Consider the following 136,615-nt stretch of genomic DNA (forward strand, 5'->3'; position numbering starts at 1 on the left):
AAAGAGTCCCATGCCCCACTGGGCAAACCAGCCAGGTGCCCCCAGCAGTCTGTATTTTGAAAAGCCTCCTCCCGCCCCCTTTTGGCCCTCAGTCTCTGGGCAGTGTTCATATTTCAAAAGCATGTTAAGATTTACATCTTCAAGGGACAGAGAGACATGAGTTTTCCCCTCAGAGTTCTGGGACATATTTCTCCATTATCAGCAGTCCAGAAAGATCTCTATTTAAATTTTTCCTTTGTAGTAAGGCTCTGACAGCATGGGGCACGTGGTCCATCTCATTGTCAGGCACCAGGAGATCCTTGTCACTTTCCCAGGGACTGTACCTCTTACTGTCCTAATCAGGCTTTGTATACGTGCTCGGCTCTTCATCTGGGACACTTTGCACCCTTCTAGCTTTGCAAAACGGCCTGCTAAGGTCTGCAACTTATTCTTTTGCTCTCCCACTGTGCTGTGAGCCCTGAAACTAGCAGAGTATGGACAGCTACATGTCATTTTCCTGAATTCAGCTCTTCTTCCCAGTCTCTAGCACAAGCTTCAGGCTCTGGGGGCCAAACTGCGGGCAGTAGAGGCCAGCCCCCCTCGGTAGGCTCACGCTTCCCTGCCTGCCACAGTGTGCAATGGCCAGCATTGGGGGGGGGCGTCCCCCGTCCTTGTGCAGTGGTCCAGAAGCATCAAACACATGGAGCCACTCCGCCCCACACAGACATTGTTGGCCAACTGGAGAGTTTCCCTGAAGACGTCCCTTTCCCAGGGCCCATTTCTTCAGGCTCCTGGCTTGATTTGTTAATTGTTGGTTTGCGAACTGGCCCGGTAACACAGGGACACGGAGAGACCAAAGAAAGAGGCAGATCGCTCCGGATGGGTGGTTGGTTGGTTTAATAAGCAAGGGAAGGTACTTCCGAGGGTTTTCTTGGGCGCCGCAAGATGAATAGGTCTCTCCATCCACCTACCAGGATCTTAAAGTTTATGTAAAGGCCAGATGGTCTCAATGACACCTTGCCCGGGCAAGGCCGCATGCCTGGGATAGCTCCCACTGTGGGGGCGGTGGACAGAAGGACATTCCATGGTCAGGGGAAGGAATGAGGCACCTCTGATTGCTTGAGTCCCGCTCGTGGGTCAGCTGGCGGTCACATCCTTTTGACGACCTCCTAAAAACAGGCCAGGAAGCCTTGAAGCATTAGCTATTAGGATGTTGGGGCAGCCGGATAATATGTAGGCAAAACATACAGTGTTCCTCAGTGGGTGTGATGTGGTGGCTCATTATTGATGTGGGAAACATGGCAAAAGAAAAAAAAAATAAATTTCCGTACTACGCACAGCCCACTGACAAGTCCTCGAAACAGGCAGAGTGACCTTCCTCTAGGATCCCAGCTGCCTTGATGCTAATACTTAGCTAAGGACAAAAGGCAATCTTGGTTTAACACCCCCCAGGATGCTATAAGTCTCCACCTCCCCCGCCATCCCTGTCTCTTTTAGTCTCCTTTAACATATAAAAATTCCTTTGGAAACTTCCTTTATCTCTACCTCTCAAGATACATGTTCGCAATCATGAAATCATCCTCCAAGCCTCTGACCCATTGATATACATCTGAAGAGTCTCATGACTGAGTTTTTATTACACAGTAACAAAGAACCTTTTCCTAGGAATTGCCGGCCCCTTCAGGGTCCTGGATACCTTGTTTCCAAACTATCTTGGAGATTTGTGCTAACCCCAACCCCCTCCCAACTTGAAAGTATATAGCGGGCCACTCCTCACGACCCCAAGTCCAGCTCTTTCTGCCCACACGTCCTGTCCCCTTGCTTTAATAAAACCATCTTTTTGCACCGAAGACATCTCAAGAATTCTTGCTTCCTCAATGTTCCTGGTACCTGCAGGGCACATGCCCACCGCAGGGCCTTTGCATGGCCTTTCTCTGCCTGGGACATCCTCCCCAGATGCGTGCCTCTGACTCTCGTGCCTGTGACTCTTGCTTCTGACAAGGTTTTGCTCAGGTGTCACCCTCACTGTGACTTCTCAAAAAGTATAACCTCTCTTCCTGTTTTATTTTTAATCTGAAAAAAAAAAATATCAATGATTTTTAGCAGCAACTTGTTAAAAACACAATTCTAAAAATAAACCCTTGCATATGAGGTCAAATGTTTTTTAAAGTTTATTTATTTATTTGAGATAGAGAGAGAGAGGGAGGGAGCATGAGCGGGAGGGGCAGAGGGAGAGGGAGAGTGAATCCCAAGCAGACTCCACACTGAGCGGGGAGCTCCAAGTGGGGCTTGATCTCAAGACCCTGAGATCATGACCCAGGCCGAAACCAAGAGTTGATCCCTTAATGGACGGCGCCACCCAGGTCAAATGATTTTTGACAAGGGTGCCCAACTCATTCAAGGGAAAAGATAGTCTTTTAAGCTGATGCTGCTGGGAAAACTGGGATGGATATCCGCATGGAAAAGAGTCAAGTAGGACCGTTACACAATACCATATACAGAAACGAACCTAAAATGAATCAAAGACCTAACTGTAAGAAGTCAAACTCTAAGACCCTTAGAAGAAAACAGAGGGGAAAAGCTGCATGACACAGGATTTGGCAGTGATTTCTTGGATATGACACCAAAAGGACAGGCAACAAAAGAAAAACTAAATTAGATACATCAAAATGAAAAATGTGGGATGCCTGGCTGGCTCAGTCAGAAGAGCGGGCGACTCTTGATCTCAGGGTTGTGATTTCGAGCCCCATGTTGGCTATAGAGATTACTTAAAATCTTAAAAATAACATAACACTGGGACACCTGGGTGGCTCAGCCGGTGAAGTAGTGGGTACTAGAGGGAGGAGCAGGTCTGGGGGAGATGCTGTGGCCAGTTTGGGACACCATGGGAGTGGGACCACAAGAGGAGGCATCCAGCACAAAGCTCTGAGCTCCCCCGAGCTCCAGAGTGAACAAAATACTGGGTGTGACCCCATAGTCCTCAACCAGCGATAGCCCAAACGCCCATCTTTTGCATTTCACTTTCCTATACCTTGCCACGTATCCATGCATCACCCATGTACTTAGCTACTGGATAGTTTTCTTGAAATCAACTCAGATTTTTTTTTTTTTAATTCAACACATCTATTTAGACAGGAAATGTCAGGGGGGCCTGGGTGGCTCAGTAAGTGCCTGTCTTCGGCTCAGGTCATGGTCTCAGGGTCCTGGGATCAAGCCCCACATTGGGCGCCTTGCTCAGTGGGAAGGTTGCTTCTCCCTCTGTCTGCTCTGCCCCGCTGCCACCCAGTTCATGTGTCTGCATGCGCTCTCTCTCAAATAAATAAATAAATAAATAAATAAATAATCTTAAAAAAAAAACAGGAAATGTCATTTCACTCTAGGAGGTAGAAAAGCAGTATCACCAGCTATAAATGGAACATAGCAGTAGGAATAAATGCAATGACTCAGCAAGAACCAAGGAGAGGTGCTACAAGCATTGGGGGAAAGTCTATTGGGGACAGGTCCTTCGCAGGGTTCCAGGGTCCCACCCACAGATGACATCATAACTCAGAGGGGCAGAGATCCGGCAGTCACTTCCCACAACCAGCAGAATCGGGACCCTCCCTTCCAAATTCATATGTTGAAGTCCTAACCCAAAGTTCCCCAGAATGTGACTGTGTTTTGAGCAAGAGCCTTTAAATTATTTTTTTTAAAATATTTTATTTATTTGACAGAGAGAAATCACAACTAGGCAGAGAGGCAAGCAGAGAGAGAGGAGGAAGCAGGCTCCCTGCGGAGCAGAGAGCCTGATGCGGGGCTCCATCCCAGGACCCTGGGATCATGACCTGAGCTGAAGGCAGAGGCTTTAACCACTGTGCCACCCAGGCGCCCCTGGAGCAAGAGCGTTTAAAGAGGTGATTAATTTAGAGGCGCCTGGGGGGCTCAGTCAGTTAAGCGTCTGTCTTCGGGTTCAGGTCATGATCCCAGCGTCCTGGGATCGAGCCTAGCGTCCGGCTCCCTGCTTCATGGGGAGTCTGCTTCTCTCCCCGCCTCCTCCCCCCGCCCACCACCTGCCCCCGCCACTTCTCTATCTGGCTCTCTCTCATTCACATAAATAAGTAAAATCTTAAAAAAAAAAAAAGGTGATTAAATTATGAAGTTAAAATGAAATCGTATGGGCAGCCCAGGGCGATATGAATGGCGTCCTTATAGGAAGAGATTGGGAACTAACGTAACAGACAGGGACAAAGGGAAGGCCACGTGAAGACAAAAGGAGAAAATGGCCATCATCAAGCCACGGAGAGAAGCGTCAGAGAAGACCAAACCTGCCAAGGCCTTGATCTTGGATTTCCAGCCTCCAGCACTGTGAGAAACCGCATTTCTGTGCTTTCTCCACCCCATCTGTGATTTTTTTATTACGGCACCTTGACCCCACCAATACAGTTCTTTAACCCACTGAGCCACCCAGGCGCCCCTCCGACCAATACAGTTCTTAATTCCACCCGCAGTTAGCCCTGCCCATCACGGGCGCCCCCTAGGGGATGTCCTGAGAAGGACGCAGCATACTTCCAGGGTGTACTTCCCGAAACTGCAGGGCTGGAATCTAATAATGAGGAAATCCAGAAACTGGGACTGCGGGCAAGACCTACCCATGCAGAAAACAAAGAATGGTGAAGCCGCTTAGCCGACTGAGCCACCCAGGTGCCCCGAGGACATACTGCTTTATGAAATAAGCCAGTTAACTGAGAGACTGTACGATTCCACTTAAATGAGACATCTAAGAATCATGAAAACCATGCAAACAGAAGGGAGAATTGTGGTTGCCAGGGAAGGGGAAATGGGAGTTGTGATTGATGGGCGTAGTTTCAGATTTACAAGACGAAGACTTTCAGAGATCTGTTACACAACCATGTGTATATATTAACACTATCATAGCACAGCAGTGTGAATACAGTTAACACTAATATAACACTAACACAAAAAATAATGAATACAGTTAACACTATTATAACTCTAATTAACACCTAAAAATAGTTAAGAGGGTAAATTTGGTATTATATGATTTTTACTACAATTATAAAAAATACATATCTACATAAATGCATAAAAAATCAGGGCACCTGGGTGGCTCGGTCAGTTAAGCATCTGCTTTTGGCTCAGGTCACAGTCCTGGCGTCCTGGGATCGAACCCCACATCGGGCTCCTTGATCAGTGGGGAGTCTGCTTCTCCCTCTGACTGCTTGGTCTCTCTCTGTCTATCTCTCTAATAAGTAAATAAAATCTTTTAAAAAATGCATAATAAATAAACACAATGAAATTTTTGGTGCCCTGCTTGCTCTGGAAAAAGGAGATGATGGTCCCCTCTGTCTCCTGGGATCCAGCTCCCTCACTCAGTTCTGTCTGAACCTAAGACCAGAGGCCACATCCTGTCGCTCCCCCATTCCTGCTTGCTGACTCACTGCCCGTTGCAGCCATTTTGAGCTTTTTGGTTTTCAAAAACAATCGCCAAAAAACTCTTTCCTGGCACCTTTTTTGGATGATGTCTAAAATTACCGAATTTTGATCATTATGAAATGCAAAATGTCACTTGTAATGGCAATCCGTCTCTCTCTCTGTGAAGTGGAGTGAGGGGATTTTTCTACTTTTCTAGTTAATTCCTGTATCAGTAGATGCATCCCTTGCTGTGGGAGTGAGACTGGGCTGGGTATTAATTCTACTCCATTTTTCTCTTTTTCATATTAAGTGCTGAATAACTGTTGAGTTTCCCGTGGTTGCTGTGACAAATGACTACGGACTCAGCGGCTTAAGATGACAGAAATGTCTTCTACAGTTCTGGAGGCGAGAAGTCTGAAATCAGTATCACTGGGGTGAAATCAAGGTGTGGCTGCCCCCCACCCCCGCCTTCTGGAGGGGCTAGGAGAGCATCCTGTCTGGGCTTCTCCCAGCATCTGGTAGCTGACCACTCTCTCTTTCTTCCTTTCAAGATTTATTTACTTTTCTTTGAGTGAGAGAGGGAAAGAGCGTGAGGACATGAGTGGGAGGAGCAGAGGGAGAGAGAGAGAGAGAATCTCAAGCAGACTCTACACTGACCTCAGAGCCTGATGTGGGGCTCGACCTCACGTCCCTGAGATCACAACCTGAGCCAAAACCAAAACCCCGATGCTTAACTGACCGCCGCCCAGGTGCCACCCTGATGGCTTTCCTTGCCTTGTGATCACCAACTCTCCAACCTTCCAGGCCGGCATCTTCAAATCTTTCTCTGCTTGTCTTTCCATCACCTTCTCCTGTTAGTGTCAGATCTCCCTCTGCTTTCCTTCTCTAGGGACACGTGTATTGCATTTAGAGCCCTCCCCCAGATCATCCAGAACAGTCTCCCCATTTTAAGATCCTTCATTTAAAAACTGGGCCAAAGACCCTTTTCCAAATAAGGTAATGTTCATGGATTCCAGAGATTAGGACAGGAATAGCTTTTGGGCAGCTATCTTCAGCCTTCCACAGAAACTCTGTCACTGAATCATTCAGCCAGTATTTACTGAACACCTGCTGGGTGCCAGGGATTTGTCTAGGCACTGAAAATAGAGTTGTGCCCAAGACAGAAACCGCTAGCCTCCTGGAGCTGACATTCCAAGGCCACCCTCCAAAATGGTAGCTCCAAGCCCTGTATGGTAGCTACTGAGAACTTGAAATGGGACTGGTCCCAGCTGAGATGTGCTGTAATATAAAATACACACTGGATTTTGGGGCGCCTGGGTGGCTCAGTGGGTTAAGCCTCTGCCTTCAACTCAGGTCATGATCTCAGGGTCCTGGGATCGAGCCCCGCATTGGGCTCTCTGCTCAGCGGGGAGCCTGCCTCTCTGCTTACTCGTGGTCTCTCTCTGTCAAATAAATAAATCTTTAAAAAAAAATACACACTGGATTTTGAATATTGTGCACATGCGCAAAAAGAACGTTACACGGCACAATAATTTTTGGATTTTTTAAAAGATTTCTTCTTAATTTTTCTGTAATCTCTACACCCAATGTGGGGCTCAACTCACAACCCTGAGATTAAGAGTCACGTGCTCCACCGACCGAGCCGGCCAGGTGCTCCTAATTTTCAGATGTTGATTACAGGTTGAAGTGATAACATCTGGGACATATTGGGTTTAATCAGGTAGGCTGTTAAAATTAATTTCACTTGCTTTTTAGTTTCTCGTAATGGAGTTATCAGAATACTTATAATTACATATATAGCTTGCATTGTATTTTTTTAAAGATTTTATTTATTTATTTGACAGACAGAGATCACAAGTAGGCAGAGAAGCGGGGGAAGCAGGCTCCCTACTGAGCAGAGAGCCCGATGCGGGACTCAATCCCAGGACCCTGGGATCATGACCCGAGCCCAAGGCAGAGGCTTTAACCCACTGAGCCACCCAGGCGCCCCTTGCATTGTATTTCTGTTGGGCGGCCTAAGGGGAGGGAGCCTATGGACAGTTACCACAATAAATAAGTACATATTATGGTATGTTAGGAAGTGATAATTTCTTTTTTATTTTTAGAAAAAAATTTTTTAGTTTTTTTTTTAATTTATTTGACAGAGATCATAAGTAGGCAGAGAGAGGCAGGCAGAAGGAGAAAGGGGGAAGCAGGCTCCCTGATGAGCAGAGAGCCCGATGTGGGGCTCGATCTCAGGACCCTGAGATCACCACCTCAGCCGAAAGCAGAGGCTTAACCCACTGAGCCACTCAGGCGCCCTGGAAGCGATAATTTCTATGGAAAATAAAGTTCAGGGTAAGAGAGTGTATTTGCTTCCTGTTGCTTCTGTTAACAAATTACCACAAACTTACCAGGTCAAAAAACCCACAAATTTATTATTTTGCAGTTCTAAAGGTCAGGAGATCAAAATAGCTCTTCCCGCCTAAAATCAAAGGCTGAGTCTCGGGGAGGTTCCAGGGGAAAATCCACTTGTGTGTTTCAGCTTCTAGAGGGTGCCTGCTTTGGTTCCCAGCCATATCACTCCACCCTCTGCTCACAAAATCCCGTCTCTTTCTCCGACTCTGCCCCTCCAACCTCCCTCTTGCAAGGACTCAAAGAGATTATACTGGGGCCCCAGAATGATCCAGAATAATCTCCCCATGTCTAGATCCTTGATTTAGTCACATGTGTAAAGTCGCTTTGACCATGTTCACAGATTCTGGGGATTAGGAAGGAGCCATCTTGGGCAGGGGGAAGGGGCAAACCAGAGGGGGTTCTGTTCCTGGGAACCCTTCCTCCTTCCTGCACCTCAGCCAACAGGGGTTAGAAGTTGGTGCTGTCCTGGGGCCTCCGGAATCTTGCCTGAGGAGCAGCAGGGTCTGAGACCCCTCGCCATCATTGGTCTCCGGGCACAGGGTCTCTTGCCCAAGGTTCCTCAAAGGGCAGGCTGACCTGTGGGGAGGGGCAGGAGGCTGGGTGAGAAAGGCAATGGGTACAGCGCTCCCCTTCACCCGCAGTCGGGAGGGACGATCACCTGGGCTCCGGCGTGGTCCTGTCTGTCCTGTCTGTGCAGTGTCCGCCGGCTGTGCCACTGGCGCAGGGAGGCACGAGCCTCAGAGCTGAGCCCCTGGGGTGCGCGGCCCGCATCCGGCTGGTAGTGAGCGATGTGGTGCAGCGCCCCAAACCACGTGGTCAGGTAGTACCCGGCTAGGGACAGGACTGGGCGGTCAGTGCAGCTCTCTGGCTACCCTGGCCCCCCCAGGTCTCCCTGCGGCTTGTCCGCCTTGTCCCACGCTGCAGGGCGAGGCTGTTGGGCCCCTAGGGCGCCCCCTGTTAGGTCCCGGCGTTTCTGGGGTGGGGACTCACCTTCACCCCGTAGCTCGTCCGGATCCAGCAGCTCCATGAGAAACTCCACGTCCAGCTGCGTCTCCCCAATGTGCGGACTCCAGATCAGTTCTTCCGTCAGCGCCGGCAGGAAGGCGTCGGCCCCCAGGGGCTCTGGCGGAGCGGGAGGACAGGCTTTGAGGCCGATGGGGGCGTGCAGACACCTCCATCCGATCCCCGGGACCGATACCCGGGGCGCTGGCTGCCCTTTCACCTCGTTGGGCATGCAAACGCCTCTAACCATGCCCACGTAGACGTCTCCCTCTAGAGCGTGCCACCCTCTCCCCTCGACGTGCACACAGGCGCCTCCCACCCGGCTGCCGCCACCGTCAAGCTACCGCACATCCAGGTGGACGCAGGTGAACCTCCTTTACCTTGGTTCTCGCCCTGAGCCAGACCCGCGTAAACGTCAGTGCACACCGCCAGCAGCAGCGCCACCTTGCGGCGTGGAGCGCAGGCGGCGTGGAGGTGCTCCAGGCGCGCGTGGATGCGGCTCCGCAGGGCGGGAGCGGGGCCCCGTCCCTCAAGCCCCGCCCCCTGGCATCCCGGAGGCCCCGCCCCCACCCGCAGGGCTATTTGTCGCTGCCGCAGTCGCCGCAGTTCCTGGGCTCGGAGCATGCGGAGTCGCGCCCACAGGGCAGGCTTCAACGGCGCCAGCACCGCCCGGCACAAGGCCGCCTCCACCGCAGTGCCTGCGAGGGGTTGGGGTGGGTGAGCGAAGGGCGGAAGGACTGACCTCCGCCCCGAGGCCCGAGTACCACCCCGCTCTGGCCTCTGTCCCCCGACAAGTGTAGACACGGGTGAGAGAACACGTGTGGAAGAGGGAGCCTGGGTGTGAACATGCTCATGGAAGAGGGAGTACGGGTGTCACACATGCGAGAGATGGAGCAGTGGTGAACGGAACAGGAGTTAACTCTATGTAGGAAAAGGCCTTTTCCTTTGGCCAGGCAAACAGGTGCACGGAGATGGAGAGAAAGAAGTTGGGTGGGGACACACAGGTAACGCCAAGGGATGGCACACGAGAACACGAGTGGGGTCAGGGAATGGCCATAAATCCCTTCCAGCCCTCCTTATTACCAAGATCATCGTCCTTCTGGGGGACCCCAGGCCCCCTGCTCCCAAAAACAGCCCTGACATCAGGGTCCTTTGATAGGTGGTCCTGGAGGTCAGTAAGGAGGTGGCGCACATCCTGAAGCAGCTCCGTGGCCGGGTCCCCAGGCCTGTGGGGGCCTCTGGCATTTGAGGTGAGGCGCGCCCGAAGGCTCTGGAACTGCCTGCCCACATAGTTGCCCCGGGCCCTGGCCAGAGCTTGGATGTGATGGGTGAGCACATCCTCGGGGCCATTCTCTTCATCTTTGTAGTCGTCCTCGTTTTCATCCTCGTCCTCGTCCTCCTTCTCTTTCTCCTCCACCAGGCTGGCCAGAGCTGGCCCAGGATGTTGTACTTCTGGGCTGAGCGGGCCTTCCACCCAGGAGACCCGGTGAGGAGCAGGGTTCCTGGGGGCTGGATGTGAGGAGAGAGTTGGGCCCCACAGAACAGCAGCAGCAGTTCCCTTGTCCCTCAGGGGCCCAGGGCCCTGTCCAGCCCAGCTCACCGGAACTGTGTCTTTCTGCAGTTTCTGGAGGTGTCTCTGGGGGGATCTGCTCCTTCCTCCACTCTCCGTGAGTCTCCAGGTAGAGCTTGTTCACCATGGAGAGCACCCTTTCCGGGACGTTGAGGTGGACACTGCCAGTCTGTGGGGGACCTGGGGACCAGCATAACCGAGGTGTCCCAGATGTCCAAGGACCCAGCCCTGCTTCCTTCAGGGCACTGGGAGACTTAATTTCCAGCCTCATTACTGGCTTGGTCCCTGGCCCCTTGTCAGTCAGGCCCAGGAGCCAAACCTCCCATAGCTCCCTCACCCCCATTTTATTCTCCCACAAACCCAGTAGTCTGGTCCCTGAAGGGCCATCCTGCTGGACCAAGGAGCCTGGAAAGTGGCTTCCCCCTCCTTTAGGGAGCCATCCCTCACCTGTGTGTTGGTCTCCAGGCTTTAGAGTGGGAGGGGGCAAGAGCAGTGTTCTGGGCAAAACATCCCTGAGAAAAGGTAAGAGGGAGCTGCAGTGTGGATGAGATGTCTTAGGGATGGAACCCCCTTAGCCCTTTTTATGGGGAACCTGTACCTGCTGGCTGATAGGAAGGCCAGGAGATGGGGCAGGTCTGGCATGCAGAGGTTAGAATATTCCAGAGACACACCTGGGGGTAGGGGGCAACAAGGGGCAAGGAAGAAAAAAGTTAAGGGTGGCAGCCTCATTTTCCCTGGGACTCTCTCTTCCTCAGTCCTGTAATCCCCACAAAATCTTCAAAACGGGGAAATTTCTACCCTTTGGAGTTCCCATCTTTTCCTGTGACTTTATGTTTGCATCCCACTTATGGCACCAAATAGCATTTGGGAGATATTTGGGAAGCAAAGCTGATTAAATTTACTGTGGGCTGGAATCTAGGGGTAGGCTCCTTACCGCCAGGAAGCTTCTGGATCTGGTAGGTGTGGATTTCTCCTGGTGAAGCTCCTGTCCTCAACACCAGGACCTGACTGGGGTCATGTCCCGTGACCAGGAAGCTCTGGGGTTGGGGGGCAATGGAGGCAAAGGTCATCTTTTTGTTCTTTTTAAAGTTTTATTTAAGTAATCTCTACTCCCAGTGTGGGGTTTGAACTCACAATCCTGAGATCAAGAGTTGCCCGCTCTTCCCACTGAGCCAGCCAGGCTCCCCCCCACCCCACCCCGAGGCACAGGTCATCTTGAAGGGGATTTGTGCAAATATCTGTTACTTTTGCCTACCCAGTGTCCATTTCCCTTATTTTAGATTCCATACCCCAAATTTCTTCCAAAGAAACTCTCTCCCTCCCTTCGTCCCTGTGGGTGGGACTAACTCCCTCTAAGCCCTGGGGATGGTGTGAACTGTGGTTCACTGGTGGGAACCTGTGAACTGACCTAGCCAATAGGATGACAGTACTTTCTCATCACTGTGATTGCTTCAGAGATGGGCATGTGAATCAAGGCCAGTCAAGGGAAATCTTCCACAAGATTTTTGCTGGAGCTCTTTGGAAGGAAACCCCTTTTTACACTGGGATGGCTAAACTTGTGGGATGTGGCCACGAGCTGGGAACAGTCATCTCTGGCACCACAAGGACAGAGCTGTGTAGGAAGCTGTGAAGGAAGCTGTGTAGACCAGCTAGTTGCCTTATCCAAGTCCATCCCTATCCCTTGCAGAATTGTAGCCTTGTTCTGGCATAATCTGCCCAGCTGGAGAAGATGGATGATGATGTAGGCAGTGTTTCTCACTTCTGGGTTTATAACTCCCAAGAGAGTTTTAAAAAAATATTTCCACATGGGCCCCATCCATGTATTTTGAATCTATTGTAAAGACTTTTGATTTTCCTGGTGCAATTGGTATTTCCTTTGTTTTCTTCCTCCTGCCCGGAGCGCATACATGTATTTGGAGCTGGGGCGGGCGGCCACCTGGGACAGTGAGGGGCGTCCAAGAGAATGGCAGAGAAGCTGGCCTTGATGTTCCTAGGGCTGCTGGACAGAGCCTGTGGCTGCCTTTCTGGATGTGTCAGAAAGATAAAAGTCCATCTGCCTAAGCTACTGTAGAATAAGTGTTTGTTCCTTGGGCTTTTCCCACAGTTGAAGCAAAGCCCAGAAACGGGATGGGGAGAGATTTATAAGTTCTCTAATGCTCAGGTCCAGACATTCCTGAAATTCCCTTCACTTCTGGGCTTTTTGGTCCCTGGAATCAGTAAGTAGTCTTTTCAGGTTTCCTGGTTTGTGGTGTTTGTTGCTAGGAATCAGCAGAGATCTGACTGGTCTGTGGTGACCCGGGGAGGGTCAGAGAAGGTCCCTGGCTGTGAGTACTTACCCCCGGAGGCCACAGCTCAAGAAGGGCTTCTGCATGCTGGAGATCCAGCTCTGGGATCTGCCACACACCCCACGTCCTCCAGAGGCGAAGGAGTGGCTCTGGGGTCCCAAGGACCCCTATGGGGGTCTCACCTGCTCCATTCACCTGTGATGGAACCCATCTGGGACAGGCAGAGTCCAGGAGACAAGGGGTTAGAGGTGGGCAGTGGGACACTGAGGTGGGGGTCAAAGGCGCAAGAAGGGGCAGCCAAGGGATGAGATGGCATTCAGGGTCTTCTGGGGGGGGGGGGGTGGGCATTGGATGGAAGGGGCTTCTGAAGCTAGGGCAGGAGTTGGGAGACCCCAACCCCAGCAGCCCTCACCTCTCCCCGTTGATGGCGCCTGCAGAGGCCTCGTCCTCCAGCTGGGCCATCCTCAGGACACAGGAAGCCAGCAAGCCATGGCCTGGCCTCTGGCAGGGAGGAAGATAAGGCTCAAGGTGGCTCCAATCCAGGGGTAATCGTCAACAGATTTACAACCAATATGGCAGAAACCCTGACCAATCAGAATGGACCCAAGGCCCCTTGCTATGGCCGGTGTTAATTCTTTAGTCTCTGGAGGGTGGGGAGATCTGGGGATCCCAGGAGGGAAGCCAGTGGGTCTTGGCAGGGAGGGGGGAAAGAAGAGGACCAGACGGACAGTTATTTACCAAGAGATGCAGAAATATTTCAGCTTTTGACAACTAGTGCCATAATACAGACGGGGACCAGTTGGATACCAGCCCTTGCCAGAACCCAGCGCCGGGACGGATGCTCAGCCCACAGAAGGAGCTGTCAACGTGATCTATCTTATACAACATCCTCTCTTCCTCCCTTCCCAGACCACAGGGGGGGAACCTCAAATATTCTCAACATTCACAAGGGACATTTTCAAACATCCAGAAAACCAGAATTTGATAGGTAACATTGTATATCCACTACCTAGATGTTACTGCTGGCATTTTCTTTTTTGCTTTATAATGCATCTGTCCCTCTGTCCGTTGAACCTCAACTCTTCAGCAGGGACACAGTCCTAGCTAGTGTGAGTTCTCTCCCAAGGTGGGCCATTTTGAGTCTTTTCCCTCCCAGCAATGCCAGGAGTACGACCCCTGGGTCCATTCATCTGTGCACCAAACGACAGATTCTTAATAAGGAGCAGCCCTGACTGGGTGTCCTGGGGAAATGGTCGTGGAAAAGAAAGGGCACCTGCCTTCGAGGGGTGATATAGGAGATGGGTAACCAACAGCTGAACAGATCAATCAACCCACTGCCTAGAAACCCAGGGTTTTAGGAAGGGTGGGGACGGTGAGCAGGTGCCCTGCCCAGAGCAGGCAGGAGGGGTGGGGGCGGGAGGGGGGGCGGACGCTCGCCTGGGCGCCCGGTGGGTGCTGGGTAGGGTGGGAGGGGGGCAGCAGCCTGGTACCAAAGGGAGGCAGTGGGGGGTGATGATGCCAGCCGCTAGGTCCCTGGGGACCCCTACCTGTTCTCTGAAGGGAGGCCGGGAGAAGCAGGAAGTGAAAGTGTTCCTCATAGAGAGAGGAAGCTGGGCGGGCGGGGGGGGGGGGGGGGGGAAGAGGCGGGGCTGGGGGTTATCTGAAATCTATCTTCCTCCCTTTCGGGGGGCTCAGGATTTAGGTGACTGGGCTTTGGAGGAAGGAACTCTGGCAGTCTGGGAGTCTGGGGGTAAGAGCTGTGGGGCTCTCTTGCAGTCCCCAGAGTACCCTGTCAACACCCTTGGCTTTCTCTCCTAAGAGCCTGGTGTTCTGGTTCCCTGGACCCCCTCCCTCCAGCTGCTTCCCTGTGTGCCCACAGAAAGGAACAGGGAGGCTGGACAGTTGATTGTTAGTTGTTTTTGTTTTTAATTTATCTCCAATGAGCAACATTGTCAGCCCCTCCCGGCAGGGGAAGAGGGTCCCAGCGGGAACGGGTCCAGCACCCACTTCGGGAGTGGGAGGCCCAGACTCGGGAGGCCTTCAGGCTCAGCTCCCCAAGAGGGTGTTAGGTTTGGAGGGCCCACACTCCACCAGGGTACGTTAGACTTGGCCGACCTGGGCCCAGGCCCCTAGGAGGGGCAGAGGACATGGAGAGCCCTGGGGAGGCCTGGGGCCCCTGTCGGGTACAGTTAGGAGTTTAGAGGCAGTCCTGGCCCTGGGAGCAGTTAGAGATTAGCGGAGGTTGACCCCCGTCCCTGCAAGTGGTTAGAGACTGCAGGCTGTTACAGCCGGGCTGCCCAGGCCTCGGCCCCTGGGTGCTGTTAGAGGTGTGCCAGGGTCAGGGGGCGGGACCTCAGTTTTGAGAGGGGGTGGTTAAGAGACTGGGGCAACGTTCTGAGCTCCCCAGACAAGAGCTGCAAGTTAGAGGGGGCCAGGGCTGGCGGGGGCTCTGCGAGAGTTCTGCCCAGGATCCACAGCTGTCACTGGGGCTGCTCTCCCTCCGCCGTCCTGGCCTCCTCCTTGGCGGGAGGTGGAGACTTCCTGGGGGAAGCTGAAGTGTTGGGGTTGGGGCTGGGGCTCCCCGATCCTGCCTGGGCGTCAATGCTGGCATGCTCCTTCCGGACGAGGTCCTCCAGCTCCTTCTGCAGGGGGCAAAGTTCATAGAGGTCAGAGGTCACCATGCATCATGGAGTCAGAGGATCTGAGGGGCAGGGGTCTAGGGATGGGGCTCCAGGTGGGATGGGGTGACCCAGACTCCTTACCTTCCATCCAAGGAGGTCGGCAAGAGCCAGGCAGCCCTGGTCACAGTCACCCAGCCAGGCTACGTCTCTGTGGGTGGGAGAGTGAGAGCTCCCGGGCTTGTCCTCGGCCCCTGCCTGCCCTTCCCAGTCAGTGTGCCTTCCCTCCTTCCCTCCCACCTCGGCTGTGACCCGCGCAGGCCCAGGACTCACCTGTAGGCCTTCTTGGAGTCGAAGTCCATGCCTCCTCCGAGGCCCATCATCATCCCCAGGAAAGGGTCAGTCTGTGGCGGAGGTGGAAATGGGGGGGGTGGGGACAGCTCAGAACACAAACCCTGGACCAGGTGGCCTGGCTCTGTTCCCTGCTCTGTGACTTCGCTCAAGTGACCTGGCCTCCCTGAACCTCAGTTTCCTTATCGGCAGAGTGGGAGGCCATCACCAAACTGCTCCTAGCAGGGTACTATCAGTGGGTGAATACTTAGAAAGTGCTTAGGGGGGCACCTGGGTGGCTCAGTGGGTTAAGCCTCTGCCTTCGGCTCAGGTCATGGTCTCAGGGTCCTGGGATCGAGCCCTGCGTCGGGATCTCTGCTCAGCGGGGAGCCTGCTTCCCCCCCTCTCTCTGCCTGCCTCTCTGCCTACTTGTGATCTCTGTCTGTCAAATAAATAAATGGGATCTTAAAAAAAAAAAAAGAAAGAAAGTGCTTAGGGATGCCTGCCTTCTTAGTCAGTAGAGCACGTGACTCTTAATCTCAGGGCCGTGAGTTCAAGCCCCATGCTGGGCGTGAAGCCTATTTAAAATAATAAAATAAATAAATAAAACAAAGTGCTTGGAACAGTGCCTGGCCCATGGCATATTTGGCCTGTTCGAGGAACCATCCTCCCCAGTGATGAGGGAGCGAGGCCACGTCAGGAAAAGAGCCAAAAGTGGGAGTGGGCACCTCCCGATGCTGGGCTGCTGGCCCTGGGTCCGCCGTGCCCCGACTCTTCCCTCACACGAGGCACAGCATTCTGATCCTGGCTTAAGTCGCTTCGAGTTGGGGTTCTGTCCCTTGCTCAGAAGGGCCCCAAGTGACCCAGATGCCTGTAGAACTCGAGTCCAGGTGACCTGGAATCTGGATTCTAGAACTCCTGGTTCTGAGCTGGGGGTCCCAGTGAAAGGGAATGTGGAACCCCTGTGAGGAGGAGGAGGAGGGAAAATCAGAGGGGGGCTCAAATAAAAGCCAACTCACCTGCCCAGTCTTCTCCTTGTTGATGAGCAGGCGCGGGGTGGAGAGGGGTGCCCTGAGGGATGGCGAGCTTGGCGGTGAGGACCTGTGCTTGGCTCCCCCGGTCCCCAGCAGCCCCCGCCCCCGCCCCGCCCCAACCTACTTGCTGATGAGGGACGCGAAGGGCTGCACCTGTAGGGACGTGCCCATGATGAGGAGGAGATCCACCTTCAGGAAGTCCTGTGAGGGGGGCGTGGCCAGTGAGGGCTCCAGGGGCTCCGTGGGGGCCGGGCTGCCTCCCCCCAACACCCCATCTGCAGCTAATTGAGGAGGCCACCTGCCCCCCTGTGGGGGAGCCCGGGGCCACTTACTGACTGCATGCAGGAGAAGAACCTCGCTGGGAGGTTCTCACCGAAGAACACGATGTCTGAGGCAGGGGGACAGACAGACACAGAGACAGAAAGAGAAGGTGAAATGGGAGGTAGAGGCAGGGTCAGAGAGAGAGAGAGAGAGAGAGAGACAGGGCAGGAGCAGAGGCAGGCCTGAGGGCTGGGAGCAGTGGGGTGGTGGGGACAGATCTGGGGCACTGGTCAGGGAGGGAGGGTGGCCTTCTTGGGAAGGGGCTCGTGGAGGGGTGGGGGTCCCAGCCCAAATCTCTCTGGGTTGGGCCCCTGGCCCTGAGGCTCACCAGGCTTCACCACGCTGTGACATTTCTCACACTTGGGAGTCACCTCGGAGAAGATCTTCTCTGGGCATGGGGAAGGGGAAGGGAGAGAAGAAGGTAAGTGACTCTGGGCTGGGGCCTGGGGCTGCGACCAGCCTTCGTTGTCCACAAACACGCCTCAGTCACCGGGGAGCCTCCTGGGGTGTTTGCCCCGCTCGCTGTTCTTGGAAAGTTGTCCTCCCTCTCCCCGCAACCTCCCCAGGATTCCAGGGGTGGCTCCAAGCACCAGGCTACGGCTACTGACTTGAAGAATAAACAGAAGAACAGGTGAATGAGTAAGCGTTTGCCCTTTGAAGGGGTAACTGGATCTCAGCCAACCCCCGACCTGGGCAGGAAAGCTCTCCCAGTGGGCCTTGTGGGATGGCTCTATTTTATTGTGGGGGAGAGGCCTGGTGAGTCCCAGGCCGGGTGTCAGAGAGAGGGAAGACTCTGCAGACGATCCCGGGACAGGGATACATCCGCAGGCCCAGCTGCTTCCCATCTTTGGGTTCTGGGACAGACACCTACACACACACACACACACACACACACACACACACACACACCCCTGGCCTTATGACAATCACACTCCTTATTGCTTATTGATTAAGGAATCTTGAAAAGCATTCTGTCTCTTGCAACCAACCCACAGAATATGAGCTCATTTGTTCAACTCTTCATTCATTCCTTCAGCAGACACGTACAGAGCCCCGTTGTGCCGTCCGTAATGTCCTTGAAAACCTGACGGCATTGACAGTGGGGGAGAGTGTGTGGCAGCTGCACGCGCCGTCGCTGGGAGGAGCACACAATGGGGCGGTGTTCGCGGTCCGTTCCCCCCAGCTGCGCGCCCTTCAGCTGTTCTGGAAGCCTCTCCCAGCCGCGGTGGTTCAGCTGGCATCTGAGCAGAAAGGCCGCCCCCCAACCCCCCGGGGGCCCCACTGCAAACGCCACAGCTGTCCCTGTCTCACACGGACACCGGACACCGGAGGCTTTGTGAGATCAGCACAAAGAATGTCAGGAATGGCCTGCGGGGTGAAACACGGGGCTTCCCAGCCGCACAGTGGATGTCAGACAAGCCTCTCACTGGCCTCTGAGAGAAGACTGGCTGACTTTTCTTTTCCCCCCTTCTCTGGACTCTCTGCCCTTCCGTGAACTGCGACACTGACTCTAACAAGCCCTGTTGTCTGCACCCCTAGGGACGGCCCCCAGGCTTCGTCCCCTGAACCAGGCCCGTGTCCAGCTTCACATTCCATGTGACTCACAGGCCTTTGGACCCCGTGGCTCTCACGCAGTCCTGTCCAATCTGGTGGTCCCAGCCGCATGTGGCTTTTAACACTGAAATTACTAAAAATGGTGTAAAATTGCAAATTCGGGTCCTTGGTACCGTTGGGCACATCTGTCAGTGCCCGAGAGCCATACGCGGCTGTGGCCGCCATATTGGACAGCGCACATCTGGATTCGAAGGTCGTTGGGTTTGTCCTTGCCCCTTGTGTAAGGTAAGGTCAGAGCCCCTCACAGGACTAAGAGTGGGGCCTCATGACCTCACAGAACAGACCATGGGACGCTCTGGTGGCCTCTGTGCCAACACACATCTCTGTGTGTGGCTGGACGGGGTGTGGGACCTGGTTCCATTATACCCTGGCTGGGAGGTGGTGTCGAGCAGTGAAACCCGCCCACTGGGGCGGCCGTCAGCTGCTAAAAAGAGCCACAGAGCGGGACGGAACCAGTGCCCACCACTTGGAGGCCCCGGGGAGCAGACACGGGGCACCCACGAGGCCTGCCCTCGTGGATGACCGTGGATGACCTCGGGTGCCTCACCCTTCATCCAGCTGAGCGAGTACTCCCGTCGGCAGAGGGGGCTGATGCAGTGCGAGGTGTAGAAGGTGCCGTGGGCCTCCACCAGGTCCTCGGGCTCCAGCCCTGCCACTCGCTCCAGGGTGTCTATGTTCTGGGGGGAGACACAGAGGGAAAAGGCTCAGAAGTGAGGCAACCCCCCCCCACCCCGGGGACAGAAGGCAGAGCAGGGCCCTGCAAAGAGAAGCAAAGGGGAGAGAGAGGGAGAAGGGAGGGAGGGAGAAGCAAGGGGGCCGGGTGTGCCTATAAACCCCTCTGCTCACTCTCAGGGGGGCCGCCAAAGTGGAAAAGTCACAGATGGTTAAAGGTGGGGCCCAAAGTCATATGTCTGTGAGCCCAGGCCCACTGCCACTGTCAGCCCAGATGGAGTGTTTCTGCATAGTTGGGCCACTTTGTTTCCATTCCTCAGAAAATTTGTTTTTGTTAGGACCACACGACGTTAGTGCCACCTGCCAGAAATTTTGTAGGCACTGACGGGGAAGCCTATAATGTCTCTGTTGGAAATAAGAGCGCCCTCAGATGTGGCATCCTTGTGCAGTAACCAACCTGCACAGCTGTCTGTGGCACCCCCGGCTGAGCCGTAACAGAAATAAGTGACTCGGGAGGGTTTATTTGGTTTCAATCACTGTTTTCCTAATCAGCAGTTGGGTTTCTTACTGTGGTCTGTTTTCACAGACAGCACATTCACTGGCATTGTTTTAAGACACAGATAGATTCCTCATTAAGCCAGCAGGACTATTCTTCTCTTCCACGTTGACATATGTGCTCTCTCACTTTTCTTAAAGCACGCAGCCCCCCGGGAGCAGCTTTTGTTTGCCCGTAAGGAATGCTGCAGAGACAGGTGCTGATGGAGCTGACGGAGCCCGCAGCATGCGGCCAGACGCCACCCCGAGATGGCGGGTCATGTGCAGCCCACAGCTGACCTGGCACAGCCTCCCCGAGACTCCATGCACAACCAAAAGGGTTCTCTTTCAGGGGCAGACGGCCCCAAGCACTTGTCTCCGCTCCCTGCCAGCAATCAGCTTGTTCCCCAAACGTGCAGACAAGAGCCACTGTTCCCAGACTCTCTCTGGAGCTCTTCCTCTCCCCCACACCCCACATTAGTTTTGCCTTTGTTACTTGACTCAGTCTACGGCCCCGCTCACATGTGAGGAAGCAGTGTGCATGCAAATAATTAAATAGCGTGTTAAAAAGAAAAAACTACTGAGCCACCTCTGTTGTTCTGAGGCCACTTCTGATTTAAAAAACCATGAATGGGAAAAGAAGGAGGCTGTCCTGCATGTCCTGATATGTAAATAATCCCTTCAAGAGGTTAAAAGGCACAGGAGAACAAAGGCGGTGGGAAAGCTATATATGAAGGTGTGTATTTGTTTGCCGGTGTATGCACTATTTTGAAAGGCGATATACGGGATGCCTGGGTGGCTCATGGGTTAAGCGTCTGCCTTCAGCTCAGGTCATGATCCTGAGGTCCTGGGATCAAGCCCCACATCTGGCTCCCTGCTCAGCGGGAGTCTGCTTGTCCCTCTCCCTCTGCCCCTCCTCCCTGCTTGTGCTCTCTGTCTGTCAAATAAAGAAATAAAATCTTTAAGACAATAATAAAGGTGATAGGAGAAGCCAGCAACAGCAGGGGCTGCTAGGGAGGGAAGCTGGGGGCTGGGGAGTTCGGCCCCAGGATGCTCTCTCCTAGAGGACAGGCGGTGATGAATGCAGGATGGTACAGGCTGAGTGACATGTGGCCTGGGTGTGTGGCAGCAAGCAGGGCAAGGTGAGGGTGGGCACTGGCCAGCTCCGGCCCAGTGCTCACTGCCCTCCAACCCCCGCCTGGGGTGAGGGTAGCAGGGCAGGCAGTTCTTCTCAATCTGCAGGAGGAGCCTGAAGTCCCATTGTCAACAGAAATCTCTTGCTTTTTAAACCTTGGCTCCCTTTTTGTTTCAAAACACAGTGTCCCCCTGATGGACACAAAGGCAACAGCAGCTTTGAAAAAGCATGAAGTTGGGGGTGCATGGCTAGCTCACTCCCTAGAGCGTGCAATTCTTGATCTCGAGGTTGGGAGTTCGAGTCCCACTTTGGGTGGAGAGGTTACTTAAAATCAAGAAAAGAAAAGGAAAAAAAAAAGAAAAGAAAGAGAAAGAAGAAAGAGAGGAAGGAAGGAAGGCAGGCAGGAAGGGAAGGAGGGCGGGCAGGAAGCTGCTATGTGGGTGTGGATATGGAAGGGTCCTCCACACAGGGAGTTAAGTGGAAGAAAGTCAAGTACAAGCCCCACGTGTAGGCTAAATGCCATGAGTATATTTAGAAGCCGCTTTGCTGTGGAAATCGCAGGGGCTTGAGCGAACAGGTCAACTGTTCACGTGTTTGGACGGAGACTTGCATCCGGGGATAAAAACAGCTCTTGTACACGGCCCCAGAAGTGCAACACCATTGCAATCCGGAAAGAGGTGAAGACAGAGTGTTCCAGAAAACTGGGTCAGTGACTCAAAAAGTGACTGAGGTTGACGGAGAGGGTGACAAGTTTGGAGAAAACAAAACAAAATGGTCTCTTGAAAAATGAGAGGGGAACGCTTCCCACCCCCGCCCCACGGTTGTCTGTTTTCTGTAATTAGCCGTTTTGCTGATGCGTGTGCAGTTAAAGCCGCACAGTCACTGTTGCCGGGAGGGGACACTCGCTTCCCGGAAGAGGGGCACGTCTGCTTCCACCGTCGGGGCAGTCTCCTCCTTGGTCTCTGTGCCCCCCTCCTCACCACTCCCAGTAGGTCCCTGACATGCAGCCTGGGTCAGGTCACGTTCCACCCTGCTGAGAGCCCTCCTGTGGCTCCCTCTCACTCAGCCCTTCCTGTGGCCCCCAAGATCCCACATGGTCAGTCCCTGTCCCCCCACCCCCCTATTCTCTCCTGCTGTCCTCTCTGTTCACTCGAGCCAAATACAGTCTCACCTCAGGACCTCTGCCCTGGCTGTGCCTTTTGCCTGGAACACACTCTCCCCCTAGATGATACCGTGGCTCCCTCTGTCCCCTCCTGGAGGTCTTTGTCTAAACACACACCTCTCAGTGAGACCTTCCCTGATACCTGTTGACAACAGCACCCCCCCCCCAACACTTCTAATTCCCTCTCCTGCTTAATCATGACCCCCTAGCTCTGCTTCCTACCCATCATGTCCACTGTCTCTCTCTCTCTCCGCACAGCAGACTGTCAGCTCTAGGAGGGCAGGGATGTCGCTGCCAGCAGGGCCTGGCACGGGGTCTACACTGGGTAAACACTTGTGACCGAAGATGACGGCAGCAGGGCTGCGGTGTGGATTTCATGGAATCAAGCACAGGGGAGCCCTTGGCTTGGAGAAAGCTGTGTTTATCATGTCTGAGCCATGTCCTGTGGATAAAATGGCCTCTGGGAAGAAAGGTCAGGTTTATTCTGAGCGGGAGCTCCTCCTGGAAAGAAGAGGCTGTCCTTTCTCAGGCCACCACCTCCAGTCCTAGGCAGTGGACTCCTGCCCCCATTTGAGAAATCAGGACTTAGAAAGAAATTCATCCTCCCCCTGGCGGCGGCTTCCCAGGCTGGCAGGCTCCAAATTGCCAGGTGCAGGAAGAAAATGTTAGAGTGCCCAGTTATAGTCAAGTATTCTCTCTTTTTAAATTTTGGGTTCTAAGGTATCATTTTAAAAAAAATTTACTTCTTTTAGAGAGAGAGAGTGAGAGCGAGTGAGTACAAGCACACAGGGAGGAGAAGGGTGAGGGCAGAGGGAGAGAAAGAATTTCAAGCAGACTTCCCTCTGAGCATGGAGCGTGATGTGGGGCTTGATCTCACCGCCCTGAGACCATGACGTGAACAGCAATCAAGAGTCGGGCACTCAACTGACTGGGCCCCCCCAGGCGCGCCCTGAGGGATCATTTACAGCACGATGTCGCTGTTCCTGATGCCTTGTAATTTCCATTTCATGTATTCACCCGCATTCATAAAACACACATTCCTAAACAAAGGTAGGGGCACTGACTGCTTTTACAGTGAGGGGTGCGAGACGCTGAAAACGTCTTGCCGACTAGTCCAGAAACCCACGATGTGAGCCGTCCTTGCCAGAGAGCCCCAGGGCAAGGCCCTCGGCTCAGCTCCTGACGCGTACGAGCCATGGCCTGTGGCACACGCGAGCCCTTTGCACAATATCAAAAAGATGCCCCTTCCTCGAGACTCTCTGTCTGCCCGCTGGGAAACGGGCGTGGTGTACTGATCTTGCCAGAGCCAGTTACCCCGTGGCCATCTGCTAAAAACCCTAACCAACCGGAAATCTGCTGTGCGAGTGTAGCCCCTCAGACGTGCGACCCTGAAGGGCCAAACTGTTCTGGCCACTGCTTTGCAGAAGGGGAAACTGAGGCTGAGGGGAGGTGCAGGGGCTCCCTGCAGGTCACACAGCAAGAACACAGCGGCCCAGGCTCTCGGGCCCCGAGGTGCCAGGATGCACACGGCCAGCTCTCCCCCACGCCCCCAGGGAGCCCGCGGCCGCCTACCTGCGTGTAGCAGCGCAGCAGCAGCCCCTTCTCCTTCAGCAGGCGGATGAAGTAGTGGCAGACGGTCGGCTGGAGGGGGGGCAAGCGGAACAGTGCCCATCGTGACAGAGCCCATTTGCTGCACGTTGCCTCATGCCAGGAACTGTTCCAGGCACTCTGGCTTTTTTACCTCATGGACTCATCACAATGGCCTCGGGAGCATCACTGGCCCCATTTCACAGATGGGAAAACTGAGGCTCAAGGTCACAAGAGCAGGAAATGAGGGACCAGGACATGGACCCACGTGGCCCGGAGCCCATGTCCTTCATGATCATGGGACATTTGTCTGAAGGGACCCAGAAGAAGCCTTTCCCATGTCTGCTGCCCCCTCAAGCTTTCCTGAGTGCCCGGCAAGAAAGAGCTCACCTTGAACTGCCCAGGATAGAGTTCCTTGGCGAGAGCAAAGAATGGCTCTGGGTGTTTCTGTGGGAGAGAGAACCAGAGGACAGGTGGGCACCCAGATGCCCCTGGTGAGCTGAGAGCTGGAGTCAGGCGATCCCATCCCCTCCCCATTACAGACCTTCCTGCCTGGGGAGCACATACCTTAAAGTAGCCAATCTCAAAGATGGCCTCCGGGTAAGGAAGATGGTACTTCTCCAGGTTGGCGTAGAGGCCAGTGGATGGGGAGCGGAAGTCAGGGATGCCAGCGGCTGTGGGCCAGGGGGTGGGGTGTGGAGCAATGGGTCAGGGACCTCCATCTATACCCCATCAATCCCTCCCCATCAAAGGCCCAGACAGGGCTCCCTCCAGTCCCTGGAAGGGGGTCCCCCAACGTGGGAGTGGCTATGAGGGGGGAGGGGAGGCACTTACACGTGGAGATCCCAGCTCCTACCAAACAGATGACCCTGCGACCTGGAGGAGAGGAGTTTCTGCATCATGTGACAGTAAGCTCAGCCCCAAAATAACAGCACCCTTCACAGCCCCCGATGTCGTTTCCTCAATGTCAGCATTTCAGATGCATGAATGGTCTTCCCAATCATCTCAGGGGGAAGGGGAGGTTAACACCCCCACTTTACAGATGAGAAAACCAAGGCTCAGACGGAGGAAGGATCACGCAGTTAACTGGTGGCAGAGCCAGCATGGGGACAAGGAATCAACGGTTTCAAATTATACCAACTTGGACAGATTTGAGAAAAGGCCACTTGGAGAGAAGTTTCCCCTCCTAGATCTATATAAAAATGCATCAGCTCTTAGTGAGAAGGCTGGGGGGGGGTGGTGGGGGGTCGGAGTCCCCCCCAGAAGAGCTACAGGTCACTGGGAAAAATCTCTGGCCTCGCCTCACCTTTTGGACACAATCTTGAATGACCATCTATTTCTAGCGTGTTCCTTCAGCATATTCCTTTCCTCTATAATCAAACACACACCAGCCACTGGAAGTCTGATCATTTTCTGGTGAAGACCAAAGGTTTGCCCTTCTTGGCTCTCACCCAGTGAAAGCCGGTAGATAAGGAGGCTTCAGATCCCAGCTCTCCTGCTCACCAGCTGGGGCTGGCGGATGGGGAAGGAGAGGGGGGTCTTAGTTCAGCTCTCCCCTCTGGGTTCCAGCTTCCTGCTCTGTTGAATGGGCATAATTACAGTACTGGCTTCATGGGGCTGTCGAGAGAATGAATTCATTCGTGTAAAGCTTAGATCAGCGCCCGGCACTGAGCAAACACTACGTTTGTGTCTGCTATTATTCTCTGAGGCAATCGTACCTCTTGAGACCCAGGGTTTGTACATGTATAAGCACTTCCTTCCTCTGCTTTTCTCCTGGCTTTCAGAAAAAAGGATGGGAAGGTGTGGTAGGAGTCGAATCACTTTGCAAACATTCGGGGCTGTGCGGAAATAGCTTTGTTGTCTTATCAGCACCTGGTGGGCAGCCTGGCCACGTGGGACCCGGGCATCTGCCCATCAGCTGATGGCCAGCCACAATTGTGAAGCCCCTGAACTGGGGACCTCTGGGGCATCCCGTGCGAAGGAGGACAGCAAGGGGGATGAAGCCCTTGGCTTTGTCTCAGGGATGCCATTGGGCCAGGCCCAGCTGGAGCTAGCTGGGGCCACACAGGAGGCTGCGTGTGCTCTGGATTCAGGGGAGCCTGGGGTGGAGTCCTGACTGCCTCTTGCCAGCTGTGTGACCCTGCATGGAGTCCCAATCTCTCTGTGCCTCCGCTTCCTCCTCTGTCCACATCACTCCTGTGACAACCTTGTAGGTACAGTGTGAAGGTTAAAGGAGAGGACGTCTAGCCTAGCCCAGCGCCTGGTAGATGATGAGGGCTCAGTTAGCTGTCATTCTTCACTGTGCCCCTCACAGGCAGCCTCGTGAGCCAACTGTCCTAAAACCCAAGTGTGGAAGGACGGAAAGAACCAGAGCTTTGCGGCCATTGCCTGTGCTCTCTTTGGGGAGGAGATGTCTGCAGACAGCTGCCCGGCCTGGCCTGGGAGATGGGGAGGCTCAGGGCAGCAAGCCTGGACGCCTGAGCAGGGAGCCGGCAGCAGCTGGAGGACAGGGAAATGGGAGAAGACGTCCTCAACAAAAGGCTGTTCAGGACCCTCAAAGGGTCGATTGTTCTAGTTGAGGACTGCCGAGGGCCCGGTTTCTCAGACTCTGGTGACCTCAACTTTCAGCAAGAAATAGAAATGACATGGTGACCTAGTAGAGAAGCACCTACACAGCACCCCGAAACACACTTCCGGTAATAGTCCCAGGGCACGCGGCTCTTGCTCTTCTCCCCGCCCTCTTCCGGGCATTTCCCTCTCTATTCCTGGGTTGCACCCCTAGGCACACTCTGGAGTAATTACTATTGGTAGCGTCTTCAGTCTGTCAAACAGGTCTGGCCAATCAACAATGGAGGTGTGACTCACGTCTGGCCAATCAGGGACAGACAAGGTGATTGGTTTGCGGTAGGAGTATGACCCAACCTGGCCCAATTGGGGCGCGATCTCTGCCCTTTCGCTTGAACGCTTGATACTTGGCTGGTGGAACTGACACGCGGTACGGCCAGGAGCCTCCACCTCCACGCAGAAAACCGGTGCCAGAGGGGGTTAAGATCCTTGACAACACGGAAGCTTCTGAATCTAGCCATGCTTAATGCTGGATTTTAGTTACAGGGTCAAGGCTCTCTTTTTGGCCTAAGTCGGTGGGAGTTGGGTTTCTTGTTACTTGGAAGCAAAAGGTTTGACGGTTCAAGTGGTGGCAGCTGAGAAATCACGTGGGGCCAGGAGCCGGGCAAGTGGCGCAAGGCAGGGCTGGGACTTACAGCGCTCGCTCTGCATGTAGCGGGTCACCCCTTCCAGGGTCAGGTCGTCCAGCAAACGCTCCTTCTGGGTGCCCAAGCCCAGTGTCTGGGAGAAGAAGTTCCGCAGGAAATCCACTGGCCAAAAAGCAAAGAGAGAACAGCAGGGTGGGTGTTCAGCCTGGGAGTCCCAGGGCCCGGAATGCCCCGTTTCGCCCTGGGATCCCCCACCCTCCCACAGCCAGGGTCCTCTAGGTGCTGGCATTGCACCCAATAGACATACTTAGAATGTCACCCTCAGTGGAGGTGAGGGGTAGCAAATACATCCCTGCCCTAAATTGCAGGGAAGATACTCACTCTCTGCTTCGCCGCCTGCAGCTCCTTCCTCAGAGTCTGAATCTGAGTCCTGGAAGGGGTTGGGGTGGGGTGGCCAGGCCCCAGAAGTGGGGTTAGCGACGGAAGAGGGGGGAGGATGGCACCCGGGTTTGGGGGGAAAGGCTCTGGCTGGGAGTGGGCCCAAGGAAGAGAGGGGTGGTCGGGCGACAGTGTATGGGCTCTGGGATGGGCTGCATGGGTTGGACACCTGGTCCCACTGCTCCTGAGGGGCTCAAGTTCTTTGCTGTTTTGAGTTTGATGGCCCTCATCTTGGAAATGGAGCTCAGAGGACATGGCACTGCCTCAGAGGGCTCTCTGACATGAAGCATTAACCTATGGGAGGCGCTCCAAGGGGCACCCAGTGGGGTAAGTGGATAACTGCCCTGAAGTGACCCCTGGCCTCCCTCTCCCACCACATCTTCATCTTGGTTGTAGTATCTCTCCTAAACCTGCCCTTCCTCCTAGGCCTCATCTCAGTGTGGCTTCTGTCCCCCAGTCTTTGTCTCCTCACCTGCCCTCCTGCCCTAATGTGTCTCCTCCCCAGAGCTCTACCTGGTCCAGCCATTCCTCCCTCTGGGAGCCCTGTCCTGGCCTCCTCCCTAAGCTCCCAGCCTCAGCCTCCGCCCCAATGGATGCTACCACCCTCCGGGTGACTGCCTGGCTCTGTCAGCCCACCCTGCCCTCTGCTCCAAGCGCCCTTCTCACTGGCTTCCCCAGTCTATAACCATCAGATCACCACCGGGTATGGAGTCCGCCATGATGTCAGCTCCAAGATGGCGGGGAGTTTTTGTGTTTACCAGTGGATACCCCATGCTGGGAACAGAGCCTGGCCCCGGCAGGAGCTCCAGAACCATCCACCACTGAATGAATGGATACTCGCTGTGCACTACACCAGGGCTGGGCCCTGCAGTGGACCTCACAAAAACACAATTCTGACCAATGCAGGCTCCTGCTTAAGACCCCTCCCCCAATTATTCTCTGCTCTGGTTTCAAGCCTTTTGGAATAGGAACTGCCCTTCCAAACATATTTAAACATTTTTAATTGGTCTTCCATAGGCTTTGTAAAAACTTTGACCACGAGACCATGTGTGACTTGAGGTACTTGCCTCTAGTTCCCTCACCCACCCCAGTCACGATAACCACCATTCACAATACAGTGGTAATGACTCTAGATTTTTTCTCTGCATATAAAACTCATTCATTTTCCAGAAATGGGTCCGTGCCACAGTACAACGCTGCACCTTGCCTCTTCCGCAGAACAATATACTATAGATCTACCTCCTCCTTTAAAAAAGCTACATAGTGTTATATTGTAAGGCTGTAGTGTTACATTGTAAGGATGAGCCATAGTTCATTTAACCGGCCTACTGACAGCCACTTGGGTTGTTTCCAGTGTTGCCCTATCACAGACAATGCTGCAATTTACACCCTCGAATCTCTCTTTCTGGGACTGAGGATCCCTTTTTAACATTAAACCTTTCTCTGTGACAGTGGCTGAGCCATCGGAGCCAGGCGAGGGAGAAACCCCAGCCCAAAAGGGAGCTTTCAGACCCTCAGGGTGGCCCTGCTGCGCACCTGTCAGGGGCCTTCCTCTCAGCTTCCATGCTGCCCTATATCTGAATGGCGATCTCGCGTCTCGGGGGGGTTGGCATCCTTTCAGACTGCAGACAGTGAGGCTCTGTGGAAGGACTTGAGGGCCCTGCCCAGCATGTGGGAGCAACTTGGCAGTAGCGGGACCTAGAGATGCCGGTGGGGCCTTCAGGTCTCTGTGAGGCGGCCTGGCTACCTCTTCCTGAAGGAAGGCAACCTGCAGGGTGCCCTGGGTTGCAAAGCAGTCCCTGCTCTTCCAGCAGGGGCGTGGGAGGTGTGGAAGATAGAGGACAAGTTACCTAAAAGCTCTGCCTCAGATTCCTCATCTGTAAAATGGCCCCAGTAGACCCTGCCCTCCCCGCAAGGGATTCTGGGAAGATGAAATGAAATGTACACAGAGACCTGAGCAGAGGAGCTGGCTGGAATAAGTACTTTATAAATGCTAACCTCAGTTACAATTAGCTAACCACCCCCAGTCACCAGGCTACTGACCACACCACACCCTTCGTGCCCTCCAGTCTTCACACAACCTGTACACTCTGCATGGAACGCCATTTGTCACACTGCCCAAGACAATTCTAAGTCATTCTTCACTTACTGTGAGGTGTCTGCCCCACAGTCTGACTCCTAGGCCAGCCTGTGGATTCGTTCAGGGAATGGATTGGCCGGAGCCTCTGTGACCCCACAGAGTTTACTCTGCCTTGAGCTACTTTCGTAATCACCCTGAAGGGCCGTTTCTAGTCACTTGTCTGTGAGATCTGTGCATTCAGGGACCAAATCGGATGCCCGTCTCTTCCATGCCCAGCATCAATGAGGTTCAGAAAGGATAGGGGGAGGGAGCAAGGAAAGAGAAGAGTTTGGGAGGGCAGGCCTGAAGTTGAGGCTGCACACCCTTCCCGATAGTCCCCAGAATCCACCATTCCCCAGGAGACTGAACCAGGAGTTGGGGCAAGGGACTGGGGCAGTGAGCTTAGGGCCCTGGGGTGACTGTCTCCCCTCTGCCACCTCCCCCCCAGTGTGAGGTGTGGGAACAAGTCCATCTCTCTCCTTCCCTCCACCCTTCCCCAAATCTCACCTGAGCCTCCTGCACCTTCCCTGCCTGGGTCTCCAGAGGGTCAGAGGCTGGGGGAGGAGGGGGAGCAGATGTGGTTACAGTGGGGGGCATGGTTAAGTGGGAATGAAGGTCTTCACAGCAGAGGGGCAGGGAGCAAGAAGGCCCATCAAGCTAATTACACTGGGTTGGGAGGTGAGGGTAAACATGGAGTAGAGGGAGGGAAGGGATGGGGGAAAGCAGACCGCGTTAGAGTAGACAGTGCTGTCAGAAGTGGTCAGTGAGGGGCAAGGAGGCTGGAACTGGAAGGTTTAGGAGAGGCAGGAGAAAGCAAAGCATACAGGACATGGAGGAAGACTTAGAAGTGAGGAAGGAAATAGTGTGTGTGTGTGTGTGTGTGTGTGTGTGTGTGTGTGTGTGCAGGGAGGGTTAGGTTTACTAACAGAGGGTAAGTTTAAAAAGCAAAAGAGGAGGTAAGAAAATACTCAGAGTAGAGACGGGTTTAGGAGAGGAGGCGCAGTGGGGATGGCATGTTCAGGAGGGGCACAGGAACTAGAGGGAAGAGATAGGAGGGGGGCACCAGGGGTTCCCTAGCATCATACAGTTCCCCCTAACAACCAGGTACCCTTAGCAACCGGGTCCGCGGCAACCTAAGTCCTTAGCAACGAGGGTCCTCAGCAACCAAGGTGCGAGAAACACACGATCATTAGGAACTTGGGGGACGTGGCAAACGGACACTTAAAAGCTCGCGACCCAGAAACCCACCAACCAAGCAAGATGGATCACTTCGCAACGATACCCCCCCGCCCCAACCTTGCCCCGAATCCCAATCCCCTCCATGCAGCCCCAGTCTCCAGCCCCACCATGCCCGTCCTCGGGCCCCGGGGCCTGCAGCCCTCAGCCAGGCCCCGGCGCGGCCCGGCCCGACCCTCCTACCCGGGCCCCCGACTCACGATCCGGCTCGGCCATGGGCGCGGGGCGGGGGCCCTCGGGGCTGTCACCGACTGCTCTGTCCCGTGACGGCACCGGAAACAGGAGGGGCAGAGACAGGGCAAAGAACTACAACTCCCAGCAATCATCGAGGAGGTGTACAGGCTTTCGATAGCGACTGTCGCAGGCCGCTCTTAGGTTAAGAAGACACGCGAGGGCTGGACTACGAGTCCCAGAGTGCTCCGCGCAGGCAGCCATGTTAGTAAAGGGCGGCCGGAAAATGTGTGAATGGATAGAGAGCGGCAGCCCATCTGAATACTCTGATTTGTCACAGTGTGGTAAGCGGGCGGGGCATGTACTCTTTGGCTCACTTTGATTGGGTGAGTCAAGGGGGAGTGTTGGGGAATTCCCCGTAGGGCGGAAGCGCCGGGGCTCCAGGCAGAGCTTAGCTACAGGCGGGCAGCCGCTGGGGCCCCTGAGGCTTGGGGGGCCATGGCCGGGGTCGCGTGCTTGGGGAAAGCTCCGGAGGCCGACGAATGGTGCGACAGCGGCCTGGGCTCTCTGGGTCCGGACGCATCAGCACCCGGAGGACCGGGGTTGGGCGCCGAGCTGGGCCCGGGGCTGTCGTGGGCGCCCCTCGTCTTCGGCTACGTCACTGAGGATGGGGACACGTGAGTGAAACTTAGGCTGCCAAACCGGGCTCTAGGATCCGACGTCTGATTCCCTGTTAGTCTCTGATCCCGGCTACCCAACCTTTCACTCCTAAATCTAACTTCTTATGCTCGACTTTCTGATCTCTAACCCCCAAGTCTTAACCTTTAGTAAAACCAATTTCCTATCCAACTTTGCCCCTAAACCTTTAATTTCTCTGACCTTCCTTTCTTGAACTATATTTCGGAGAGCTCCACATCCCTATCCGTCGATCCCAAAACTCGATTTGATCTCCCTGGCCCTAGTCCTGAGACTTTTGTTAGAGCTGTGGTTCAGACAGGCCCCTCCTGACCTCCTACCTCCCAATAGGATCTTTGGTCCTTAGCTCCTGGTTTATGCACCTTGAACTTAGATTTCCAAAATTAATACTTGGCCTTGACTCTAAGATTCTATCCTCTGAGCACTGATTGTCAGATCTTACATTCAAAGAGAAAATGTAAGCTCCAGGATAGCAGGGACTAATAGCTGTTTGATACTTATTGAACACTACCACCTGTTTTAGGTGCTGTGATAAAGCAGTGAAGAAAACAGACAACAACTTACACCCTTGTAGAGTTTACATTCTAGAGTGGGTATAAAGACAGAAGGACAGACAGACTGCCAGACGGGAAGGAACGGAGGGTAGGAAAAAAAGGAGTGACAAGGAATGCAAGAAAGGGGCAGAGAAGGAAAAAAAGAAAGACACAGACACAAAGTGAGAAGGAAGAGAAAGGAAAGGAAGAAACAAAGAAAAATGAAAAACAACATATAAGAAAGGCAGAAAAATGGTGTGTCTGAAGGTAGTAAGTTCTTTGGGGGAAGGAATAAAGCACCAAAATGGGACCAGTAGATTAGCTGGGGGAGTAGATTAGCTCTCCGCATAGAAGGAACAAGAGATGTAAAGGCCCATGAGGGATTGCACTGGGGTTTTTTGTGTATTACATTTGCTGTTCTATCCACAGTGACTAAACAGTGTTTGACCTATAAGATGCACTTGGGAAATATTGATCTTTTCGAAGACCCTGTTTAGGTTTCATTAATTTTCTTTAATGTTTTTTTGCTTTCTATTTCATTGATCTCTGTTCTGATTTTCATTACTGCCCTCTTCTGCTTACTTAGGGTTTAATTTATTCTTTTTTTTTTTTCAGTTTCCTAAGGTGGCAGCTGAGATCATTTTGAGACTTTCTTTTCTAATATAGGTGTTTCATGCTATAAATTTCCCATAGTAGTGCTTTAGCCAGTCTCTCACAAATTCTGATGTGCTGTGTTTTCATGTTCATTTAATTCAAGATACTTTGTAATTTCTCTTTTGATTTCTTCTTTGGCCAGTGGATTATTTAGAAATATGTTATTTAGCGGCACCTGGGTGGCGCAGTTGATTGAGTGTCTGACTCTTAGTTTTGGCTCAGGTTGTGATCTCGGGGTCCTGGGATGAGCACCGCTCCCCCCACCCCCCCCCCCCGGGCTCTGTGCTCAGCGTGGAGTCTGCCTGGGATTCTCTCTCCCTCTGCTTTTACCCCTCCTGTTTGTGCTCTCTTTCTCTACAAAATAAATAATTTTTTTAAAGATTTATTTATTTATTTGGAGAGGGGTAGGGGCAGAGAAGAAGGAGAGAGAAACCCAAGCAAGCTCTGCATGGAGCATGACATGGGGCTCGATCATGATCATGGGGCAGAGATCATGACCTAACCTAAAACCAAGAGTAGGTTGCCTGACTAGCTGTGCCACCCAGATGCCCCGAAATCAATCTTAAAAAAAAAAAAAAAAAAAAAAAGAGGGGCACCTGGCTCAGTGGGTTAAGCCTCTGCCTTCAGCCCAGGTCATGATCTCAGGGTCCTGGAATCGAGCCCCTCATCGAACTCCCTGCTCAGCGGGGAGCCTGTTTCCCCCTCTCTCTTCCTGCCTCTCTGCCTACTTGTGATCTCTGTCTGTCAAATACATAAATAAAATCTTTAAAAGAGAGAGAGAGAGAGAAATTTGTTATTTAGCTTCCAGATACTTGGGAAGTCCTCCAAATGTCTTTCTTTTATTGATTTTTAATTTAATTCCATTGTAGACCAAGAACATACTTGGTATGACTTGAATCCTCTTAAATTTATTGAGAATTGTTCTACAGTGCGAACATTATGTGTGCCCTTGAAAAGAATGGATATTCCGTTGTTGTGGGCTGTAGTGTTCTCTAAATGTCCATTAGAGGTCCTATTGGCATATAGCTTTGCTGTGGTTTTATATATCCTTGCTGATGATTTCTGTCTTCTTGTTCTATTAGTTATTGAAGGGGGGCATTGAAATCTCCAACAGTCATTGTGGATTTGTCTGTTTTGTTATTGTTCCATCAGGTTTTGCTTTGTGTAATTTGATGCTCTGTTATTAGGGCATATGTGTTCTCTTGCTTAACTGACCTTTCTATCATTCTGATAGAGATACCAGGTATCTCTATACCTGGTAATATTCCTTGCTTTAAAATCTAGTCTGATATTAAAATACTCCTGCTTTCTTTTGACTGACTGGTATTAGCATGGTATATCTTTTCCCACCCATTTATTTATTTTAATTTTTTTTTTAAGATTTTATTTCTTTATTTGACAGAGAGAGATCACAAGTAGACAGAGAGGCAGGTGGGGGGCGGATGGGAAGCAGGCTCCCCACCTAGCAGAGAGCCCGATGCGGGGCTCCATCCCAGGACCTGAGATCATGACCTGAGCTGAAGGCAGAGGCCCAACCCACTGAGCCACCCAGGTGCCCCCCTCCCCACCCTTTTATTTTTAACCCATCTGTTAATACTTATATTTAAAGGGTGTTACTTGTAGGGAGCATATATAGTTGGGTTTTGCTTTTTTATTCAGTCTAACAATTTCTGCCTTTTTTTAAAAAAAGATTTTATTTATTTATTTGACACAGATCACAAGTAGGCAGAGGCAGGCAGAGAGACAGAGGAAGGGAAGCAGGCTCCCTGCTGAGCAGAGTCTGAGGTGGGGCTTGAACTGGGATCATGACCTGAGCCAAAGGCAGAGGCTTTAACCCACTGAATCACCCAGGTGCCCCCAATTTCTGCCTTTTAATTGGAATGTTTAGACCACTTATATTTAATTTAATTATTGATTCAGTTATGCCTAAGTTTATCATCTGACTGCTAATTTTCTACTTAATACCTCTTCTTTGTTTACCTTTTTTTCTTTTTCTGCCTTCTTTTGGAACCTGTAAGTTTTGTCCCGTTGTATTTTTTCATTAGCTCATTTCTGCTTTATTTATTTAAAGATTTTTATTTTTATTTTTTATTTTATTTATTTTAGCGGGGTAGGGAAGGGAGGGAGAGAATCTCAAGAAGACTCCCCACTGAGGGTAGGGTCCCATGCAGGATGTGATCTCACAACCCTAAGATGATGACTTGAGCCAAAATCAAGAGTCTGACACTTAACTGACTGAGCCACCCAGGCGCCCCTTACAATACTGTTTTTGCATAATCTCTACACCCATCATGGGGCTTGAACTCACAACCCAGAGCTCAAGAGTCACATGCTCTACCGACTGAGCCAGCCAGGAGTCCCCGGCTTTATTAGCTTTAACTCTTTGTTCTGTTGTTTAAATGGTTGGCAAACTGGCTTCCAGGCAAAAATCTAGCCAGCCATCTGCTTCTGTATGGCTGTAAGCTATGGACGGTTTTTACATTTTTAAATGGCTGGGGGAAAAGCAAAGAATATTTGCGGCAAGTGAAAGTGACATGAAATTCACCTTTCAGACTCCACAAATGCAGTTTTGCATAGAGCCCTGCTCATTCATGTACCCACTGCCAGTGGCTGCTTTTGTATCACAGCGGCAGAGCTGAGTGGGTAAAAGAGACTGTAGGATCCACAAAGCCTAACATGTATCCGGCCCTTTACAGAAAAAGTTTGCTGACCTCTGCTTTGTGGCATATACTGTACGGCTTCAGCTTATTATGTTCTGCCTAGAAGCGACACTGTGTCACCTCGCATAGGGTAAAAGCTAAAAGAAACTTAGAAGAGTATATTTCCATTTGTCCCATCCTGGCCTTTATGTTATTGTCCTACGTTTTACTTAACGTGTGTGTGATAAACTTCACTGTACATTGTTAGTAGTTTTGTTTAAACACTCAAGTATTTTTTTCAAATTACCTTCTAAAGTCACTTACATAAAAAAAAAAGAGACTTACAGAATGAGGAAAAAATCTCCCATATTTACTCAAAAAGTTACTATTTTCATGTTCATTTTTCTTTTGTGTAGGCTCTTATTGCTGTGTCATGTCATTTTCCTTTTGCTCACAGATTTCCTTTGACCTTTCTTTGGCGATGTGGGTCTGCTGGCAATAAGTTCCATCAGCTTTTGTATACCTGAAAACATCATTATTTATCTTTTTGAAAGATATTTTTCCTGGGTTAAAGAATTCTAGGTTCAGGGTGCCTGGGTGGCTCAGTCAGGTAAGCGTCTGCGTTTGGTTCAGGTCACGATCCCCAGGGTCCTGGGATCAAACCCCATGTTAGGCTCTCTGCTCAGCAAGGAGTCTGCTTCTCCCTCTCCTTCTATCCCTACCCCTACTCCTGTTCTCGCTCTCACTCAACTCTCTTTCTCTCAAGTAAATAAAATATTAAAAAAAAAAATAAAAAATTTGGGCGCCTGGGTGGCTCAGTGGGTTAAAGCCTCTGCCTTCAGCTCAGGTCATGATCTCAGGGTCCTGGGATCGAGCCCCACATCAGGCTCTCTGCTCAGTGAGGAGCCTGCTACCTCCTCTTTCTCTGCCTGCCTCTTGACTACTTGTGATCTCTATCAAATAAATAAATAAAATATTAAAAAAAAATTCTAGGTTGAGGGGCGCCTGCATGGCTCAGTCAGTGAAACGTCCAACTGTGGATCTCAGCTCAGGTCCTGATCTCAGGGTCATGAGTTCAAGCCCCAAGTTGGGCTCCACACGGGGTATGGAGTCTACTTAAAAAAATCAGAATCCAGGGTGCCTGGATGGCTCAGTGGGTTAAAGCCTCTGCCTTCGGCTCGGGTCATGATCTCAGGGTCCTAGGATCGAGCCCCGCATGGGGCGCTCTGCTCAGCAGGGAGCCTGCTTCCCTTCCTCTCTCTCTGCCTACTTGTGATTTCTGTCAAATAAATAAATAAAATCTTTAAAAAAAAATCAGAATCCTAGGTTGACTGTTTTTGAATACTTGAAAGAGGTTGCTCCAGTGTGTTCCCTTGCCTTATTTCTTATAGGACATCTGCTATCATCCTTATTTTTATTTTTCTGACTTGAAGTATCTCTTTCTCTGGCTGCTTTTGAGATATTTGGTTTTTTTTTAGATTTTATTTATTTTAGAGAGAGAGTGAACGAGCAAGTGCCAGGTGGGGGTGTCTCTCCCAGAGAGGGAGAGGGAGAGACAGGGAATGTCAGGCAGACTCCAAGCTGAGTGAGGAGCCTGATAAGGGACTCAATTTCACGATCCTGAGATTGTGACCTGAGCTGAAACCAAGAGTTGGGCACTTAACCAACTGAACCGCCCAGGTGCCCCTGAGATTTTTGTCTTCATCATTGGTTTTGAACAGGATTTTTATGTTGGGCCTTGGTGTAGTTTTGTTTTTTTTTTCTTTTTTTAAGATTTTATTTATTTATTTATTTGTCAGAGAGAGAGAGAGAACGAACAAGCAGGCAGAGGCAGAGAAAGAAGCAGGCTCCCCACTGAGCAAGGAGCCCGATGCAGAACTTGATCCCAGCACCCTGGGATCATGGCCTGAGCTGAAGGCAGACGCTTAACGGACTGAGCCACCCAGGTGTCCCATTGGCGTAGTTTTTAAAAAATATTTCTCATTCTTGGATCTACGAGTTTATAGTTTTCATCAAATTCAGAAAATTTTCCAGACATAATTTCTTCAAATTTTTTTTTTCTATCCCCCACCTCCATTTAAGGACTTAAGTTTCAAATATTATCAGGCTGCTTGAAGTTGTCCCATAGCTCACTGATGTTCTTCTCATTTTAAAATCGTCCTTTCGGGGCTGCCTGGCTGGCTTAGTCAGTGGAGCGAAGGAATGCGGGGGGAGGGGGCGGAAGGAGAGGCAGAGAGGATCTCTAGGAGACGCTGCTCTGAGCGGGGAGCCCGACACAGGGCTCGATCTCAACGACCCTGAAATCATGACCTGAGCCGAAACCAATCAAGCCGAAACCATGATGCTTGACCAACTGTGCCATCCAGGTGCCCCAGGGTACTTCACCTCTGTCCTCTGCTCCCCGTCTTTGTCTTCAGGGCACTGCACTTGGCAGTGATTCATCAGCACGAGCCCTTCCTGGATTTCCTCCTAGGCTTCGCAGCTGGCACCGAGTACCTGGACCTGCAGAATGACCTGGGCCAGGTGAGCCACCCGGGGCCAGTACAGGGCTTGGGGCTGGGTTCTCAGTGCAGCCCCTAATCCCTGCCCTCTGCCCCTGCAGACAGCCCTCCACCTGGCAGCCATCCTGGGGGAGGCGTCCACAGTGGAGAAGTTGTACACGGCGGGTGCCGGGTTACACGTGGCGGAGCGTGGGGGACACACAGCGCTGCACCTGGCCTGCCGCATGAGGGCACATGCCTGCGCTCGCGTGCTTCTCCAGCCCCGTCCCCGGTGCACCAGGGGAGCCCCCAACACCTACCTCGCTCAGGGCCCTGACCGCACCTCTGATGCCAGCCGCCCACCTGTCACCTTGTACCCCGAACCCGACTCGGAGAAGGAAGATGAAGAGAGTGAGGAGGATTGGAAGCTGCAGCTGGAGGCTGAGAACTACGAGGGTGAGCGTTCCCAGTCACTGCGCAGGGCCTGGGCTCCTGAGCAGAGTGAGAGTGCTGGGCACTGGGCTTGGTTCTCCTGACTCAAGACCCAGCCCCTTGGGAAATAATACTGAGGCTTCAGGGACCCAGGCAGGGGGAAAGGCTCCCCCTGAGGCTCCAGATTACTGACAGTCGGTCTTGTGGGATTCAGGATCCGGAACACGTGGAGGCCCAAGACCACTTGGGATCCAGACCCATCACCCACAGGCCTAGAACTACTAAGATCCCATTGTTGGGCCCAGGTTCCCCAGCGGGAAGGCACAGCTCACTCCGGACCTCGTCCCCTGCCACCGAAACCATAGGTCCTAGTCTATGCAGGATGAGGGAACTCAAGGCCCAGGTTCCCAGAGATTTACACTGGGTTCCGGGACAGCTCTTGGGCAGGCCTCCTGGGAAAAAAGAGCCCATCTTCCTGGGGTCCAGGTCCTTTGTAAAATAAAGACCAGAGACTCAGTGTCCCAGTCCCAAGATCCAGGCTAACTGTCCAAAGCACCCAGGCTCTTCACCTATAAGCCCCATACATTCCAAAGCCAGGCACTGGCGTCGCCAGCAAGTTCCAGACCACCAAGACTTAGGCAGCGGGGGTGCCCTTGCCTCTTTGACTTACCCAGGAATTCAGGAGCTGGACCCCAAACTCAGGCTAAGAAGCCCTCCCCTAGTACCTTGGCATTTGGGGCCCGGGCCCACCCCCATCGTCCGACACCTGTCACTCTGTCCCCAGGCCATACCCCGCTTCACGTGGCTGTCATTCACAAAGATGCCGAGATGGTTCGGCTGCTCCGGGAGGCTGGAGCGGACCTCAACAAAGCGGTGAGCTGCCCTAGGGAGAAGGCGTGGCAGGGCAGATTGTCCCCCAGAGCAGGCCAGGGCCTCCCTGACCTCTCTGCTTCTCCTCACAGGAGCCCACTTGTGGCCGGAGCCCCCTACACTTGGCAGTGGAGGCCCAAGCCGCCGACGTGCTGGAGCTCCTCCTGAGGGCAGGTGCCGACCCCGCTGCCCGCATGTACGGCGGCCGCACCCCACTGGGCAGCGCCATGCTCCGGCCCAACCCCATCCTCGTCCGCCTTCTCCGTGCACATGGAGCCCCTGAGCCCGAGGACGAGGACGACAGGCCTGGCCCCTGCAGCAGCAGTAGCGACAGTGACAGCGGGGACGAGGGCGTGAGTCAGGAGGAAAGACTGGGTGGCCCAGCAGGGGGGTCAGGGTAAACGGGCAGGTGGGAAGGGGGGAGAAGGCAGCATAGTGAGACTGACCTCAGGCTGCTGCGGTCAGAGAACTCAGGCAGCGGTACCAGGGCTGTCAGCAGTCCGGGGAGCCCTGGGCAGGGCTGGCGGGGAGCAGGCGGGGAGTGGTGCTTGAGAAACCTAAGGCAAAGGCAGAATGAGAACTCAGGCAGAGTTAGAGAAAAGACGTCGGTCGGAGTGACCCGTAATGGCAGTGGCTGGCGGCAGTGGCTGACAGCGTAGGGAGTGACTGTGTGGAGGAAGAGTTGGAGAACTCAGGCGGCGGGAAGCTGACCGCAGGCAGCAGTGGCCCCAACACTGGTGACAGCGGGGGAAAGACCTGAGCCAGCAGTGAGGAGGTTGCTTTGGGGAATCCAGGTGGCAGAGACACTATCTGGGCGGGGGGTGGTGAGGAGTCTGGGTAGAGGCAGAGGGAGGGTCCTGAGGAGGAGCAGCCCCAGCGGCTGTGGCTGCCGAAGGTCCAGCAAAGCGGCAGAGCTGGAGCCCGAGCAGCGGGCAGGCTGTGGGAGAACATGGGTGGCCTTGAACGTGGTGGGTGGAAAACCAGGAGCAGGGGATTTGTGTGGGGGGAACTTGGGCTTTTCCAGGCAAGACGCAGTTGCCAGGGTGGGCGGGAGAAACTGGACAGTTGGCAGGGTGACAGCCACCTGAGCCCGTGCCTGCCCCCCTCTGCCCCCAGGATGAATACGACGACATCGTGGTCCACAGTGGCCAGAGCCCAAACCGGCTACCTCCCACCCCAGCCTCAAAACCTCTCCCTGATGACCCCGTCTGACCTCACTGTTTATAGTTTCCGGTTTAATAAACTTCTCCCTGATGACCCCATCTGACCTTTTGTTAATAGAGTTTGCAGTTTAATAAAATCCCGCTTCTGATAACCAGAGACTAGACTGACAGTCGCCTTCCCGGTCTTCTAGTTTATTCCAGGGTCCGTCTGTCCAAAATCAAGCACCACACAAGCCTCAGTGGTTTTCTTTGTGCTTTATTCACACGGAGGGGTTGGAGGGGGTGACACGGGGGGGCCAGGTGTGTCCTGAGTCAGTGAGCCCAGATCCTCTGCCCAACTCAGGTTCAGGCCCTGGGCCCGGTCGCATAGCCCACCCTTCCCCCATGCCTGCAGGCCAGGGGACAGAGTGGGCTCTGAGGTGAGCTTTGGGGGTCCATGGTCCTAGGCCATAGGGCATGTCAGGAGTCATCCCTCCCTCCTGATCTCCTCCCCCAGAATCTCAGTTGCCTTCTTCAGCTCCTTTCTCACGTGCTCCAGCCGCTCCATGTCGTGCTCCTGGGGTAGGGGTGGGGGGTCAGAAAGGGGTTGATCAGCAGCCACCTTCAAGGGCGGGCCACCCCAAGAGTCACCCGTGAATGTGGCCTGTGTCACTTTGCACAACAGCAGCCAGCAGGGGTCACCCTGGTCCCCATGGACCTTGATGGGGGCCAGAGCGGGATGGCCGATGTGACCGGCTGCGCGGTCCGTGTTGACTGCCTCGCCCACGGCAGCAGAGAGGACCAGTAAAGGTGCAAGGCTTGGAGGCCAGGACCCCTTTTTGAGGTGCTGGCCATTGTGGCTACTGCCATCAGTCGTGGGGACAGCCTACTTTCCGTGACTCAGCAGTGGCGTCCGTCCCCAGTCCGCTGGACCAAGCATGGCAGCCACTTTCCACGTGGCCACACTGCTTGCCAGACTCGCTTCGCCGCGCTCACGGCCATCTCGGTCACTGTCATCTCAGTCATCTTGACCATCTTGGTCCGGCCGTGACCTTGCCTGGCTGTTGCTGCCTTTCCTGCTCTCAGTCCCCGTCACTAGGCTCCGTTTGTGGTGGATATTGGCTATTTATGGCTCAACACGGGTACGTGTTTGGCCGGAATCCCCTGACCGTCCGGACCACCCCGCCGGCCCATCGCCTCCTCCACTCACCTCTCTCTCTGAAGCCTCTTCCTTCTCCTCCTGCTTGGGCTCAGCTTCTGGCTGGTGGGGGTGGTGGCGGTGCGGCGAGTCCTCGTGCCCCTCTCCTCCGCCCCCCTCGGCTCCCTGCCACAGGCCGCCGCCCTCGCCTAGCACCTGCAGGCCCTTCTCCTCCGCCTCAAACTGTGTTGTCTCCTCGTCACTGGCCTGCTCTGCCACTCGCTTCTGGGGGCCCCCTCTGCCCTCTAGGCGATGCCTCCACAGGCCTTCGAAGGATTCCATGGGCCCCCTCTTCTTCCTTTTTTCCTCCTCCTCCAGCTTCTCCTCCTCCTCGTTCTCCTCCTGGCGGAGCCGGCTGTGGAGCTGCTCGTGGATGGTCTGTTCCCGCACCTCAGACTTGTGGGCCCTCTCCGCTGCCTCCTCTTCCTCTTCCCTCACTTCCTGGCTGGACCTCGTCTTCCCAGCCTCTTGCTTCTTGAAATCCCCAAGCAGTAGGCCTTTCTCTTTGGCGGACACACAGCCATAAGGCTCTGTCTGACACATTTCTGGCGGAAAGAGAGAGGACGCTCTCTGTGCTGCAAATCGGGAAACAGACCTGGAGTTCTGGGGTGCGCCCGAGGTCCCACGGGGTCGCTGCCCAAAACTGGGAGAGGAGGGTCAGGTCCAGGGTACATTCTGTGCCCCCATCCCACACCTCTGCAGGGAACCCCAGGGGTGGAGCCGGAGGCCAGGTGGACACTGCGCAGTGCTGTGCCAACCCGGGCAAGGGGGCCTGGAGGAGACACCCCGTCCTCCAGGAAGCCCTGACCAAAACCCAGGGTGGGGTGGGGGCTCCCAGGAGGAACTGGGGCCTGCTTACCTTTGTGGAGGAGAGCTGTGCAGGGACTTCTCTGGGCCTGGCCCAGCGTCAGTACTTCTGTGACCACCTCGGCCAGACAGCGAGTCAGCTGGTGGAGGGACAGAGGGGAGGTTGAGGGCAGGGCAGATGGGGGAATGAGAACAGTTGGGGGTGTGGAGAGATGATCATGCAGGCTGGTCAGAGGGCCAGAGTGTGGGGAAGATGAGGCAGGGCAAGGGGTCTGCACTCCTCACCTCTTCCTTGGAGGGTCTTGGTGCCAAGGGAGCAGCAGTGGCTGTGGAGGAAGGAGATGGGTGCTGGGCTCGGACCGCCCCCACCCCATGCTCTCCTTGGTGCTGATTCCAAGTTCAAATGCATCCTGTTACTCACCTGTCCCCTCCCCCAGCCTACCTACCCGGTGTACCACCCCCACCTGGACAGCTCAGCCAGCAAAGTCTCTAGTCCGACCCCACTGGGTGCACCATTCCCGCCCCCGGTCCCTCGAGTCCCTGGTCCCTGAGCTGGCCGAGAAAGTCCCCTGTTTAGTTTCTGGCACTCACCTGCCCCCAGCAGCAGCGCCAACAGCCCAGGCAGCGGCAGCAACAGCAGCACAAAGGCGGGCCCGCGGGGCTGCATGGTGGGGCGTCCTGACCAGGGTGCTCAGCGGCTGCACCGGATGGTGTGGCAGCCGCTTATAACCCGTGGCTCTGGCCCCGCAGGGGAGGAAGTGACATCACCACTGCCCCTTCCCTGCCTGCGGCCAGGTGACAGTTGTGGGGCGGCCACCTGCCCGAGATCCTCAATTATTCATGGGGACCCACGTCCTGCACCTGCTCCCCTCCAGCTAATGGCCCCTGAGCACCTACACGGAGGGAAGGTGCGTCCCTCAGACAGTCTGTTGAGCTTAACGCTGTGCTGGGAGGCCGATCAGGGTTCGAATCCAGCAGCAGCCACTTGCAGATAGACCTCAGGCAACCTTTTCCTTGGGCATTTCCTGCATCTCGAAATTTGGGTCTCCTAAACCTATTTCCCCAAAGATTGTAGCTGGGCTCTGCCTGAATCCCAGCTTCACCACTACCAGCTGTGCAGGCCCGGGGAAAACTGCTGAGGGTTTTGCCGACTCTAGGGTCGGTTCCATCCTTTGAGAAATGGGGCCAGCGACTCCACAGGGAGGGCATGGCAGTAGGCGAGCAATACACATGGTCATTTAGACAGTGCCAGGCACTGGGAGCTACACAGGTCCCAGCCCCTTCCGTCTGGGAATTTTTTTTTTTTTCTTTCTTTCTTTCTTTCTTTCTTTCTTTCTTTCTTTCTTTCTTTCTTTCTTTCTTTCTTTCTTTATTTGACAGACAGAGAGTACAAGTAGGCAGAGAAGCAGGCAGAGACAGGAGGAAGCAGGCTCCCCGCCAAGCAGAGAGCCCGATGTGGGGCTCGATCCCAGGACCCCGGGATCACGACCCGAGCGAAAGGCAGAGGCTTTAACCCACTGAGCCACCCAGGTGCCCCCCTGCTGGATTCCCAGGCTCTATAAGATGGCTGGGGCTTCAGCAGGGGACACGCTGGCAAACTTCCCTGTGCTCTTGGCGCAGAGCTTTGAGAAGGGACACATGCAACACTGACATAGGTGCCAGGAAGGAGGAAATGACCACAGACTCCCGCATCACAAGAGTGCTAGGGGCTTTTACTCCAGCTGGTCAGGGAGTCCTCTCGGAAGAGGATTATCTGGGCGAAGGCCGGAGTGATAAAATGGAGGCAGCCATGCTAGCTGGAGGGAAAGAGTAGCCAGGGAAGGGACCGGCAAGGTCAAAGGTCTGAGTCAAGACCGAGTCTGCAGAGTTTGAACAGCCAGACCTAGAGCATGACAAGAGGTAGGTTGAGGAGGAAGGCAGAAGGCAGATAATGGGGCGGGGTGCTTTGCGGATCCCGGGGACCGCTCTGACCTTTCCCTAAGTGAGAGGGAGCAACAGGAGGGCTCCAAGCAAAGGAGGGATGTGACCCGATAAGGGGGTCCACAGTGTTGCTCTGGCTTCGTGTGGGGCCCAGGCAGCAGCAGGCAGTGAAGAGGCTGGTCAGTCATGGTGGACAGGACCAGGGACGGAGCAGGAAGGAGAAAGTAAGGGCCCCTGGAGGCTTCTAGAGATATTCTGAAGGAGTGGCTGGGGTCTGCTGAAGGAAGGACTGACGGCGTGAGAGTTGAGGGTCACTGGACAGGCTGTGGCAAGAGGAGCTGGGAAGATGGTACCGTGTATTGCAAAGGGCAGAATGAGTGCTGGCTTCGCTGAGGCTGTGCCGTCTCCTGGACCCCTCCCTGCTGCGAGAGGTGGAGGTGAAGGCGAGGTGTCCCTTGTCCTAGAGCAAGGGGAGAGGACTCAGCATCCTCTTGGTTCTGGCTTGGAACCAGGCTTGGCTCCCAGGTTGCCCTCCATGTGCTCGGGAGGTTGCGGGCCACTCCTGGCCATGGTCCCTCCAGCCACGACCCCGTGAAGGGTTAGCACCTCTGCCCAGCTGCCCGGCACGCCCGGTGAGGTGGCCGGGGGGTCTAACCCCTTGCTCAGAGATCCACAAAGGTGTTGGTTTTGACCATTTATTGGGGACTTCTGCAAGTCCTGACGGAGGGAAGGAGAAAAGGTTGGAGGCTGCCTCTCCTCCCCCCATCCCTACAACCTTCAAGTCCCTGGATGCCCTGCTTTCTGGTGCACGTTGGGACCGTCAGTGGCGACGGGGTCACTGGCTGATTCTGGAGAAGTAGGGGAGTAAGGAAGGGGCCCAGGCACAGAGCTGACACAGAGAATGCAGATGTCAGGATGTGCTCAGGAAAACAGGTCCCAGGCTTCCAGAGTCCCCTGAGCTCCAGGAAGCAGCCACAGCCGTGCGGACAGACGAGGATGACTTCTCAGCTCGAAACAGGCCGGCTCAGGCGCCTGGGCTTCTGGGGCTGGTTGGGGCCGATGTACTGGAGAGGTACGTGGGCGGGGGCAGTGATCCGCTCGGTGCCAAGGTAGGGCTGGAGGGCAGGGGGCACGAGGACGGAGCCATCCTGGGGACAGAGCGGGCCACAGATTGCTGCCATGGCCCCAGCCCTCCACCCTCTGCCTCCTCCAGTGCGATGCTTCCAGCCCTCACCTCTTGCTGATTGCTCTCCAGGAGGGCGATGAGGAGGCGGGGGACGGCGCAGGCCGTGGCGTTCACCTGGGAGAGAGGCATGCCCGTGTCCACCTGATGGCCTCCGCTGGCCCGGGAGAGGCTGAGGTGGCACGTCGGTAGGAGGGCAGAGGCTCTGGGGAGAGCGGGAGGGGGTGCAGATGCTCACCGTGTGGGCGAACTGCAGCTCCCCGGCTTCCTCCTGGAACATGATGTGAAGCCGGCGGCTCTGGAAGTCCGTGCAGTTGGATGCGCTGGTGACCTGGGCGAGGGCGTGGGGTGGGCTGAGGGGACCAGCTGGAAGTCGGGGGGATCCTGTCCCCTCCGTCCCTACTGCACTGGGGGCTCACCTCACCAAAGCGGCCACGGCCTGGCATCCAGGCCTCAATATCGAACTTGCGGTAGGCGGGAAGGCCCAGTTCCTGGGTCGGCATGTCCAGGACGCTGCGGCGGAAGAGAAGGTCACGGTGAAGGTCAGCAGGTGAGAGGTGGAGGCACAAGGAGGTGGGAGGTGTGGCGGAAGAGAAGTGGATGGAGAGAAGGGCGGGAAGGAGAAGGCAAGGGCTACTGGGATTATAGCGGGTCCCCAGGCCAAAAGCCCACATCCCCAGGCCTCTCTGGAAGACTGTGACGGCTGGGGTGGGGGTGGCGTGGGGCTGCCTGCAGGTCCTGCCTGAACGGGAAGGGCTGAGCCCCCATCTCCACTCTGCCTGGGGTGCTGAGGAGCCGCATGGAGGGGCTGCAGGTGGGGTAGCACGTAGGAGGGGAGCCACGCAAGGGAAGGGGCCTGGGCCCCCACAATGGGGTGCCCCATGCTGGCTCAGGCCGCTGGCCTTGTCCCATGGTCCTACACAGGATTTTACAGATGGACAGACCCTGTACATATTCCTGACATGGGGAAAAGGGGCAAGGGGAGGGGTGAAGTGAGGCTGTTCATGATCAGGGAGCACCTAGCCAGCCCCTCCCTCCTCCCGTGCCTCCACCCTGCCCCGCACCGGAAGTGCAGGCCCAGCTCCGTCAGGATCTCCATCTGCAGGGACAGGAACTCCTCCAGCAGCCGCGAGCTCTGCTCCAGCCCGGGGCCTGTCACCCCAAACATCTCCACCTAGGGCAGCGCAGCGGGCACAGGAGTCAGGAGGCCTGGGGTCCCTGGAGTGGCCCTCCTCCCTGGTCCTGGCCACACCAACCTTGACGAAGTGGTGTACTCGATACAGTCCCCGTGGCTCCTTCCCTGTGTCTGTCTCGGCCCGGTAGCAGGTACTAGAACAAACCATCCTGGGGGGGAGCAGGGGAGGTGTAGTCAGGGAGGAGAGAGGGAATGTCAAGGGTGGGGACAAGATCTAAAGGAACTGAGTATCACCTGATGGGCAGGTCCCTGAAGGCCACGGAGTGGTCCATGAAGTAGCCTGGGAGGAAAGGGGAACATGATGGGTCAGCCAGGGGCAACCGCTCATCCAAAGGAAACCTCTGTGAGAATGAGAAAAGGGGTCCTCTCTGGCGGACACAACCTCGTGGCGGGGCACATCCTCACTGCGCTGTTGTACAGTCAACAACCTACACAACTGTACATGCTGAGCCAGGGGTTACTGAGACATCCTCAGCAGACAGCCGTGACCCCTAGGGTGCTCCTTGGTGTCCCCCTACAATCCCTGTTGCTCTGAGGATGCTGCATGTAACCTCACCCCTGTTGTTGCCTCCTGGCAGGTGCTTACCAGCCAGTCCCACCTCTGCTGTCCCAGCCAGGTTGAGGTCTTCAAAGCGGGAGGGGTCGATGTTGTAAATCTGGGACGGGTTGGCATTTGGTGTCATCCCACAGCCTTCCTGGGGAAGAGGCCAAGCCACAGAGATCAGAGGACAGAGGACCTCCAGCTCCATTTTGCAGTCACAACCCCCACTCCTCCCCAGGAAGCTTCTGGAATTGCCCTGGCCTCCCTGTTCCGGCCTGACATCCTCAACCCAGTCCCAGGGCGGCCTCTGCAGGGGAGATGGGCCCCAGAACAGGGCACACAGCTGAGCGTGGGGAGCACTCACAAACACAGCTCCTCGGAGAAGGTCTGGCACCGTCATGGGAGTGAAGCCCTGTGAAGAGGAAGGGGGTGGGGTGAGGGGCACGGCCAGGACCCCCACCTGGGCCTAAGCTCAGACTGGAAGAAGCGGCACTGCAGAGTGGGCCAGTGGCTCCCGCCTATCCTTCCAAAGCCCAGCCCAAGCCTCCGAGGAAACTGAGGAAGGCCTGAGCAGTGGGCTTGGCGCTGGTTCCGGGACCCTGGTGTCCCTGTCACTGGGCCCTCTCTGCTGGAGCTTCACAGTTTCCTCGCTCAGTTCAGCCCACACAGGGTAGCGGGAGGTGTAGTGACAGCTTTCTGTGGCTCCCCAGTGCCCCAGTGCACCGCCGCCACACCCCATGCCTCCAGCCCCTGCCAACCCCTCCTGGTTCAGCAACACCACATTTCCCCGACACCCCCTTTATGCTACAGGCAGGCGGTGAGGTGGTGAACGCAGGCTCTAGGGCCAGCCCCAGGCAGCAACCACGAGATTCTGGGCTAGTTACGCCCTCTCCAAGCCTTAATTTCTCCATCTCTGAAGTGGGGGTAACAATGGCACCCCCTCCAGGCAGCCCTCCCATCCCGGCCCATACCCGCTGGATGAGCTTGTTGAGTGTGAAGTTAACTAGGCCGTGCTGCAGGAGGGCTCCAGCCCCTCGGAGGTAGTAGGAGCGGTGGCCGGATACGTGGGACAGGCGCCTGGGAGACAGATGGGCAGACAGGCGGGTGCGTGTGGGCTGGGGCTGGTGGGGGACGAGGGGAGTTCTTCTGCACCCACAGGGCAGAGGCCAGCTGCCAGGCGGGGGACTGGGCATCAAACATTCATGCGAAGTGAGGCCCCGGACACAGTGTTAAGCCAGCTGCTGGGGGGTGGGGGGCGGCTGGAGGGGCGGGCGGGACTCACTTCTGACGGATGATGTCGAGTTTCTCCGCGATTTCCAGGTGGCCCCGGGGTTGGAAGGAGAAAGCTGGATCGGGATGGAAAGCGGTGGGGTAAGGGTTGCGGGGAGAGACATGGAACAGGGATAGAGAGACGATCAGAAAGACGGCAGGAATGAGCGGCAGAAAGACAGACTGGCAGGGAGAGAAAGGGAAGGGGGTGGCAGCAGAGACGGGACTAGCAAAGGGCGAGAGTAATGGAGAAACACAGGAAGCAGAGGTGGAAAAGGAGAGAGAGGGCAAAGGGAAGAAAATATTAGGAAGAAGCGAGGAAGAGGGAGGGGGGCAGAGAGCCAGAGCCAGACAGGAGTTGGGGAGGAAAACCCAAGGGAATCAGGGGCCAATACGGGGCAGGGACAGACTGCCATGGACACAGAGACAGGACGGGAGGCCGGAGCAGGGGCACACAGGACCTCTACAGGCCCCAGCTGCATCCCAGACCTGGGGGACCCCACCCTAGACTGGGGTCCCCGGGGCTGGTGAGGTGCCCCACCTGGCTTGTCTCCGACCACGTGGAGCACTCGGGCCTGGCTCTCATCCCCGACGGGCTGCAGAGACACAGCAGGAGTCACAGGGGAGGTGATCTCAAGGGCTCCCAGGCCCCCTGAGCACCCAGCACATGCTCACCACGTCCGGGTGGGTCCAGTTGGGCAGCCTCAGCGCCTGCAGGAAGAAATCCTCTTCAAGCTGGGTCTCCTTGGGGTACAGGACCATGAGCAGCTTGCGGATCTCCCGGCCTCGTGCCCGCAGGCTCTGATACTGGGGATCCTGGGGACAGGGGCGGGTGGGATTGGCCCAGGAAAGGGCAGGGGTCCCTCGAACCAGTCTGACCGTGAGCCTTGCTGGCAGAACCTCTGTGGAGGACACTCACTGTCCTTTTGGCCTGACATCCTGAATTTCCTTTCGGGAAATTCCCTCCCTTCACCTCACCACCACGTGGCCTGTCCAGAGGGTCATGACTCAGGCCTAGCCTTCCAGAACATTCCACGGCCTTGGCCACAGTGACTGGCTCAAAGACAGGCACATGACCCACGCCCCAGGACTATGGGTGAAGCTCTCAGGGAAGGGGTCCTCTTTGTGCCCCACCCTGGCTCCCCTTTCTCTAAGGGGAGAAGGTTAGTCTGGGAATGAGAGGGAAGCAGAGCCAAATATGGAGCCAGGACCCGGAGCCGGTCTTTCGTCTCGTGAATCAGCAGATTCACTTGGATCAATACTCCTGTGTGTTGTCTCCAGTCACATGGCAGGAATCAGAACTCACGCGGCCCTTGCCCACTCCCACCAGGGACGGGACATGACTCCCGTGTACTACCTGCTGCACCTGACCGTCGTCCTGGTTTACCTGGTAGAAGAGAGATGGAGAGGGTGATTAGGTTCCTGAAGTTGGGGCTGGGAAAGAGGGAAAAATGGAGGGATGAAAGGTCAAACAGGGCCGGGGATGTGGGGTGGGGGGTGGGGAAGGGGTTCTGAATTCCTTGCTTTGCAGGTGCCTGGCCGGACAGACCTTCCACCACTCTGTGCCTCAGTTTCTCTCTCAGTAAAGCCGGAAGGAGGCAAGATAATGGACAGTAATCACACCTGCACCTTCCACTGAGAGCTACCTCACACCTATCTCCGCAGAGGGCTCTCACACCGTCCTGTTTCTCCATAACCTACTCCGTGAAGTGGGCCTCGCTGTGCTCCCCGTTTCGTAAATGACAAAACTGTGACTTGGACAGGTAAAGTCTGTGGACTTGTGACCTTCTATGATCTGGAGCGGCAGACGGGAAGCAGGCAGACCCGGGTCTGAACGTGGGGTGCCTCCGAGCTGCATGTCCTTGGGCATATCCCATCCCTTCTCCAAGCCTCAGTATTCCCATCTGGGAAATGGGCTCATAGGAGCTCCCCAGCAGGGCTGGCACATGGCTTCCCTGAGAAGAAGGGTTAGCACTTGCTGAACATTAACTGTGATCACTTTTGTCGTCTGCACTGGCTGCCCACCTGGGACGCACATAGCCCGGTGCCTGGCACTCTGTACTGGGGTCGTGGAGAGATGTAGCTAGTCTCGCAACTAGAGGGGTGGAAAGCAGCCTGCGGGCCTGGGTGTGAATCCTGCCTCCCCCACTTTCTGGCTGTGACGCTGAGGCACATTTTTAACCTCCTGAGGCCCCGGTAAGTTGGGTTTGGACTGTTCCCGTCTCATGCGTTGTGAGGGCTGCACCCAGAAGAGTGCCTGGTCCACACTGACGGCTATGTAAATGTTTGCTGTTGACTTCATGGTCACCTTCCCGCCTCCTGCGGCAGGTGCTATCAGCTGTCTAACCCACGACTGTTTGCTCTCCTTCCTCCCTGCCCGCAGACACCTGACTCAGTTCCCCCTCCCTGGGCGGCCTGTGGGTCTGGGAACGTGGGCTGAGCTGGGGGCTGCTTCTCCAGGAGCCCTACGCCTGCTACAGTAATTCTGTCTCTCCTGCTGATGACGGGTGTGGGCATGGGGTGTCTGGGCCCAGGAGGCATGAGGGGACTCTGCTGGGGGCTTCAGGAAAGGTCTCTCTGCTCTGGAGAAAGGGCAGGTGAGCCCCAGAAGTCCTGTTTTCTGCCTCGGACAGAGTCATGCAAAGAGATGCGGGTGGTACACCAGCCGCCGTGGACTGAGAGGGGAAACAGGTAGAATCAACACATGAAGCTCCACCCACACAGGACGCTGTGCTCACCAGAAGCGCCCGGACTGCCTCAGCCACAGCCCCCTTCTCCTCCTCCAGACTCCGGATCTGCTCCCGCAGCTGCCTCAGCTCCTGCCAGGTGGCGATCTGGGGGTGGACACAGGAGGGGACAGCGTGAAGTAGCCACCGTCTCCTGCTCCTTCTCACTGGAGCCTCGGCCTCTGGCTACCTGGGCCCCAGCGGCCAGTCCCCCCTCTCTCCTTCCCGCACAAGAGCTCCCTGACATAAAGCCCATGGCTGCCCAGAATGAAGAGGCATCTCCCAGCCTCCCTCACAGCTGCGTGTGCTCCTGTGTCCAAGTTCAAGCAGTGGACAGGAGCAGAAGTGGCAGTGGGACTCTGGGTCGTCTCCTTAGAGATAAGCCCCATGTCGGACTTTCTGTCTCTCACTCCCCTTGGCCTGGATGACGGACTCTGAGGAGAGTCAAACCGGACAACATCCTCAGGGATGCGGAGCGAGAAGGTGAGGGGACCCAGGTGCCAAGGGGCAGGGACCCTGCCAGTGCTCACCTCGGAGTCTTGCAGAAGACAGTGACAGCCACTGTCCTAAGGGGCTGCTGCGCCAAGCCTGTCCCCCGAAACGGCAGGCTCAGCTCTCCTTCATGGGGACCCCTACTGCTGTGCGGTCCCTCTGTGAGCCCACATTCCCGGGCAAACCCCCTCACCTCCCTGGCTCCAGTTCTCCCTTTGACCAAATGGCACAAATGACGCCATCCTTCCTCCCAGGGGCTGGAAACAGGAAGCGGAGGGCAGGCCACAAGGTGACTGACTCTCCCTGGATGTCTTCTGGACACTTCATGCTCAGGAGTGACTCGAGGACAGGCATCCTCAGGCACAGTCCCACAAACTCCCATCCCGCAGCCCAGAGCTCTGAGCCCCCTACTGGATGCTACCCAGACCCTTCCGTCCCAGGAACATCCGTCAGGTCTGTCCTCCTCCCATCCCCCAACTCCTGCCCCCATCCAGAGCCTGTCCTCTACTGCAAGGACCCCTGTGCCAGCCTCCCAGCCTGCAGGCTCTCCTCCTGCAGCCAGAGTTCTGACACAAGCCCTCTCCCACCTGAGAGCACCCACAGCTCCTCAGGGCTCCTAGAACAATTCACATGCCTTGTTACTGCCCAGAAAGCCACCTGCCATATTCCTCTTCACACTTCATGCCCTAAAGATGTGTTTTTCAAGCTTTGGGATGTGATCCATTAGCAGGTTATAAATAATTTAGGATCTTTAAACCAGCTCTTTAAAAGATGGGGATAGAGACACCTGGGTGGCTCAGTCCGTTAAACGTCTGACTTTGGCTCAGGTCATGTTCTTGGGGTCCTGGGATCCAGCCCTGTTCAGGCTCTGGCTCATCGAAGATTCTGCTTCTTCCTCTCCCTCTTCCCCTCCCCCAATTTGTGCTCTCTCTCTCTCTAATGAAGAAATAAAATATTTAAAAAAAATGTGTAAAAGGCGGGGTGCCTGGGTGGCTCAATGGGTTAAAGCCTCTGCCTTTGGCTCAGGTCATGATCTCAGGGTCCTGGGATCGAGCCCCGCATTGGGCTTTCTGCTCAGCGGGGAGCCTGCTTCCTCCTCTCTCTCTCTGCCTACCTGTGATCTCTGTCTGTCAAATAAATAAAATCTTAGAAAAAAAATATTTATGTATAAAAGGCTATGGTAAACTATGCATAAAATTTGCCATTTTAACTATTTTAAAGTGTATAGTTCAGTGGCATTAAGTACCTTTACACAGTCATGCAGCCTTCCCCACTGTCCACCACCAGAACTTTATCTTTCCAAACAGAAACTGTACATCCATTAAACAGTATCCTCCCATTCCTAGCTCCTGGCAACCACTCTTCTATTTTCTGTCTCTATGAATCTGACTACTCTAGGTACCTTGTATGAATGGAATCATACAGTTCTGTCCTTTTGTGATGTCACTTGACATAAGGTCCTCAAGGTCCATTCATGTTGTAGGCTGTGTCACAATTTCCTTCCCTTTTCAAGGCTGAATCGTATCCCACCGTGTCCCACGAAGTAGATAAACATTTTGTTTATCTATTCACCCATCCATGGGCACTCGGGTTCCTTCCACCTTTTGGCTACTGTAAGTAATGCTGCTACGAATGCGGGTATTCAAATATCTGTTCAAGTCCCTGCTTTCGATTCTTTGGGGGTATGTACCCGGAAGTGGGACGGCCGATCATATGGTAATTCCATGTTTAATTTTTTGAGGAACCACCGCCCTTCTTTTCTTTTATTATTTTTATTTTTAATTAATTAATTTATTTGACAGAGAGAGCAAGAGAGGGAACACAAGCAGGGGGAGTGGGAGAGGGAGAAGGCGGCCTCCCACTGAGCAGGGAGCCCGATGCGGGGCTTGATTCCAGGAGCCTGTGATCATGACCTGAGCTGAAGGCACACGCTTAAGGAGTGAGGCACCCAGGTGCCCAGTCACCACCCTTAATTTTTCTGAGCCTTAGTTTTTCCTCTGATGAAATGGGGGCACCCACGTCACACCATGGTTGTGAACTGAAACAAGGCATGTATGGACACAGTACTTAGAACAGACCAGCCTCAGCACCCCAACAAGGTCTAGCAATATGGTGACTCTGGTTCTCGGTCCCTAATTATTTACCAACTTATTCTCAACACCTGGGACATAGTAGCTGCTCCTTAAATAACCGTTCAGTAGAACCATTCATTCATTCGAGAACCCTATTTAACGGCCTGCTACTTGTCGGGCAGCGGCAGGACTCGATCTCTTACTCTTCCAAAGCCAAACCCCTCCGCCCTCATCTGACTCACCTCCCTATCCCCTAGTTTCTTCCCCCTCCCCCCATTTTCTTTTGTCGTCTTAAGACTGGCATGAGGTTGGAGTAAGTTCCTAAGCGTAGAGCAGGTACTCAGTACGCTTTATGGAACGCATAATGGGTGTGCAGATAGTAGGGCCCTAGCACTCCGTGGATAACTGGCACCCGTATGCGTGCCAAGCACATGTTAGCTAAACTGGGGAAGGAACTAAAATTCCCATAATAGGTTCGCCCCCTGCTGGAAAGTATCTTGCAAGCCCAGTTGGCTCCGCAGCCAATGGCCCACGCAAGCGCACTCACGATCGCCGGCAGGTCTTCTGGCCGTAGCTCCCCCTTGCGGAGCTGCAGGGCGCGCGCAGCCTCTTCCGGGCATGCGCACAGCGACTCCATGTCCAGCTGAGGGAGCGCACTGTAGCCCTCGCGCGCGTGCTCGTACAGAAGGTTCCGGTCTCGTCTCTCCGTGGCAAAAGTTCTCCTTGGGTTATGGCTGCAGACGCAGCCTCTCCGGGGCCGAAGACCCCGACCAGCCACCAAAGACCCCAAACGCCGCGCCATGGACGCAGCCATCTTGGACGGGGGACAAGGAGTCACGCACCCTTCGTCCCGCCCACTCCGCGTTTAGACCAATTGCAAAGCAGCCGCGCCTCTCGTGCCTGAAACACAGTCCGACTAGAAAAATTGACCGAGATTGACTCTATCTTTGACCAATCGTTGTTTGCGTCCCGCCCCTTCAGTGCACGAGAGGCAGATCCAGCCAATCCCTGCCGGGATGACCTCCGGAAGTGACTTGAAGCCGGTTCAGCGTGTCTGCGGACCCTGCTAGGGTCGGTGAAGTTGATAGGAAATCCTCGGGTTCCCCAAATCTCCCTGGCCCTCTCCTCAGTTTCTTTTCTCCTCCTGTATGCCGGGGGTGGGGGAGGGAGGTTGCTAGGTGCCCGAGAGCCTACTCAGAGCGAAACTAAATTTACGGAGAGAATTTCTGTCCGCAGCGTGAAGTATTGTAGTCAGACTGTCAGAGGAAATTCCTTGGACTTAATCCGCAGGCTCTGAGGACGGGATGGGGAGAATTGGGGCCCTTCCCCGCTCAGGCCATTTTTCCCTTTTCCTTCCTGATTCTCTCATCCCCTAACACAGGGACCCTTCAGGCGGCGGGATGTTCTGGTCCGGTCTTCTCCGTGGCCTCAACACGTCCCTGAATTATGGTAAGTTGGGGACTTGAGCTGCAGAGACACCGCTGAACGAGGGTTATCCCAGCTGGGACTTGTGTGCCTCTGCCGCAGCCCTGGAGGGAATCGGGGTTTTAAGTTTGGGAGGCACGGATGCACGGTGGGTTTTAGCGGAGCTCCGGCGGCAAGGGCAAGAGGTGGGAAGTCGTTGCCTTGGGGGTGACTATGCATCATCAGGTGGGTACCGGGAGTTGGGTCAGTTCCTGATTTCTTCAGCAAATACTTAAATAATCTCCCGTGGGTGAGACATCCAAGCAAAGGGTTGATCTTAGCGTGTGCCAGGCAAGGAGAGGGATGCTTTATTTGTCCTTATGGGCTCTGCAGACATTACATGCTTCTCATGGCCAGGCCCTTTGCGAAGTATCTCAGTCACTCACTCTGCAGACTTTTTTTTTTTTTTAAAGATTTTATTTATTTATTTGACAGAGATCACAAGTAGGCAGAGAGAGACAGAGACAAGAGACAGAGGAGGAAGCAGGCTCCCAGCCGAGCAGTGAGCTCGATGCAGGACTCGATCCCAGGACCCTGGGATCATGACCTGAGCTGAAGGCAGAGGCTTTAGCCCACCGAGCCACCCAGGTGCCCCACTCTGCAGACTTTTATTAAGCACTTTCTGGTTGCCACTCACTAAGGATCCCGTGACAGGCTTGCGCTCTGCCAGGGAATTCTGGGCTAGCTTGACACGCATCTCTCACCGTAACCTCTAGTACACCATACTCAAGGGGGAGGTGTGACTCTGGTGCCTGTGACGCGGTGAGGACCCTGAGACACTGAGGCAGTCTTGCTCAAGGGCATACCACTAGGAAGAGGCTTCTAGCAATGTCTCACCCCTTTGAGGATTCTGCTGTAACTTGACATGTAAGGTAACACGAAATGGATAGTGGAGCCAGGACCCACCCTGGATAGGGAGGGAGTGTAAAGTTTGGATGTAAAAGCACGTCTGTGCTAGTGACAGGAAAGGGATGAACCTAGAGCCTTGAATTGGGAGCTCCAATAGGGTATGTCCAGGGCCATCTCTGTCACCGTTGTGCCTCCATTATTGGGGCCAAGATGGTAGGTACTCGGTAAATGTTTACTCAAGAGAAACCGGGTATGGTGGCACCTTCTTAACATCCTATCTGTGAGCAAATCCTGTCAGTCTGCCTTGGAAATATATTCCCTCCCTGAACTGTCCTTCTTACTCCACTGCAGCCACACTGGTCCCCTTTCTGTTGGTGTGTCTGGGGACACCAGCTGGAGCACGATGAGCAAGGGGGCAAGTAGGGAGAGGAGGTCAGGGAAGTGATGGGGGCAGAGCACCTGGGGCCTCATGGGCCACGGAAAGGACTTTGGCTTTTCCCTGAAGTCAGATGGCACCCCAGGAGAGAGGGCTCTGAGCAGGGGAGCGGGGTACTGATCTGACCCCCCGTGTCCACAGGGTCCCTCTGGCTGGATGTGGGGACCAGACTATAGGAGAGAGGAGGAGGGCTCAGTAGATGAGGCTGGACAGGATCAAAGGGATGCAGTGGAGGAGGGAGGAAAGAGTCCATAACAGTTTGGGGGATATCATCTGCTCATGGGGGTTAGAGGAGGGACACCTCCCCCGAACACCCCATTGGGTTGCTGTAGAGATGATGCGAGTTCACATAGGTACAGGGCATAGACCAGTCCATGACGTGGTGTGAATCTGTTTGCTTTAATTATTGTTTGCAAAAAGCACTAAAGTCAGTGCCTTCCTTGCAGAATAAAAGGAGCTAATTCACATTAAATGTTTAAAACAGAACGTGACACGTAGGTGTTACTACTCTTATTTGTGACTACCCCAGAAGGAAACAAGTACATCCTGGGAAAGTGTTTGGAACTGTGCCTAGAACTCTTACCCATTTGCTGGGATAACAGCCTCCCTCCCGGTTCTGTGTCTCCAGGCCTAGCCCTGGCCACCCGGCCCATGGCCACCCTGAACCAGATGCACCGACGAGGGCTTCCCAAGAGGCCACCTCCACCTCTAGGCCCCACGGCCGGCCGGCCGCAGCTGAAGGGAGTGGTGTTGCGCACATTCATCCGAAAGCCCAAGAAACCAAACTCAGCTAACCGCAAGTGCTGCCGCGTGCGGCTCAGCACCGGCCGAGAGGCCGTGTGCTTCATCCCTGGGGAGGGCCACAGCCTGCAGGAGCACCATGTCGTGTTGGTGCAGGGCGGCCGCACCCAGGACCTGCCCGGCGTGAAGCTCACTGTTGTGCGTGGCAAGTATGACTGTGGCCATGTGCAGAAGAAGAAGTGACTGGCAGGGCCGCGGCGGGCTGGGCTTCTCCCGGAACCAGAACCTTCCTCTCTGGGTGCCTGTGGTATCCTTGGGAAGCTCTTCCAGCTCTGGAAGTACCTGGTCCTGGGTGCAAATCCTGCCTTTGCCTCTTTCACCAGGAACACTGCTTGCCCACAGGGCTTCTGGGTGGAGTAGTAAAAGTCCCCCTCTGTCCACACCCTTGTCTTCTGTGTGTAGAGCGTGTCTCGAAGGACTTCTGCTGGGACAGGGCCCTATATTGCCATCTGCTGGGAAGGGGTGGCAATAAACACACAGACTGCCCCCCTACTCTCCTGGTTGTGGTGTGACCCTTCCTGTATTTGTCCTCTGTGTGGTATTAGCCATGGACATCCCCAATGGGCCTGTTTCCTCCAGAAAATAGCCCTACTCACAATATCCCCCTTGTTGGGTTTAGTGAAGATGAAATCTGAGGCCCTAAGTGCAGAACACCTGCCAATGGCTACTCTGTGGGGAGCTCTGGAGTCTGCTAGGCGGCCCTGAGGCCCTTTTCCCTTTCCCACAGGCCCAGGACCTGGGCAAGGACAGCCCGGCCGTCCAGCTTCTTCATCTGTGCCGGGGGTGTTGGGAGGCTCAGAGGGAGTGCGCTGCTGGCCGCCTGGGAGCTGCTTCTCTCGGTTATTTTCAGACCCACACACACCTGGGTCCGAATCCCGACCCTCCCTCTTTGTTCTGTGACTTTGGATGTATTTGTCGCCCTCACCCCCGGCCTCAGTTTCCTCCCTTGGGAAATGGCACTGACATAATACTGACCTCGCCTGATGATGGGCTTAGATTTTAAGATTTGGGAGCCGTCCTTCCATCACTGGGTTCTGTGCAAGTCCTGCCTTCTCTGCCCACTGGTCAGGTGACCTTGGGTGGGTCATTTAAACTCTGAGCCTGTTTCCTCCTGGACCAAATAAATAACAGGGCCTGCCCTCCATTTCCTGCATGGAGCTTAGCACACCTCCTAAATTTCTCACGATCAGAAACCTCCCATAGGGCCTTTTAGGGTCAGGGCTGGGGGCAGACAGTTCATTGATTACAGACCGAAGTCCCCCCTTGTTTCACATTTAGCACCGGTTTTATTGAGCTAGTTCGCTGGCCATGCCCAGCCAGGGAGAGAGCAGGAGATACTGGGGAGGCAGGCCGGAGTGCTTTCCCCTGTGGCACGCCTTGCTCTTGCAGCCTGAATGCAAGGGCGTGGAGAAAAGGAGTCTGTTGGCCAGCAGGTGGGGAGCTTCCCATGAGGTAGGGACAGGAGGTGGGGTAGGGGACGTGGTTTGCGGATCAGCAGGGTCTTGGGAATTCTGATAGAAACGGCACCAGCCAGGCCCAAAAGGCAGGCGCTGATGGGTGGTGCTGGAGCAGGTCACACAAGCCCCACAGCTGAGTCCCAGAGACTCCGAAGACTAAGGAAACGGTTCCCCTTTGATGCTCCTGTTGGTGACCGCAGGGAGCAGACCTTAGGCGGGGCAGTCTGTCCTCAAGGACAGGTCTGCTCCCTGCCAGCTTACCCGACAAACATGTGGTCAGGAGTCACTGTCCCGGGTGGTCAGCGATTTTCCCCCACGGTTACAAATCCTGGTTTGGCCTTTGTCTTGTGACTCAGTCCGCCAACTGACATCCCCACGTGTAAGAAAACAGTTTGCAAGCAAAGTAAACATCTCTGAGTTACTCTGGGAGTAAGTTCTCCCATCCTGGGAAGCTGGGGAAGTGGTGAGCAGCCTGGTTGGATCCCTGGTTTCTTGCACAGCACGTGGGCACCATGCCAAAACAGCAGTGAGTGGGGTTCCCCGGAGGGCCGCCAGGAAGGGGCCACATGGGACCCCCACTTGTCCACGGGCACCCGGCTCCCGGCCGGGCTCCCCGCCTCAAAACTGCCCTTCACTGATGATGCCCAGCAGATGGCAGTACTTTCTGGAAGGCTGGACCAGTTGGCTAGGACAGGCGGATCCTGACCCTGACACTGGAATGGGTCACTAGGGCACCATAGTGCCCCACCCAGGAACGCGTGTCCCTCCCGTACTGCTCAAAAGACACGTAGCGGATGCCCTTGCCAAAGTTGGTGAAGACATGAGACACCTGCATGGGAAAAGAGAGTGGGAGGGTGAGGACCTCTGGGCCCTTCCCTTCCTCCACTCCCTCAACAGGCACTCCCCAAAGACCAGTGAGGTACCAGGCCCTGCTGTAGGCACTGGGGATACAGCAGTGAGGAAAGCAGACAGGGGAAGCTGCTGCTCTAGCAGGGGATTCAGACACTGAAGACAGTTGAGGGGGTAAGAGGCAGGGGAGTGGGGTTGTACAGTGAGTGAACAAGGGCATCACTGAGGCAATATTTGAGCTCAGACCTGAGTGTGGGGTGGAGGAAGCCATGTGGGGATCAGGATGAAGAGTGTTCCAAACAGAGGAAGTCTTGGGACCTCTAGGGGGCTCAGCTGGTAAAGCATCTGCCTTCAGCTTAGGTCATGATCCCAGGGTCCTGGGATGGAGCCCCTGACATGCTTGGCAGGGAGCCTGCTTCTCCCTCTACACCGCCCCACCCCCCGCTTGTGCTTTCTCTGTCTCTAAGAAATAAATAAAAATCTTTAAAAATAAATAAAATCTTTAAAAAACAAAAACTTTCTCCCTTAAAAACAAAACAGAGCAGTCAATGCAAAGGCCCTGAGGTAGAAGTGTGCCTAGATCACAGAGGAGAATAGAAGGCGGTGTCTGGGAGGTAAAGGGCAGATGACGTGGGGCCTCGTGGGCCATGGAAGGACTTTGGCTTCCGGCTTTTCTTATCCTTTGCAACATTTTTTTTTAAATTGAGATAATATTCGCCTAAAAAAACACACCATTTAAAACTGTACAATTTCATGGTTTTTAGTATTTTCAGAGTGTCATGCAACTATGACCAACTCTAATTCTGGAACATTTCCATCACCCCAGAAAAAAGCCTCATATCCATTAGCTGTCATTTCCAATTCCTCCCTCCCCCTAGCCTTAACAACCACTCCTCTATCTGCTTTCTCTAAGTCTTTGCTGCTTCTGGACATTTCCCATAAATGCAGTCCTACAGTGTATAGCCTTTTGTGCCTAGCCTCTTTTCACTTAGCATCCCGTTGTCAGGGTTCATCCATGTTGGAACATGGATTCACACTTCATCCCTTTTTATAGCTGCCTGATAAAACTTCAGCTTTTCCTCTGAGATGTAGCCCTAGGAGGGTTACAAGCAAGGGAGGCTTGTGATCTGACTCGCTTTTCAATGAGATCTTTCTGGATGTGTGTTGGGTGGAGAGGGAGGGCTAGAGAGAAGGAGATCAGGAGAAGAAACAAGAAAGCCCCCTCAAAGGTCTGATTTTTTTTTTTTTTTAAGAGATCACTCCCAAGCCGGAGGTGGGGAGGGCAGAGAGAGAGAGAGAGAGAATCATAAGCAGGCTCCAACAGCAGGCTCCATCTCAGGACCCTGACATCATGACCCAAGCTCAAATCGAGTCAGATGCTTAACTGATGGAGCCCCACAAGTGCCCCACAAAGATGACTTTGATAACAGGGGTGATGACTCACAGCACAGGCTTGGGAGCCAGCCTGGGTGTGACTGGAGCCCCACGTGCGTTAGTGGGACTTGGGGCCAGCACTTAACCTTGTATGCCTCAGTTTCCTCGACTCTCGAATGGGGATAGAGGCAAGGACTTTGATTTACCACTGCATCCCAGCCCTTAGGGTAGTGCCCAGCACAGAGTAGGTGTTCCACTAATGAAATGAATTAGCTGGCGAAATCTCTCGGAAGAGCACCCCGAGCAAAGTAAGGGCTCCGTGATTGTTAGCGGTTATTGTTAGAGACCTCCACCCACGTGAAGGGCTGAGAAGGAAATCTAAGGTGGGGTGTGTCTTTGCACGGGTCAGGGCTGGTCTGGAAGGCAGTCTGGACCCACCTGTCGGCAGCCTCTCTCAGTCCACTGAAGAACCGGGTTGGGTGAGGCCGAGAACTTGACCACTTCATTTTCGTACACATCCAGGAGGCGGACCCGGAGACGGTAGATGCAGCCACAGTTCTCTCGGGCACCCCACCTACCAGGTGATGGTGAGCCCTGATGCCCTCACCACCCGCCTGGTCACCGGGGTGGGGAGAGGGAGGCTGAGGGCCAAGCCTCCCTGTATTTTGATGCAGGTCACACACCCCACACTGTATATGGAGAAGTCAGGGCCTGGGAATTTGCGGGGAGGAGACTGGGTGCTCCTGGGGTGACTTCTAGGGGCTTGGGCTTGGATGTGTGTGTATGGAGGGGGAGGAGTATGGTGTCTGGGGAGGAACCACAATGCAGAAGAGGAGGCGGCTGGGTATCTTGGTGGAGGAGCCAGAATCCCCAGGAAGAAACTGGACTTTGTGTGGAGCAGCAAGAGCTTGAAGGAGGAGCCTGAGCACTTTGTGAAGGAACCAGGTGCTCTGGAACAAGTGCCCGGTGCCAACTCTGCCCCTCTGAGTCCCAGTTCTCAGGGCACAGTGCTCTGACCCTTCCTGAGGTCTTGGGTGTCCACAGGCCCTTAGGCTCCATGCTGAGTGTGGGTGATGAGGGTGGCGTGGGTGAGATGGGGCGTCTTGTTTCAGACCAAGCCAGTCAGTGGCCTCCATGTCAGCAGCCCTGGGGCCTGCTGAAGGGGGAGAGGGAAGAGTGCAGAGCAGGGGGCTCTGGGTTCTTCAAGGCTCTGCCCTCCCAGCTTCTGCAACTGTGAGAGCATCCCTCCCCACTCAGCCTCACCACACAGTAGCCGCGGCCAGGCCAGGGGGTTGATGGGGGCACGGAACCCCTTCTGCAGCACGGCTGCCGGCCCTGATGGTGCTGGGGCGGGTTGCCATTATTGACTCACCAGTCGGCCACACAGATCTCGATCTGGGCGCTGTCCAGCAGCTCCTGCCACACCCCCTCCATCACCAAGTCTACAAGCTGCCTCTTGAAGCACCATCTGGGAAGGGGAAGATGGCATAGGGATAAGGCAGAAAGCCACAGCCCAGAAATCACGTCCTCCAAGAAGCCCCCCTCCCTCCACAACCCTGTCTGAAGCAGCGGCCCCTCAGGGTTTGCTCTACTGGACAAGATGTAGGATGGGCCGGGCATGCCCACTGGCCTCTCCCATCCCTTCCCCATTCTCCACCAGGCTCTGGGCTCCAGGAGGCTGACCTGTATGTCTCTAGTATTTGTGGGGACTGGAACATGAGTACAAATGGAGGCCCACACTGAGTGGGAATTCTGGAGCCTCCTAATAAAGTGCAGAGGCCCGAAGGCTAAGGTTGAACTGCCTGTAGTTTCCCCTACCCGCCCCTTCCTGCTGGGTCAGCCAATGGGAAGTGCTAACAGGAGAGGGAAGGGCGAGATGAGAGTAAAACCGGGTTATTTAGCCTCCCGGCTCCCTCTCAAGAGATCAGCGTAGGACTGCTGTGTCTCTCCATGAAAGGGCACAGCTCCGTGTGTCCCTCTCCTCACAGCCTTCCCTGTCTATGGTTCAGGAACTGCTTCCTCCCCTCATCCTTGTCAGGTCTCCAGCCAGTAATGACCCTTTCCCTCACCGTTGCTAGCCTGGGGTTCATGGAGTATCCCTTATGGTCTGCCCTCACTTTTGTAAACCGTGCTTCTCCCCTGATTTGAATATGCCATCTAAAGATCTAAATGTGAAGGATAAAACTGTGAAGTTACTGGAAGAGATTATGAGAGAACACTGTTAGGATCTAAGGGTAGGGAAGGATTTTCTCACGCAGAATTTCAAAAACAGTCTCTAAAGCAAAGAAGAATTTGATCATAGGAAAGTGACGAAGAACACCATGGACACAGTTAATACAGATGGTAGAAGGGGAGATTCCCACAGTGTCCAGGATGGACAAGGGGCTAACATCTAAGATACACAAGGGATTCTTGTATATCAGCAAGAATGAGACATCAACCCTAATAGAAAATATGAATGGGCGATTTCCAAAAGAGGGAATGCAAAAAGTTAACAAGCAGGCGAAGAGATGCTTTATTAGTAAATCGAAACAAGCAAATTAAAACATCAACGAGATATCTCTTCTACTCCTAATATACTGCAACTACTAGAAAGTTGGATAATACCACAAGGGAATGGCTAAACATGGGGGGAGGGAGCGAGGACAATGGGTATAGGCTAAACATGGAGGGAGGGAGTGAGGACGATGGGTATGGGGTGTGAGAATAAAGAGAATCAATCAATCCGTCAGCTGTTCTGATGTCTTCGTGGAATTTGTCACAGTCAGAAGCTGTGGAGCCAGATTACCTGGGTTCAAATCCCAGTGCCAGCATTTATTGGTGTTGGCTACCCTTTATGCCTGTTTCCTATTAACAAGTGGAGATAAGGCTATCCATATCACAGGGCTGTTGCCAGGATTCAGAGTTATATGTAAAGCAGTTATATGTAAGTCCTCTAAAGGTCTGTTGTTTTGTCATTATTTTACTGTTTATGTGTTTAATGTCTCGCCCTGCCCCTTTCGGAATTCCCCATTTCTGAATTTTCCCTGTATCTCTGGCATATAAAACAGTGCCTGATAGCTGGCAGGCCCTCAACAGATATTTGACAACTATCTGACTCACTGAATAAATGAATGAGGTAAGGAGAGGGTGAAGGCAAGTGAGGGTGAGGATGAGGACGGAGGGCTAGGTCCCTCTCCCTCCTCCGGGCCCTTGCCCCAGGGCTCAATGGCAACTCACTGGAAAGAAGTTACGAAGCAGGTCTGGGAAGGAGCCCCCGGCACCAGCGTTAGGTTCTTCTCCACGGCCCAGCCGTTCCCGCCGTGCTCCACCTCCCAGCCTCTGAAGCCCTCTGTGGGATACAACACGCCGGAAGGACGATGGATTCACCTGCAGCCCGCCCACCGGACAGCCCGCCACCATCCAGCTTGCCTCGCCCACAAACCCCGCCCTCCCGCGCTCCACCCCGGGTTTCTCCACCCTCCAGGCCCCGCCTCCCGGCCGCCGGCACTCCTCGTCCCACCCCACACCCGCGTCACTCAGCCCTGCTCATCCACTCAGCTTCTCCTCAGCTCCACTCGGCCCCGCCCCCAGCTCTCCCTTCCCCTCCATCCATCTGCTCTGCTTCTCCTTGGCTCCGCCCCGGGATCGTGCCATCATGGCCCCACCCCCTCCTACCAAAGCTTTGTCTCCCGCCCTGGGCCCTCTCACTCGCTCCGCTTCTCCCTCCTCAAGGGCTCTCAGGAAGACTTAATAGTTCTATGCAAGTTCCGCCCCCGCCAGCGCCTGCTCTGCTTTTCCCCAACCTTTCCTGACTCCTCCCTCCTTAGCCCGGCTCACTGAGTCTGCAGTCCCAGTCTGAATCATTCCTGCCAGGGCCCTTGGCTCGTCCAGCTCTGGGTCGCCTGTCCACATCGTCGTCCTCCACAGCCCACAGCACCTGGCCCCGCCCACCCAGTCCATCGCTTTCCCAGACCCGCGGGCAAGTTTCACAGGAGCCTCTTCCCTCGGCCACGCCCCCTTGGTTCCTGCCCTGGCCCCGCCCCGTCTCGTGCATCCAGACCACGCCCACCCTGCCTGGCCCGACGCCCCATCCCACACAACACTTAGGTCCACCCGGCCCCGCCCCCGTACGCACGCTCTCCGCAGGAGTTGAAGATGAGGTTGCGGCCCAGGGGCGCGCGTAGGCAGTAGCGCGCCAGGGCGCAGAGCGGGAACTCCTCGTCTTCGCTGTTGGGCGGGCAGCGCTGGGCCACCGCGTAGAGTGCGCGGCCCTCGGCGCTGCGGTCGCGGGCCAGCTGCAGCAGCCACACGGTGGGCCCGTCCACCACGTCGCGCCAGGCGCGGCACACTGCGCGGCAGCGCGTCACCAGGGCGCGCGGCGGCACGTGGCTCAGCACCTGCACCAGCAGCTCGGGAGGCAGCGCGTCCAAGGCTAGGGGCGGGTCCGCGGGCAGCCGCCGCCGCGAGGGCCGAGCGCCCATCTCCGGCCGCCAGAGTCCTGTGGGTTGAGAGGGGTCAGCAGATCAGGGCAGTTAGGCCTCCCTCACCTCTCCCAGGACACAAGGTCCCTGGGACTTGACCATAACCCCACCAGCTCCAGTGGACGACCGCGGGATTACCACGGCCCGTGAAAACTGGGCACCTAGTTACTGACAGTTGGCTCTGAAGGCGACTGGCTTCTCACCTTACCCCCTCGAGCAGAGGGGCCCTGATCCAACCACGACTACCCGGGGACTGCTAACCCCGGCTTCCATATCAGGCCGGTACACTTGTGTCAGGCTAAGCACTCTACACATATGACCACGAGCACAGAAAAAAAACGCTCCATACCCAGCCTGTCCCAACCTCTCAGGGTTTGGAACTCATGAACTGTCTTCAGTTCATGAAATCTCTACACTGAACATTCTTGTCACTTTAGTATCTGTGCTGCCGAAGCGAGCACCATTCTTGTCACTTTAACCAAAACCCAGGACCCCCCCCCCCCCGCGCCCCGCCCCCGGCCCTTCCAAGTGGTTAAATCTTTGCTCCTTGGTGCTGCCTCCAGACCATTCTTCCCTCCTCCCCCAAACTCCCCCAGCTATGATCGCTGTGCGCTCAGAGTAGATGGGTCACTGCCCTGCCTTGTGCATCACGGGCTGATTCAGCTCACTACTGACTTCATGATTTTAGCTCTAGGCTCCCAGCCACTCAGGCTGCTCTTCTCAACATTCCACATCCAGATAGATGATCCTTCCTTCTGCCACCTGCTTCTCTGCTCCCTGACCTGCTCTTCTCTCAGCCTTTCCCTTCCATGGTCACACCTAGACTTTGCCTTGGTGACCACAGACTCTTCAAGAAACTCAATCTCAGGGAGCTAGCTCACTCTCCACTCTCACCCTTTTTCTCTCCAGCTCCTTCCTTCTAGTGCCCCAGACTGGTTTCCTCCCACACGTGACCCTGGTTCAATCCAGCCCAGTACCCAGTTTAAGGTGACTGAAGAACACACAATTCCATTGGCTGGTTTCCCTTTCAGACTGTGAACTTGACCCTCAAGCTGGAACGCTCTGTGGCAATCAGATAACATGTGTTATCCACAGGCTCCTCCTCTCTCTAGATAACTCCTTCACACCTTCTCCCCCAGCCCCGAGCTCATCACACCTCCTTCCACCTCTTCATTCTCCTTTTGCTTCTTATTTTGCAGAAAAAAAAATTAGAAGCGATGAGATGTGAACTTTCACAGGTGCCCACTCTGTCTACCACCCACCTGCCTTGGGGCCTCTGTGCTTTCCCACGGTGACTGTGCTGAAAACGTCACCCCTCTGTGTGACCTGCTCGCACCCCTTCCACCCACTCCAGGTCACAGTCTCACAGTTCTCGCTGTCTCCTGCGCCTTGGATTCCACCTCCGCACTCGATCATTCTCAGCAGCCCACACGGTATCATCCCCCTCTTGTGAAAACAAACTCTCTCTAGACTTCACCTCCCCTTCTGGCTATGGCCCCATTTCTTTGCTCCTTTTTACGGTCAAACTTCTCAAAAAAAGTTGTCACCAGTCTCTGCCTCCAAATTTTCTCCTTTTGTTCTCTCTTAAACCTTCTCTAATCAGGCCCTGCCCACTGCCCTGAAATGTCAAGGTCACCAATGACCCCCTAGGTGCTAAGTCAAAGTCAGGGTTCAGTCCTTACTTTGACACTGACGCACTGAGGTTAACTCCCACTTCACTTAGCTCCAAGCCACGATACTCTCTGGACCCCTTCCATTCGCCTGGTGGCTCCTGGTGAGTTTCTGGCTGTTCACCCTCCGTCTGATCTGGGAATGTGAGAGACTGGTGTTTAAACCTCCTGCATTCTCCACGACTACTCACTCCCTTGGGGATCTCACCCATTCATACACCTCCCTCCTGGCCCATCACTCTCTTTCTGCTTCTTTCCCCAGTCGTCTGTAACTCACGAGTAGCCACTAGTAACTCACTAGTATGAGCACCTGAGTCAGGTCTTGTCCCTGTGTTGCTCAGAAACCCCCCACCCCAGGGGGGGGCGCCATCCCACTCTGGATAAAGGCAGAGTCCTCACTGTGGCCCACAATGCCCCACACAGTCTGTCCCCATTACCTGCTAGCCCGCATCTCCCCATCACCCACTCTGCCCGGCCAAACGAGCCTGCCCACCTCAGGCCCTTTGTACGGGCTCTTCCCTCCACTTGGATTCAGAGGATTTCTATGCTCACCTCCACACTTCAAGTCTTTGTTCAGATGTCAGTTTCTCCATGAGACCATCTTTAACCACCCTATTCCAGGGCCTCCTGACCACCCCTACTCCCCCTTCCCTTTTCCTTACCGTATATTTCCCTAAAGCTCTCATCACCTCTTAATACATCACACACATAAGTATATGTAATTTGTTAATACTTTAAAAATATTTTATTTTATTAAATATTTTATTTCTTTATTGGACACAGAGAGAGAGATCACAAGTAGTCAGAGGCAGGCAGAGAGAGAGGGGGAAGCAGGCTCCCCGCTGAGCAGAGATCCCAATGCGGGGCTCGATCCCAGGACCCCGAGATCACGACCTGAGCCGAAGGCAGAGGCTTAACCCACTGAGCCACCCAGGTGCCCCTAAAAAATATTTTATTTTAAAGTAATCTCTACACCCAACATGGGGCTCAAACTCACAACCCCAAGATCAAGAGTCGAACACTCTACTGACTGAGCCAGCTGGGTTCCTACTTCATACCCTCCTCACCATGAGGGCACGTCTGTTGCTTGCTTTGCATACTGGGTACCAGTGTCCACACCAGTGTCCGACACATAATAAGTGTGCAATGAAGAGATGTTAAGTGAACGAACCAACAAATGACCATGTCAGAAACCCACTCCACAGATGAGGAAACGGAGGCACAGGAAGGTGAAACACCTTTATTTAAGGAGAACTCAGTGACTGGGTTCAGACCTATGAGAAACTCATTTCATCTTCCCCACTGGGGAGGAATAGCCTGGCGACAAATGCCTCGTGGCTGGATGCTGCCAGCTTGGGTTCGAGTTCCGGCCCCACCTCTAGCTAGTTCTACGACCAAGGGCATGTCCCTTAATCTCTCTGTGCTCTGAGAACGAGGATGTTAACAGTACCTACTGCACAGGGTTGTTTTAAGGACAAAATGGATTAATATTTGTAAAGCACTTAAGAAAAATCGCTGGTGCCTCAGAAATAAGAGGGATATTCAATTAATATTGAACACTAAATTATGTCAGTTGCTATTATTATTACACATCATGAAAGAATGATGAACAGCATTTAGCTACAATGTTTTCATCTGGTGACATTTATTGGGCCTTTGTGAAGCCACTGGGCTAACCGTTAGAGCTGGGGCATCTCGTGGAATCCCACCATCTTGTTTAATGGGCAAAACCATCACAGGAGGCTGCCCTGGGTTAAGAGACTTCAATGATCTAATGCTTGTTATGCTGTCTAATGTCTGTAAGTGCTCAACTCATGACAATTGTTATTATTTTTAAAATCAGCTGAATACAGTTTTGTTAAGGGGTGCCTGGGTGGCGCAGTCAGTTAAGCATCTGTCCCTTGGTTTTGGCTCAGGTCATGATCTCGGGATCGTGAGATCGAGCCCTGTGTCGGGGATCGGCTCTCAGAATGGAGTCTACTTGAGATTCTTTCTCCCTCCGCCCCTCCTGCTTTTGCTCTCTCTCTTCTCTCTTTCAAATAAATAAATAAATCTAAGAAAGAAAAAAAGAAAGAAAGAAGATACAGAAGCCTGTATCAGGCTAGTGATCCATGGTAAAATGCAGAACATCCCCTTTACCCTGATGCGGAGTGACTGGTTATAAGACAGGCTGTAAGAAACAGGGTGTGATTCCCCCCTCCCCCAAATAGTTCTTAATTGTCTTAGGAATTAGCTGCCATTTAATAGTAAGTCCACCAGTTTGCCTGTCATGGACTTTAAAGTCACCAGAGTGTGGTTCCCTTGCCTGGCTTGCCTTAAGACTGTGCTATTTTCTGGCAAACAAGGTATCTCTGGAGCTGGGGTGGCCCCCTTACAAAATGAGAGCAGACAGGCTTCACCAAGGAGCAAGGACCTTATGAGCCGTGAATATACAAAATCCTTGTTTGGGATGCTCCGCTGAGGGCCATAAGAAGCCTCATGGCCACCATGTCCACACGGATTAATGCTGACCACTGGCTGGGTCAGTATGGGACAGGTAAGGCATGACGTGCCCTGCTGTCCGAGTGTCTGGGACTGTGTGTGTTTGGGGGGCAGCTATGTTGTTGGCTGGCACAGTGACTGGGGGTGTTAATGATATACAGTTTCTAGGACCCACGATGCTATGCCGACCAAAGCAGCTATAATAAGAGAGCCTGACATGTTCTGCTAGGACTTGACCCCTCTCCTTGACGCCGGCAGACCTTTGTGACTGCTTCAACTTTCAGAGCACCATAGACGTGACATGGCTAAGGGATTTCCAAGGCTGGGTCATAGAAGATATAGCCAACAGCCACCACCTGACTCTCTCAGAACACGTGCCGTGGGAGCCCTGAGTCCAGTGGAGTGCTGCTCAACATTTAACAGCTCGCTCTCCGGGAGAAAAAAAGAATCTGGGTTCGTAGCGTTGGCTGACGTCTGGGTAAACACACCTACCGTGACTGATCGCAAGCTACCAACGTCAAGTCCCTGAACTGAGGAGCTGGAGAGCTGCCCCCAGTCTGCTCTCCGAAGCCCGAGCAAGCCGAACACCACATACACCCCAGCCACAGTCACCGCTGAAGTCTGGCTGAGTCTGAAGTCTGAAGAGACCCAGGGAAGGCAGAGAAGTGCCTGGGGAGCCCCAGCTGTTTGAGTCCCATTCTAGGGGCTAGACACAGTGGGGGATAAGCCTTCCAATGACCCAGCCCCAGCCACAGTCAGACGGCGCTGCACACAAGCCCCTAAGAACTGGGAAGCTGAGCCCAGCCATTCCCCAGAGGCATGAAATAATACAATAAAGGTTATAGTTTTAGGTTGCTGTGTTTTGAGTAGTCTGTGAGGCAGCACTAGCTAAAAGGGACAGGCTCTGTGACCTGCATGTCGTGGGATGGGTACCTTCCACAGGGCACGCTCCTGCCCCAAATCCCAGGAGAGCCCCTGATGAGAAACAGTGGGTGTCCTGACTGCAGGCACAGACCAATCTGGGTTCAAATCCTGACTACCCATGTCCTGCCTATGACTTGTATTTATCTTCTTTGAACGTAGGAAATGTAATTCAGGAATAGCGTGTTTCTCTGGTTTGTTTGTTTGTTTTAAAATCATGCCGCTTTTAAGTACTGACCACTGGTTTATTATTACTTTTAAATTCCAAAATTGACTTTATTTTTATTTGTTGCCTGTTCCATAAGGCTAATTCTTTATCTCCATTTTTTTTTGGTGGTAAAATTCACATAACATAAAATTTACTTCCTAAGGTCCCCTGGGTGGCTCAGTTGGTTAAGCATCTGCCTTCGGCTCGGGCTCCTGGGATGAAGCCCTGGGGTGGGCTCTCCACTCCCTACCCCTCCCCCTGCTTGTGTGTGCTCTCTCTCTCGCAAGTAAATAAATAAAATCTTTTTAAAAAATTTACCATCGTAAGCATTTTAAGCATACAGTTCAGTGGTTTTAAATATATTCATCTGCCAGGCGCCTGGGTGGCTCCGTGGGTTAAGCCTCTGCCTTCGGCTCAGGTCATGATCTCGGGATCCTGGGACTGAGCCCCGCATCGGGCTCTCTGCTCAGCAGGGAGCCTGCTTCCCGCCTCCGCCCCTCCACCCCCGCCCCCTGTCTGCCTCTCTGCTTACTTGTGATCTCTGTCAAATAAATAAAATCTTTAAAAAAAAATATATATATATATATATATTTATATATATTCATCTGCACCATCAGCACCATCCATCCCCAAAACTCTTTTCACCTAGTAAATCAGTCATTCCCCACGCCCCTCCCCACCTGCCCCCAATAACCACGCTCCTCCTTTCTGTCTGTAGGATTTGGGCTACTCTAAGTAACTCACAGAAGAGGAATAATCATACGGCATTTGCCTTTTTTTGATTGGCTTATTCGTTTAGTGTAATGTCCTCAAGATTCATCCCTGCTGTAGCCCGTGTCAGAATTCCCTTCCTTTCTGAGACTGAATAATATTCCATTTTGCTTATTCATTTATCTGCTGATGGACGTGGATGGCTTCCACGTTACAGATATTCCGACTATAGGTATTTTTGTTGGTGTAACACATTTCTTTGGTATTATTAAATCTCTGGCATCTTTTGCATCTTGAGATTGTGGTCGATGACTTGATGACTTATTTCATGGTGACCACGTGGCTCAGTTGGAGCATGTGACTTTTGATCTCAGGGTTGTGAGTTCAAACCTCACATTGGGTGTAGAGATAACTTAAAAATAAAATATTTTTAAAAATTCTCTGCCAAGAGAATTTCAGGCAGCATTAAAAATTCTAACCAAGCACAGGGTGCCTGCGTGGCTCAGTCGGTTAAGCATTTGCCTTTGGTTCAGGTCGTGATCCCGGGGTCCTGGGATGAGTCCTGAGTTGGGGCTCAATGGGGAGTTTTCTTCTCCCTCTCCCTCTGCCCCTCCTCTCTCCCATGCTTGCTCTCAAATAAATAAATGAAATCTTAAGGAAAAAATCTATTAAAAAATTCTAGGGATGCTCAATCTATTTATCTATTATCTATTACAAAAAATTCCTGGGTGGCTCAGTTGATTAAGCATCTGCCTTCTGCTCAGTTCATGACCACAGGGTCATGGGATCGGGTCCCGCATCGGGCTTTTTGCTCCACAGGGAGCCTGCTTCTCCCTCTCCCTGCCTCTCCCCCTGCTTGTGCTCTCTCTCTCTGTCAAATAAATAATAAATAAAATCTTAAAAAAAAATCTAACCAGGCAGAGGTATACTCATGTAGAAAGCATTTTTGTTTCTGTTTCCTGATCGGAGGCCTGACTATATGTGTGTATTTATTTGTAAATATTCATCAGGCTGTACAGCTTAGGTACTCTCTGTAAAAGGTTGTCAAAACAGGAGCAGTAAAAAAATCAAAACAGTAGTCAAAAACAGTACCAATAAAAAGACATGGGAGTCCACGGAAAGGAACAAAAAGATGTCCAGAAAGCCCTCCCCAGAGTTCTCAAACAAAATACGGCACTATTCAAAATAAAGGCACCCCTGGAAAAGAGTAAGCTAGCTTATCTCTCTCTCCAGACAGTTCCTCAAATTGTGTAGGACCAGAGACCTTTCCATAGTGACTGGAAAACTTTGCCCCAAAATATCTCCATGACTCAGTGATGGTACCATTGACACGGTGTTTTGCTGGAGTACACTCACAATAACCATTATTTTATGAATTTTTTTTTCTTCTGGCTCTGGGAATTGCCCGGGCACACGGGTCAGCGTTCTCTGGGGCTTGCGTGCACTTGGCCTCAAGCAGTGGTGGGGCGGGGTCGGCCCCCAGAGCTTGGGTCCAGAAGACTCAGCCGGGGGCCTGCACAGCTGGGGCTCGGTCCGCCCCAGCTCTCTATCCAAAAGGTCTCTCCAGCTACAGCACACTTCTGACACAGACCAAATAGAATGTCATCTTCAAGGTTCCTGATTCATTAAATGGTCTTCATTGTATACGATGTTTGGGCTTTATTGATTTTATGACTTAATTTATATGGGTTTTCATCTTTATTAATTTTAGCAGTTTTTAGTTGATGGGAAAAAACAATTTTATTGATTTTATCAGCTCATAGTCTACTAGACTAACTTACAGGTAACCCATATATATTTATCAGCGTATGTTTTCACTTGCTGTGATACGGCTACATTTTTGTACTTGACTTGTCATTTCACTAGCTTCTTTCATGAAGGTGGAAGACCGAACACGGAAGACTTACTATGAGGAGTGATACTTCAGAATCAGGCAAACAATATACCCAGGAAGGGGCAGAATCAGCATTTGAACCCAGATCTGCTGCCTTTAGTGGGAGCGCCTGATCACCACCTGTCCTGCTGGGGGCAGCAGTCCCACGTCCTGAAAACCCTCAGAGCTTCCTTGCCCTCCACAAATGGGTTCTGATAGGATTTCCAGACACGGAATCTTCCACAGGTGGGTCTTTTACCTCCCCGTGACTGTATAATGAAAAATTTCAAAGTTGAAATAATTACACAGGAACCCTAACTCCTAAGAAGGGCAGTGACAATACCCACATATATATTTTAGCCTGATACCCCTTCCCTGTCCCTCCTACCCACCGATTTCCACCCCAGGGCCACCGCTAATCTGCTCTCTGTCACTGTAATCATTCTTTTCTGGGAGAGATGGAATATGGAATAAGTGGAATCCTATAATGTACCAATCGTCAATTGCCTGCCCGACAGCTCCAAGTTGCCAAACTGCGGAGTTCAGCCTTTTAAATCTTTTTCCTGTGCCGGCTGACGTGTTGAGTTTGTCCAGTAGAGGGAGCCAGAGGAACATTACAGGAAGATTTTTTTTTTTTTTTTTTGGTTCCAGCTTCCAGATTTGGTTCCTTGGTTCCCCCAGGGCAGAAAGCTTCTCAGGCTCCCCTCCTGCAGTGTGCAGGCCTCTCCAGGGCCGGGCAGTCAGAGGCACCCCGCAGCCAGCCCCTTTCCGCATCCAGCTCAGGCGGTTTCCTAGAGCCTGGAGTGAGGCCCTTCCTTGTGTACTGCCTTCCCCAGCATCCCAGAGGATGGACTTCTGGCAAGTTCCAGCGGGTGCATTTCCATCAAGTTCAAGGTGCAGCACCACAGGGATTCCTTTGTCCTTTGTGAGGCTCCTCCAAGAGTGCTCAAACGAGGTCAGGGTCTGGGATTGTCATCTTCCTCAAGATCTGTTGCTCCTTATGTCTCCTATTTCCATGTTCTTTAGCATTCTCTATTTCTTAGTGGCTATTTCCCTGCTATAATTAACAATTCTGTATATTTGGGGCACCTGGGTGGCTCAGTGGGTTAAAGCCCCTGCCTTCGGCTCAGATCGTGATCTTAGGGTCCTGGGATTGAGCCCCACATCAGGCTCTCTGCTCAGCGGGGAGCCTGCTTCCCTCTCTCTCGCTCTGCCTGCCTCTCTGCCTACTTGTGATCTTTGTCTGTCAAATAAATAAATAAAATCTTTAAGAAAAATAATTCTGTATATTAAATATTCTCCCTCCAAATTACTACGTGGTTCTGGTCTCCTGATTGGACTCTGATACATATAGTCGAGGCTCCTGTGTCTTCTCTCCTTCTGGGTAACGTCTGTGTGATCCCCAGCACTGTTGCACTTATCAGTCAGGAGTTTGATCCTTTTTAAATTTTTTATTATTTTTTAAAAATATTTTTATTTATTTATTTGACAGAGAGTGATCACAAGTATGCAGAGAGAGAGGGGAAGCAGGCTCCCTGCCGAGCAGAGAGCCCAACGTGGGACTCGAGATCATGACCCGAGCCAAAGGCAGAGGCTTAACCCACTGAGCCATGCAGGTGCCCCGGAGTTTGATCCTTTTTCTTGCTGAGTACTATTCCATTGAACAGGTAAACCACAAGCTGTTTATCCATTCACCACGATGGACACTGGGTTGTTTCCCGCTTGGGGCTACTATGAATAAAGCTGTTGGGACGCCTGGGTGGCTCAGTCAGTTAAATGTCTGCCTTCAGCTCAGGTCGTGATCTCAGGGTCCTGGGATCGGGGCTCCGTGTTCGGGTTGGGGGGGAGACTGCTTCTCCCTCTCCCTCTGCTTATGTTGTCGCTGTGTCAAATAAATAAATAAAATCTAAAAAACAAACAAACATAAAACTGCAATGAACATTCGTGTACAAGCTTTTGTGTGGACATAAGTTTTCGTTTTTCGTGAGTAACTACCTAGGATTGAAATTGTTGGACCATAGAGTTAAGTGTATATTTCACTTTATAAGAAAACACGCAGTAATTTTTTTCAGCACAGTTGTGCCATTTGCCTTCCCATCAACAATGGAGGAGACGCACCATTGCCAGCACCTGCTCTTGTCAACTGTCTTTAATTTTTGACAGAATGGCTTGTTCATAATGCCTTCGGGAGAGTTTCCTCTACCTGACATTTTCCCTTATTAATTTTAAGCCTCTGCTCTTGAATTGTGCTGCTGCTGTGGTTTCTAACCTGCAACATATGGGTTACATAAGAATCAGCAGTCAGACAAGATCAAAATTCTTTGCTCTTTAGAATTATTTGCATGTTCAAAGATTGAGGGTGGCTTCCCCTTCAAGCAGGCAGACTGAGCTATTGCTAACCAGGGCCTATATTAGCTTTTGTTAGTCTCTGTAGAATTTTTTTTTCTTTTTTAAAGATTTTATTTGTTTATTTGACAGACAGAGATCACAAGTAGGCAGAGAGGCAGGCCAGGTGGGGGGTGGTGGGAGAGGGGGGAAGCAGACTCCCCGCTGAGCAGAGAGCCAGATGTGGGGCTCGATCCCAGCACCCTGGGATCATGACCTGCGCCAAAGGCAGAGGCTTAACCCACTGAGCCACCCAGGCGCCCCTTAGGTAGATTTTTAAAATTTTTTTTATCTATTTCAGAGAGAGAATGCAGGCAGGCAAGCATGAGCAGGGGGAGGGGCACTGGGAGAGGAAAAAGCAGACTCCCCGCTTGGTGAACTCTGGTTCGATCTCACAACCCCGAGATCATGACCTGAGCTGAGACCAATAGTCTGGCACTCAATGGACTGAGCCACCCAGGTGCCCCAGTTTGGGGTAGATTTTTTTTTTAAAACCATCCCTGCTGGATGAATGTAGCTCTGGGATAGCTTAGCCTGGCAATCAGAACAAGGGCTGGGTTTGAGCCCCCACTGACACCACTAGCCCTGGCTGGCCTCATAATAACAGTGCCTGGTCCTGTGCTAGAGGCTCTGTCAATAGCATCCCAGGAACAGCAAGTTCAAATGCCGACGATAGACGGGCAATCCTAAATGAGGCCACTGGGCGGAAGAAAACAGGGAATGGTGGAAGCCGGCGAATCAGAGGGTGCAGCGAGCCTGAAGGCTGTGCCAATACTCGCTCTGGCGAATTTACCACCAAGTAGGAAGATGGGCCCACTCTGGCCACATCTTGCAGTTTTTCAGTAGAAACTGGAAATCCCGGTTTTTATGTGATTCACCCAGTTTTTCAATGTTAGCAATGCATAAAAGAAGAAAAATGAAAGCACAGTATGGCCCAGAGAAGACCAGTGTGCAGACTCGGGAACTGAATGAGTGTGGCCACTTTGTGACTTCTGTCTTATCCCAGCTGATCTTCACACCATGAGGAAACTGAGGCCCAGGGAGGCGAAATGACTCACATAAGGCCACATAGAAGTCAGCAATGGAGTGGGGATTGGAATCTGGGCAGTCTGATCTCCCTCTCAAAGGGTATCCTCTCTAGGGACAGCAAAGGGGTCCCAAGGCGGGGGGTGGGGTGGGTGGAGGCTGGGGTAGGCATTCAGATCAGGGGTGAGAGGGCAGAGCGAGGACAGAGGTTAGACCATCTTTGAAAAAAACTGTGCCTTGGGGCTCCCTGCTCCCTCTCCTCCCACCTTCATGTTTAGCCACACAGATCTCAGGCTGCCCAACATTCACACCCAAGAAAAACAAAACCATACGGGATGACAGTTCTCTAAAGGAACTGGATGAAGCCTTTGAGATGTGCCCAGGCTGCTGGTGTCCCTGAGCGTAGCCCTTCCCATCCGGGCACCTGGGACTGAGCTCCCAGAGACTGGCTTCGTCCATGCTAACACTAATAAGAGCTGTCTCAAAACATAGAGTTCTTGGTCATCTGTTCGACTGGACAAAGAGGCCAGTGGGAAATCAGGACTATATTTATAACAGCCCCAAATTTCATACCAGTTACTTAAAATTTTTGTTTTGTTTTGTTAAGTAATCTCTACATCCAATGTGGAGCTTGAACTCACAACCCCAAGAGCAAGAATCACGTGCTTTACCACCTGAACCAGCCAGGTGCCCCGTCATACCAGTGACTTTGAAAAAGCCCCTTGTTTGTCTGAAAATGTGATTGGACAAGCAAGGGTCACCAGATGCTTGAAGAAAACTAGCAGCCTGAGAGAGAAGTATTACGGTAAACAGGCAGAACTATAGTGAACCCCAGAGGAAAGACAGCAGATCAGAGGGCCAAAGGAAGACATAAGGAAATTAGTACACAAGGCTGGCTTTAGGCTTCACAGGGATGTGACCTACACAGTCAACCACGGCCTTGCACTGCAGGGTTCCACGCTTGCTATAATGCTCTGCTGTTGTCAATGAGATATTTTCAATCGTTTTTAAACAAGGGGCCCACAGATGCATTTTGTACTGGGCCCTGCAAATTACGTAGCTGGCCCTGGATACACTTAGATTAGAGAAGATATTCAAAACACAGTAAGAACAGGATATTATAAAAGGAAGAGTGTCTTCTAGAAGAAAAAAATTTCCCAAAAATAGATTGGATAAGTTAGAAACCGGAAAATACTTCTCTCTCTCTCTCTCTCTTTTTTGAAAATACTTTTCTCAAAAGGGAGAAACTAAAGGGTTGCCTGGCTGGTTCAGTGAGTAGAGCACGCGACTCTCAATCTTAGGGTGGTGAGTTCGAGCACCACATTTGGTATAGAGATTACTTAAAAAAAGATAAAATCTTAAAAAAAAAAAAAGGAAAGGGGCGCCTGGGTGGCTCAGTGGATTAAGCCGCTGCCTTCGGCTCAGGTCATGATCTCAGGGTCCTGGGATCGAGCCCCGCATCGGGCTCTCTGCTCCGCAGGGAGCCTGCTTCCTCCTCTCTCTCTGCCTGCCTCTCTGCCTACTTGTGATCTCTCTCTCTGTCAAATAAATAAAATAAAATCTTTAAAAAAAAAAAAAGGAAAAATTAAAGCTATGACAAACTGCAGGAAAAACAAAAAACTGCTTAAGAACGTCATGGTCCAAATATGCTAACTGTATCCATGTTATGTTCATTTGATAAAGTGCAAGAAAAAAAGAATCCATTTGACCTGGAGGCTAGGGCCGTTCACCTTAGATAGAACTGTTTATTGGTTTTCAGAAGAAAAAGATTGTATCCATGTATATAAATATACCAGACATAAAACATTGTGTAAATTTAAGGTGTATGTGTTGATTTGATACATTTATATACTGCAGTGTGATTACCACTTCAGCAGTAGCTAACACCTCTAATCATGTCACTTAATTATCATTTCTTTTTTGTGGTAAGAACATTTAAGATCCGGTCTCTTAGCATAAAGATTGTCTTCTCAACATAGGGGATAGGAAATCTGCATGGAAAAAGATGAGTTTAGGCCTCTACCTCATACCATATACAAATAACTCAAAATAAGCCATACACCTGAATGTAAGAGTTAAAACCATAACATTTTTAGGAGAAAAATCTCATGATCTTGGGTTAAGCAAAGACTTCTCAGCTGTGAGCCCAAAAGTGTGATCCATATAAGGAAAAAACTGATTAATAAAACATCTCCAAAACTGAAAACTTTTACACTTCAAAAGGCACCATTGAGAAAATGGAAAGAGAAGCTATAGATTGGCAGACTATGCCTCCAAATCATATACCTGATAAAGGACTCGTATCTGCAATATATAAAGAACACTTAAAATTCAACAGTAAGACAAACAAACCAATTTAAAAATAGACAAAAAATCCGAAGAGACATTTTGCCAAAGATAAACGTATGACTAACAAGCACATGAAAAGATGCTCAACATCATTAGTCATCAAGGAAATGCAAATTAAAATCACAATGAGACACCATCTCATGCCCACCAGAATAGTTATTGTTCAAAAGATTGGCAAGTACCTGGAGAAACCAGAACCGCCACGTGTTGTTGGTTGGAAGGTAAAACGGTACAACCACTTTGGAAAACAGTGGGGGCAGATTCTTTCAAACGCGAACATTAAAAAAAAAAAAAAAAGGTTAAACATAAGCTTCCCACGAAACCCAGCAATTCTACCATTATACTGCCTACCCAGGGGAAGCAAAAACACATGTCCACGCAAAGACTTGTTCGTATGTTCCCAGCAGCATTATCTACTGGAAACGATCCAAAGGTCCATCAACTGATGAGTGCATAAACAAAATGTGGTCCATCTATACAATGGAACACTGGTCAGCAAGAAGAACGGAGTCCTGGTACACACGACAATATGAATGAAACCCCAGACAGCATATGCGAAGTGAAAAAAGCCGGACCCAAAGGGCCAATACACACTGTATGATGTATTTATATGAACTGTCCAAAAGCAACATATCGGAAGATACAGAAAGATTAGCAGTCGCCTGGGGCTGGGCTTGGGAACAGGGAAATGACCACAAATAGGCACAGGGGATATTTTGGAGGTGACAGAAACGCTTTAAAACTGGTGATGGCTGCACAGCCCTGTAAATTCACTAAAAATCACCGAATTGTACACTTTAAAGGGCTGACTTTCATGGTATGTAAATTCCATCTCACTAAAGCTGTCACAAAAACCCTGGAAACTCGACAGTGAAAGCCTATAAGACTTAAATATGGTAACAGAACAGACTGTAGACGTTATCAACCTTGACACTGTGAAAATCAATGTACAAGTAACAAAAGATGGGAAAGAGGGTGGGGGGGGCGGGGGAGACCGAGATGCTTGGCTCACCTCCTTCCCATTCTGGGAATCAAAAGTTGCCAGAATAAAAAAGTTAGAAGTGAAACATAAAATTTGAAGGTACAAAGGTCAATCGCAAATAATCTTTTAAATGTACAATTGTTAAAAATTGGTGGAGGGGTGAAGGCTAGGTACAGTCTCTCATGGCTCACACTAACAGCTGATTCTGGATCCTTCTCTCTACTTCTCTGCCCCCATTTCTTCCTTTCTTTTTTTTTTTTTTTTAAGATTTTATTTATTTGACAGACAGAGATCACAAGTAAGCAGAGAGGCAGGCAGAGAGAGAGAGGAGTAAGCAGGCTCTCCATGGAACAGAGAGCCTGATGTGGGGCTTGATCCCAGGACCCTGGGATCATGACCTGAGCTGAAGGCAGAGCCTTTAACCCACTGAGCCACCCAGGCGCCCTTTGCCCCTATTTCATTATTACCCTTCCATGACCCAAATGCTGTCTGGGTCAAGGCCATGCATAAAGCGGGAAGTAAAGTTCCTTTGGCTTTTTGGTATATTTTAACTTAAATGCAATGAACATCATGTGTCATAAAGAATATGCTCTTTTTAAAAAAAAACCAACCAACCAACTGACCGACTAGTGCAGACTGTCACCATAATCTACTTAAAATGCTATCAGTGAGAACTCACCTATGGTCCTGATGGGAGGATACGTTGGTCTAGTCACGGTGGAAACTAGATGGGCATTTTTTTACTGAAGTTGAAAATGCGCCCGTCCCATGACCCAGCAATTCGACCCCAGAGGCAGCAAACACACACTAGAATATTCATGACACGACTGTTTCTAATACCTCCAGTCTGGAAATGACCCGGATGCCCATCCACTGTAGGATGGAGAGGTAAATAAAGGGAGACACAGAAGGGTACACGACGTAGCAATAAACAGCAATAAACAGGAGTTAACGACAAACACTCGCAATGATACGGATGAGCGTCCAAAGGCTCATTTGGGGTGAAAGACACCAGACACGACCAGGCACCTAAGGTGTGAGTTCTAGCACAACCAAACAGCCTGAGTTGCCCCGGGGCAGTCCCCGTCTACTGCAAATATTGTCCCAGGGTCATTAGGGTAATTAGTGACCCCTATTGCTTCCAAAATTTCCTGGCTTGAATGGTAAATTACTCAACACTAATGGCACTACCTTTAAAAAGTTCACAAACAGGCTAATCAAATCAAATATTGTTTATAGACGTACACACAGGTGCTAAAACCATAGAAAGAAGAGCAAAATAGCAAAATGAGTATCACAGAAGTCAGGGTAGTGGTTCCCTCCCATGGGAGGGAGAAGGCTATTAACCAGAGGCACCCGGGGAAGCTTCCAGGGGCTGACAATGTCCTTGCGGTTGACCTGGGCCCCGGTTACATATTTCACAATGTGCAAATGTACACAGATGTATGCCTCTGTTTTATATACTTTCCTGTCCGGGTGGATGTTCTATTTTATAATTTAAAAAATATGAATGCTGTCGATAAACACCACCGATGTTACTGAACCCAAGAAGGAAACGGTCTCATCGCATCTCAGCACAAATTACAATTCACGTTTGCCAAGGGCTTTCTTTGTGCAAGGCACTCTGGAAAATTCTTTCTGTGCATCATCTCATTCATTCCCAGGAGGCAGCAGTGATATTTCTGGGAGAGAAGGCATCACAAGGCGAGCAAGGGACATTGCTTTTGGGAATTGCTGGTGACAGGCCATGGGGGGGGTGGAGGACTGGGGAGAGGTGAACGTTGCAGCTTCTCTATGGTCAGTCAGCCCTGGCTCAGCCACACCGCAAACTGCTGTTCATGACCTTGGGAAAATGGCCTTCCCTTTCTGAGTGGAATTTCCTCTCCATAAAATGAGAAATGGGCAGGTACCCATCCCCTCTCTCCAGGGCCAAAAAGTCTGAAAACCGGAAGTCGTTTCCAGACCCATTCAGAGACAGAAAGGAGTCAAAATGATGTGAGATTTGATTATCTCACTGAGTGAACATGCATTTCACTGAAGAAAATACCAGTGTGTTTGATTACGGCGCTCCCCAGTCCCACCACGGTTCTTCTGTAACATTCAGAATGGGTTCCCCAGGGCTTGCCTCCCATTCAGAAAGTCTAACATCCAGGCCCCAAAGTTTTAGATCAGATACTGCGGACTTCGAATAATTCCCACCTCTTTGTGGTTACGGGTAAATTAAGCACAATCAAGGCCTGGCCCCAGACATCATTACTGTGTTTGTAGATCAGGCCCAGCTGTGGGACTGGAGCGTGCACCTCACCTCCCTATCAGAATCATGACATCACCGAAACCCAGCTACAGGAATGGGGGCTCAGGGGACCCGTGCCTAGAAAGTCAGGACCAAACACAGCAGGGCAAAAAATAACCAATGTGGAGATCAGAGCGATTGGGTGAATTTTAAAAAGGAAAAAGAAATGCCAAGTTCAAAATCTATCTCGGGGCACCTGGGTGGTTCGGTCAGCAGAGTGCTGACTTTTGATCTCAGGTCTCGATCCCAAGGTTCTGAGTTCAAGTCCCACGTTAGGCACAGAGACTACTTTAAAAAAAAAAAATCTAGGTCTAGATTAAAAGAGTAGAAGGAAGGGCCCAACTGTGGTTATGATGTTAGCACAGCACACTATGATAGTTGAGAAAAATCCTTCACTAATAGATGTGGTTACTGCCCACGACTGCTCTACACACAAGCGAGGCCTTTACAAAATCTCACAGAAATATCACGAACAGCTCCAAGAGGGAGATGCCATTTTTCAGCTGGGGAAACTGAGGCTTGGGGAGGTGGAGCCATGGACCCAAGGTCACATGACATGCGAGCAGCAGAGCTGGGATGTGAACCTGGGTGTGCAGGACTCCAGAGTTCCTGCTGTATGTATGTCTTAATCCCCTTCTTAGTTTCTTTTCTTTTTTTTTTTTTAAGATTTTATTTACTTATTTGACAGAGATCACAAGTAGGCAGAGAGGCAGGCAGAGAGAGAGAGCGGGGAAGCAGGCTCCCCGCTGAGTAGAGACGATGTGGGGCTCCATCCCAGGACCCTGGGATCATGACCTGAGCTGAGGACAGAGGCTCTAACCCACTGAGCCACCCAGGCACCCCCCCTTTCTTAGTTTCTACCTTGTCTTATTTTCCCCAAATTTTACCATGAAAGTTTCATTTCATGTTAAAGTTGAAAGAATGGTAAAATGAATATCTCCTTATGTTCCACGTTTTGCCATATTTGCTTTCTGTCCTTTGATGAATTCTTAAATACTTCAAGGTGCATATTCTAAGAGAGAGTAAGGGGTAGGGGCGCCTGGGTGGCTCAATCAGTTAAGTGCCTCCTTTTGGCTCAGGTCACGATCTCAGGGTCCGGGGATGGAGCCCTGCATTGGGCTCCCTCCTCAGCGGGGAGCCTGCTTCTCCCTCTCCCTCTGCCTGCTTGTGCTTTCTCTCTCTGTCAAATACATAAATAAAAAAATCTTAAAAAAAAATAAGGAGTAATGAGCACTGGGTGTTATAAGCAAATGACAAATCACTAAATTCTAGCCCTGAAACTAATAATACACTATATGTTAACTAAATTGAATTTAAATAAAAAATTTATTAAAAAAGAAAGAATAGGGGGCACTATAGGTCTACACTACCACTTAACACCCTTTCTTTTCTTTTTTTTTTTGTTTTTAAGATTTTATTTATTTATTTGACAGAGATCACAAGTAGGCAGAGAGGCAGGCAGAGGGAGAGGAGGAAGCAGGCTCCCCTCCAAGCAGAGAGCCTGATGTGGGGCTCCTGGGGCTAGATCTCAGGACCCTGGGATTATGGCCTGAGCTGAAGGCAGAGGCTTTAACCCACTGAGCCACCGAGGCACCCCAGTACAAAAAAATCCATTCTGCTATCTAATATTCAGTCCATGAACAACTTCCCCCCATTGTCTCAAAAAGTCTTTTGTAGCTTTTTCTGACAAAATTGGGGACTCACACACTGCAGAGGGTAGTCATGTCTCCCTAACCCTTTTATGTCTAAAACACTGACCTTTCCATTTTCTTAAAGAGACAGTACTGCTATAATTAAAAAAAGTAGACTCATTTCTATTTATTTGTGAACCACATATATGACTCCATTGGGTGAAAAAAATAGTATTTAAATAAATATAAAAACTTTATTTAAAAAAACATTATTAAAGCGGATTCCTCAGCCAGGCCTCACAAAATGGGGAGTCAAAAGATCCTATAAATATTTAATGCAACAACAACAAAAATTTAATGGAATAAGGAACATGTTTAAAAAGGTGGGTTTTGTTTGTTTGATGTTACAAAAGCAGCCAACAGAGAAACAACAAGGAATGTGTGGTTATCCAGGGAGGAGGGAAACTTGGGCACTAGGAAAGCTGTCTCCATCTATTTTTAGTAAGGGATTACTGGACATTGTCTAAAAGTTGACAAAGTAAGAAATCAGCCTAGAATTTGCTTTAAAGAGTAAGGAACTACCAGAGGTATAAAAAGGAGCAAAGGTTTAAAAAACACACCACGGATCACAATTACTTTGGCCATTTCTGAAAAGTCGTTTAATCCCATAAAATTTTAGCTGACTGTGGGGCGGAGGTGGGAGGGGGCTGCTGTTTTCAGGGCTTTGCTTGATGCGAAGCTTTGTCTGCCTTATTCGTCTTTTGTTCTTATGTCATACCGGGGCACTTAAAAAAATTATTTATTTTAAAAGTAGGTTTCTAATATCGCAATCTTGCCAGATTGTTAGTTACTAGACGCTAAGCTGAAGGATCCAGATAGAAAGAACAGGACTCAGAGCGTCACAAGATACTGCTCAACACTTGGAAAAGTTAACTCAGTAGAACAAAACTTAAATTGGGAAGAGCGGCCGCAGCTAAAAACAAACTTGCTAAATCAAGAAACGGTGTTCGGAGACTTCTGATTCACGGATTCTGCGAAGGGGCCGCCAGCCAGAAGACACAGAAACCAGAACTGGTAAAAAGTGGTCTGGCCTTTTCGCTGGCTGCTGTGTACACGTGTTGATCGAGGACGGTTTTTTTTGTTTTTGTTTTTTTTTTGCGGGGGGGGGGGTTATCCCAGGGCGGCCTCCGCCGAGGAGCAACGGGGTGCAAGGCGTGGGCGTCAGGGGACCCGTTCTAAAAGCAAAGCCCTTTCCGTACCACCTGGGGCTTTTCAAACGTGTGCGTGACTCTGGGCTTAAAGAGGCGCAGCTGGCTGGCGGAGCCAGGGACCGGGGGAGGGCCCAGAGAGGGGGTCTGGGGCACGGGACTCCCGGGGATCCGCCCCTCCCGGCAGGGTCTGGGGCGGAAGTGAGTGGGGACGGGACACGGGTCCCGACCTGCGTCCCTACCTGTCCCGGCGCTCACCTGGCGGCCAGCTCGGAGGCGGCGGCGGGCTAAGCTCCCTTTCCCCACCCAGCTCTGGGAGGCAGTCAGGGGGCTCCCTGGGATCGGCCCCGCCCAGGGAGCCCCGGGACCGGCGGTCTGGGCAGTCGGTCCTCTGCGGGGGCGGGGGGGTTGACGGCCGGAGGCGGACGCGGGGGTATGCGGCTGGGAGATCCGCTGGCGGGCGGCGGCGACGGGCGGGAGGGAGGCAGGGGCGGGATCCGCGAGGCTGCCTGCGCCGGGGGAGGGCCCAGCTGCCGCGAGGCCGGCGGGGAGGAGACGCAGCCCCCGCGCTCTGGGAGCCCGGGGCCCGCCCCTTGGAGAGCCTACTTGGCCCACGTGGGCACCTGCTGCCTGGCACCCAGGGATCTGGCACTCCAGCCGGGTGCCCACCCCAGCCACCTCCGCGGGGTGAGGTCCACCTCCCCGAGAGCCTCCGCCGTGGGCCTCGTTCCAGCCGCCTCCTCCCCCCAAATCTTGTTTCCTTCTCGTGCCGGCCTCCTGCCTGCAGCCGCCTCCGCCATTGGAAACGTCTCTCCCGCCATCTGGCCAGTTCTGTAAATGGCATAGCTGTGACTCCGACCCTGGGCCCGGTTTGCAACTCTGGATCAAATGCCTATCCACAGGGATGCTCTCGCATTGCGCTGTGTCCCCAGCAGAGAGAGTCTCAGAAGCCTTGGTCTGCTCTTAAGGGGAACCTTCTCTCCCACACAGACTTCTCTGCGGCAGCGGCAGCGACAGCCCGTGTGTCCCTGCTTTGGAAACCCGCCAGCTCCCTTAAACTGTAGACAAACCAATTAATCCTAAGTTTAGTATCAGTAAGAATGGGGCCCCCCACCCATTTCTCCCACTACCTCTTGGGCCGCCCCAGTTCCTTCCGTTTGACCTAGATCGCCCAAGGGACCTCAAGAGATTGACTTGGGTTATCCCAGAGCGAGACTTCTGAACGCCAGGCCTTGTTGCCTGGCCCAGTTACCCCAGGCGCTCGCCCCTAGCGGGCGCTGTGCTAAATGCATTCTGTGCGTGACCCCAAGGACGCCTGTCACGAGAAACTGAGGCCCAGAGTTACGTGGTCTTTGCACGGGTTGCAAGTCTCGTGTTTGGGGGTCACACAACTGGCAAGGCTTGAAGCATGGGTTCCCCAGGTCCCCTCTGCTAGGAGCCTCAGCGAGGCACCACAGCGCCATCGTGAGGAGGGTGCGAGGTCCTGCGCTTGCGGCCCCGAAGAAAGGTGACCTCTCATTTGTACCAACTACCTTAGGAAGCATTTTCTACTGTGGGTTGTAAAATTATTTTATTATTGGTGGTATTTTTAATACAGAGCCACACACATCCCTTACTTGAAAGGCTTAGGACTATATGGTTTGGTATCCGGATTTTTTTTTTTTTTTTAATTCTAGAAGGCTATAGAACGATTATACCATATCCAGGGTATTGTAGTAGTCCCAGCACGGTCAGGATGGTACAACAAGATCAGGTGATATTTCTGCTTCGCAGCGTCTACGGAGAGGAATACACACTTAGTGGAACAGAAGTTATTAATGACCTGATGTCAGTTTAGTCAGGTCTGATTGCTTGAAGAGTTTGGGGGCCTGATTTATGAAGCGGGTTTGTTTGTGCATAACGAATTGTAGCGAGGATTTTTTAAATCGATACCATTATTAAACACCTCCTGTGGTCCAGGTGCAGCCTGTATTGTTTATGCAAGTTTAGAGGCACTAAACAATTTATTTCAACAAATAATACAGCTTATTGCAGATAAATCAGGGGAAAAAAACAAAAACCATCGAGGATCCCCCGTAAAATAATTGGATCATCAAAGGATGCTAAAACCGTTGGTAAAATGTTGGGCAACAGTCCAGAATTATTACCCAACAAATGACTTATTCATTACAAATGGGAAAAATGTACCTACCTAGCGGGGGGCAGTTTCTGGCTGACACCCTCTTAACCAAAGGATCAAACAGTATCCCAAGAGTGGGACACTATGACAGCAAGTGTCTCTTGATGTGACACTCTAGAAAATACACAATATTACCCATGCAGAATTCTTGGGGGGGGGGGAAGTTACCCCTACATTTAATAACCAGCAAAAATTCAGACATTGAAAATGGGGGATCTATACCAGGGAACTGGTCAGTCTTTTCAAAAAAGTCCACGTGATTACGGTGTACACACCTCGACTGGGTCCTGTCCGGTGATCCTTGCTTGTTCCTTGCCAATCTCAGATGAGGGACTGTCTGTAGGCGATGGGGCTGTGCTTCCTGCTATAAATGCTGGACTGTTTGCCTCCAGGGCTCTGCCCTGAGCTGGGGCATGAATGGCAGCTTTGTGTCTGGGTGTGGGGTTTGCCTTCAGTCTGGCCTCACATGTGGTCGGTGGGGGTGGGGGGGATGAGAGGCCAGGAGCGCCGCTGTGGGCTGCCCATTCCATCCTCCACAAGCACGAGAGTAGGACTGGCTCTGGAAGCCAGCATGCCTCCTAGTTAGCATCTCAGACTCTCAGAGAGTTGGATCTCTTTAGGGGACTGGTTCTTATTTTCCTGCACATGAATGTTGGATGATCTGGGCCCTGGGGAAGGAAGGGAGGCCAGGGTCCAGAAGGCATGGACAGATTATCATCTGAGCCCGCCTTGTCTGTCTTTTCTCACTCTCGTCTACCCTAGAATCCTGGTCGTGCTGGGCTGCCTCTTCCCTGCAGTTCTTTCCTGAATGCAATGAATGACCTCACTCTGGTTCATGTCCACAAGCCTCCACCTGATCTGTCGACCAGAAATGTGTTAAACTGTCTGGTGTGATGGTCCCGGCACTGGCTGGGTAATGACCCCCTGAAGACATATCCATGCCCTCACCCTTGAATGGCTAAAGGGATTGGGAAGATGTGATCGAGTTGAGGACCTTGAACTAGGGAGATTATCCTGGATTTTCTGGCTGGGAATAAAGCCCAGGAGGAAAGGTGGTCACTAGAAGCTCAGAAAAGCCACGAAGGCTATGGTAATTGGTCACAACAGCAACGGGAAGTGAACACAGCTTCCTTCCTGAGCCCTTGGCCATGGTTGGTTGATTTCCTTTTTTTAGTCACTTACTTTATACAAACAAGGGTACAGAAGTACCTCCGGGCGCCACCTCTGATTCCTGAGGGACCCAAGGAAGTCCCTTAGTGTCTCACTGTGCTGTCAGTTCCCTTAGGGAAGAGAGTTGAAATGGACAAGGCAGACTGCCTTCCGGTTACATCAGGCCTACGCAGAGGTTCTGTTTAGCTTCCAGTGTTTTGTTTTTTAAAGATTTTACGTATTTGAGAGAGAGAGAGAGAGAGAACAGGAGCCGGGGTGGGGGAAGGGCAGGAAGCCCGATGTGGGGCTTGAACCCAGGACCTCGACATCATGACCTGAGGTGAAGGGAGATGCCTAACCGACTGAGCCACCCGGGTACCTCTAGTTTCCAGGGTTTTAAAGCTTTCATTTTAATCGGGGTCATATATTTTCATTGTATACAATTTGGAAGGTATGAAAGAGGTTTTCCAATGCTCATCTCTCTTCTACCAGTGCCCTCAGCTTCCCTCAGTTTTCCCTGGATTCTGATCTGTTCTTGCAGAGCTTTTCTGTACGTATACGAGATGTTTCACATACACACACTCTCAACAATCACATTCTCCCTACTCGACACTCTGTGTTTATCATTTAGTATAGTTTCATGCTCTTTCCATATTGTTACATAGATTTTTTTTGTTTATGTACATGTAGATCTCCATTGTATGGATGTACCCAATATTTTTCTCTTGTCCCTGATTGACAGAAATATAGGATATTTCCAGAATTTTCTATTACAGACATTGCCGCCAAATACAATGTATATTTATTATTTAAAAAAAAATTTGTTTAGGGGCGCCTGGGTGGCTTAGTCATTAAGCATCTGCCTTCGGCTCAGGTCATGATCCCACGGTCTTGGGATTGAGCCTCGTGTTGGGCTCCCTGCTGCACAGGGAGCCTGCTTCTCCCTCTCCTACTCTCCCTGCTTGTGTTCCCTTTCTTGCTGTATCACTCTCTGTCAAATAAATAAATGAAATCCTTACCAAAAAATAAAATAAAATAAAATAAATTTTTAAAGGAAGGAGGCCCTTTTTAAAAATTAATTTATTTTAGAGAGAGAGAGCAAGAGCGAGGAGGCGAATGAGCCGAGAGAGGCGATATCCAAGCAGATGCCCCCTGAGCGGGGACAGAGGCAGGGCTCCACCTCACAACTTAGGAGATGAAACTGAGAGTCTGACGCTTAACCATTTGAGCCACCCAGGCACCCCTAGTGTATTTATTACCGATGTGTACTACATCACATAGTATGTATTTCTAGAAATAGAACCACCCAGTCAAGAGGTATGCGCAGGGCTATAATTTTTAAAGGCACAATAACAGTGTTGCTGAGGTCGTTGAAAAAACCGAAAGCCTCATACACTAATGCTGGAGGGAACATAAAATGGGGCAGCTGCCTTGGAAAACAGCCTGCTAGTTCCTCAAAAAGTTGAGCATTAGAATTACCACGTGACCCACAATTCCACTCCCAGGTATATACTGAAGAGAAACACAGACATAAGTCTACACAAAAACACGCACATGAATGTTCATAACGAGATTATCCCTAATAGCCCAAGGATGGAAACGATCAAAATGTCCAAAAACCAATGAATAATAATAATAATGGATAATACAGTGGAATTATTGGAATGGCTTATTTGGAGGCAGTAGTGATCCATGCTACAACATAGATAAAAGTTTTTTTTTTTTTTAAGATTTTATTTATTTACTTGACAGAGAGCGAGGTCACAAGTAGGCAGAGAGGCAGGCAGAGACAGAGAGAGGAAGCAGGTTCCCTGCTGAGCAGAGAGCCCGATGCGGGCCTTGATCCCAGGACCCTGAGATCATGACCTGAGCCGAAGGCAGAGGCTTAACCCACTGAGCCACCCAGGCACCTGAAAGTTTTTTTTTTTCTTTAAGATTTAATTTATTTATTTGAGAGAAAGAGAGAAAAAACACAAGCAGGGGGAGGGACAGGAAGAGGGAGAAGCAGGTTCCCTGCTGAGCAGGGAGCCTGATGTGGGACTCAATCCCAGGGACTCTGGGATCATGACCCGAGCCAGAGGCACTCAACCGAGTGAGCCATCCAGGTGTCCCCAACATGAATGAACCTTGAAAGCATATGACAAAGTAAAGAGCCAGACACAAAGACCCCATGTAGTACTGATTCTTTTTATATGGAATGACCAGAATAGGCAAATTCATAGAAAGAGAAAGTGGCTTAGTGATTGCCAGGGGCTGCCGGGATCGCCGGGAATGAGGTGATAGAATGTTCTGGAATTAGTGATGGTAACTACACAGCATTGTCAGTAGGCTAGAAACCATGAGTCATACACTTTTAAATGATGATTTTTTTTGTTGTGTGAATTCTAGCTCATTAAAAAAAGTGATACTTAAAATAAGTTATGTGCATAAAATTGTGTTAGCTACTGCAAAATTACCCATAACTCACCAGCAAGGCATGGAAGCAGCCATCTTGTCACTCTTGTTTCTAGATTCCCTACCATCCATGGGCGTGTGTAAGGACAGGAATACTAATTTTTTTTCTTTTTTTAAAGATTTTATTTATTTGGCAGAAAGAGAGAGAGGCACAAACAGGGGGAGCTACAGAGGGAAGGGAGAAGCAGGCTCCCCACTGAGCAAGGAACCTAAGGCAGGACCTAATCCCAGAACCCTGAGATCATGACGTAAGCCAAAGGCAGACACTTAGCCAACTGAGCCACCCGGGTGCCCCAATCTTTCTTTCTTCTTTGACAAAAAAAAAAAAGTTCAACAGTTCTTCCTCTCAGCCAGATTTCCATAACTGCTTAAACACTCCTGCCAAATGCAATCACCTTGGGCTCTTCACCATCCTAACATCCAGTGTCTGCAAATGATGTTGTAAAGAACCCAACAAGCAGACACAAAGCCATCGTGTGACCTTATAATGATGATCAAACTAATTACTTGTGCTGACACGTGTCACAACTGTGCTGACACCATGGGTTGAAATCTGTTTCTTTATTACGGCGAGTCCAAGTTGCATTCTTCTTTCCTGTGGGAGTTGGATTGTACTCAGCCACCCGGAAGAGTCAGGGTGAGTAGTGCTGCTGAGGTCCGGGGTGTAGGTGGAACGGGTCTCAGGATGGCCAATGATTCAAGATCAGTGATGAGACCGGGGAGAGCCCGCCCAGCAGCCCTCCACTGACGCGCTCATTGCTCAGGGTCAGGCCACGGGTTTGGCTCTGAACAAACACATGGGTTTGGGTCGGGGCCCGGGTCAGGCTTTCCCCTCAGAGTCTCCTGTATCCTGAGCACCTTTCTCCCCATAGTGCAAGCTGGCGGGTGGGCTTGGGAGCTCGTGGTTCTGAGCACTACCTTTTTTTTTTTTTTAAGATTTTATTTATTTATTTGACAGAGAGAGATCACAAGTAGGCAGAGAGGCAGGCAGAGAGAGAGAGAGAGAGAGAGGAGGAAGCAGGCTCCCTGCCAAGCAGAGAGCCCGATGCGAGACTCGATCCCAGGACCCTGAGACCATGACCTGAGCGGAAGGCAGAGGCTTAACCCACTGAGCCACCCAGGCACCTGCACCACCTATTTCTATCCAGTTACACCCAAAGACTTTCATTGATGCAGCTTAAGAAAACCCCAATGGTTTTATTGTGGTAAAAATATATGTATATATAACACAAGATTTGCCAATTTAGTCCTTTGCATTAGCTGAGTGCATGATTATTGGCAACCATCACTATTCTCTTTCCCCAATTTGCCATCACTTCAAACCATAACTTTGCACCCATCAAGCAATAATTCCCCACTCCCTCCTCCCCACAGCCCCTGGCAACCTCGAAGCTACTTCTTTATCTCTGTGAATTTGTCTCTTCTAGATATTTCGTGGAAGTGGAGTCCTGTGATAGTTGGTCTCTTGTGTCTGGCTTTTTGCACTTAGCTTAACGTTTTCCAGGTTCATCCATGCGGCAGCGTGTATCAGTCCTTTGTTGCTTCCTATGAATTGGTCATATTCCGTTGTATTTTGTTAACCCATTCATCCGTTCATAGGTGTCTGATTTCTGTCCACCTTTTGGCTACTAGGCATAAAGCTGTTACAGACATTGACTTGCAAGTCCCTGCTTCAGCCCTGTTTTCTGTTCTTCAGGGTAGATACCCAGAAGCAGATGGCTGGGTCATATGGTAACTCTATGTTTAACTTCTTGGGGACCAAAGTGTTTTCCACAGCTGCCACACTATTTCACGTCTTCACCAGCAACGTAGGAGGGCTCTGATTTCTCCATATCCACGCCAACACTTGTTTCCTCTTTTTATTCTCATTATTAGCACTTTTTAAAGATTTTATTTATTTGAGAGAGAGAGAACCCACAAGTGAGGGATGGGGAGGGGCAGACAGAGAAGGAGAGGCAGACTCCCTGCTGAGCAGAGAGCCCTACGGGGGCTCAATCCTGCCACCCTGAGATCATGACCTGAGCCAAAGGCAGATGCTTAACCCTCAGAGCTACCCAGACATCCCGGCTCTGAAATCTTAAATGCCAGGTGCTGGGCTAGGAGCCCTAGGTATGTTGTCCCATGTAAGGCTCCCAGCAACCCTCTGACGTTCTGGAAGGTTCCACCATTATCTCGAATGTACAGGCCAAGACAACTGCAGAAGGGGAGCAGCCGGGAGCTGACCTGGGAGCCGGCGGCCACTATCCCAGGCTGACCTGTCTACAAGCATAAAAACCACGTTACCCTCAGCGGCCATCCCCTTCCCAGGGCAGATGTTTTCCCCAGGCTTTGTGTGCACTGAATCTTGTAAATGGATTCGTTGCGGTGTTGGCCCTCCGCTTGCTCCTCCTGCCCTCACTTTGTGAAGTTTGCTACCCCAGCAGGAGCGGTCCCGCTGCATCAGAGAGCTGAGACCTCGGGGTTACTGCTTGGGGCCCCGCACACTGCAGGGACTCTCTGAACACCGTGGGTTCACGTCCCGCTGACGCAAAGCACACTTCCGGGGGCAACACTGCGCAGAGCTTTCTCCGAGGCACTGTTTGCCAGATATCAAGGGTCTGAAACCTGGATCTCCTTTGAAGATCCAGGCTTAGAAAGAAATGCAGCCAGGAGCTTTTATCAGGCTGGCTAGCGGAGGCACGGGGAACCGTGGGTTGCTAGAGGTTCTGCCCGCCTGTGAGAAGAGAACTTGGAAAGAAACGTATGACTCTTTTCAAATTCTCTTGCCTTGGGATCAGGTCGTGATCCTGGGGTCCTGGGATCCAGCCCTGCGTGGGGCTCCCTGCTCAGAAGGGAGCCTGCTTCTCCCTCTCCCTCTGCCTGCTGCTCCCCCTGCTTGTGCTCTCTGTCAATAAATAAATAAATAAAATCTTTAAAAAAAAGAAATGTACACTCCAGCCTGCAGAAACAATACCACCCAGAGGCAAAGAAAGAAGAGCAGTATGAATGCTTGACTGATGGCGCGTGTGCTAAGCGGTGGGGTGTCCCATCATTTATAAGAGCGAATATCTATTTATGAAAAATTATAATATGTCGGGGGCGGGGGGCAGAACCAAGAGCATGTGCTAAGTACACCAAACTGTAAGATCTGGGTTATCACTTTATGGATCAGAATGAGGCCAATTTTCTTAAAAATGGGGTATCAATGGAAAGATTATACATAATCTTTTTGGGTTTGGGTTTGGAAAAAGCTGAGATTTAGCTTTTTTTTTTTTAAGATTTTATTTATTTATTTGACCGAGAAAGAGCAGAGTGGGGCAGGGGAAAGGCAGAGGGAGAGGGAGAAGCAGGTTTCCCGCTGAGCAGGGAGCCCCAGGCGGGACTCTATCTCAGGACCCCAGGATCACGACCTGAGCCAAAAGCAGATGCTTAACCAACTGAGCCACCCAGGCGCTCCTAGATTCAGCTGTTCTAACAGAGATCCAAGTCAGAAGTTTATTTTGCTCTCCCTATTTCTTTCCAGGCTGATAAGATAGCTCTGCTCCATGAAATCAGTGAGGGATCTTGGTTCCTTCTGGGTGTTGGTCTTGTCTAGGTTGTCCGACCAGCTTGTCAGCACTACCACACTCCACATGACCAGGCCTGGCTGCAAGGGAGTGTGGGATATGTAGGTTTTCTTTCTGGGGGTGTCTTATACCTAATAAGAGTCTATCAATTGTGTTCATCAGCTACTGCTGTGTAACAAACAACCCCCACCCACCCTGGCTGGCTCAGTTGGTAGAACATGCGACCAATCTCAGGGTCGTGAGTTCAAGCCCCATGTTGGACATGGAGCCTACTTAAAAAAACGAAACCAAACCAAAAGAACTACCAATAAAAAACATTGTCTTCCTTAAGTTTCAAAGTTCTATTTCCAAATATTATTCTATTTATAAATCTGGTCAATTCTACCACTTTTGGGGGAGGTCTTTGATGAATGGTCAACCCATCCCAGTTTCAATAGCTTCTTAGCTATTTAGAATTTTTTATTTATTAATTTAGAATCTTTATTTAGAATCTTTATTTAGATTCTTTATTTATTTAGAATCTTTATTAATTTATTAGAATTTTTTAGAATTTAGAATCTTTATTTATTTAGAATCTTTATTAATTAATTTCCCTTTAATGTTCTGCTTTCACATTTTAAACTGTTCGATTTTCTTTGGAAGCTCAACGGAAGTGCCTAAGAAGTGAAACCTTCTTAGGTACTTAACTCTCGTAATAAATTATGAGTATCAAGATCTTTTAAACATTCTAGGACTCACCTAGAAAAATTCTCTTTCATGTTCCAGTGAAAAATTACAAGTCTAAAATAATGGATCACAAAAAATAAAATAAAATAAAATAATGGATTACTCAATTATGCACTTTACATTGGAAGACTTACATCTACAGAATAAATCTGTCATATTTTTGCTGATGCCAAATTCTCTTAAGCATTACAAATACTTTAAATACCAAATATCCCAGATGATTCTCCCGCACCCAGCCAAATATCCCAGATGACTCTTAAACATAACATAGGAGGGCTCAGTTGGTTAAACGTCTGCCTTTGGCTCAGATCCTGATCCCAGGATCCTGGGGTCAAGCCCCAATCCCTGTATTGGGCTCCCTGCTCGGCGGGGAGCCTGCTTCTCACTCTTCCTCTCTCTCTCTGCCCCTCTGCACACATGTTCTCTATCTCAAATAAACAAAATAAAATCTTTTTTTAAAAAGACTTTATCTATTTATTTGACAGACAGAGACCACAAGCAGGCAGAGAGGCAGGCAGAGAGAGGGAAGCAGGCTTCCTGCTGAGCAGAGAGCCTGATGCGGGGTTCGATCCCAGAACCCTGGTGTCATGACTGAGCCGAAGGCAGTGGCTTAACCCACTGAGCCGCCCAGGCACCCCCAAAATAAAATCTTTTTAAAAATATAACACAGGAGTATTAATTCTGTCAGTTCAATTGACTTTCTTCTTTTATATATATTTTTTTAACTAGCCTCCATGCCCAGCTCGGGCTTGAATTCACAACCTTTGAGGTCAAGAGTCATGCGCTCTACTGACTGAGTCAATGAGGTGTCTTTCTCTTTTTAATTATAAGCCTTGCTTACAGCTGGGCATTAACACACTTGTAAGTAAGGAAAATTTTACTGGCAAGGTGAGGTTAATTCTTGGCCAGAGCTTTGGAACTGGAACGGAGCTCTCTAACTTTCTAGTGAAAGGGGGGGAAAAAAAAGAAAAAATTAACAAAAATTCCCCAGAACAGCACTCCAGAATGCTGGGCCCTTTTTAAATAGTTACAATAACAAAGGGGCTCATGGGCCGTGAAGCTTTGGTTCTTGGGCCTGCATCCCAGGTCAGGCTGTACCATGACCTCATATGTGTGCAATTTCACACTCAGTGAAATCAGAGGAAATTTGCGCCTGCTACCGGCTTGCTCACAGCTGGATTGGCGTCAGCTGGTCTGTCTACTGCCCAACTCCGCGTTGCATTCTTTCCCCCTCCACGAGCCTTGAGTCCCACTGTCTGACCTGGCCGCAACCTCTGGAGGCTAGGTCAGTGACCGCCAGTGTGTTGAAGGCATCACTCATCAGCCCTTTGCCTGGCTCTGCCGCGGCCAGGGAGCAGAACAGGGAGGTCCCAGAGGGTCGCCAGGGGACTGGAGATCAGGGATCTGGAGATTGGGATGAATCAGCTCTCACAACCAGAGTCCATGGAATGTGGGGAGGGTGCAACCAGCCTTGGTGTGTGTGTGTGTTTGTGTGTGTATTGAGTTGGTTGTGGGGGGGGCCGCACTGGGAGGGTGTGGAGCGGCTGGGTTCAACTTCTCAAAAACTCCAGAGGCCCCGTCTCCAGGAGGAGGGGAAGCAAGGGGCCCAGATGGCGGGAGATCAGATAACAGGCTGGGGTGGGGGAGGGTGCTGGAGGAAGACAGTGGAAGGAGGCTGGCCACGTGACTTCAGAGCCCAGCCCTGCCCCTTCCACCCCGACCCGGAGGGGACTGAGGAGGCAGTGCAATAGCCCAGAGACGAGCACCTGCTGTCTCTGGATAAATCTAGAGCACCTGCTGTCTCTGTCTAGAGGCGGGGTGCTTTGCCTGGGTCCTGCGGGGAGGAGCTAGCTGGATGAGTCCTAATCAAGGCGAGAGGTGATCCTGCCTGACCCTGAGCCCAGTGGCCCCAGAGGTAGGGCAGATTCTGTGAATGTCTTGAGGGAAAGAAGCGGGATTTGCTGTTGGGTTAGTGTGGATGTGGTGTGGGAGAAGGGGAGAGAGAGAGAGAGAGAGAAATCCAGGACCAGGCAAGGTGCTTGGAACGGAGCAGCTGGTTGGACACTGGGGCCTCTTCCTGAAGGCGGCCTGAGGCGCAGGTGGGGAGGTGGTGGAGAGTGAGGGCCCAGCGGCAGTTTGTTCTGGGCACTTGCTATGAACTTGAAGGTGCAATGTCTTCCTAAACGTGGTAGCCATAATCTCAGAAAGAAATACGTTCTCCAGGGGCGCCTGGGTGGCTTAGTTGGTTAAGCATCTGCCTTCTGCTCAGGTCATGATCTCTGGGTCCTGGGATGGAGCCCCGCATCGCATCGGGCTCTCTGCTCAGCGGGGAGCCTGCTTCCCTCTCTCTCTCTGCCTGCCTCTCTGCTTACTTGTGATCTCTGTATGTCAAATAAATAAATAAAATCTTTTAAAAAATAAATAAAAAAAAGAACACATTTTCCATAACAATCAGCATACATATAAGTAAACAGAATTTCTTGCAGCGATGTTTACCCTTCCTATATGTGATGTACTCTGACAAATCAATTTTTTATTGTATTTCATTTTTTAATTTATTTGACAGACAGAGATCACAGGTAGGCAGAGAGGCAGGCGAGGGGGCGGGGGGCAGGAAAGCAGGCTCCCGCTGAGCAGAGAGCCTGACATGGGGCTCGATCCCAGGACCCTGAGATCATGACCTGAGCCAAAGGCAGAGGCTTAACCCACTGAGCCACCCAGGTGCCCCTATTGTATTTCGTTTTTTAAAAAGATTTTATTTATTTGAGAGAGAGAAAGATTGGGAGAGAGAGAGAGAGAGAGAGAGAGAAAGCACATGACGGGCAGGGAGGGGCAGGCAGAAGGAGAAGCAGACTCCCTGCTGAGCAGGGAGCCAATAGGGTACTCGATCTCGATCTCCGGACTCCAGGATCATGATCTGAGCTGAGGGCAGTCACTTAACCAACTGAGCCACCCAGCCGCCCTGTTGTATTTCCATTTTTTAAAAATCCTGGGGACCCCTGCAGGCATGATGATGTTGTCAGAGAAGATGTCAAGGGCAGGGCTGCTGAGCCAGTGGCGGGAAAGTGGCAGGGACAGGCCCTGCTGGGCAGCAATGCTGTGCGAGCTTAGGGCAGGGGTGAGTAGGCTGTGGGGTGCCAGGGCGTAGGCCCCTCTTACCCCTCCCCCTGCAGAGGTGGGCCTGGGTCTGCGGCAGGGTGGAAATGACATGTGGGTCCTGCGGCCTCCCATCCGGGATCTGCACTGTGACTGCCTGTGAGTGAGTGCCCATCTCCCCCCCAACCCCCGCCAGGCAGCCCCAGGGCGGGGTCCGTGTCTGCTGCGGTTGGTCTGGTCCGGTCGGTCGTGGAGGAGCCTGGCTCCTTCTCTCTCCCCTCCATCATCTTCAGCATTTGGCTTTTATCGTCCAGGATGACAGCCTCCGCTGCATGTACTGTAACCTCACAGAGGCAGGAAGAAGTGGGGAGGGCAAGGCCACCCACCCGGCAGAGCTCCCTTGCCCAGACCTGACCACATGGCCACTTTTCCTGCACAGGAGCATGTGAGCGCAGGCATCCAGCAAAGGAGAACAGGTGAGCCGTGGCTGGCGGTCTCTACTTCACCTTCTGTGGCTGGCGCATTGCTGCCGCGACCAGAAAGATAGGGGTTCCGTTAGCCAGGAAGGGGGAATGGTGGGCAAGTAACAGATCTGCTGTGTTAGGACCCGGGCGACAGCAGCAATCTTTACTAGTGCCACAGTCCGGCATTGCTCTGTCATTACTGACTCTGGCTGGACACCAGAGGGGGCTTTAGGAGCACCCCGTGAGCCCCTTGGATGGATGATGGGGAGACAAGGCAGACCTGAGGAAGAGTAGGAAAGGATCGGAGGATGCTTGGCAGTGGGAGAGCGAGAGCGAGAGGGAGACGTCCCACTGAGCAGGGAGCCCGACGCGGCCTCGAACCCAGGACCCTGGGATCATGACCTGAGCCCAAGGCAGACTCTTAATGGACTTAGCCACACAAATGCCCCTTATTTTTGTTTAGAAGTAAACACACATACATACACACAGTTGTTGGCAGGTAGAGATTCCTGGGAGACAGACTCCAAGCTGGGATCTGCAGCCGGAGAGGACGGTTAGCAGGGAGTGCTCTGGGACACGTGTGTGAGGAAGAGAGGGGGCAGGGTGGGTGCTGGGAGAAGCTGATACGGTTGCAACAAGGGTCTCAGTCCATCTGATGGGGAACCTGGAACTGGAATGGCCCTTCTGGGTTGTTCCTCGCTGAGGCATGGAGCCAGGCTTTTGTCCCTCTTATTGCCCAGACACAGAATGTGGGCTGCCCCTCGGAAAGAAGCATGAGCTTGAGCAAGATGGTTCTCTACAGCTGACGGTCTTGCCCAGACAGAGGCTCAGCTGGAAGCCATGTGCTATGAGCCACTAGCAGCCGTGGAAAGAATGCCTCCACCCTGAAGAGGAGACCTGGGCTGTATATTAGAGGGTCCACTCCACTTTTCTACCCAATATCAATAGGTGCGGACAATTCCACAATAAACTTAAAAAAAAAAAAAGATTTTATTTATTTATTTGTCAGAGAGAGAGCACAAGCAGGGGGAACAGCAGGCAGAGGGAGAGGCAGGCTCCCTGCCAAGCAAGGAGTCTGATGTGGCACTCCATCCCAGGACCCTGGGATCATGACCTGAGCTGAAGGCAGACACTTAACTGACTGAGCCACCCAGGCTTCCCCACAATAAACATTTTTTTAAAAAGATTTTACTTGGGGCGCCTGGGTGGCTCAGTGGATTAAGCCGCTGCCTTCGGCTCAGGTCATGATCTCAGGGTCCTGGGATCGAGCCCCGCATCAGGCTCTCTGCTCCGCAGGGAGCCTGCTTCCTCCTCTCTCTGCCGGCCTCTCTGCCTACTTGTGATCTCTCTCTCTGTCTCTCTCAAATAAATAAAATCTTTTTTTTTTAAAGATTTTATTTATTTATTTGACAGAGAGAGAGCGCACTCATTTGGCGGGGAGCAGAGGGAGAGGGACGAGCAGACTCCCCACTGAGCAGGGAGCCAGACCTGGGGCTCAGTCCCAAAATGTGGGATCATGACCTAAGCCAAAGGCAGCTACTAAACTGACTGAGCCACCCAGGCTCCCCTCCACAATAAAAAATTTTAAAGGGCTTTCTTTTTGTTTGTTTTAAATGTAATCTCTACACCCAGCATGGGGCTTGAACTTAAAACCCTAAGATCAAGAATCACACACTCTACTGACTGAGCCAGACAGGCTCCGCTCCACAGTTAAAAAAAAAAAAAATTTAAAGAATAAGCTTTTTTAAAAAATTTATTTTTATTTATTTATTTGACAAAGAGAGAGAGAGAGAGAGAGATCACAAGTAGGAGGAGAGTCAGGCAGAGAGAGAGAGAGAGAGGAGGAAACAGGCTCCCCACTGAGCAGAGTCCGATGTGGGGCTCGATCCCAGGACCCTGGGATCATAACCTGAGCCGAAGGCAGAGACTTTAACCCACTGAGCTACCCAGGCGCCCCTCCACAATAAAAATTTAAAAGAAAATCTATTAATGTAGTCATAACTAAATAAAAATCTTTAAAAAAAGAAAATCTATTAATGTAATAATATGCCATATTAACAAATGACAGGAGGAGAAACATTGGATGAAACTCAACTCTCATTTATAATAAAACTTTTGTGACCCAACTAGAGAGAAAGGGGAATCATCAACCTGATATAAGGAGACTGCCTATAACAAATACCAAAGTTAATTAGAAAAATTCCCTGCAAAGAATCAAGAGGAAATTTTAGCAAGTCTGCTCGATGTAAGACCAACCTGAGGGGGAAAAAAAAAAGCACTCTGATAATAAAGGCAACGACCAATTAGAGAGTATAATTCATAAGAAAAGAGTCCATTCTCTTATACAACAAAAAAGTAAGATGCATAGCAAATGCCAGGAAAAGATGTCTGAGCTCATTTTGGAATAAATGATGAGACCTAATTAAAGGATGATGGAGGTAACCTAAACAAGGAGACAGATACTAAGTCATACAGTAGTTAAGGTGAATGATTTAGACCAGACACAAAAAGACAGCTATTGTCAGATTCTACTTATATGAGGAGCCCAGAATAGGCAAATTTATATAGAGAGAAGATAGAGTGGAGAGGCTGTTGGGGAGGAGGTAGGGGAAGCTATTGTTTAATGGGTACATTAAATTAATTACTTACTTAAATGTAAATGTTTGGGATGATGAAAAAGTGCTGGAAAGGATAGCGGTACTTCTCCAACATTGTGAATGTACTTAACGGCACCGAATTGTACACTTAAAAATGGTTAAAGGGCGACTCAGTAGAGCGTGAGACTCTTGATCTCAGGGTTGTTAAGTTTGAGCCCATGTTGGGTGTACAGATAACTAAGAAAAAAAAAAAAAGAGTTAAGATGGAAATTTTATGTTCTGTTTATTTTGTCACAATAAAATAAAAAGTTTCAGGGGAATGACTTCTGAAGGAACTGTGCAAAGAGAAAAAAAAAATCAGATATATGTAAACCAATACGGATATGTATACAAAATGCAATGCTGAGTGAAAACAAAAAAAAAGTAAGTTGCAAAAGGTCCAGGAATTGTGGCACTCTCTGTGAAAATTAGGCTGTGAAGATTTGTGAAGTTTTGGCTGGCTGTTATAGGTACTCAAAATCATGGTAATTTAAATGAGATCCAAGTTTATTTCTCTCTTGGGTAAAATTCTTTTTTTTTTAAGATTTTATTTATTTATTTGACAGACAGAGATCACAAATAGGCAGAGCGGCAGGCAGAGAGAGGGGAAGGGAAGCAGGCTCCCCGCTGAGCAGAGAGCCCCGATGCGGGGCTCGATCCCAGGACCCGGGGATCATGACCTGAGCCGAAGGCAGAGGCTTTAACCCACTGAGCCACCCAGGTGCCCCTCTCTTGGGTGAAATTCTGTTGTGGGCTGTTCAGTTGGGCATAGTGGCTCCACTATTGTCTAAGGTCTAGGCTGCTCCTGGCTTCTCATTCTACCAACCTTAGGACGTGGCTCTCGTCCTCATGGCCCACGATGTAGCTCCAGCGGTCACATCTACCTTCCCAGGAGCAGGAATGGTGAAGAGGAGATGGAAAGGGCATGCTTCCCCCACCTTAAAGTCACATGTCAGAAGTTGCACACATCACTTTCCCTTACATTGCATTAGCTGGAACTTTGTCACACAGCCACACTTGGCTACAAGGGAAATTGGGAAATGTGGTTTTTATACCAGGAAAACTTGAAACCAGAGATATGGAGGGAAGGGACACTGGAGGACATCAAGTAGTTAATCCCACACTGTCCATAAGAGAGACTGCTAAATTCATCAGGTCTCTCAAAATCCATTTTCCCTTTTAGAAATAAAAACCCTCGAGTCTGAGTGGGCCACCCAGCCACAGACTACATTTCCCAGCCTCCTCTGCATCTAGATGTGACCACGTGACTAAGTTCAGGCCAATGGGATGTAAAGAGAGATACCGTGTGCAATTTCTAGTTCATCTCCTTAAAAGCAAAACCAATCTCCTATACTTCCCCTCTTTTGCCTCCTCACTGGGTGGAAAATAGCAGTTCCAAGATTTATTTATTCATCTTTTTTTAGAGAGAGAGAGGGAGGAGTTGGGGAGGGCAAAAGGAGAGGGAGAGAGAGACTTTCGGGTAGACGCCCTGCTGAGTGTGAAGCCCCATGCAGGACTCGATCTCACCACCCTGAGATCATGACCTGAGTCGAAAACAAGAATCCTCTGCTTAACTGACTGAGCCACCCAGGTGCCCCTAGGAAACAGGGCATATGCTCAAGGTGGTAGAACTGACAGATCAAGGATCAGAGCCGTCTCCCTCTCCTGGACTGCCCACCAGCCTATAAAATATTAGATGGGGGATGGACTTCCATGTCGCTCGGGGTGCTATGTTTCAGAGGCTGTTACAACAGCCTGGTCTGCATCTGACTTAATATAGAAATTGATACCAGAAGTGGGGTGCTGATGTGAGAAATAAAAGTCTAAGAGGTGCTGCCAGTGGCAGAGACCCGCTATGGTGGGATGAGAAGCCGGTGGCTTTTATTACATCAGGAGGAAAAAAAAAATTTGTAGAGCTCTCTTGTTTGATAATGAGGTTAGCAGGTGGCTGTTCACCTGAACCTATAGCTCAGTGTTAATGTGGAGTCTGCCCCTTTCTGCTTTTTGCAGAATGCGCTGTACTCCTGCCATTCAGATCTGTTCTCTAAAGCTTTGGTACAATGTCTCCAGGAGACAGCGGAAGACTATCCCGCTGCAAACTTCATATGGAAGATGCCGGCCTCACACCCAGATTACTGATTCCGATGGCTTCGAGGTCGCAGCCTTTCAGTGGGGGAGAGAGGGTTGGACTGTGGAGTCAGAGAGATAAAAAGGAGGTTCTGTGTATTTTAGAAGGGTAACTCAAAGAGATTCGGGGGCTTGGCTACAAAGAACTGAATGGAGAACTCTGAAGAAGAGACCATAGCAGGTCTGGGGCTTCAGTCTTTATTTTATTTATTTGCTTATTTTTAAAGATTTAATAAATATTTTTTATTTATTTGAGAGATCAAGAGAGTGCAAGCAAAAGCAGGGGGAGGGGCAGAGGCGGAGGGAGAGGGCGGGGAAAGGATCTCAAGCAGACCCTGTGTTGAGCGTGGAGTCTGATGTGGGACTAGATCTCACAACCCTGAGATCATGACCCTGAGATCATGACAAGCTGAAACCAAGAGTCAAACGCCTCGCCCACTGAGCCACCCAGACACCCCGAGGCTTCTGTCTTTAGAAGGGCCTCTTGCAAGGTTGACCCTTGACTGGCATCAGGAAATTTGGCTTCTGGAGGTGTACCCACCGTTCCCTAACAATGCGTCTTGTGCTGAATGTAGCATGTATCTAATTCCTAGCATGCAACAAAATTCCAGAAGGAAAGTAACATAAACCAGTGGGCATCCCTCTGGTGTTTTCAGCTGGGGAGGCCAGCAACGCTTCCGATTCTGGGAGCAGTTCTGAAAAATGAAGATCACCTATGTCTCTCCCCCAACTCTGGTACCTCCTCAGGGGCCAAGCTTGTGTTTTTCCTTTTTTGTACAACATCAGTGTGGCTCATTCGGTTATCATCACTTTACATTTTTCCCCCGAACTTTTTTTTTTAATGGAGGTAAAATTCACATAATATTTTGTACTCCATGTCAGCCATTTAAAAATGTTCAATTCTGGGGCATCTGGGTGGCTCAGTGGGTTAAGCCTCTGCTTTCTGCTCAGGTGGTGATCTCAGGGTCCTGGGATCGAGCCCTTCATCGGGCTCTCTGCTTGACGGGTAGCCTGCTTCCCCCTCTCTCTCTGCCTGACTTTCTGTCTACTTGTGATCTCTCTCTCTCTCTCTGTGTCAAATAAATAAAATAAAAAATCTTTAAAAATATTCAATTCAGCGGCGCCTGGGTGGCTCAGTGGGTTATGTGACTGCCTTCGGCTCAGGTGGTGATACTGGGGTCTTGGGATGGAGTCCCGCACCAGGCTCCCTGCTCAGCTGGGAGTCTGCTTGTCTCTCTCTCTCTGCCCTGCTCCTGCTCTCTCTCTCTCTCTCTCTCTCAGCCTCTCTCTCTTTCAAATAAATAAATAAAATCTTTAAAAATGTACAGTTCAGTGGCTTTGGGTACACTCACAGCATTGTACAAGCATCTTCACCATATTGTTCCAGAACATTTCATCCCTCCATAAAGAAATTACCAAGAAGCACTCTCCCTTCCACCCCCCGCCCCAATCCCCTGGCAACCACTAGTCTATTTTCTCTCCCTATGGATTTTACTATTCTGGGCATTTTATGGAAATGGAATCATATCATATGTTACTTTCTTTCATTGAGCAAAAGGTTTACAAGGTGGGTTCATGTTATAGAGGGGCTCTGTATCTCATTCCTCCCCACATCCAATCCTTTTTCTGGCTGAATAATATTCCATTTTATGGATATATTTCATTTGGTTTACCTGTCCATCACTTAATACACATTTGGGTTGCTTCCATTTCTCAGCTATCATGAAAAGGCTGCTCTGAACATTCACGTACAAGTTTTTGTGTAAACACATTTTCAAGACTCCTAGGTATACATGTAGGAATGAAATTGCCAGGTCACACGGTAATTCTATGTTTAACTTTTGGAAGAACTCTTTCCAAAGCAGCTGCACCATTTCACATGCCCACAGACCCACAGTGCCTGAGGTTCCAATTTTTCACATCACCACCAACATTTGTTATTTTCCATGCTTTTGCTCATAGTCATCTTAGTGGGTGTAAAGTGGTGTCTCATTGTGGTTTTGATTTGCATTTCCCTAATGACTAATGATGTTGAACATATTTCTGTATATTTATCAACCACTTGTATATCTTCTTTGCAGAAAGGAGTATCTATTCGTATCCTTTGCCCATTTAAAAACTGGGCTATTTTTTTGTGGTTGAGTGTGAGAGTTCTTTCTATATTCTGGATACTAGGCTTTTATCAGATAATGATTTGCAAATATTCTTTTCCATTCTGTAGGTTGTCTTTTCACGTTCTTGATGGTGTCCTTTGATGCACATCAGTTTTTAACTTGGAGGAAGTCCAATTTACCTAGCTTTTTCCTTCCGTGGCTTTTGGTGCCATATCTAAGAATCAATCGCCAAATCCAAGGTGAAAAAGATTGTCTCCTATATTTTCTTCTAAGAACGTTATAGTTTTGGCTCTTAGATTTAAGTCTTTGATCCACTGAGAGTTGATTTTTGTATATGGTGTGAGGTAACGATTCAATTTCATTCTTTTACACAGTCATCCAGTTGTCCCACACCATTTGCTAAAAAAGCAATTCTCTTCCCATTGGATGGTATTGATACCCTTGTAGGAAATCAATTGGCTAAAGATGAGGTTTTTTTGGACTCTCAATTTTATTCCTTGATCTATATGTATCCTTATGCCAGTATCACCCTGTTTTGATTACTGTAGCTTTGTACTAAGTCTTGAAACTTGAAAGTGTGAATCCTATAATTTTATTCTTTTTAAAGATTACTTTTGCAATTGGGGCCCCTTGCAATTCCATATGAATTCTAGGATAACCTTGTCCATTTCTGCAAAAAAAGGTAATTGGAATTTTGATAGGGATTATATTGAATCTGTAGATCAATTTGGAGAGTATTGTCATCTTGACAATATTGTCTTCCAATCAGTGAACCTGGGGTATCTTTCCATTTATTTATGTCTTCTTTAATTTCTGTCTGGAATGTTTGGTAGTTTTCAGTGCAAGTCTTTCACTTCCTTGGTTAAATTTATTCCTATGTATTTTATTCATTTTGATGCTATGGTAAATAGAATTATTTTCTTAATTTCATTTTCAGATGATCATTGGTAACATATAAAAATTCAAGTGAAGGGACGCCTGGGTGACTCAGTCAGTTAAGCTGCTGCCTTCAGCTCAGGTCATGATCCCAGGGTCCTGGGACTGAGTCCCGCATCGGGCTCCTTGCTCAGTGGGGAGCCTGCTTCTCCCTCTGCCTCTGCCTGCCACTCTGCCTGCTTGTGCACTTGCTCACTCTCTCTCTTTCTGACAAATAATAAAATCTTTAAAAAAAAAGAATAAAAGCCATCTGTGGCAAAAAAAAAAAAATTCAAGTGAAATTTCTATATTGATCTTGTACACTGTAACTTTCCTGAATTCAGTTATTAAGTCTTAGGTCTAATAGTTTGTGTGTATAAGTGTTTGTGTATGTGTGCTTTCAAATTCTGAATTATTCTAAAATTCTCCCCACTTGATCTTAGCCAAAAAGCCAAAAAGTGATTATTTTTAAATTCTCATTCAAACTTTTCATCCAGAAGGGTTAGATGCAATGAGGGACAAAAGCATTTTCACAGAAAAAGGTTTTTATGGCATCTGTCTGGGTTTGCATCTCGGATGTAGCATTTTTAATTTGGACCTGACAAGATTTTAGTTCTTTTATCGCTGCAGTAAGGGATTCTCTAGTGTTTCCTATGCTTTTTTCAAGAGAAAAACATTTTTATGGAAGTTAATGAGAAAGACACACCATGGGGTGCCTGGGTGGCTCAGTTGGTTAAGCGTCTGCCTTTGGCTCAGGTCATGATCTCCAGGTCCTGGGATGGAGCCCCGCATTGGGCTCCCTGCTCAGCAAGGGGTCTGCTTTTCCCTCTCCCTCTGCCTCCTCCTTCCTGCAGCTCTCTTTGCTTGCACTCTCTCTGTCAAATTAATAAATAAAATCTTAAAAGAGAGAGTGACAGAGAGAAAGACACACCATATCCAGGAATTGGTCAGGATGAAAACCTGAATATTCAACAATTTTCAGAATCACTTAATATAACCCCCAACCCTTTTGTCCTGATCATTGATCCAGTAAGCAGCCTGGAGATCACCTCTGTTCTAAGAACCGGCTGCATTTAGTAATCAAGCAGCCATCCCGAGGTGCAGGTATCAGGGGAAAGACCATGGAAGTGGAGTCAGACTATGAGTCCTTGTTGCAAACTGCCACTAATCGGGAAAGCAGAATGCAAGGCAACAGCTGTGCGACATCCCCCCAGAGGGATCCGGAGTCCAGCATGTTAGCAGTGCCCAAAGGGGGTCATAGCCCCTGTGATGAGCCCTCCCCCAGCTTGCAGCTCTCGGCAGCAGTCACAAGACAGAACTGCATTAGATGTTAGGATCTACTTCAGAAATAGAGAGCTGAGCAGTAGCTTGATTTTAGACGGTTCCATCCAAAAGCAGCCTTTTCCTGTGGGCATTCTTATGTGACCCAGGTGGTCCAGCCGGCGTCCGTGCTGCACGCAGTTTAGGGTCCCACAGAGGGCTGTTTTACACCTGCCAACGTCCCAGAGCGAAGCTCTGTTCACTGAGCACAGCTCGTGCTGAGAACGAAACAGTTCCCTGTAGACCTTACCAGGTTTGGGCTTAGAGTCAGGTCTAGGCAATTCGGAGCTGCGAGTGCCCGAATCCAGAAAAGCCAGAGGCTTCTCTTCGGCAGGAGCAAAGCTCTGTGGGAGAACCGGAAGATCTGGTTCCACGTCCAGAGGATGAGAAATGCTTTCTTAAGCCCTTTCTTCCTTATCAGTCTTAGAGCTCAGATGACCCTGCTCGAAGGTACATACTCCTTCAGGAGAGTGAGAAGCCAAGCCATGGATTAGGAAAAAAATATTTGTAAAAGACGTTTCTCATCAAAAAAAAAAAAAAAAAAAAAGACGTTTCTCATCAACAACTGCTATCCAAAATATGTACAGAATTCTTCAAACTCAATGAGGAAATGAACAGTCTGATTCAAAAATGAACAAGAGAAGATATACAGATGGCAGATAAGTATCTAACATGCTTGACATCGTATGTCACTGGGGAAATGCAAATTCAAACAACAATGGGCTACTAATACACACCTATTATTATTATTGGTGCAAAAAAGGTGATTTGATTAAAGCAAGGGGACAGGACCCGTGAGCAAAAAGGGCTGCCAACTACACACCTATTAGAATGGCCCAAATCCAGAACACTGACAACGCCATGTGCTGCCCAGGGTGTGGGGGAACAGGAACTCCCATTCATTGCTGGTGGGAATGCACAACGGGTTCCAGCCACTTTGGAAGGTAGTCTCTGACAAAATTAAACATGCTCTTACCCTATGATCCTGTAATCAAGCCTTTTGGCATTTACCCCAAAGAGTTGAAAACTTCTGTCCACACACAAAAACCTGCACACAGACATTTATAGTAGACTTACTTATAACTCCTTAAACTTTGAACAATCAAGGGGTCCTTCAGAAGGTGAATGGATAAGTAAACTGTGGTCCATCCAGACAATGAAGTATAATGCAGGGCTAAAAAGAAATGAGCTCTCAGGCCAAGAAAAGACAGGGGTGAACCAAAAGTGCATATTTTTAAAAAAGATTTTATTTATTTATTTGACAGAGAGAGAGAGAGATCACAAGTAGGCAGAGAGGCAGGCAGAGAGAGAGGGGAACCAGACTCCCTGCTGAGCAGAGAGCCCGGTGCAGGGCTCGATCCCAGGACCCTGATCATGACCTGAGCCAAAGACAGAGGCCCAACCCACTGAGCCACCCCCTCCAAAAATGCATATTACTAAGTGAAAGAAAACAACCTGAAAAAGGCACAGTGTCTCCTTGGCCAAAAAGTTTTTTTTTTTAAGATTTTAATTTATTTATTTGAGAGAGAGAGTTATCACAAGTGGGGGGTGAGGGTAGAGGGAAAAGCAGACTCAACAGACGGAACTCAATGGTAAGACCCTGGTATCATGACCTAAGCCTAAGCCAGATGCTTAACTGATGGAGCCACCCAGGTGCCCCAAAAAGGTCTTTTAAGCTCTCAACATGTGGTAATACACAGAAAACAAACCAACACACACACACACGTATATGTATGTGTGTGCACCTGTGTGTGTATTACATGTATACATATACATTGATCACTTGTTTTTTTAACCCTACATCTTGATGAAATGGCCGTCAAATACAAAGCCATTTTTCAAACTTCCCTTTTCTTTGAGATATAATTGCTGGATAATGTTGTATTATGAATTTCTCCCTTTTTCCCCCCTGCCCCTCTCATTACAAGTTTACTCAGATCCCTAGAAGTTAATTCAGCACTGGGGCACCGGTCTGGCTCAGTCGGTACAGCACACGACTCTGGATCTCGGGGTGGTGAGTTCAAGCCCCATGTTGGATGTGGAGCCTACTTAAAAGGGGAAAAAAAGGTAAATTCGGCATCTACAGGGTTAACATGCTGGCTGCTCAGAGATCCCAGCTAGACTAGGTGGGGGTTCTGTGGCCTCCTTACTGAGGAGATGTTTTTTTTTTTTTTTTACCCATCTTTCACCCTCTGGTTTCTCTAAATCTTTGATTTCCCCCCCTCCCCAGAATGGATTTAACCAGCTATATTCTCCCTTGGAGGGAATGTTTGCGTCTTTCCCTCTCCTGCCTGGAGGAAAGTGGCAAACACCAAAGGCATCACCGGGCTTAAGGGTTTTCCTCACTGTAGCTGGCACCTGCCCAAGTCAGCCAGGTCCCCAAGGGTTGGACCCATTGTTTTAATTCCTTGGGTAGCTTTTCCCTCTTCCAACAGACAGCACCTGGGCTGTTTCAGACCATGGGTAACGGAACTCCGTGGCCACCAGGCACCAGGGTCTCGTCATCCCTCACCCCTCTCCCGTTACCCCAAATCATGTTGTGGCCATATTGGAGTCAGGATCCTTCTAGAAGTCCCACCGCTGCCACCACGGTGTGGGTTTGTGTGTGTATAATCCTAGGACTACCCCATGCTTGGATATTTGCTGGAAGGACTCATGAAACTCAGCATGTAGTTGTACTCACCCCCGAGATTTACTACAGGGGTGCGGCTGTACGCACAACTGGGTCAAAGGATACAAGGACAAAGATACAGACACTGGAGGGTTATGTGCAGGTTCCTTGGGTCCTCCCCCTCTGCGGAGGGGTCCTGCCGAGTGTACTCTTGTCCCAGCAACAAAAATGGAGCAGCAGGTGTGTGATGCCCAGGGAAGCTCATCAGAGACTTGGGCAGTTAGTCCTAGAGACACCTTCTTTCTGCCTGGCTCGTACCCAAACTCCAGACCCCCAGAAGACAGCAAGTGTTTGGCACAAACCACACTGTTCACACAAATAGTCTAAGAGCCACATATCAGAGCCACTTCCAAAATTCGAGTTCCCAGATGCCAACTAAGGGCCAACCTTGCAAATAGACATTTTTTTAAAGATTTTATTTATTTATTTATTTGACAGATGGAGAAAGACAGTGAGAGAGAGAACACAAGGCAGGGGAGTGGGAGAGGGAGAAGCAGACTTTCCGCTGAGCAGGGAGCCCGACATAGGGCTCGATTCCAGGACCCTGGGATCATGACCTGTGCTGAAGTCAGACACTTAATGACTGAGCTACCCAGGCAACCCTAAACAGGATTTTTTTTTTAGATTTTTAAAATTTACTTGATAGAGGGAAAGAGAGAGCACAAGCAGGGGGAGTGGCAGCCAGAGGGAGAGGGAGAAGCAGGCTCCCTGCTGAACAGGAAGCATGACATGGGGCTCAATCCCAGACCCTGGGATCATAACCTGAACCGAAGGCAGACGCTTAACCAACTGAGCCACTCAGGTGCCCCAACAAACAGGCCTTTCTTTCTCTCTCTCCTTCTTCCCTCCCTTCTTTCTTTCCTCCCTCCCTCTTTCCCTTTCCTTTCCTTTCCTTTTTCCCTTCCTTCCTCCCTTCCTTTTTTCTCTTCCTTTCTTTCTAAGAGAGGTGGGAAGGGGTGGGGGAAGAGAGAGACTCTTCAGCAGGCTCCATGCCCAGCGTGGTGCTCGATCTCATGACCCTGAGGTCATGATCTGAGCCAAAATCAAGAGTCAGATGCTTAACAGACTGAGCCAACCCAGGGCCTTCTCAACAGGCCTTTGTATGGCAGGGCCAGCTAGCTTAGCCCTTTGGGGGCAGTTATTGAATTGACGTGACCATCGTGATTTGGATGGTTATATTGTAGTTATGCAGGAGAATGTCCTCAGGTGTAGAAAATACCCACAAAAGAATTTTGCAGTGATGCTGAAACTGTACTACACGTTTCAGGGGGGAAGAACTTTGTGCCACACCCACACAGTCTCTGTTACGTTTGAGACTGTTTCAAAATAAAAACATTAAAAAAACAATATGGGAGAGGGGAGAATCAGTGGGGATGTGGGCTTAGGATGGGTCATAAGCTGATAAGATTGGTGCTGGGGAATAGAAACATGGTTAGAACACTTGTCTCTCTGCTTCTCTATGTATTTCGAATTCTCCATAACCAAATAAAAGAAGCGAAAACCCTGTCACCAAAGATGCCTTTGAAATGTGGTTCTTTCTGGAAGAGGAGGGAAACTGCATTGGAGGATACTATGTATTTGTTTTCTTCTATCTCTTCTATACACCAGTACACACCAGAAAATGAGATAAGCAAAATACAAAATCACATACACAGCCAGAGATCACCACTGTGCTAACCCTGTAACACTGTAGCTAATGTTCTTTTTTTTTTTTTAATTATTTTAAGTAAGCTCCACGCCCAGCCTGGGGCTTGAACTCACGACCCTGACATCAAGAGTCACATGCTCTACAGACTGAGCCAGCCAGGTGCCCCTACAGGTAATATTTTTTTTCTTCTGAATATAAATACATACATATCTATATACACATGCATATCCAGAAGGTCACCCAGGATATAAGTAATCGTATGTACACGTGTATAAAGTGGTATCATTAACTTTGGCATGTGCGCGCACACACACACACACACACACACACACACACAATATAACATATGCCAAAATTGAATTACATGGCTGCATTTTTTTAAGGCAGTGGTCTGCATCTTTCCCTGCCTGGATGTTTCCCATATTCCTCATATCCAAATTCCCCCAGTTGACCCAAGAATACTATCTAGAGCTGAACTGTCCAAACCAGTACCCACGAGAGCCCCGCATACTCCATCTGGTCATGACTCTTCTTTTTTTTTTTTTTTTTTAAGATTTTATTTATTTATTTGACAGAGAGAGAGATCACAAGTAGGCAGAGAGCAAGGAGGAAGCAGGCTCCCTGCAGAGCAGGGAGCCCGATGCGGGGCTCGATCCCAGGACCCTGAGATCATGACCTGAGCCGAAGGCAGCGGCTTAATCCACTGAGCCACCCAGGCGCCCCATGGTCATGACTCTTCTGTTTCAACCTGTCACAACTCCTTTTTTAAGAACCTGGCAAAACATGCCGCCTCTGGGTGTGTCTGGCTGCTTCTCTGCCTGTGTTTCCCTTCTACTGCAAGAAAGAGGCCAAAGGCCTGACCCCTCCAGTGAGCAGTTCATCCTGGAGCACATTTCAGGGGCATTAGGCTGGCTCCATCGGTAGAGCGTGCGACTCTTGATCTCAAGACTTTTGAGTTCAAGCCCCACACGGGGAGTAAAGATTACTTTAAAAATCTTTTAAAAAAGAAAAGAAAAGATGACCTAGAATATCTCACTGACCCACCAGCCGTGAGCTAGCCATGACCTTGGACTGGCGTGAGGACAGCCTGATCCTGGCTCCCATCTAGAAAGCCACAAATGATGGGGCACCGGGGTGGCTCAGTCAGTTAAGCACCTGCCTTCAGCTCAGGTCATGATCCCAGGGTCCTGGGATCGAGCCCCATGTTGGGCTCCCTGCTAGGTAAGGAGACTGTTTCTCTCTCTGCCCCCTTCCCTCCGTTCATGCTGTGTCTCTCATTTCTCTAATAAACAATAAAATCTTAAAAAAAAAGTCACTAATGTGGTGTACACACACCCACTGTCTGATAATCTTTGTCTGAACCGGTGGTTCCTTAGGGCTTGGGAAAGGATACTGTTCGCACTCTTCATTCTTTCTACTAAAACCCCTTCTCTTGGGAGTTTCTTCTGTAGTTTCCCCTCCTCCACTGGGACAATTTGTTGCTTTCAAACCAAGTAGTAACCAAGACAATAAGGTTACATTTCCTATTTCAAAGATCTGAGGCACTTTTGGCAAAATAATAAATTTATTACATATGATTGGCAGATAGTTGTTGCGGATATATTATTCTCTTGATGTTTGCGGAAAATTTCAAAATAAAATATAATATTATACAACATACAATCACAGGGGTCCTTGAGGATCTCCACACGTTTTTTGAGCTGGCTGACTTTCAGCTGCGAGACCTGGTCCCAGCCTTGAAGCTGAGGGAGGTTAAGTTTGCCACCCAAGGCGGCTGGAATTTTCTCAGCCATAAGGACGAGAGTCTACTTGAGATCAGTGGCCTTCTCTAAAGGGACAGATAAAGCCCCCTGACAGCAGAAAGGAGAGGAGACAGGGCAGAGGAGACTGGGGCTGAATTAGAGGGCCTCCGGGGAGAGGACTGCCCTGTAACAGCAGCGGGAAGCTCTGAAAAAAGAACTTCCTTCTAGTAGTTTCTAGAACCTGAAAAGGGGTCCTGGCAGAACCCTCCGAGAGTACCCAGCATGCCAGGGAGGTACACGTCCTTGGTTAATGACAAGTCCTGGCCAATGGTCCCCAGTTCTGGAAGGCACCACTCAGGTTGTTGTGCGAGGACTGCCCTCCACTAAGACAGCTGGGCCCTGACGACCACACTGGAGTTGGTCACACGGGCTCCATAGTGACCAGCCCAGAACTGTGTGTCCTGGCCCCAGTGTTCGAAAGACACAAAGCGGACGCCCATCTTGATGTTGGAGAACACGTGGGTGACCTGTAGGTAGAAAAGAAATCAGGCGTGTCGTGCCACAGCCTTCTTCTTGAAAGCTGAGCCTGGGGCCTTCTGGCTCAGTGGAATCGCATGGTTCCTCATCCTAATTCCTGTCCCCTTGAGTCTTGGTGGGCGGGTTTTGTTTGTAACCGGGAGCCTGGCGAAGTGATGCTGAGTGACTTCCGCCAGGTGACTTGAAAACTAAGCCAGAAAAGGCAATGCAGCTTCTGTTGGTTTCTCCGGAACCTTCCTGGCGGAATCCTGAGCCACTAGTAAGTGGAGTCTGGTTGCCCTGAGGTGGCCATGCCGTGAGGAAATCCAGGCCAGCCCGCACAGAGAGACCCCACATGGGAGCTCTGGGACTAAATGAAGCCACCAGCTGCTGGATGTACACATACACACACACACACACCCCACCAGGCCTTTGGCTCCAGCCATTGTCCGGAAGCAACTACCCAAGAGCCGGGAACCAGAAGCATCCCCAATGGTGTCCTCCTTACAGAAACCCCAAGAGGTAACAGATAACCTCCCCAGGCCGATCACCTCCCCCTGGGTCCCTGCCGGAGACTCACCTGAAGGCGGAGACTCACCTGAAAGCAGACATTGTTGTTCCACTGTTGGATGGGAACGGGCATAGCGGAGAATTTATCCAGCACAGTCTGGTTGGCATCTAGAAGTTGGACAAGGAGTCGGTACATACAGCCACTGTCGTGTCGGGCTCCCCACCTGTGGGAGGAGGGAGGCCTTGAAGGCTGGAGGTGCCCGCCTCGTCTCTTTGGGTGTCTGCCTTCTTCTCCCCCAGAATGGCCTCCCCATGTACCCAAATCCAAAACAAAGTCCTCCGCTCAGCACGACCCGTGTCACCTGGGAACTCAGCCCCACTGTGGATGCAGTGACTCAGAACCTGCATTAAACGAGGTCCCCAGCTGGTCCACAAGCACACGCGTTCTCGAAGCAGTGACCCAGAGCAGCGCCCTTCAAGGCGCCTCCTCCTGTTACCATTAGGTGACAATGGAAATTGCTCATTGTTCAAACAGTGGCAAAGATGTGATTTCTAGTGGGTATGCTGACATTTTAAAATACAACTTTCAGGGGCACCTGGGTGGCTCAATGGGTTAAAGCCTCTGCCTTTCGCTCAGGTCATGATCCCAGGGTCCTGGGATCGAGCCCCGCATCGGGCTCTCTGCTTGGCGGGGAGCCTGCTTCCTCCTCTCTCTCTCTCTCTGCCTGCCTCTCTCCCTACTTGTGATCTCTATCTGTCAAATAAGTAAATAAAATCTTAAAAAAAAAAAAAAAGATTTAAAATACAACTTTCAGGGGCGCCTGGGTGGCTCAGTGGGTTAAGCCGCTGCATTTGGCTCAGGTCATGATCTCGGGGTCCTGGGATTGAGCACCACATCGGGCTCTCTGCTCAGCAGGGAGCCTGCTTCCCTCTCTCTCTCTGCCTGCCTCTCTATCTGCTTGTGATCTCTCTCTGTCAAATAAATAAATAAAATCTTTAAAAAAAAAAAAGGAACCTGCTTCCCCCTCTCTCTCTGCCTGCCTCTCTGCCTACTTGTGATTTCTCTCTCTGTGGGTCAAATAAATAAAATCTTAAAAAAATAAAATAAAATAAAACTTTCATAGCAGTCATCGAAAAAGACCACAGGAGGGGCACCTGGCCAGCTCAGTCAGTGGAACAGGTGACTCAATCTCGGGACTGTGAGTTCGAGCCCCATGTGGGGTGGAGAGATCATTTAAAAATAAAATCTCTAAAAAATAATTAAAAAAAAGGATCATGGGACTCTAAATATATTTAGTCATGACGGGATACCAGCAACATAAAAACAATAACAACATAACAACTTCCAATGTCCATCGATGATAAATGGATAAATTACAGTAGATTCACGTAATAGAATAGTATACAGCAAAGAAAAAAAACTTACTGTAGTTATGCACAATTAGGAATCAGTTTACAAACATGCAGTTGAAAGAAGCCAGAAACAAAACATATACTGTGGGACCCTCTCTCTCTCTCTCTCTCAGGTACAAAAACGGATGGAGTATTATGCCTCCATCAGAAAGGATGAATACCCAACTTTTGTAGCAACACGGACGAGACTGAAGAGATTATGCTGAGCGAAATAAGTCAAGCAGAGAGAGTCAAGTATCATATGGTCTCACTTATTTGTGGAGCATAACAAAGAACATGGAGGACATGGGGAGATGGAGAGGAGAAGGGAGTTGAGGGAAACTGGAAGGGGAGGTGAACCATGAGAGACTATGGACTCTGAAAAACAACCAGAGGGTTTTGAAGGGGCGGGGGGGTGGGGAGGTTGAGGAACAAGGTGGTGGGTAATAGGGAGGGCACGTATTGCATGGAGCACTGGGTGTGGTGCAAAAACAATGAACACTGTTATGCTGAAAAGAAATTAAAAAAAAAAAAAAGAAAAAACAACAACAAAAAAAACGGATGGAACTTATCTATGGTAACAGAATTCAGGATGGTGGCCCCCTTGGGTGGACAGTGATGGGAAAGCAGTAACACGGATGCATTCACTCTGCAATAATTCAGAGCCGCATACCTAAGGTATGTACACTTTAAATAAATAATTAAATATGTGAACTAAAAAAAAATGTGCAATTCTGATATACAAAACTTTAACTTTTAAACTTTTAAGGAGTTAAAAGTTTAATTCAAGGGTAATGTGCTATAAAAATACACAAATTCAGGGGCACCTGGGTGGCTCAGTGGGTAAAAGCCTCTGCCTTCAGCCCAGGTTATGATCCCAGGGTCCTGGGATCGAGCTCCGCATCAGCCTCTCTGCTCAGCAGGAGCCTGCTTCCCCCTTTCTATCTGCCTCTCTGCCTACTTGTGATCTCTGTCAAATAAATAAATAAAATCTTAAAAAGAGAACAAAAAAAAATACACAAATTCAGTTTCTTCCTTCAGAGACGTCACATCAGTCTACTTCTTAGAATTAGATGCCTGCTCTACCTCTCCCACACAATTCTGTCCTCATGTAATAGCGACATATTCTTAATTCCTTCTGACTGGTCAAGACTGCCCCTCCATACTGTGCTCTGTCAACCACATACCAAAATATTCCTATATGAATAGAAATTAAATTTTTTTCCTGTGATCATAAAGATCTAAGTGTTAAAACATTTTTCCACTGGGATTGAGTTATTACCCAGTAACGGTTCCCAGACTTGGCTGCAGGTTAGAATCATCTGGAATGTTGGAAAGATATTGTATAGCAAAGAATTCATGGCGCCTGGGTGGCTCAGTTGGTTAAGTGAGTGCCTTCGGCTCAGGTCATGTTCCTGGAGTCCCAGGATCGAGTCCCTTGGAGGGCTCCCTGCTAGGCAGGGAGTCTGCTTCTCCCACTGACCTCTCTCCTCATGTTCTCTCTCTCTCACTCGCTCTCTCAAATAAATAAATAAAACCTTAAAAAAAAAAGATTGAGATATTCTCTAGCTTAAAAAAAAAAGAATTTAGCCTTGTCCGGAGGTTATGAAAGGTCTTTGCTCTCTGCTTCTGGGAGGTCTCTCTGGACCCTGGGCATGTTATGGCTGCTGGAAGTTTCTCTGTTCTCCTGGGGACCTTGCATCATGCTGGATAGCCTACCAACAGGATTCCAGTGGGGGCTGGCCACATCCACCCAGATAGTCTCACCGTGGGGGCTGGCCACTCCAGAAAGACCTCACAATGTGGCTTAGGCTATGTCAGGTGGTATCAACTGACCAGGAGTCCAAGGTTAACCAGGTGATGAAGCCCCAGGAGAAATTCTGGGCAATGAAGCTCAGGTGCGCTTCCCGGGTCAGCGATATTGTCACAGGGTTGCTGGGGCAGGATTGCATCCTGACCCCAAAGCAAGTGAACCACAGAAGTTCTGTGGTTCCATGCTGCCCTAGCTCTTCTTCCTTGGGCTCATTTTGATGTGTTACGTTTTCCTTTAATAAACCGTATTCATGGGGCGCCTGGGTGGCTCAGTGGGTTGAAGCCTCTGCTTTCAGCTTAGGTCATGATCTCAGGGTCCTAGGATCGAGCCCCGCATCGGGCTCTCTGCTCGGTGGGAAGCCTGCTTCCCTTTCTCTCTCTCTGCCTGACTCTCTGCCTACTTGTGATCTCTGTCTGTCAAATAAGTAAATAAAATCTTTTTTAAAAAATCCCGTATTATAAAACAAAACAAAACCGTATTCATGTGATAGTCCAGTGAGTTCTAGGAGTCTTTCTAGTGAATTACAGAAGGTAAGGGTGGTTTTTCTGAATTCCCCAAACTTGCAGCTGGTGTCAAAGGGAGGATGGTCTTGGGGACTGTGCCCTCTGATTTTGCAGTCAGCTCTAAACTTCTCAGATACCGAGACCCGGCTCTCTCCCGCAGGTGCTCTGATTTAACTGGGATGGGGCGTGACCTGGGCATTGGGAGTTTTAAATGATCCTGTATAATGTGCAGCGACATTTGGGAACCAACGATTGCTCCGACCAAAGGGCACACTGCTGGCCAAAACAGCACAAGTATGTTACAGTAGTTTGATAACTGATGATTAAATTAAAAACAATTTTATTATAAAACACATGGTCTATTGAGACGGATTTGCAGAGGGTGGGTAAGTTAGGGTGTCTTTAGTTAAAAGTGAATCTGGGGACACCTGGGTGGCTCAGTTGGGTAAGCACCCAACTCCTGATTTCAGCCAGGACATGATCCCAGGGTTGTGGGATTAAGCCCTACGACCTGCTCTGTGCTCAGCTGGGAGTCTGCTTGGGATTCTCTCTCCCCCCCTTTATCTGTCTCTCCTCCCTGCTCCCAGCCTCTCTCAAATAAATAAATAAATCTTAAAAAAAAAAAAAGTGAACTTGGGGGCATCTGCCTGGCTCAGTCAGTAGAACATGCGACTCTTAATCTCAGGGTCGTGAGTTCAGGCCCCACGTCGGGCATGGACCCTATTAAAAAACAAAACAAAAGGGCATCTGTGTGGCTCAGCGGGTTAAAGCCTCTGCCTTCGGCTAGGGTCACGATTCCAGGGTCCTGGGATGGAGACCCACATCGGAATCTCTGCTCAGCAGGGAGCCTGCTTCCTCCTCTCTCTCTCTGCCTGCCTCTCTGCCTACTTGTGATCTCAATCTGTCAAATAAATAAATAAAATCTTAAAAACAAAACAAAACAAAACAAAAAACCAAAGTGTAAGTGAATTTGGTAAGGCTGCAATTTCAAGCAGTTACTTTGCCTAACTCTCCGGTAGCCTTTACATCGGGAGGTGGGGGACACACACCATAGTGAGGGGCTTGTTTTTTCTGTAAGACTGGGGACTCTGAGAGAGGGACTGGACAAGGACAAATCATATACATCTCACCAGAGATGTGATGTGTAGTTGGTAATTTTAGAACCAGGGAACACAGCTGCAGAAGATCCGACATTGCCTCCCTTGAAATGATCTGGGTCATGTATCCCGTGCAAAGTCTTCGCATACACATAACCCTCATTTCAAGACCATCACTACAGAGCTCATGCTCCGCAGAGGAGTCTGAGCCTAATTTCAGGTCTCAGCAATTCCTGGCTGTGCCATCAGAGCTAATCTCCTCCCCTTTCTGTACCTCTCCACTGCTGGAAATCTGACACCTTGAAATATAATTCTCAGAGGATGGAGGCTCAAAAAAACCCGAAAAAACCCAATTAAAATAGCTCACCCTTATGAAGCGCTGGCTTTGTGCTTGGCATATAAACCTATCTTGTAAAGATAGGGAAACTGAGGCACACTGAGACTTACCCAAAGCCACAAAGCTGCAGAGCCAGGGACTTGGCAAGTCTGGCTCCAGAATGTCAATTTAGCTAACTACCCTACTCTGCGCCCTCCTAAAGGAAGGAGCATGTCATTCATAGACAAGACTGAGCTGGGCCAAGTCCTCTGTAAATGGATCCAATCAGGCATCTTGCAATCCAGCTCCATTTGGGGGTGAAAAGAAGGGTTCAATGGTTAAGTCATTCACCTCCCTGAACTTCGTTTCTTTATCTGTAAGGGGCTGTTAGAGGCGGCCCCGGTGAAGTCACCCACGTAACGGTCACAGTGCCTGTAGTCAGTGCTGAGCAAAGAGCTGTTTCTGTCATCATACTCACCAATCAGAGACACAAATCTCAATCTTGCCACTATCTAGCAGCTCTGGCCACAAACCCTCCTCCTCCAGGTCCAACACCTGCTTTTTGCGACACCAGCTAGGAAAGAGGGAGTAAGGTCAATGAGAAGAGGCAGGTCTTCCCCACAACGGGCCTGGGCTTGCGGGGTAGGGACATTCACCTGAAGGAAGACACGAAGCAGGTCTGCGAGGGGGCCCCGGGCACCGTAGACCTGTTGACCTCCACCACCCAGCCGTCCCCACCATGCTGCACCATCCATTTCCGGAGGCCTTCTGTTAAATACAAGAGGCTTGCGCCCTAGTTCCTCGCCCGCCCACCCGCCGGCGGCCACCTCCCACCTACTCCGACGAAGCCCCGCCCCCAGCCCCGCCCCTCCCCGGCCTGCCAGACCCCCAGCCCGGCGCTTCCCCACCCTGGCCGCAGGGGTTGCGGATGAGGTTGCGTCCGATCGGGCGGCGCTCGCAGAAGCGGCCCAGGAGGCAGGGCCTGTCGTCGTGGGCAGGGGGCAGGCAGCTGCGGGCGAGCGGCAGCAGGGCGCCGTGGTCCCGGGCCAGGATGAGCAGCCACAGGGCCTGGCCGTCCACCAGGGCGCGCCAGCCCCGGCACACTCGGCGGCAGCACCCCAGCAGCGTGCGCGGAGGCACGTGGCTCAGCACCACCAGGAGCAGCTCCGGTGGCAGTTGGCTCAGGTCCAGCGCCTCCTCAGGTTCGGGCTCCGGCGCGGGGACCCGGGCGGGCCGGCCCCGGGAGGCCGAGGCGCCCATGGTCCCCCGCCCAGCCCGCGCCAGGCCCGGCGGTGACTAAGGAAGAGTAAGGTCAAGGAGGTAAGGGCCCGCAGCCTCTGCGGCGCGCGCGCAGCTGCCGCCGGCCCCGCCCCAGACCCGCCACGCCCCGGCTGCGGCCCCCCGGCCCATCCCTAGCCTCCCAGCCCGTCCTTCCCCGCAGCGCATCGAACCAGCCCGGTGCACCCAGTGCTGTGCGCTCCCGCCGGGGCGACCCAGCCCCGCAGTCCTACCTTGGATCAGAGCCAGGGCTTCTCGCCCCCAGACGCTCTCCTGTCCCCCGGCGTCCTCCTCCCCTCCTCCATCCTTTTACTCGCCAGCCCCTCCCTTTTTAACAGCCCGCATTCCCACGCCCACCCCATCCTGTGGTCCGCGAGTGTCCGCGCTCTCATCCCTCTGGTCGCCCAGCGGCACCACCCCCACCCCCGCCCCCAGCCAGCCGTCCTGCTCCATCCCTGTACTCGCCAGACCCCTTCCTTCCCCGGTAGTCCCGGGGGATGGGGGAGGACTATCAAACCGGGCTTGACGGAGCTGACCGGGGAGGGGCGGGGCCTCCGGGATCCAGGGTGGGTCTACACCCGCCCGCGAGACGCCTGGCGAGGAACGACTGCCGTTATTTTGGTCAGGCATCCCGGCGGGAGGCCTCGTATCGCTTCGACTGCGGTTATTTTGGTCAGGCATCCGGGCGGGAAGCCTCAGACCCGTCCAGTCCTTCAAAAATCTCCATCACCTTTATGGTGAGGCAACATTAACCCAATTTCACAGGAGAAAACAGGTGGGGTTTGGCGCAAATGCGTATCTATTTAACAACAAAAACAAGTGCTCTAACCAGAAATAACACCCATCTCGGTTTTAAGAGCTTCCTCCTACGGGTCAGGATGGCAACCCACTGAGGTGGGTACCGCTATGTGCCCCCTTCACAGATGAGAAAACTGAGGCCGGCAGAGGCCAAGTGACTGCCCAGGGTCACACAGCTAGTAGGTGACAGAGCTGGGATTTGAACCCAGCCAGGCTGCCTCTACACTAACTGTATCCAGTGAAAACAAAATGTAAGCCACACATGAAATTATAAATATCAGCAAATAAAACCAGACGTCGATCCTTGTCGGTGCAGAACTAAGATGATGAACAGAAGACATAATAAGCAAATTACAGTGTGCTGGGGAAATAATTAAAAATAAAAATCTCCTGCCAGCCCCAGGAAAACCTCTCCATAAACAGGAAAGAAGGGAGCAGTTTTATTATTAAAGCGTTAAACCAGAGGACAATGGGTATGGGCCTGATGAACACCGAGACATGACGTGTAAATTACATAGTGTTAGAAGGTAATTAAGCTGTGGAGGAAGAGACTAAGAAGGGGAATAGGGCACTAGCAGTCTGGGTGGGAGACCTTAATTCTGAAACAGTGACTATGACACTGGCCTATTTCTTGTCAACACATAGGTTTTCAATATACTCTGGACGTTTTCAAACCTGTCCAAAAGTGGAACTGTGTAAGGAGTACCCAGCTCGGTGATTACCTCCTGGCCAGTCGGTTTTCATCCCCGCTCCTACCCACTTGCTCCCCGCCGAAAACTGGAAGCCAGTCTTAGACATCACACCCTTCCCCCTATAATGAAAATTCCTTTTTCACGTAATAGGTCAGCCGTAGAAATCTTTTTGATAATGAGGTTATGAAAATTGGTTATGACCCAAGTATATGAGTTCAAAAAGTTTTTTTTAAAACCTATTTTTTAATTAATTAATTAACTTGATAGACAGAGATCACAAGTAGGCAGAGAGGCAGGCAGAGAGAGAGAGGGGGAAGCAGGCTCCCTGTCCAGCAGAGAGCCCGATGCAGGGCTTGATCCCAGGACCCTGAGATCATGACCTGAGCCAAAGGCAGAGCTTAATCCACTGAGCCACCCAGGCGCCCCCAAAAAGTTTTTTTTTTAAGGTTAAAAAATAGCTTAAGAACTTAAAGTAGGAGAAGAAGGCAACACTGACAAGTCAGATTGCTTCCCATTTCTCAATTCTCAGAGGCGATCTCTGTGAACTCTTGGAATGAGGGCCCAAGCTGTACCTGAGAAAAAGGAAAACAGACGGAGCGCCTGGCTGGCTGGGTCGGTGAAGCACGAGACTCTTGACCTCGGGTTTGTGAGTTTGAGTCCCACCTTGCGTGTAGAAATTACTTAAAAATAAAGTCTTAAAAAACAAACAAGGGGGTGCCTGGGTGGCTCAGTGGGTTAAGTCGCTGCCTTCAGCTCAGGTCATGATCTCAGGGTCCTGGGATCGAGTCCCACATCAGGCTCTCTGCTTAGCGGAGAGCCTGCTTCCCTTCCTCTCTCTCTGCCTGCCTCTCTTGTGATTTCTCTCTGTCAAATAAATAAATAAAATCTTTAAAAAAACAAACAAACAAACAAGGGGGGGGGCGGCTGGGTGGCTCAGTTGATTAAGCATCTAGTTACCTTAGGCTTGCATCATGATCCCAGGGTCCTGTGATCTTGATCATGATTGCGAGCCCCTGAGGGGAGTCTGCCTCTCTCTCTGCCCCTCCTTCCTGCTCTGCTCTCTCTGGCTCTCTCTCTCTCTCTCTCTCATAAATAAAATCGTTAAAACAAACAAGCAAACAAATATAAGCAGGTTCAAGAAGTGCCTGTTCACTAATGAACAGAATAATGGCTCCAAGGAGTGGGGTGGTGAACCGAGCTCCCCAGGGTCCCTTTGGGAAAGTTAAGGGGGCATTTTGCTGCCACAGGAATGACGGGAGGGTGTCAGTGGGAAGCCAGCACAAGACAATGCCACTCAGCAGAGAACTGTCCTGGATTCCTTCCTTCTCATAATTGGTGTCCTATGAATTCTCATCTAGGAGGAGGAAAGCCCGTTGATCTGAGCCTAGGACACAATTCCATTCTGCATATCAATGTAAAGTGGGTTAACACGGAATTGTCCAGGGGATGCCGATACTGGGTCAATCAGAAGACTGCACTTGGCTTGGTGGGGACTTGACTGGTTATTCTCCGATTCCCAAAACCAGAAAATCTCTTCATCTAGGCAGGACCAGCTGTGGGTTTGATGGGGCGCTCCAGGGACCCCAAAGGGAGAGAGGAATATCCTAGGGCTACATCAAACTCCCCCAGGGAGATTTTATTTTTTTTTTAAGATTTTATTTATTCATGGGGCACCTGGGTGGCTCAGTGGGTTAAAGCCTCTGCCTTCGGCCCGGGTCATGATCCCAGGGTCCTGGGATCGAGCCCCACATCGGGCTCTCTGCTCTGCGGGGAGCCTGCTTCCTCCTCTCTCTCTGCCTGCCTCTCTGCCTAGTTGTGATTTCTCTCTGTCAAATAAATAAAATATTAAAAAAAGATTTTATTTATTCATTTGACAAAGCTCACAAGTAGGCAGAGAGGCAGGCAGAGAGAGAGGAAGGGAAGCAGGCTCTTTGCCGAGCAGAGAGCCCGATGCAGGGCTCGATCCTAGGACCCTGAGATCAAGACCCTAGCCGAAGGCAGAGGCTTCAACCCACTGAGCCACCCAGGCGCCCCTCCCCAGGGAGATTTAAAAAAAAAAATATGCAGATACAGAATCATCAGGTCGGTTGGTATAACAAGTTCTCAAGGGATTTTGAAAATTAAGTCTCTCCTTTTGTTTCACCTTTATGTTATAGTTAGGGTTATTTTATAAACATTTTAAGAATTATCGGGCGCCTGGGTGGCTCAGTGGGTTAAGCCACTGCCTTCGGCTCAGGTCATGATCTTGGGGTCCTGGGATCGAGTCCCGCATCGGGCTCTCTGCTCAGCAGGGAGCCTGCTTCCCTCTCTCTCTCTCTATCTCTCTGCCTGCCTCTCTATCTACTTGTTATCTCTCTCTGTCAAATAAATAAATAAAATCTTTTAAAAAAAAAGAATTATCTGTGAGGTAGGTTTCATTAGCTAAGTATTTCATTTCAAAAGCATAAAGGCAGCTTAAGAAATTATTTGCCATAAATCAGGGAGTTGGCAGGGCACCTGGGTGGCTCAGTGGGTTAAGCCTCTGCCTTCGGCTCCGGTCATGATCTCAGGATCCTGGGATCGAGCCCGAAATCGGGCTCTCTGCTCAGTGGGGAGCCTGCTTCCCCCTCTCTCCCTGCCTGCTGCTCTGCCTACTTGGGATCTCTCTCTCTGTCAAATAAATAAAATCTTTAAAAAAAAAAGAAAAAAGAAAAGCAACTCACTTTAAAAAAAAAATCAGTGAGTTGGCTCTGATGGGGATAGGGTGGGAAGGGCTCCCCTGTGTGTGTGTGCCAGGGAGATACTGGTGCTTCTCTCCACTGGAGGTGTGTTTGGGAGGCTGGGGGGACAACTGCCCAGCCAGTTTACAGAGGTAGAAACTCTGGAACATTGAGGTCTTGGGAGGTAGGCTGTGCGATTAATTCCAAGGGCATCTAAAGGTCACCAGCTTGGTTTCCATGCCACTGCCTCTCCTGCCCAGAGGCCACTGGGTGTATTTTGATCCCATGAAAAGGAACTTGACAGCAAATAGGCCGTTTGTATGGAGGGAAGGTCGGAGGGAGCAGGTAACTAGTAAACCTTGCTCTCAGACAGTTGGGGAGGTATCTAGACAGAGGCCAACTCCCAGAGGCGGTTGGGAATAAAATCCAGTCCTTTCTTGAAGTGTGATTCAGCCCTCCCTAGAATGTCTATTCTCCCTAGGACAGGGGAGAAGCTGGGGTGTCAGCGTAAAACCCTCCAGGCTCTCCCCACAACCCAGCATTCTTGGGGGTCAACCGCTCATCCACTAATGAACAAAAGAGCCACACAACCAACCCACAAGCCTTCTCTGCCCACAAGAAGTAATTCCCCCAACTGAAGTCACACTTGGATATAATCAAGACCTTAAGAAAAGTTGGACCAGGGCCAGTTTTCAAGGTTAAACACACCAACAAAATCAGAGGCTTTAAAGAATCAACGACACACCTAGCAGCCTTTGAAAAAAATAGGGTCAGATAAGCCAGGGGTGCGGGGGTGTGTGTGTGTGTGTGATCTGAAGGGGGTGGGGAGGGCGAGGAATCCGCCCCTTGCCCTGTCTGCCGCCCACTGTATTGTGATTTTGCTAAAAAGGGGAGAGAGGGGAAGAAAACCTTATCTTTTAGAGATACACCCTGCAAGTATTTTTGGAGGTAATGCTAGGGTGTCTGGAGTGCTTTAAATAATCCAGTGGGGTCGCCTGGCTGACTCAGTCCATAGTGTTTGCGACCCTTGGTCTCGGTGTTGTGAATTTGAGCCCCATGTTGGGTGTAGAGATTACTGAAAAAAAAACTTAACAAAAATGAAATAGGGGCACCTGGGCGGCTCAGTGGGTTAAGTCTCCGCCTTCAGCTCAGGTCATGATCTCAGGGTCCTGGGATCGAGCCCCGCATCGGGCTCTCTGCTCATCAGGTAGTCTGCTTCCCTATCTCTCTGCCTGCCTCTCTGCCTACTTGTGCTCTCTGTCAAATAAATAAAAAAAAATCTGAAAAAAAATGAAATAAAATAATTCAGTTGGGAGGGGGGCTGGAGTGGAAGTATAGATTTAAAAAAAGATGGCCCACAAATTGCACTAACCTCAATCATCAGGGAAAAACAAGTTAAAACCAGTAACACCCACTAGAATGATGAAAACACAAAAAACTCAAGATGGAAAACCAGTGTGGGAATGTGAAGCGATGGACTAGAACCCTGTCCATGGCCTGTGGAGACAGGAGGCTACCATGTCGGAAAATTGTTTGATAGTACCTACTAGAACGGAATGTGTATCAGTCACAGAAAGACAAAAACTGAAGGATTCCGCTCTTAATGAGGTACCTAGTACCTAGTAGAATGGTGAGCGCTGGGGGTCAAGGGCTGGAGGGAATGGGGAGTTATTAATGGGTACAGAGTTTCAGCCTTACAAGAGGGAAAGAGTTCTGGAGGTTAGTTGCACAACAATGTAAATGCACTTGGCATCAAGGAACTGTGTACTGGAAACGGGTTAGATGGTAATTTCACAGGCACCCGGGTGGCTCAGTCTGTTAAGCACCTGCCTTCAGCTCAGGTCATGATCTCGGGGTCCTGGGATCGAGCCCCGCATCAGGCTCCCTGTTCAGGGGGTGTCTGCTTCTCCCTCTGTCCCCTGCTCCTGTTCTCTCTCTCGCTTTTCAAGTTCTCTTTCTCAAATAAAATAAAATTTTTAAAAAGATGGCAAATTTGATATTTTTCAGAGTTTTTAGAGTTTTTTACATTTAAAAATATTTTTTAGGGGCACCTGGGTGGCTCAGTGGGTTAAAGCCTCTGCCTTCAGCTCAGGTCATGATCTCAGGGTCCTGGGATGGAGCCCAGCATGGGGCTCTCTGCTCGGTGGGGAGCCTGCTTCTCCTCTCTCTCTCTCTCTCTCTCTCTGCCTACTTGTGATCTCTGTCTGTCAAATAAATAATAATAAAAAATCTTAAAAAAATAAAATAAAAATATTTTTTACATTTAAAAATATTAAGATTCCATTTACAAAGGCAATGAAAACCTCAAAGTGGCTCCAAATGAATCCAACAAAAGAAACACAATGCTTTGTGCAGAAGTATATAAAACTTTATTAAAGGGCGTTAAGTATAAGTTAACTAAGGACACGTGAAAGAACAAAGATTCTACACATTGCCTCATGGACAAATCCAAAAGCATGTCCTCGGGGTACACATGACCTTGGAGGCTGGTAAGCACAATCTACCATACATAGAACTTAAAATTACATAAAACGATGCTATATGTATAATCCTTGTGACAAACGTGTAGAAGGAGATGTGATCCGGAGAAGCGGGTTGGGATTGGAGGAGGCAGAAGACCCACAGGAGTATTTGGGTTGTCAAAGCTAGCACTTGAAACCCGCCAGTCTTGGCTTCAGAATCCCTCTAGGCTCTATGCCAAGTTCACGGATTCATGGCACCTGCCTCCACCTGAGCCCGACTCCTTCATCCAGTACCCGCCCTGACCAGATGCCCCTGCACAGCAGGTAGGATGTTGGCTCAGGCAAGTTCAAATGTCATCCCAGGGTAATCCTGGCAGCCCCTGACCTCCCCATCCATACACCAGAGATAGAATCACCACAAGAAAACCACCGCTCCAGACCCATGGCGTCTACACTAACACCAATTCCCTCTACCAGATCTGGAAGCAGACAGACCCAGCACTGCTTCTCCTGAGTTAGGCAAGTCATCTGTCTTCTGTCGGAAGTAAAAGCAATAGCCCGCATTTAATTCAGGAAGAGACCAAGCTTTCATCTCTGACATATACTCTTCTGTCCCATGCAGAACTAGTTAAAATGAACTGTGACCTGGTGAGGAAATGCCACAGTTAATTCACAAATTCTACAAGCATTTATTGAGCACGGACTGTTTTCCTGGCTAGGTTCTGGGGAACACAGAAGCAAATGCAACGGCAGAGCATTTACCCTCTTGGAGCTGAAAGCAAATAAGTAAAGATGTAAATAAATGAAGAATATAGGAGGTGGTAAGTATGGGGAAAGAAAAAAAAGAGGAGGGGTATAGAAAGGACAGGGAATGAGGTTTAGGCAGGGCTCTCACAGAGAAGTTGACCCTTGAACTGAGATGTGAAGGGGATAAGGGATTAGATCATATCAGTATCTGGGGGAAGGAGTACTCCTGGAAGGGAGAACGGCAAGTGCAAAGGCCCTGTGGCGGGACTGAGGAATAATAAGAAGGCCTATATGGCTGGAGTCCAGGCAGGAAAGGGGAGAGTGGTTGAGAAACGCCCCCAGGAGGTGATAAGGGCAGGCTTTGGGGGTTTTGTCTTTCCCCCTGGTAAGATGAAGACCCAGAGAGCTCTGGGCAGGGGAGATGTGACCTGACTTAGGGGTCCACAGGTGTCTCTGCTGCTTGTGGGAATAAGAGGCTATAGGTGGCATGGGAGGCAGGATGGTGCCATGATAAAAGTGTCAGGAGAGGCAATTAGACTGGACTGGGGCCCGGGCATGGGAGCAGGGAGAAGTAGATGCTTCTGGATAGCTCTGGAAATGGAACGGACAGGATTTGCCTGAGAATGGGTGTGGGGCACGAGGGCCACACCGAGGATGCATTGGTTCCCCAGGTAAACATGTGTTTGTGGAATCCCTGTCTACAGAAATGAGCAGAAATGTGATCACCAAATTCACGGCCCCAAGTGAGGTGTGGCGAGGTACCACCCAAGACTTAGAATAATAGGGGTGCCTAGGTGGCTCAGTGGGTTAAAGCCTCTGCCTTCGGCTCAGGTTGTGATCCCAGGGTCCTGGGATCAAGCCCCACGTGGGGCTCTCTGCTCAGTGGGGAGCCTGCTCCCCTCCCTCTCTCTCTGCCTGCCTCTCTGCCTACTTGTGATCTCTGTCAAATAAATAAATAAATAAAATCTTTAAAAAAAGACTTAGAATAATGGGCACAGAAGTATTTGTGCATCTTCTTACTGCTCAGCCTGTGCCCGTGAGGGTCCAAGTTCAGTCCCTTGATGCTCTTCAAGGCCAGGTGTGTCATTGCTGGATAATCTAATAGCCTTCATCACGCAAGAGAGGGCACAATCTTCTATTACTCACTCTTCTCGCCTCTGCTCATCTCTAATGCCATTTGCTTAACTCTGGTGACACTCTGGCTCATGACATTGCTTCATCCTTTGTGCTGCCGTGAACACCTGCTTCCAGTCTCTCTCGTAAAGGTTTTACTGGTTGACGCAGACCCCAAAGACAATGCCTACCCGGCCGGTGCAGGGAAACGCGAGTGAGAGTTTTTCTGGCCCTATTGAACGATCCTGTTTGGAATTTCATAGCAGGAATGTAGAACGCACCTTCGCACCTGGTCTTCCTTAGGCTCTTTAGGCCGTAATGCTCGTTAACCTTGACCGTGCCTTCCACATACCACGACCGGTGAGGATAAGCAAAACACAAAGGGGGGACTCAGGTCCGATGGTGGGGGAGCATCTCGCTGCCTATCGCCTGAAGGGCCCAGGCTGTGGCGGGCTTGGGGTCTGGATAGCCCTGCCGATTATGGAGAAGATCCTGGCCTTTGAAAGCCTCATGTCTTTTGGGGGGACAGCAGGAGGTACAGGCCATGAAAAACAGTTTCTGTGGTAGAAGTAAAAAGATCTTCATAGATAACAGAGAAAGGAGAGAAGTCCTCTCTGAAGGGACAGAGCCTTACTGTAAATCCAAACTTACTAAATAAATCCTTCCACAAAATACAATTTACTCAATATTTACTAAACATAATTCCCAGACAATAGCCTGCTGTCCAGGAGCAAGAAATCCTGGCCCCTTTAAGGGCATTTTCTGGCTGGACTAAGAAGCAAACTGACATGAGAGAGCCTCACAGGACAAAAATCAAATTTAATAGGTGCACAAACGGGGAATCCACATAGACATGGAAATTCCAAAGACAGCTCAGGCAAAATGAGGTCCGTGTGTCCTTCTGAAGTAAGGATCAGGGGGTAGGGGTCTGCGCTTCAGAGGAAAACAATGTACTCCATGGGTTTGATAATTAGAAGTTTGCCTGACCCTACAGATGGGTCCCTCAGCTGAAATTTGTCTCTGTTAATAACCATTATTCTGGGAAAGGCCCCTGATTGGGATTCTTCTGTGTGGTTAAAGCAGGGGCCAAAGTTTCTCTTGAGCTCACAGGGTTGCAAGTGCCTTCAGCTCAAAATAATCCACAGGTGCAAAGGGGACCGCATTCTGGGGGACCTGTCCTGAACCCCTTCACTGTTTAGACCACAATACAACCCGAGTATTAAATAATCTGTATTGTACGTTAATATGCTAGAGCAGCTCCTAGAACTCAGCGAAACACTTAGACCTCCCGGTTACTTAAAGGAGACGATAAAGGATACGGATGAAGAACCAGATGGAGATACACAGGGGGGTGGGCATCTCGGAAGGTCCCGAGCGCGAACACTTCTATCTCCATGGAACTGGGTTGTGCTCTGTAGCACTTTCCCCCAAATCCTCTAAGCTAGGACAGCAGTGCTGTCTGAATGGGTACCCCAACTTCAGGCCGGGACCCACTTCAGGCCCATGGGACAATCCAGGACAATCTCCCCATCTCAAGACCCATCACATCTGCAGAAGACACTCTTTCCACATGTAGGGAAGGAAAGATTTTCCCTTTATCCTCCTGATTCCTTGGCTTGGACTCTGTAATAAAAGATTAACAAGAGGAAAACAAGTTTACTTGAGATAGGGAAACTGACGGGATTCCATGAAAATTTGCTGTTTGCCCCTTTTCCTGCTTCGGTTCTTGCTGACCTGCACACACACCCTCCCTATGCCCTTTAAAGAGTTTTGTGTGTGTGTGTGTGTGTTTTTTAATTTATTTGACAGAGAGATCACAAGTGGGCAGAGAGGCAGGCAGAGAGAGAGGAGGAATCAGGCTCCCCGCTGAGCAGAGAGCCTGATACCGGGCTTGATCCCAGGACCCTGGGACCATGACCTGAGCCGAAGACAGAGGCTTTAACCCACTGAACCACCCAGGTGCCCCATCCCCATGCCTTTTGGTACAAATAACATATGGGCCCCTTGCAAGCATCAAGGAGTTAATGGTATCTTTGGAGGCTTCTGGCACAATAGATAATATCTAAGGAATGACCTGGTGACAATGACCAGGCAAGGCCATCATGTACACATTCCAGACAATTGGCACTAGACATGTCAATGCCAGAGTGACTTGCAGAGGACCCCTGGACCCGTGTCATGTTCGGACTTCTGGCTGATTCCTAGATGCCCGAGAGACCATCTGGTCTCCTCTTCCTTCCTGAGCATCTGAGATGCCCCATCTGTATCTGCCCTCTCTCTAGATCTTCAGTAAACTCTGCTCTCGAGTCCTCTGGGCTCGCGTTTGGTTTCTATCCTGTGCAAAATCAAGGGCCTTCTTGGCTGGTCCTGCAAGAAACCCCCCAACCCGGGTCCTCAGACCCGGCCTGCCTGAGCCATATTCACATGCTTACCGCAGACATACATGGGAAATACCCAGGGAAACTGAGTAACTCCTCAGTTACTTAGTAACTGGCCCTGATTTTAGAGCCCAAGCCACCACCTTAAATACAAAAAAGACAAAAGGACCTTGTGGGTGTGTGTGGGGGAAGGCCAGTTACGGGAGGTTACCAGACAAAGCGGGGGTAAAAAAAAAGGTAAGGTTGTGTGTAAACTTCAGTGGGTGTTTTCTCCAGTGATAAGACGCTCTTGTGACCCACACTCGTCTTTCCCTTCCCCTGGAACAGGGAAACACTCTTACTCATAGAGATTTCCTTTATTTATTTATTTATTTATTTATTTGTTTTTAGGTGTAGTTATTCATTTTTGAGAGAGCAAGGGAGCGAGTAGAGGAGGGGCAGAGGGAGAGGGAGAGAGAGAGAAGCTCAAGCAAACTCCCCACTAAGCCCAGAGCCTGACTCGGAGATCGATCTTATAAGATCCTGAGATCTAGACCTGAGCCGAAAGCTAGAGTATTGCTTAACTGCCTGAGCCACCCAGGCGCCCCTAGAGATATCCTTTATAAATGTAAATTCCCCTGACAAAAGGGTCACTTCAAGCTCTGTCTTCAGAGCTTTTGCTGTGTCTTCGTTCTCTCTCAAAATCATCAGCTCAAAATAATCCTTATGCCAAAGACTTGTAATTTGGGATGGCATATTCTGCTGCTCTTCACATGTATGGTAACTAGTTTCCAGAGACTGCGACCTGGATATATTTGGACCCTGACTGATAGTTGTTGGTATTCAAAATGGTACCAGGAGAATAGACCCTTGGGGATCTGAAATTGATCTGAAATGGATTCTTTTATCAGTTACTTGAATGGTCACCTGTGGTCACCTGTCATTTACAGGTTCCGTTCCATTCCACACCGGACCTCCTGTTGACCAAGGATGAGGATCCATTAGAGCTGTCTGCTTGCTTGTTCTTATTCCTATTGTCTCCCTGAAACTCCCCTTAAGTGCAATGGGCCTCGTAAGTACATAACTAATGTTCTTGGTCTCCCGTGGGCTAGATGGTGTATGCCCACCCCATGTCCACCTCAGCCCGGGTCCAGTGCAACAGACCGGCGCATGGGAAAGGCTGTCATAGACATCAGATGTTGTTCCCTGGGTCTACCTGTGGTGGGCACTGTGGAGGCTGCCCCACTCCCTTTCAGTCCCTTGTCCACTGAGGAGACCCCACAGTGGTGGGAGCCTGATTCCGTCTGAGGGGCTGGTCCTGATGAGTCTAACCAGTGAAACCCATCACCTTTGGGAATAACTGGTTCAGGAACAGGCACTTGACCCAGTGCCCATAGGATGCCAAGGAATGTTTCCTGGGGGGTTTCCAGGAAAATGTAGAAAAAAGGATCACAGATCTAAGAAGAATTTGTGGTTTGCTAGAATGATCTGGAAGAAGGAATGAGGGAAAACGCCTACAAGCTGGATGACTACCTCATTCCCCTTCCTTGAGAGGTGTGGACTGGCAGCCACAAAAGGAGGAAGTAAAAGATAAAGGATTTCCTTTAGGACCATAAGTTATGCGGCAAGCTGCTTGTGGTGAAATCTTACAACATTGGGAAATAGTGTGGGCTATTGACTTGGCAATCAAGCCATAGATAAGACACAACTTTGCAAAACCGTCAACAAAGGTACTCATGACACCTGAGTGGACCACAGTGTTGGTCCAGGATGAAAACAAAACACAAAGAAACACAGAAATCCGCTCCTGTGGATTGAAATTGTAACTTTTCCTCTAAATATCAGTTTATGTGACACACAGATCTGTCTACGAAGACAGCTGATCTCTTCTTTGACCTATCTTTTGAGGGCCACCCGAATATGCCTCTTCGGCACATAGTTTCTTTTGAGCTAAAGGCCATCAAGAAGCAGCAGATGTAGGGAAAGCTCTAAAATCAGGGCACAAGAGTTCCTTTTACAAAGGAAATGTATATTTATAAAGGAAATTTCCATCTGTAGAGAGGTCTCCCCCCTCCTTACCAGGAGTGGGAGGAATCTTGACAATTGTCATCAACGAAGAAGGCAGGATTCAATCTGCATAGTAAACCTTACTAAAAAAAAACCCAGTTTATGATGATTTCCCTGGCCACCTTCCCTTAACTTGCCTCTCCCTCCCAAAAGGCTCAAACCCCTTTTCCCTTGTTTTAGCCTCAAATGATACATAAACCCAAGGTCTACTAACTACTCCCTTGGCTTACTCATCGCTGGGTGCTCCCATGTACAATGTGCTTTGCACATGTTGGTAAATTTCTGTTTGTCTCTTTTTAATCTGTCTTCGGCCAGATTAATTTGCAGGACCCAGCTGGATAACCTAAGAGGGTGTTAAAAAGAAACACAGGCTCCAAATGGAGTCACTTGTGCTAAGCCCACATCACCTAACCTAACTGCAGATTCAAACTTGGCAGGAATGTAATCTTTAACCAGTCAGGCTGGAATTTCCTGGTTGGCCCTAGGGACATAATTCACCTGATAGCCTCTTTCATTCCCCAAAGGAAGGTGAGTTGCTCAGAACAAACCTGTTTTTAAAGATTATGCCTTCTTTGTCGCATTCCCTATCTGTGTTTAAAAACCCTTCCTTTTCTGCAACCCTTTGGAGTGCCTTTCTCCTTGCTAGCAGGGGCGTTGCCTGATTTAAGAACCACTGAATAAAGCCAATTAGATATTTGAATTGACTCAGCTGAATTTTGTCTTTTTAATGTATCTGGTGGCAGTGGTGGGATCTGAAGGGCACTTCCGATGGCATTTGGGGGATGAGAAACACAGGAATGGGACCCTGTGAACACTTTGAGTTCTTCTGAATCATTGTTCTGCAGGTAAATTCCTCCTGGTTCTGAGTGAAACATAAGCCACAGAATTAATGAAGTTGAAGCTAGCAGAAACTTTAAAACTTGTTTTTTTTTTAAGATTTTATGTATTTATTTGACAGAGAGAGATCACAAGTAGGCAGAGAGGCAGGCAGAGAGAGAGGAGGAAGCATGCTTCCTGCTGAGCAGAGAGCCCGATGCAGGGCTCAATCCCAGGACCCTGGGACCATGACCCGAGCCGAAGGCAGAGGCTCCAACCCACCGAGCCACCCAGGTGCCCGTTTTTTGTTTTTTTTTTTAATTTTAATTTTTCTTCAAAGATTTTATTTATTTGACAGACATCACAAGTAGGCGGAGAGGCAGGTAGAGAGAGAGGAAGGGAAGCAGGCTCCCTGCTGAGCAGCGAGCCCAAAGTGGGGCTCAATGTGGGGCTGGATCCCAGAACCCTGGGATCATGACCTGAGCCGAAGGCAGAGGCTTTAACCCACTGAGCCACCCAGGCACCCTAAAACTTGTTTTTTAGAGTTTTCCGCTGATCAGCTAAGGTGTCTTTTCAGACCCCAGTAACAAATCCACTAGCTGTCTCTGCAGAAACCAGGACTCAAGGTTGACCAATATGGGTGCAGCCTAGGAACAAGCAAGGCCCTGCATTCCTTTCCGCAGATAACAAGATAAAGAGCCCAAGATCCCACCCAGTTTACACCTGCTCTCCAAGCATGCCTGTAGGCTCTTCTCTTGGTCCTAAGATAACCTCCCGGCGTCAGGGGCTGAATTTTGCATTGTTCAGATATTAAGTCACCACCCCAAAGTGAACATGCGATGTTTGTTGCATATCTGTTTGCTCCATCTTTCCTCATTAGTCATAATTTCACCAGCCCTTCTCATCAATATGTTTGTCATCTCCCTCTATGATTCTAAAAAAACTTGTTCTCTCCCCCTTCGGGAAAGCAGATTTGAGACTTGCCCTCCCATCTCCTCATCATTCTAGTTTGGCTGGGTCTCCAATGAACCCTTTCCTTGTCACATACCTGGTGTCTCAGTGACTGGCTCTGCTTTGCTTGGGCAGACAGACTTGGGTCTGGCCATATGAGCTCCACTCTCTTTGTCCACATACAACTCCCAATCTAGTTGGCTTTGTAAAGCCACACATGTCAGCCTGAAGCTGGCAGACAGCTCTGGCAGAGCCCAAACCCCTTGCCTTGATTTCAGACCACAATTCTCAACTGATTGGTGATTCTGTCCCAAGGTCCACGTGGGAACTGTTGGTGGTAGTTCTCCGTTCTCCATTCCTCGGGGTTTTCACTAGTTCACGGTTCCATTGGAACCTTGGAAATAATTCCAAGGTGGGAATTGTTAGGTGATGCACGCAGGGCCTTTGTTTGCCAGGATGTAGTGGTATCTCTTGGTTATTTCTGATATATTAAGGTGCATGTGTTTGACTTCCCTTGTGTAAATAAAGGCTAATCGTTAATGGGAACCCCAGAAGTCAAAAAGGCACAAGAACTGGGCACGGGTCAAGCATTTA

At 50.8% G+C, this 136,615-nt stretch overlaps 8 protein-coding genes and 1 long non-coding RNA gene across 18 annotated transcripts; 3 read left to right on the forward strand and 6 right to left on the reverse strand.

Moving 5' to 3' along the window:
- Positions 1-7,780: 7,780 nt before the first annotated feature.
- Positions 7,781-14,209, reverse strand: RINL (Ras and Rab interactor like). Its single transcript, XM_045987298.1, has 12 exons — positions 14,193-14,209; positions 13,058-13,146; positions 12,697-12,856; positions 11,295-11,397; positions 10,959-11,031; positions 10,808-10,872; positions 10,391-10,540; positions 9,874-10,299; positions 9,171-9,488; positions 8,779-8,910; positions 8,447-8,619; positions 7,781-8,364 (listed from the first exon to the last, which is right to left on the reverse strand). The coding sequence occupies exons 2-12, from the start codon at positions 13,105-13,107 to the stop codon at positions 8,308-8,310; spliced, it is 1,707 nt and encodes a 568-aa protein (XP_045843254.1). The 5' UTR covers positions 13,108-13,146; positions 14,193-14,209; the 3' UTR covers positions 7,781-8,307.
- Positions 14,210-14,547: 338 nt separating this feature from the next.
- Positions 14,548-39,621, reverse strand: SIRT2 (sirtuin 2). 4 transcript variants are annotated; one of them, XM_045987301.1, is made up of 16 exons: positions 39,617-39,621; positions 30,858-30,908; positions 27,246-27,294; positions 26,913-27,026; positions 24,487-24,528; positions 24,220-24,326; positions 24,043-24,099; positions 23,638-23,706; positions 19,110-19,239; positions 17,277-17,336; positions 16,960-17,015; positions 16,752-16,828; positions 16,613-16,664; positions 15,597-15,667; positions 15,408-15,474; positions 14,548-15,287 (listed from the first exon to the last, which is right to left on the reverse strand). In XM_045987301.1, coding segments are annotated over exons 3-16 (1,065 nt in total). In that variant the 5' UTR covers positions 27,247-27,294; positions 30,858-30,908; positions 39,617-39,621; the 3' UTR covers positions 14,548-15,125. The 4 variants fall into 4 exon arrangements, with proteins under 4 accessions (XP_045843257.1, XP_045843256.1, XP_045843255.1 ...); XM_045987300.1 differs by lacking the exon at positions 39,617-39,621 and adding an exon at positions 29,929-29,975 and having other exon boundaries at positions 30,858-30,936; XM_045987299.1 differs by lacking the exon at positions 39,617-39,621 and having other exon boundaries at positions 30,858-30,983.
- Positions 31,265-40,465, forward strand: NFKBIB (NFKB inhibitor beta). Of its 2 annotated transcripts, none has more exons than XM_045987303.1 (6): positions 31,265-31,505; positions 37,768-37,873; positions 37,953-38,286; positions 39,047-39,135; positions 39,225-39,485; positions 40,249-40,465. In XM_045987303.1, the coding sequence occupies exons 1-6, from the start codon at positions 31,327-31,329 to the stop codon at positions 40,342-40,344; spliced, it is 1,065 nt and encodes a 354-aa protein (XP_045843259.1). In that variant the 5' UTR covers positions 31,265-31,326; the 3' UTR covers positions 40,345-40,465. The 2 variants fall into 2 exon arrangements, with proteins under 2 accessions (XP_045843259.1, XP_045843260.1); XM_045987304.1 differs by having other exon boundaries at positions 38,160-38,286.
- Positions 40,466-40,566: 101 nt separating this feature from the next.
- CCER2 (coiled-coil glutamate rich protein 2) lies at positions 40,567-43,453 on the reverse strand. Of its 2 annotated transcripts, none has more exons than XM_045988580.1 (5): positions 42,871-43,453; positions 42,565-42,605; positions 42,332-42,419; positions 41,485-42,017; positions 40,567-40,851 (listed from the first exon to the last, which is right to left on the reverse strand). In XM_045988580.1, the coding sequence occupies exons 1-5, from the start codon at positions 42,944-42,946 to the stop codon at positions 40,762-40,764; spliced, it is 828 nt and encodes a 275-aa protein (XP_045844536.1). In that variant the 5' UTR covers positions 42,947-43,453; the 3' UTR covers positions 40,567-40,761. The 2 variants fall into 2 exon arrangements, with proteins under 2 accessions (XP_045844536.1, XP_045844535.1); XM_045988579.1 differs by having other exon boundaries at positions 41,485-42,047.
- A 432-nt stretch (positions 43,454-43,885) lies between these two features.
- Positions 43,886-54,503, reverse strand: SARS2 (seryl-tRNA synthetase 2, mitochondrial). Its single transcript, XM_045986686.1, has 16 exons — positions 54,225-54,503; positions 51,126-51,221; positions 49,745-49,774; positions 49,063-49,203; positions 48,929-48,983; positions 48,401-48,464; positions 48,090-48,195; positions 47,483-47,530; positions 47,164-47,272; positions 46,812-46,857; positions 46,639-46,726; positions 46,447-46,556; positions 45,802-45,895; positions 45,621-45,713; positions 45,434-45,499; positions 43,886-45,347 (listed from the first exon to the last, which is right to left on the reverse strand). Exons 1-16 carry the CDS (start codon positions 54,489-54,491, stop codon positions 45,204-45,206), a joined length of 1,557 nt encoding a protein of 518 aa, XP_045842642.1. The 5' UTR covers positions 54,492-54,503; the 3' UTR covers positions 43,886-45,203.
- Positions 54,504-54,683: 180 nt separating this feature from the next.
- MRPS12 (mitochondrial ribosomal protein S12) lies at positions 54,684-57,720 on the forward strand. The gene is made up of 3 exons (XM_045989430.1): positions 54,684-54,748; positions 55,059-55,126; positions 57,055-57,720. The coding sequence occupies exons 2-3, from the start codon at positions 55,078-55,080 to the stop codon at positions 57,408-57,410; spliced, it is 405 nt and encodes a 134-aa protein (XP_045845386.1). The 5' UTR covers positions 54,684-54,748; positions 55,059-55,077; the 3' UTR covers positions 57,411-57,720.
- A 139-nt stretch (positions 57,721-57,859) lies between these two features.
- Positions 57,860-85,546, reverse strand: FBXO17 (F-box protein 17). 4 transcript variants are annotated; one of them, XM_045989429.1, is made up of 6 exons: positions 85,351-85,546; positions 65,025-65,387; positions 64,127-64,238; positions 62,280-62,375; positions 61,346-61,481; positions 57,860-59,513 (listed from the first exon to the last, which is right to left on the reverse strand). In XM_045989429.1, the coding sequence occupies exons 2-6, from the start codon at positions 65,368-65,370 to the stop codon at positions 59,370-59,372; spliced, it is 834 nt and encodes a 277-aa protein (XP_045845385.1). In that variant the 5' UTR covers positions 65,371-65,387; positions 85,351-85,546; the 3' UTR covers positions 57,860-59,369. The 4 variants fall into 4 exon arrangements, with proteins under 4 accessions (XP_045845385.1, XP_045845382.1, XP_045845383.1 ...); XM_045989426.1 differs by having other exon boundaries at positions 85,367-85,483; XM_045989427.1 differs by lacking the exon at positions 85,351-85,546 and adding an exon at positions 67,053-67,132.
- Positions 85,547-96,920: 11,374 nt separating this feature from the next.
- On the forward strand, positions 96,921-99,628 carry LOC123930694. The gene is made up of 3 exons (XR_006816128.1): positions 96,921-97,076; positions 98,572-98,733; positions 99,462-99,628. It is a non-coding gene; the product is annotated as an uncharacterized LOC123930694 (long non-coding RNA).
- Positions 99,629-113,709: 14,081 nt separating this feature from the next.
- On the reverse strand, positions 113,710-121,639 carry FBXO27 (F-box protein 27). Of its 2 annotated transcripts, XM_045988164.1 has the most exons (6): positions 121,553-121,639; positions 120,950-121,337; positions 120,698-120,809; positions 120,520-120,615; positions 115,009-115,144; positions 113,710-114,421 (listed from the first exon to the last, which is right to left on the reverse strand). In XM_045988164.1, exons 2-6 carry the CDS (start codon positions 121,299-121,301, stop codon positions 114,278-114,280), a joined length of 840 nt encoding a protein of 279 aa, XP_045844120.1. In that variant the 5' UTR covers positions 121,302-121,337; positions 121,553-121,639; the 3' UTR covers positions 113,710-114,277. The 2 variants fall into 2 exon arrangements, with proteins under 2 accessions (XP_045844120.1, XP_045844119.1); XM_045988163.1 differs by lacking the exon at positions 121,553-121,639 and having other exon boundaries at positions 120,950-121,436.
- Between the last annotated feature and the right edge of the window lie 14,976 nt (positions 121,640-136,615).

Source organism: Meles meles, chromosome 19 (assembly GCF_922984935.1).
Source record: "Meles meles chromosome 19, mMelMel3.1 paternal haplotype, whole genome shotgun sequence".
Taxonomy (NCBI): domain Eukaryota; kingdom Metazoa; phylum Chordata; class Mammalia; order Carnivora; family Mustelidae; genus Meles; species Meles meles.

What these genes read in the sequence shown, in the direction of transcription:
- SARS2 (XM_045986686.1), bottom strand. Translation starts at nt 54,491, where the DNA reads ATGGCTGCGTCCATGGCGCGGCGTTTGGGGTCTTTGGTGGCTGGTCGG. An exon ending in GAGCTGGGCCTGCACTTCCG is followed by an intron (nt 45,896 to 46,446) that starts GTGCGGGGCAGG and finishes CTTCCGCCGCAG; the next exon opens with CGTCCTGGACATGCCGACCC. An exon ending in AGCTGCAGTTCGCCCACACG is followed by an intron (nt 45,500 to 45,620) that starts GTGAGCATCTGC and finishes CCTCTCTCCCAG; the next exon opens with GTGAACGCCACGGCCTGCGC.
- FBXO17 (XM_045989429.1), bottom strand. Translation starts at nt 65,370, where the DNA reads ATGGGCGCTCGGCCCTCGCGGCGGCGGCTGCCCGCGGACCCGCCCCTA. An exon ending in CTTCAACTCCTGCGGAGAGC is followed by an intron (nt 64,239 to 65,024) that starts GTGCGTACGGGG and finishes TGTATCCCACAG; the next exon opens with AGGGCTTCAGAGGCTGGGAG. An exon ending in GAGATCTGTGTGGCCGACTG is followed by an intron (nt 61,482 to 62,279) that starts GTGAGTCAATAA and finishes ATCACCTGGTAG; the next exon opens with GTGGGGTGCCCGAGAGAACT.
- FBXO27 (XM_045988164.1), bottom strand. Translation starts at nt 121,301, where the DNA reads ATGGGCGCCTCGGCCTCCCGGGGCCGGCCCGCCCGGGTCCCCGCGCCG. An exon ending in CCGCAACCCCTGCGGCCAGG is followed by an intron (nt 120,810 to 120,949) that starts GTGGGGAAGCGC and finishes TGTATTTAACAG; the next exon opens with AAGGCCTCCGGAAATGGATG. An exon ending in ACAACAATGTCTGCTTTCAG is followed by an intron (nt 114,422 to 115,008) that starts GTGAGTCTCCGC and finishes TTCTACCTACAG; the next exon opens with GTCACCCACGTGTTCTCCAA.
- RINL (XM_045987298.1), bottom strand. Translation starts at nt 13,107, where the DNA reads ATGGCCCAGCTGGAGGACGAGGCCTCTGCAGGCGCCATCAACGGGGAG. An exon ending in TTGAGCTGTGGCCTCCGGGG is followed by an intron (nt 11,398 to 12,696) that starts GTAAGTACTCAC and finishes CCCCAACCCCAG; the next exon opens with AGCTTCCTGGTCACGGGACA. An exon ending in AGGACCACGCCGGAGCCCAG is followed by an intron (nt 8,365 to 8,446) that starts GTGATCGTCCCT and finishes CCCTCCCCACAG; the next exon opens with GTCAGCCTGCCCTTTGAGGA.
- NFKBIB (XM_045987303.1), top strand. Translation starts at nt 31,327, where the DNA reads ATGGCCGGGGTCGCGTGCTTGGGGAAAGCTCCGGAGGCCGACGAATGG. An exon ending in GTCACTGAGGATGGGGACAC is followed by an intron (nt 31,506 to 37,767) that starts GTGAGTGAAACT and finishes CTTTGTCTTCAG; the next exon opens with GGCACTGCACTTGGCAGTGA. An exon ending in GGAGGCTGAGAACTACGAGG is followed by an intron (nt 38,287 to 39,046) that starts GTGAGCGTTCCC and finishes CTCTGTCCCCAG; the next exon opens with GCCATACCCCGCTTCACGTG.
- SIRT2 (XM_045987299.1), bottom strand. Translation starts at nt 30,983, where the DNA reads ATGATTGCTGGGAGTTGTAGTTCTTTGCCCTGTCTCTGCCCCTCCTGT. An exon ending in TCTTCTCCTGCATGCAGTCA is followed by an intron (nt 16,829 to 16,959) that starts GTAAGTGGCCCC and finishes CCCCCCTCACAG; the next exon opens with GACTTCCTGAAGGTGGATCT. An exon ending in TTCGCGTCCCTCATCAGCAA is followed by an intron (nt 16,665 to 16,751) that starts GTAGGTTGGGGC and finishes GCCATCCCTCAG; the next exon opens with GGCACCCCTCTCCACCCCGC.
- MRPS12 (XM_045989430.1), top strand. Translation starts at nt 55,078, where the DNA reads ATGTTCTGGTCCGGTCTTCTCCGTGGCCTCAACACGTCCCTGAATTAT. An exon ending in CAACACGTCCCTGAATTATG is followed by an intron (nt 55,127 to 57,054) that starts GTAAGTTGGGGA and finishes CTGTGTCTCCAG; the next exon opens with GCCTAGCCCTGGCCACCCGG.
- CCER2 (XM_045988579.1), bottom strand. Translation starts at nt 42,946, where the DNA reads ATGCAGCCCCGCGGGCCCGCCTTTGTGCTGCTGTTGCTGCCGCTGCCT. An exon ending in GGCGCTGCTGCTGGGGGCAG is followed by an intron (nt 42,606 to 42,870) that starts GTGAGTGCCAGA and finishes CTTCCTCCACAG; the next exon opens with CCACTGCTGCTCCCTTGGCA. An exon ending in CACAGCTCTCCTCCACAAAG is followed by an intron (nt 42,048 to 42,331) that starts GTAAGCAGGCCC and finishes CCCGATTTGCAG; the next exon opens with CACAGAGAGCGTCCTCTCTC.